Here is a 134,726-nt window from a genome sequence, read left to right on the forward strand (position 1 = left end):
ACAGCGCCATCTATCACAAATCGAAAAAAAGTGGTGCAACTAAAACATTCATATTTCTTTAGGTACTACACGAATATCTAATAAAGAATGGGGGTTCCTACTTAAAAACAACCGCATTTGATATCCGTTTGACCTATGGCAGCGCCATCTAGCGGGCCAAGCATAGCGCCGTCTGGTTTCCCCCTTCAAGCTAGACGAGTTTCGTTCCTTGTAGTTTTTTCGTTTGACGCTTATTTCGTGAGATATTTGGCCCGGTCACGATCAGTGGACCACCCAGCAGAGAAACTCCAGGCTACACATATAAGTACCGGGAGTTGACTTTCCCACGTGCTAGATGTAGATTTAGATTTGATTCTAAATATCTTATTTATGCATAAATATTCCATCACTGTCAATAGGCATAATGGTATGATGCCACTTGTGGTCGGCAGGTACCAGCACACGTATCATTAGAGGTAAAGTTTATTCACACATAAGGCAATATACAGTATACAGTGCAGTAGCGAACGTAGACAGTGTCTTATTGAGGTAGGATTTGTTTCCAAAAGTCCATACGCTCCTTGAGGAGATCTTGCCGGGTGACGAACTCCAGCTTCATGTCCAGGTAGTTAGCAGTTTCCGCCGTGAACTTCTCCCATGTAATTGGACTTCCACTTGCTGCAGGCTCTCTGCGGAAACCAAACGTGCACCGTAAAAACCTCGACATAGCCACTTATCTAAAACGCACGCACTGTCACTAAGCACAGTACAACATATTATAAATTTATCATGAGAACCCACATGGAAAAAAAAATTTAGCAATGACGTTAAAAGTAGGTTTACTAATTCGCGTTAACATACAACTACTTCAGTGATCTAATGATGGAAGTAAACTGGTGATTAGAAGTGTAAGAATCACGCAGTAGTGAAATGTTTACGATAATTTTAAGTGAGAAGCGTATGGAAATGACGTTACATACTTTATAATGTTTCGAATATTCACTGAGGTGTGATGTACTTTTTCAAATGACTGGCTCTTGCATCCGGTGTCAACAGATACTTTTCAGTTCACTGAAGAGGAAATTAGCATACTGAAGTCAAGGAAGAGAGCAATATGCACAGGTTTTTCTATAACTCAAAAATCTAACTGCATAAATTATACACTGTACATTTGTATATTTTTATACATACCGGTTTTATGAATGTTGTGCCCATGAATCGAATTAGGCCTACATTTCCAGGTTGTTGTCAGCGGAAGTTACTATATGAAAGTAAATAATCCAGGAAAACATTTATATCACTGATATATATTAGATACAGTAGAAAATGACGTAAGTGTGTATGTGTGTGTGTGTGTGTGTGTGTGTGTGTGTGTGTGTGTGTGTGCGAGAGAGAGAGAGAGAGAGAGAGAGAGAGAGAGAGAGAGAGAGAGGGAGGGAGAGAGAGAGTGTGTCTACTTTCTTTGAGTGCGTCTTATTCACAGTCTACTACGTAAGAAAAGCCATTATGGCTACCATCATGACATGAAAATGATTTGCATTACGTTTTGAGATAGTGAAATATCCTCTTCCCAGTATTATAAGCCTCACAACTGACGTCTACGGCAATAAAATTAAGAGATTTAGTAGTCTGGGAGTACTTACCCGTACTTAGCGAAATTTGTCCACAGAGTTGTTAGCAGCTCAGTCACCTTCCCATCATTAGAATTCGGGTCCATGTCTGGCCCAAATGAAAGAAACAGGTATTGTCTTTCTGCTGCGTGGCTCATACCTGCAACAGGGGTCTCAGAAAAAAATACGTCCTTTGTTTCATAACAGACCTAGCTCGAGTTAATCGCGTTCACTAAGCGTAAGAAATGAAGGTTCTAGTTGTAGTCCGGCATTTTTTTCTTCTACCATTCACTGCTGATGAATAATTTCGAGAGAAGAACATTTCTCTCATTATATTACATTCATTCTAGAACTGTTAAGCAAGTTTTGATCTTATGTATGTATACTGGTGAGGCAGATGTGTATGTGTTACCAACAAACAAGTGACAAGAAGAAAATAATTTTTGTTTTCCTGTAAGAGCCATTTCTGTTAGTTTTGTCATAATCTGTTTAAAGAATCGTAAAAATCATCTCATGTGTAAATGTGTGCAGTACACTTTTTCGCATTATTTAGGCAGTCATAAAGATAATGTAACTGAATGTTAAGCATCGTCTTGCTCGAGCTGGAAGCCCCTGTCGACGTTTTTTGTTGTATAGGAAGTGAATTTCCGTTTTCAAATCCCACTTTATGCAAAAACAGTGTTTCGACACATTCTCGTATCATCTGCTGTGCGTTTTGATTCACTTTTGTAAAATATCATACAAAGATAGTGTCGTTTTCTTATTTTAAGCAATAAACACTAACCTGTGCATTTTCTTTCATTCCTTTGAATTGCTTACCTGAAACTAAATTATCTCTGAAAATGAATGACAGCTTTCAAAACGATAAAAGGCATAAAAAGAAACAGACCTGTAAGAATTAATTTTCACAGGTAGTGTAGTTTCATGTGAACTATCGAAACAAATTAAACAAAACTTTTGTAGGCATGAAAAGAAAAAACAGCCTTGAACTTTGTATGACATTTTATAAAAATAAATCAAGATGGACAGAAGTTGACTTACAGGTATCGGAACACGTGTTGATAAATAGTGAAAGAAATCATTGTGTTTTGCATAAGGCAGGGTTTATAATGCCCTGCTTTAATTGTTTAATTATTTTAAATTTGCCTTGTAGTATCTTCTGTAAAAATTAAGAGCAATCGCGTTTTTAATATGGGCTTGGGACAAGGAATGAAAGAGGAGAAAGACTAATTGAGTTCTGTAACAAGTTTCAGCTAGTAATAGCGAATACCCTGTTCAAGAATCACAAGAGGTGGATGTATACTTGGAAAAGGCCGGGAGATACGGGAAGATTTCAATTAGATTACATCATGGTCAGACAGAGATTCCGAAATCAGATACTGGATTGTAAGGCGTTCACAGGAGCAGATATAGACTCAGATCACAATATAGTACTGATGAAGAGTAGGCTGAAGTTCAAGACATTAGTCAGGAAGAATCAATACGCAAAGAAGTGAGATACGGAAGTACTAAGGAATGACGAGATACGTTTGAAGTTCTCTAACGCTATAGATACAGCAATAAGGAATAGCGCAGTAGGCAGTACAGCTGAAGAGGAATGGACATCTCTAAAAAGGGCCATCACAGAAGTTGCGAAGGAAAACATAGGTACAAAGACGGTAGCTGCGAAGAAACAATGGGTAACAGAAGAAATACTTCAGTTGATTGATGAGAGGAGGAAGCACAAACATGTTCCGGGAAAATCAGGAACACAGAAACACAAGTCGCTGAGGAATGAAATAAATAGGAAGTGCAGGGAAGCTAAGACGAAATGGCTGCAGGAAAAATGTGAAGACGTCGAAAAAGATATGATTGTCGGAAGGACAGACTCAGCATATAGGAAAGTCAAAACAACCTTTCGTGACATTAAAAGCAACGGTGGTAACATTAAGAGTGCAACGGGAATTCCACTGTTAAATGCAGAGGAGAGAGCAGACAGGTGGAAAGAATACATTGAAAGCCTCTATGAGGGTGAAGATTTGTCTGATGTGATAGAAGATGAAACAGGAGTCGATTGAGAAGAGATAGGGGATCCAGTGTTAGAATCGGAATTTAAAACAACTTTGGAGGACTTACGGTCAAATAAGGCAGAAGGGATAGATAACATTCCATCAGAATTTCTAAAATCATTGGGGGAAGTGGCAACAAAACGACTATTCACGTTGGTGTGTAGAATATATGAGTCTGGCGATATACCATCTGACTTTCGGAAAAACATCATCCACACAATTCCGAAGACGGCCAGAGCTGACAAGTGCGAGAATTATCGCACAATCAGCTTAACAGCTCATGCATCGAAGCTGCTTACAAGGATAATATACAGAAGAATGGAAAAGAAAATTGAGAATGTGCTAGGTGACGATCAGTTTGGCTTTAGGGAAAGTAAAGGGACGAGAGAGGCAATTCTGACGTTACGGCTAATAATGGAAGCAAGGCTAAAGAAAAATCAAGACACTTTCATAGGATTTGTCGACCTGGAAAAAGCTTTCGACAATATAAAATGGTGCAAGCTGTTCAAGATTCTGAAACAAGTGGGGGTAAGCTATAGGGAGAGATGGGTCATATACAATATGTACAACAACCAAGAGGGAATAATACGAGTGGACGATCAAGAACGAAGTGCTCGTATTAAGAATGGTGTAAGACATGGCGGTAGACTTTCGCCCCTACTCTTCAATCTGTACATCGAGGAAGCAATGATGGAAATAAAAGAAAGGTTCAGGAGTGGAATTAAAATACAAGGTGAAAGGATATCAATGATACGATTCGCTGATTACATTGCTATCCTGAGTGAAAGTGAAGAAGAATTAAATGATCTGCTGAACGGAATGAACAGTCTAATGAGTACACAGTATGGTTTGAGAGTAAATCGGAGAAAGACGAAGGTAATGAGAAGTAGTAGAAATGAGAACAGCGAGAAACTTAACATCAGGATTGATGGTCACGAAGTCAATGAAGTTAAGGAATTCTGCTACCTAGGCAGTAAAATAACCAATGACGGACGGAGCAAGGAGGACATCAAAAGCAGACTCGCTATGGCAAAAAAGGAATTTCTGGCCAAAAGAAGTCTACTAATATCAAATACCGGCCTTAATTTGAGGAAGAAATTTCTGAGGATGTACGTCTGGAGTACAGCATTGTATGGTAGTGAAACATGGACTGTGGGAAAACCGCAACATAAGAGAATCGAAGCATTTGAGATGTGGTGCTATAGACGAATGTTGCAAATTAGATGGACTGATAAGGTAAGGAATGAGGAGGTTCTACGCAGAATCGGAGAGGAAAGGAATATGTGGAAAACACTGATAAGGAGAAGGGACAGGATGATTGGACATCTGCTAAGACATGAGGGAATGACTTTCATGGTACTAGAGGGAGCTGTAAAGGGCAAAAACTGTAGAGGAAGACAGAGATGGGAATACGTCAAGCAAATAATTGAGGACGTAGGTTGCAAGTGCTACTCTGAGATGAAGAGGTTAGCACAGGAAAGGAATTCGTGGCGGGCCGCATCAAACCAGTCAGTAGACTGATGACCAAAAAAAAAAAAAAAAAAAAAAAGGAAAAAGTAGGAAACAGGACAAACAGAGCAGTTACCGATCAGAGACATATATGGAATGAAAGGCCACATTATGTACGACTACGAGAAAGGGCAGTACGTTAGTAGAACGTCAGCTTCGAAGGAACACAATTCCGGCGTTGACTACAGTGAAGTGGGTCGTTTTGACGGGAGGAAAGTCACTGCGACCTACGTTGGTGCATCCATAGGTGACGATCGTAGCGGTGGATGGTCCACTAAGATAATATATTTACACTTAATTTATTCGTGATATTAATGGCTGAATTCTGTGACTGTGGATTAAATTACTTGAGGAAATAGGGCAGGTACCTGTTGGTAGGTGTAGCCGTCAGTGTGTCGCGTCATCCAATACTTGCACGAATCTTCCGTAAAGGATGCAGAGCTTCCGCGAACCTGACATCAAGAGAATGCAGATTTGCGTTGGGTATACCGACACATATAGTAAACTGAGAATCAACAGTGACATCAAGAGTATTTTCATTTGTTCATCCTGTCTCACTGCCCTCGATGGAGTGCAAGTCACCAATTTTCGCAAAGGTCTGTCACCGTAGATATATTATTTTCAGCAGTTATTTTGTGTTAATTATAAACATTTGCCCATCTCGAAGCTCCCAAACGTTCATTTGTATCATGGTAGTATAACACAAATTTTCTGAACACAAAATATTTCCGATTAAAAAAGTAATTTCATAAACGGATCGTACCTTAAACCACACTCCTTGAAGATTCCATGGTCATCAAACCTTCAAATCGTGCTTTCCATTCCCTCTTGCTTTGTGAATTCGCGACCGAAACTATTGGTCTGTACACACACTACAATCTCCCTCCTCCCTCCCTGCCCCTGCAAGCACACAGACCAAAGATCCGAAAACCTCTGCCCGAACGTTAAGTTATTTGTCCAAATAATTCACTCACAATTTTATTAAATTAGACTTTTTAAAAGGTTCCCCATCTCGAGTCCAAGAATACTACTGCAAAAAGTGCCTAACTGACTATTTAAACTAGGACGGTTTTAAACCCTACCCTCTTGCCTGCAATGATGTGCTAACGTGCTGTAATCCCATCCTGTAACATGATCCACCTAAAACCTCAGATAATGTATCCTCCTGATACACTAGAATTAACAGTACCCATCGGCTCATCGGCTCCATCAATACTGCACTCCACGTTAAGAATTCACCTACACTCCTGGAAATTGAAATAAGAACACCGTGAATTCATTGTCCCAGGAAGGGGAAACTTTATTGACACATTCCTGGGGTCAGATACATCACATGATCACACTGACAGAACCACAGGCACATAGACACAGGCAACAGAGCATGCACAATGTCGGCACTAGTACAGTGTATATCTACCTTTCGCAGCAATGCAGGCTGCTATTCTCCCATGGAGACGATCGTAGAGATGCTGGATGTAGTCCTGTGGAACGGCTTGCCATGCCATTTCCACCTGGCGCCTCAGTTGGACCAGCGTTCGTGCTGGACGTGCAGACCGCGTGAGACGACGCTTCATCCAGTCCCAAACATGCTCAATGGGGGACAGATCCGGAGATCTTGCTGGCCAGGGTAGTTGACTTACACCTTCTAGAGCACGTTGGGTGGCACGGGATACATGCGGACGTGCATTGTCCTGTTGGAACAGCAAGTTCCCTTGCCGGTCTAGGAATGGTAGAACGATGGGTTCGATGACGGTTTGGATGTACCGTGCACTATTCAGTGTCCCCTCGACGATCACCAGTGGTGTACGGCCAGTGTAGGAGATCGCTCCCCACACCATGATGCCGGGTGTTGGCCCTGTGTGCCTCGGTCGTATGCAGTCCTCATTGTGGCGCTCACCTGCACGGCGCCAAACACGCATACGACCATCATTGGCACCAAGGCAGAAGCGACTCTCATCGCTGAAGACGACACGTCTCCATTCGTCCCTCCATTCACGCCTGTCGCGACACCACTGGAGGCGGGCTGCACGATGTTGGGGCGTGAGAGGAAGACGGCCTAACGGTGTCCGGGACCGTAGCCCATCTTCATGGAGACGGTTGCGAATGGTCCTCGCCGATACCCCAGGAGCAACAGTGTCCCTAATTTGCTGGGAAGTGGCGGTGCGGTCCCCTACGGCACTGCGTAGGATCCTACGGTCTTGGCGTGCATCCGTGCGTCGCTGCGGTCCGGTCCCAGGTCGACGGGCACGTGCACCTTCCGCCGGCCACTGGCGACAACATCGATGTACTGTGGAGACCTCACGCCCCACGTGTTGAGCAATTCGGCGGTACGTCCACCCGGCCTCCCGCATGCTCACTATACGCCCTCGCTCAAAGTCCGTCAACTGCACATACGGTTCACGTCCACGCTGTCGCGGCATGCTACCAGTGTTAAAGACTGCGATGGAGCTCCGTATGCCACGGCAAACTGGCTGACACTGACGGCGGCGGTGCACAAATGCTGCGCAGCTAGCGCCATTCGACGGCCAACACCGCGGTTCCTGGTGTGTCCGCTGTGCCGTGCGTGTGATCATTGCTTGTACAGCCCTCTCGCAGTGTCCGGAGCAAGTATGGTGGGTCTGACATACCGGTCTCAATGTGTTCTTTTTTCCAATTCCAGGAGTGTATATCCACTCTGACTAATACATCTGACTAAATGGTTAAATCTAAGTCCCACTATCTTCTACACTGCTACCGAAGTCCTGCAGCACATCAGTCCTAGAGCCCAATATTCTCCAAAATATCCAGCTGTCCACCAGTTCCGCATTTTATCTAAATGCCATACTCCCTAAATGGCTCCCAAATAGATAACTTTGTTCAATCCCATATCCATTCTATCACACACATCGTGCCCCTCCCCACTGCATTCAGTTCCATATAGAAATATGGCCGGATAGTTTCTAATTCTAAGAATTTGCGTAGTACATACTTTATGATTACTCCCACATCAGCTCCCAGTCAATATCACACTTCCACCTCTATTTTCGTGCTCCATTCTCACCAAACCGCTACAGAGCCGGCTCCCACGTTTCAGAAGTCGTTAACCGCTACATAGACCTCCCGTGTATTAATAAAAAGCTTTTATTTGTAGTTATTGTACTTCGTTTTATATGAACATGCATGGCTGAAGTGCCACCACGTAAGTCCGTCCGGCCCTCCTCCCTCTTTCTGACGGGCAAATAAAATAAAAAAGCAGGAATACTTGCTTGACATATTTAATGTCAAAGAGCCTCCCCAGTATCTTCATGCACGCAACAAACAAAATCAGCACCCTCCACCATCTATAGCCGTGCTCAGACGTCGGACCCATCATGACTGTTGAAGCTCTGTTTCCTTTAATTTTCTGTGCGATGTGCTCTTGCGTATTGTGTTTTATACACAGACTTCCTGCCTGTCTTTATTCTCATCTTATTGCGTTTGCTGTGTCCGTTTCTTTCTGTGCTCATATTTTAACAGAAATACAGAACGACTGTCTGATTTATTCATTCACTCAGTTGGAAATTTTATGTTTATTTGATTAGTAATTGTAAGATATATTAAGATTGAATTTTTTTTTTGTAAAACTCTAGGTTAAACTATCATCTATTAGAGAACTGTTTCTCAGCTTTGAAGATGACAGCATATTCTAGAAGGAAAAATTGGTTATAATACATCTAAAGTCTGACGAAGGAGTTCCAATCAACACCACCTTCGAAAATGAAGACATCCATAGAAAAACGGGTTAAACGTCAATTGTAAAAACTTACAGATAAGTGTTGCCATCTGTTGCTGGGTACAGGAAGTATCAAAATTAACATTGATCTCACCCTTAAATATCACTCAGGGGTGAGACCAGTGTGAATTTTGATAGTTCCCGTACCCAGCAACAGATGGCTACACTTATCTCTGAGCTTTCACATTTGAGGGGCAGCCCGTTTGTTCGCGTATGCCTTTGAATGTTTCATGTTATATCTTTAAGCAGGCGCACAGCTGTACTGACAACTCGTTGGAGCTGTGACTGGGTCAACAGGGATGATCTCCATGTTATGTTTAGAGTCATTTCTTGATTTATGGACCCCACTTCCTTGGACTCATGATCACCGACTATCATCAGTGATTTTCTGGTACTTCGGAAAGCAACACTAAGTAAGGGAAGCTATAGCGCGGAAAAACACATCCTTGTCTCATTTATTTTTACTATGATATTCTCGGATCTCTCTGTCACCGCAACATCGTTATTCTTCATCATCACCTCGCTTTCCTTCTTCTCTTGTCTTTGTTTTTCTTCTGATGGTTCTGCCAATTCTTAAAACATTCTCAGTCAAAGGACATCTTTTTATCGTAGAGCTACTTTTGTCACGTTAGCTCATTTCCCTAAAAGTTGTACAGCCTATAATCTCACAGTGTGTAAAATTTCGTCCATGTCTGCTATTCCGTAGGTTTGTTCTTTTTCTCCGACTACATCTGAAACTGTGACTAAAACCTCCTGAAGCTGAATGATATTCTCTCAATATTTTTATTTCAATTCATATTTTGCTATTTTGTTTTTTATATTAATTTTCCCTATCACGTCGTATCCATATCAAAATCCATCCAAGGAATATTCCAAAATACTGTTAAATCACTGTAGCTTGAGAACTCTTGCTTACGTTGTACTGTCGTAAAATTATGTGTAATTTGTGGTTGAAACAAGCATTTCCTGACAATACTTACCGTATTCTGTGGCACCGTAGCCGTCATAGTCGAAGTAATACAAATAGACAGGTAGGTCACTGGTATTTGCCACAATCCTGGCTAGTTCTTCAGCTGGCTGTATGAAGCCCATATCAGAATACATCTGTAAGCAAACAACAAATAAAAATACCGCTACCAAGTGAAGAATTTCTGCTATTATTATTCTCTACTGTTTTTTAAATATTGTATCACATTAGCTCATTAATAAGATGGTGTAAAGGTGCCAAAAGTTATTGTTTGAAGGTAAAGGAAGTAACGAAGGAATGATTCAATAACTGTTGAACCGTTTAACTTCCCTAAGTCGATGAAGTTGTACAATTATCCTGCAACAACCTGTGCACTGTTACAGTGCTGTTGTGGAAACGCAGACTTTGAAACGTCCCCTTAGAACGATTGTACATGACTATGCTTAACCTGACACACAATATTATTTAGCGCAACGCAATCTGACTTTCAAAGATCCCTACAAAACAATGGCCCTGACTAACTTTAACCTATACCTTCCAGAAATCACTTACCTCACAAAAATCTTCGTTACTGGAACTACTGCAATACAGCGAGCGCCACTACTGCCAGCTAAATAAAAGATTCAAACTACTCAAGGCACTAACTACTGATAGGGATAGTTAGCAAATGAAAGATATTAATAGAGAACAAACACTGTATTTACCTTAATATCATCAAAAGTCATAATATATGTAATTTCAAAACTCCGCCATTTCCTTCCACACATCCACCACTGCTGGCGGCTCACCTCTAACTGCGCAACGCTACGCGCTGTTCACATCCAGCTGCCGCTGCCCAACACTACAATGGCAGACAACAATGCAAACTAGCCACAGGATGCACACAGCACAGCCAGTGATTTTCATACAGAGCGCTACGTAACGTTGCCAATAAGAAAACATAAACAGCCTACTTACAACTTCAGAGTACTTGAAGCATAATGATTCAAATGGCTCTGAGCACTATGGGACTTAATTTCTGGGGTCATCAGTCCCCTAGAACTTAGAACTACTTAAACCTAAGTAACCTAAGGACATCACACACATCCCCGCCCGAGGCAGGATTCGAACCTGCGACCGTAGCGGTCACGCGGTTCCAGACTGTAGCGCCTAGAACCGCTCGGCCACTCCGGCCGGCGAAGCATAATGTGCAGTGAATTCGTGACCATGGCTTTTCCCTCAAATCTGAGCCGTATTAGGATGTGACGAGATAGGTCTAAATTTACCAGGAAAAAAAGAAAGAAATATAATTCAGGAATTATCCACCATCTACGAAAAGAAGGCTTCCCTCGAGCCGCGACTGTAAACACACATGTTTTTCACAGTGCTATTGCTACAGTGTAATTCATGCAAGTATCATCAGAAAGAAACAACGACTACGGATCAAACGTCTGTCGCTAAAACGATTTACGTGGCAACAGTTTGCTTGCATTACACAACTGCTACCTTCACAATCTGCTCGTGTATATCAGCTGAGTGTTTCTACTATTTCCCACAGTCTTGTGGGATCTCTTAAGTTCGTCGGGTGACCGATGAACCAAATCTGCTTTTTCCGATTCATGCTGATAGAGAATAGTTCAGAGGCTCACAACAATTCAGGAAACAAGCAGACAAGGTGGAGGGAATATGTAACCCTTAGGCCAATACATTTGTTGGTCCCCACATCATTTGATAGGATTTGGTGTGTAAATAAAAATTAATTCTCGAGTACGCCTCGTGTGGGTGGGAAATAATGGATATGTGAATTGTTTGTCGCTGTGTCTATTGGAAGATTTAGCGATGAATCTGAGCTGGTGCGCTACAGTAATAAATGAAACTGAAAACAGATTTCACATGTATAAATGTACCTAATCATTTCATCTGACTTTAATCTCCTGTCCCATCCAATATATCTTTCTTTTCACACAACCTGTTTGTTTAACAACATACAGGGAAGTTCATCGATAGTGACCGGGCCAAATATCTCACGAAATCAGCATCAAACGAAAAAACTACAAAGAACAAAACTCGTCTAGCTTGAAGGGGTAAATCAGATGGCGCTATGGTTGGCCCGCTAGATGGGGCTGCCATAGGTCAAACGGATATCAACTGCGTTTTTTAAAATAGGAACCCCCATTTTTGTTACATATACATGTAGTACGTAAAGAAATATGAATGTTTTAGTTGGACCACTATTTTCGCTATGTGATAGATGGCGCTGTAATAGTCACAAACGTACATGGTATCACGTAACATTGCACCAGTGCAGACGGTATTTGTTTCGTGATACATTACCCGTGTTAAAATGGACCGTTTAACAATTGTGAAAAAGGTCGATTCCGTGTTGATGTATGGCTATTGTGATCAAAATGCCCAACGGGCTTGTGCTGTGTATGATGCTCGATATCCTGGACATCATCCAAGTGTCCGGACCGTTTGCCGGATAGTTATGTTATTTAAGGAAACAGGAAGTCTTCAGCAACATGTGAAACGTCAAACACGACCTGCAACAAATAATGATGCCCAAGTAGGTGTTTTACCTGCTGTCGCACATCAGTAGCAGACAAATTGCGCGACAATCGGGAATCTCAAAAACGTCTGTGTTGAGAATGCTACATCAACATCGATTGCACCCGTACCATGTTTCTATGCACCAGGAATTACATGGCGACGACTTTGAACGTCGTGTGCTGTTCTGCCACTGGGCACAAAAGAAATTACGGGACGATGACAGTTGTTTTGCACGAATTCTATTTAGCGACGAAGCGTCATTCACCAACAGCGGTAATGTAAACCGACATAATATGCACTACTGGGCAACGGAAAATCCACGATGGCTGCGACAAGTGGAACATCAGCGACCTTGGCGGGCTACTGTATGGTGGGACATTGTGGGAAGAAGGATAATTGGCCCCCATTTTATCGGTGGCAATCTAAATGGTGCATTGTATGCTGATTTCCTACGTAATGTTCTGCCGATGTTACTACAAGATGTTTCACTGCATGACAGAATGGCGATGTACTTCCAACATGATGGATGTCCGGCACATAGCTCGCGTGCGGTTGAAGCAATATTGAATATCATATTTCATGACAGGTGGATTGGTCGTCTAAGCACCATACCATGGCCCGTACGTTCACCAGATCTGACGTCCCCGGATTTCTTTCTGCGGGGAACGTTGAAGGATATTTGCTATCGTGATCCACCGACAACGCCTGACAACATGCGTTAGCGCATTGTCAAAGTATGGATGGCGAACTACTCGCTGTTGAGAGGAATGTTGTTACACGTATTGCCAAATGCATTGAGGTTGACGGACATCATTTTGAGGATTTATTGCATTAATGTGGTATTTACAGGTAATCACACTGTAACAGCATGCCTCTTCAGAAATGATAAGTTCACAAAGGTACATGTATCACATTGGAACAACCGAAATAAAATGTTCAAACGTAACTACGTTCTGTATTTTAATTTAAAAAACCTACCTGTTACCAACTGTTCATCTAAAATTGTGAGCCATATGTTTGTGACTTACAGCGCCATCTATCACAAAACGAAAAAGTGGTGCAATTAAAAGATTCATATTTCTTTACATACTACACGAATATCTAATAAAGAACGGGGGTTCCTATTAAAAAAAAAAAACGCAGTTGATATCTGTTTCACCAATGGCAGCCCATCTAGCGGGCCAACCCTAGCGCCATCTGGTTTTCCCCATCAAGATAGACAAGTTTCGTTCTTTGTAGTTTTTTCGTTTGATGCTTATTTCGTGAGGTATTATCCCGGTCACGATCAATGGACCACCCTATGTAAACTGTGTTTCATAGATAATCGAAGCATTTAACCATACGATTTCCTTTAACAAATGAACAAATTTGCAAAATTCTTTTGACCCTGGACCTCAAGTTGAATAAGCTCTTAATTTTTGAAAAATAAATCTGAAGTGCTGTTTTGCAAAACAGCAAACAATATGACAATGATTACAAGACGGCCGGACCTGCAGCCCTCCCGTTATCGGGAGAAACAGCGGTGTTGACTACCGCACTGGACACAGTCTGTCTTATTAAATGCCCTTCTGCAACCCATGAAAATATATAAGCACCATTGATGACAAGAGAGATTGTGTTACTAAAAACAGATGAGTTATCTCTTAATTTGAAAGCTTTAGTTCGAAAGATTCGGGGTTAAGATCTGCACCTGTGATTAAAGCTTAAACAGATTATCAAACAACATGACAATTATAAGGCGTCCTTCAAAGCAACCAACCTCAAAATCTCAAGCGGCAACCAAGGTGTGACTGGATCCCAACCCACCTTCTGACAATTTCATTTTGACTAAAGCCCTGGTGACAGTTGGCTGTTAATGTTTTCAGAGTTAAACTGATTGTCAGTTATTGAGACCGCTCTGAAAGAACGTCTGAAAACATTTCTTGTGAACACTTATTACAAGAAAACTCACTCGGCGGAACCACAAGATCCAGTTCAAACACAATAATAATGACACGGTCTTTTAAACACAGAAACGAACAGCTTAGTACGACACGTTGTTTAGATTATAACTAATGACCGAGAAAGGCAATTACAATTAAAGAACTGAACCGGTTGACAGCTAAATCTAACCACAAGGACCCTCTTTTGTTTAAATGCGACAATGGACAGTACTAGAAGTTTGTGTTCGAGGTACAGTGAAGGGGAAATAGTTGAAACCATTTTGCAAGGAATTCGAATCAGTGACAGGTCTAGGATGTTGTTTTGCGAGCGGCGACGTAACTTTCGTCAATTAGAAAAGTTAAGCAGCCGTGTGCGAGCTGTAGGGAAGATTTACTTTGTTGCAAGGAATGCCAAATAGTGACACCATCCAGCAATTGGTGTCATCTGCAGTAAGGTGCTTTAGGCGCAAGGGAAGTGAGAAATTTGCCAGGAATTGTACAGCGCGGGGGAATTTTAAAGAGAGTTGACGGCGCATGAAGTGGTGATCGCTAAGAAGGGCTTTTGTAAAAGATTTTTCGCGACGCCAGAGGCGCAGTCCCTTTTGTGTGCATTTCTATAAATGAAGAGCCTCTTCCTCCTCTACTTTATACCGGAAGCTTTATGTCCTTGGTCAAGGAGGTGTGGGTGTTAACACATCGGGAGCGTTGTAGATTCCCCGAAGCGTCGGGTGGAATTCAGCCCTGTCACTTATGTTAGTCAATTCCAAGCAAATGCAAATTTTGGGGACAATTTAGGTTAAAATTCGGGTTGGTATTCTTACGTGGAGGTTTCCGTTAAGGGTGGCCCGCAACCTTCCAGTGCCAGCTATCCTAGGCGCTGATTTTATTTGTAACCTGGGGTTGGTTCCACAGTGGAGTAAGAATAGATTTTATTTTGAACTTGCTCGAAAAAAGATTTTTCAATTCTGTAAACATGTAGTGAATGTTTTACTGGTGCACCAGAAGTATGTAGCTAAATCAGTGGACACCGCTGTTACCCTACATAATCTCGGACATCTGTCTTCCAAACAGAAGGAACATATTGTTAAATTACGTGAAGAATTAAGTGATCTGATCACTGAGAGGTTAGGTGAAATGAAAGAAGCCGAGTATGAGATGGAGTTGACGGATAACATTTCCTCGAGGCGGCCACCATACTGATTGTCTCCACCCCGAATGAAAGCGTTACGGGTAACGGTTGCGGAAATGCTGTGTGAAGGAGCTATTAGGCCACCTAAATCGCGGCACTCCTCTCTTATATTCGCGGATCCCAAGTCGAAGGGTGGTGTTCGTCTCGTTGTTAATTATTGGGTCCTTAATAAAAGTAGTCCTACGATCTATACCCGTTCATGATTTGCATTCGTGATTCTCTTGATTTCAAAAGGCAAAGGTCTTTACGACCTATGACCTATACCAGGCCAAATACCAAAACCATCTGACCGAGGAGTCTAAGCCCGTCACGGCATTTGCTACTGATTGGGAACGTTATGGGTATAATGGGGTTCCCTCTGGACTATCTACAGGGACAGCGGTCCTGTCAGCTATCCCACATAGGGTGTTCTCTGATCTGAAATTTGAATGTATGAACCATCACCTTGATGATTTAGTAATTTTTTGTGAGAATTTCCAGGAGCTTATTGGTCATGTTAGAGAAGTGTTCAGACGGTTGCGAAAGGCGCGTTTTACGGTAAAACCATCAAAGGTAAAATTTGCTCAGCCTGAAATAAACTTCCTGGGCCATATTTTTTTGGGCAGGGGATTATAATCGACCAGAGTCATACTGAGGCGGTCCTTTCGTGTCCCAGTCCTAAAAATGTCAAAGCGGAATGGTCAATTACTCCCGAATATTTGTCCCAAATTTTGCCCAACTAGCGGTACCGTTGAAGGTTTTTTGAAAGAAAGGAAAAAAATGGAGTGGGGTCCTTCCCAACAAGCATCTTTTGAGGCCTTAAAGAAAGCTTTAAAAACCGCCCCTTTGTTGGCTGTGACTGATTTCATCACGGACTTAATTGTACAATCAGAAGCCTCCGAGTTTCCGTCTACAGGAAGAAGAGTCCTGGAGACGCCCTGTAGCTTATGATGGTTTTAAGTCGTATTTGGGACACCAACCATTTTTGTTAGAAGCCGATAATCATGGCTCAAGCTAGGTGTTGGCAAGGCCAAGGAGAGTAGGGCGAATTGCTAGACGGGCAGTACTTATTTTCACATTCAGTTTAAGGTCCGTGGTTCGGAAAATTTTGTGACCCATGGCCTAAACGGAATGTTCGAGCACGACTCGGAGAATCAACTAATGGTGAAGAAACTACAGAGGAGGTTACACTGGAGGCACTGGTTAATCAAAGTTGTACCATTGTTAGTGGGCTTCCGCTTCTTTTTAAGGACATTGCCGTGCGTCAGGATGGGGACCCAGTGATAAGTAGCATCAAGGAACGGATAAGGAAATGAGAAAGCGTCAGGCCCAACTGCTTAAATGGAAATGTATTTATGTTGCACTGGCCGTGGGGAAGGAGGTGAGAAAGTTGTGATGCCGGGTGATCTGGTGCCCTTAGTCTTTAAATAACATCATGAAACTCTGGTGGGGAGGTCACTTGGGAGTGTTCGAAACGCGCGTGAAGGTTAGGGACGACTTTATTTGGAAGGGCATGGATAAACAGATCAATGAGATCGTGATAGCTTCTAAAACATGTGGGATCATTAAACCTGCCTTGAATACGTGATAAGACCTTTGGTCGTCCGATGTTGCGACTGAACCTGTGGAGAAATTGTATGTTGATTTCGTGGGACCCTTCCCACGTTCCATAGAGGGCAACCGGCATGTCTTCGTTTGTGTAGATGCGTTCAAGCGCGTCCGCTGCTTGGTTCCTACTTGAAATATTACCACTAAAACCTCTATAAAGTGTTTGCAGCGAATTTTTGGTACCTTTGGGCCTTGTCGCTTACTGGTTTCTGATAAAGCTGTTTCCTTGATATCGGGCGCATTCCGTAATTTTTGCTTCGAAATAGGGGTGGCTCAAAGTACAACCATATTCTATTAGCCGAATCCTTCCCTGGCGGAGCGGATCAATCGGAATTTGAAGGCCGCCTTGATCGCTTTACATCATAGTGGTGAGACCCCTTCTCTTGATTAGCGTACGCCTTCAATACCGCCATGCACGAGGCCCACAAGGCCACACCAGCTAGCTTCATGTTTGCGTACGAACCTCATTTGGCACTCACGAATGATTTTCTTGCGAAGAGGATGGACGCTGCTCAGATTCACATTAATTGGAAGTGAGCCTTTAATAACTTGAGGGAAGCCCATGGAAAGATGTAATGATGCTGGAAGGCGGCCGAGACCAGGGTATCAGGTGTGGGTGAAGAACTTTGTGGCGACAGGTCGTGGGATAGATATAATTATGAGAAAGCTTTTACCCAGATTTGTAGGAGCTGCCCCAATTTGGCACTTCCTCACCGCGGTTACCTTTGTGGTCAGGAGCGCCACAAAATAGGAGAATCTTTAGAACCCATAAATCTCAACTTAAACCGTATGTGAAGGAGGATGCACCAAAATAAGAATGTGTACTTCTGCTGATGGAACTAGTATTGGAACTGTTTGCTCAGCGTAGTAGTTGGGTCGAGTGCCTTGCTCCAGCTGTTCAGGCCACCATGTTACTTTTCCTTGTTGAAGTTAACACCTTATAATTTAGAGGCGAAGATGACCTGTTTTCTCGCCGCTTACTATTGTAAGATAGAGTGCAGAATTGTGTTTAATGCGGAAGTGCGAGTTTCAACCAGAATCTGCTCCCCGTGGGCTTCAGTTTGGCGGGAAGTATGTGCCGACATTAATTCGTCAAGAGTTGCGGCGACTTGAAGTCCCGCGCCGCCTCGTCGGGACTTGCTGTGCCGTTGCGCTGGAAGCGATGCGAGTGTGGCGCCGTCTGCTGGAGCCGCTGCTTGCCTGCCACATCGCCACCTAGTATGTGGCCCCGCCGTACCTGTGCGAGGGTCGAGGAGTCGACTCGCCTGCTTTCCAACCAGCCGATCGCGGCACCGCCGTGTCAGCATCTTGTCTCAAAAATGAGATCGACAGGAACTGCAAAATGGCTAAGCAGGGATGGCTAGAGGACAAATGTATGGATGTAGAGGCTTATCTCACGAGGGGTAAGATAAAAAGTGCCCACAGGAAAATTAAAGAGAGCTTTGGAGAAAAGAGAATCACTTGTATGAATATCAAGAGCTCAGATGGAAACCCAGTTCTAAGCAAAGCAGGAAGGCAGAAAGGTGGAAGGAGTATATAGAGGGTCTATACAGGGGTGATGTTCTTGAGGACAATTTTATGGAAATGGAAGAGGATGTAGATGAAGATGGAATGGGAGATATGATACTGCGTGAAGAGTTTGACAGAGCACTGAAGGACCTGAGTCGAATCAAGGCCGCGGGAGTAGACAACATTCCATTAGAACTACTGACAGTCTTGGGACAGCCAGTCCTGACAAAACTCTACCATCTGGTGAGCAAGATGTATGAGACAGGCGAAATACCCTCAGACTTCAAGAAGAATATAATAATTCCAATACCAAAGAAAGCAGGTGTTGACACATGTGAAAATTACCGAACTATCAGTTTAATAAGTCACGGCTGCAAAATACTAATGCGAATCCTGACAGACGAATGGAAAAACTAGTAGAAGCCGACCTAGGGGAAGATCAGTTTGGATTCCGTAGAAATATCGGAACACGTGAGGCAATACTGACCCTACGACCTATCACACAAGCTAGATTACAGAACGGCAAACCTACGTTTCTAGTATTACTAGACTTAGAGAAAGTTTTTAACAATGTTGACTGGAACACTCTCTCTCAAATTCTGAAGGTGGCAGGGGTAAAATACAGGGAGCGAAAGACTATTTACAATTTGTACAGAAACTAGATGACAGTTGTAAGGATCGAGGGACATGAAAGGGAAGCAGTGGTTGGGAAGGGAGTGAGACAGGGCTGTAGCCTCTCCCCAATGTTATTCAATCTATATATTGAGCAAGCATTGAAGGAAACAAAAGAAAAATTCGGAGTAGGTATTAAAATCCATGGAGAAGAAATAAAAACTTTGAGGTTCGCCGATGACATTGAAATGCTCTCAGAGACAGCAAAGGACTTGGAAGAGCAGTTGAACGGAATGGACACTGTCTTGAAAGTAGGATATAAGATGAACATCAACAAAAGCAAAACGAGGATAATGGAATGTAGTCGAATTAAGTCGGGTGAAGCTGAGGGAATTAGATTAGGAAATGAGACACTTAAAGTAGTAAAGGAGTTTTGCTATTTGGGGAGCAAAATAACTCTACATCTACATCTACATGATTACTCTGCAATTCACATTTAAGTGCTTGGCAGAGGGTTCATCGAACCACAATCATACTATCTCTCTACTATTCCACTCCCGAACAGCGCGCGGGAATAACGAACACCTGAACAATTCTGTTCGAGCTCTGATTTCTCTTATTTTATTTTGATGATTATTCCTACCTGTGTAGGTTGGGCTCAACAAAATATTTTCGCATTCGGAAGAGAAAGATGGTGATTGAAATTTCGTAATTAGATCTTGCCGCGACGAAAAACGTCTTTGCGTTAATGACTTCCATCCCAACTCACGTATCATATCTGCCACACTCTCTCCCCTATTACGTGATAATACAAAACGAGCTGCTCTTTTTTGCACCCTTTCAATGTCCTCCGTCAATCCCACCTGGTAAGTAACCCACACCGCGCAGCAATATTCTAACAGAGGACGAACGAGTGTAGTGTAAGCTGTCTCTTTAGTGGACTTGTTGCATCCTCTAAGTGTCCTGCCAATGAAACGCAACCTTTGGCTCGCCTTCCCCACAATATTATCTATGTGGTCTTTCCAACTGAAGTTGTTCGTAGTTTTAACACCCAGGTACTTAGTTGAATTGACAGGCTTGAGAATTGTACTATTTGTCGAGTAATAGAATTCCAACGGATTTCTTTTGGAACTCATGTGGATCACCTCACACTTTTCGTTATTTAGCGTTAACTGCCACCTGCCACACCATACAGCAATCTTTTCTAAATCGCTTTGCAACTGATACTGGTCATCGGATGACCTTACTAGACGGTAAATTACAGCATCATCTGCGAAAAACCTAAGAGAACTGCTCAGATTGTCACCCAGGTCATTTATATAGATCAGGAACAGCAGAGGTCCCAGGACGCTTCCCTGGGGAACACCTGATATCACTTCAGTTTCACTCGATGATTTGCCGTCTATTACTACGAACTGCGACCGTCCTGACAGGAAATCACGAATACAGTCGCACAACTGAGACGATATCCCATAGGCCCGCAGCTTGATTAGAAGTCGCTTGTGAGGAACGGTGTCAAAAGCTTTCCGGAAATCTAGAAATACGGAATCAACTTGAGATCCCCTGTCGCTATCGGCCATTACTTCGTGCGAATAAAGAGCTAGCTACGTTGGACAAGAACGATGTTTTCTGAAACCATGCTGATTACGTATCAATTGATTGTTCCCTTCGACGTGATTCATAATGTTCGTATACAGTATATGCGCCAAAACCCTACTGCGAACCGACGTCAATGATATAGGTCTGTAGTTCGAAGGATTACTCCTACTACCCTTCTTAAATACTGGTGCGACCTGCGCAATTTTCCAATCTGTAGGTACAGATCTATCGGTGAGCGAGCGGTTGTATATGATTGCTAAGTAGGGAGTTATTGTATCAGCGCAATCTGAAAGGAACCTAATCGGTATGCAATCTGGATCTGAAGACTTGCCCGTATCAAGCGATTTGAGTTGCTTCCCAACCCCTAAGGTATCTACTTACAAGAAACTCATGCTAGCAGCTGTTCGTGTTTCAAATTCTGGAATATTCCATTCGTCTTCCCTGGTGAAGGAATTTCAGAAAACTGCGTTCAATAACTCCGCTTTAAGGGCACAGTCATCGGTAACAGTACCATCGGCACTGCGCAGCGAAGGTATTTACTGTGTCTTGCCGCTTGTGTACTTTACATACGACCAGAATTTCTTCGGATTTTCTACCAAATTTCGAGACAATGTTTCGTTGTGGAACCTATTAAAGGCATCTCGCATTGAAGTCCGAGCCAAAATCGCGCGTCTGTAAATGTTAACCAATCTTCGGGATTTCGCGTTCTTCTGAACTTCGCATGCTTTTTCCGTTGCCTCTGCAACAGCGTTCGGACCTGTTTTGTGTACCATATGGGATCAGTTCCATCTCTCACCAATTTATGAGGTATGAATCTCTCAAGAATGATGATGGTCGAAGTAGAGAGGATATAAAATGTAGACTGGCAATGGCAAGGAAAGCGTTTCTGAAGAGAAATTTGTTAACATCGAGTATAGATTTAAGTGTCAGGAAGTCGTTTCTGAAAGTATTTGTAAGGAGTGTAGCCATGTATGGAAGTGAAATATGGACGATGAATACTTTAGACAAGAAGAGAATAGAAGCTTTAGAAGAATGCTGAAGATTAGATGGGTAGACCACATTACTAATGAGGAGTATTGAATAGAATTGAGGAGTTTGTGGCACAACTTGACTAGAAGAAGGGATCGGTTGGTAGGACATGATCTGAGGCATCAAGGGATCACCAATTTAGCACTGGAGGGAAGCGTGGTGGGTAAAAATCGTAGAGGGAGACAAAGAGATGAATACAATAAACAGATTCAAAAGGATGTAGGCTGCAGTAGGTACTGGGAGATGAAGAAGCTAGCACAGGATAAAGTATCATGGAGAGCTGCATCAAACCAGTCTCAGGACTGAAGACCACAACAACAACAACACAAGTTCTGGCGTTCAACTAATTCTATTATACGTTGAATTGACCTAAGTCATTGAAATCAATTGTTTGAAAGTGTGTATCATTGATTGTGTCAAGTATTATATTAGCTATTTCTCTTACTGGAGATCTTGGGCTTTAAAATGTTTGCTGGTTTTCAAATTGTAATGAACAGTTGTTCAAAAGAATGCCATACGCACTTCCTCGTTGCCCTCACACCGATTAGTTCTGTTACAAGTGTCAACTACCATTCCGCGTTTAAAGTCCGTTAATTTTCATCTTGCGGCCATAATCGGGTCGGGAGTGTTTTCACATGAATCACTGACTGCAAGCGACAACTCCGCCAGTGCACTGTCCTTTTGTACCTTGTGAACGTGATACACCACCGTCTGAATATGAGCATATCGCTATGCAATCACTTTTGTCACCTCAGTGTTCGAACACATGCCAAAGATATTACAAAACATTCATAACAGTAATAATAATTGACGCTAATAATGGCCATTTAGAATGATACAGATTAGGTTAGAATATTTGAAGCCATGTTCAGTATTATCAGAACGGGAACGATGAAGGAAGAGAGAAGACTGTAAACTGGCTTTTATATGGAACACGAACCTTTTTAATCTTCCAAGCACACGCCTACTTCAGCCGTCGTTATATGCGTTCCAATTTCTCCCACTTTCCTTATTAATTCTTCATTCCATGAGTCAGGCCTGCCGCTGTAATTTTTTTTGCAAAAACAAAAGGTTTCTTAACTTGTATAGTTGTGTGACGGGAACGACTTTCATCATAATAGTTTTAAAATATCGCAGCACAGACAGCTCACCACTAAAAGTTATCCAATTTCACCACTGAATAGTGGAAAGCTGAGAACACATGTAGGGGTGAATTGGAGACGTTCTGAAATCCATCAGACGAAATGTGACAATACGGAAACTCATTTAAAAGTATATACAATTCAGCACGAAGTTGCAGACAGTGGTATTTTACTTATACGCAGAAAACGTCGATCTCTCTCTTTAATTTCAGCGAATACACGGGAAAGCAGATAACTTCTACAATGAGACAGTAAAAAATGGTTCAAATGGCTCTGAGCACTATGGGACTCAACTTCTGAGGTCATTAGTCCCCTAGAACTTAGAACTAGTTAAACCTAATTAACCTAAGGACATCACACACATCCATTCCCGAGGCAGGATTCGAACCTGCGACCGTAGTGGTCTCGCGGTTCCAGACTGCAGCGCCTAGAACCACGCGGCCACTTCGGCCGGCAATAAGACAGTACTTACATCGTAAACAGCCTGGGTATTATTCACGGAGAAACCCTCTTCCCCAAAGTAGAAGTTCTCCATCTTTACTGCCGCTTCGGTTTGTTCCTCCACAGTTGGCAACGGCAGCTGGGAGCCAACCAGAAGTGTGAAGTTCTCTCTCATATCCGCAGCGAAAGCTTCGTCTGACAAGATTCCAGACGCTGCAACAACACACGCGTTGCCCGTGAAATGCCACCTCCCTGGATAAGCATGTCGTTTTACATGTATTATGTTACAACAGTTTTTAAGGACTAAAAGTCGTATTTTTTTCTTCGAAAAATTGCCTCCAAAATTCAGGTGCCTCTTGTACTCGAAACTAATATAAAAAATTCCAGTGTTTGATTTAAGATTCCCGTCCGTATTAAAAATAGCCATATTAGATGCCGCAGGAAACCTATCACTATCTGGCAACACTGTATTCAACTGGCAGCAGCAGTGCACCGATGCAACGAAAATTGGTTTACAAGCTTGCTAACACTGTCTCCCTCCCGCTCCGCCAAACCCAGAACTCTGTTTAACCTACGATGCGTCGTTGCCATCTACGGTGCCAGTAAACTCGAATTGAAAGTGATTTGTGCTATCGGTAACAGTAGAATAATTTTGTTAACAGCTAGATGTTGTTGTTGTTGTGGTCTTCAGTCCTGAGACTGGTTTGATGCAGCACTCCATGCTACTCTATACTGTGCAAGATTCTTCATCTCCCAGTACCTACTGCAACCTACATCCTTCTGAATCTGCTTAGTGTATTCATCTCTTGGTCTCCCTCTACGATTTTTACCCTCCGCGCTGCCCTCCAATACTAAATTGGTTAGCCCTTGATGCCTCAGAACATGTCCTACCAACCGATCCCTTCTTCTAGTCAAGTTGTGCCAAACTCCTCTTCCCCCTATTCTATTCAATACCCCCTCATTAGTTACGCGATCTACCCATCTAATCTTCAGCATTCTTCTGTAGCACCACATTTCGAAAACTTCTATTCTCTTCTTCTCTTTCTATCGTCCACGTTTCACTTCCATACATGGCTACACTCCATACAAATACTTTCAGAAACGACTTCCTGACACTTATATCTATACTCGATGTTAACAAATTTCTCTTCTTCAGGAACGCTTTCCTTGCCATTGCCAGTGTACATTCTATACCCTCTCTACTTCGACCATCATCAGTTATTTTGCTCCCCAAATAGTAAAACTCCTTTACTACTTTAAGTGTCTCATTTCCTAATCTAATTCCCTCAGCTTCACCCGATTTCATTCGACTACATTCCGTTATTCTCGTTTTGCTTTTGTTGATGTTCATCTTATACCCTACTTTCAAGACAGTGTCCATTCCGTTCAACTGCTCTTCCAAGTCCTTTGCTGTCTCTGAGAGCATTTCAATGTCATCGGTGAACCTCAAAGTTTTTATTTCTTCTCCATGGATTTTAATACCTACTCCGAATTTTTCTTTTGTTTCCTTCAATGCTTGCTCAATATACAGATTGAATAACATTGGAGAGAGGCTACCGCCCCGTCTCACTTCCTTCCCAACCATTGCTTCCCTTTCATGTCCCTCGAACCTTACAACTGTCATCTGGTTTCTGTACAAATTGTAAATAGTCTTTCGCTCCCTGTATTTTACCCCTGCCACCTTCAGAATTTGAGAGAGAGTGTTCCAGTCAACATTGTTAAAAACTTTCTCTAAGTCTACTAATACTAGAAACGTAGGTTTGCCGTTCTGTAATCTAGCTTGTGTGATAGGTCGTAGGGTCAGTATTGCCTCACGTGTTCCGATATTTCTACGGAATCCAAACTGATCTTCCCCTAGGTCGGCTTCTACTAGTTTTTCCATTCGTCTGTCAGGATTCGCATTAGTATTTTGCAGCCGTGACTTATTAAACTGATAGTTCGGTAATTTTCACATGTGTCAACACCTGCTTTCTTTGGTATTGGAATTATTATATTCTTCTTGAAGACTAAGGGTATTTCGCCTGTCTCATACATCTTGCTCACCAGATGGTAGAGTTTTGTCAGGACTGGCGGTCCCAAGGCTGTCAGTAGTTCTAATGGAATGTTGTCTACTCCCGGGGCTTTGTTTCGACTTAGGTCTTTCAGTGTTCTGTCAAACTCTTCACGCAGTATCATATCTCCCATTCCATCTTCATCTACATCCTCTTCCATTTCCATAATATTGTCCTCAAGAACATCGCCCCTGTATAGACCCTCAATATACTCATTCCACCTTTCTGCTTTCCCTGCTTTGCTTAGAACTGGGTTTCCATCTGAGCTCTTGATATTCATACAAGTGATTCTCTTTTCTCCAAAGCTTTCTTTAATTTTCCTGTGGGCAGTATCTATCTAACCCCTCGTGAGATAAGCCTCTATATCCTCACATTTGTCCTCTAGCCATCCCTGTTTAGCCATTTTGCGCTTCCTGTCGATCCAATTTTTGAGACGCTTGTATTCCTTTCTGCCTGCTTCATTTACTGCATTTTATATTTTCTCCTTTCATCAATTAAATTCAATATTTCTTCAGTTACCCAAGGATTTCTAATAGCCCTCGTTTTTTTACCTACTTGATCCTCTGCTGCCTTCACTACCTCATCCCTCAAAGCTATCCATTCTTCTTCTACTGTATTTCTTTCCCCCATTCCTGTCAATTGTTCCCTTATGCTCTCGCTGAATCTCTGTAAATCCTCTGGTTCTTTCAGTTTATCCAGGTCCCATCTCCTTAAATTCCCACCTTTTTGCAGTTTCTTCAGTTTTAATCTACAGTTCATAACCAATAGATTGTGGTCAGAGTCCACATCTGTACCTGTTAATGCCTTACAATTTAAAACCTGGTTCCTAAATCTCTGTCTTACCATTATATAATCGATCTAAAACCTGTCAGTATCTCCAGGCTTCTTCCATGTATACAACCTTCTTTCATGATTCTTAAACTAAATGTTAGCTATGATGAAGTTGTGCTCTGTGCAAAATTCTACCAGGCGGGTTCCTCTTTCATTTCTTATTCGCAATCCATATTCACCTACTACGTTTCTTTCTCTCCCTTTTCCTACTGGCGAATTCCAGTCACCCATGACTATTAAATTTTCGTCTCCCTTCACTATTTGAATGATTTCTTTTATTTCAACATACATTTCTTCAATTTCTTCGTCATCTGCAGAGCTAGTAGGCATATAAACTTGTTCTACTGTAGTAGGCGTGGGCTTCGTGTCTATCTTGGCCACAATAATGCGTTTACTATGCTGTTTGTAGTAGATTACCCGCACTCCTATTTTTTATTCATTATTAAACCGACTCCTGCATTACCCCTTTTTGATTTTGTACTTATAACCCTGTATTCGTCTGACCAAAGGTCTTGTTCCTCCTGCTACCGAACTTCACTAATTCCCAGTAATCTAACTTTAACCTATCCATTTCCCTTTTTAAATTTTCGAACCCACCTGGCCGATTACGGGGTCTGACATTCCACGCTCCGATCCGTGGAATGCCAGCTTTCTTTCTCCTAATGAGAGCTAGATATTTAATGGAAAAAAATAAAGCTAATGATACGCTGCGCCTGTAAATTGAAAGTAATAGTATATGCAGAAGGACATGGACACAGAGCAGCTGAGAGGCATTTTAGTCCTCCAACAGAAAAAATCCATTTCGGATTAGCGGTCTAGAAAAGATCTAAAAAGAAAATGAGGAAGACTAAATGTGCTAACAAAGGACTGAATGGAAAACGGCCAAAACTAGAGAATGACCTACTGAAGTGGATTCAAAACTTTCAAAATAGCATTAATACAAATGTGATTTAGATACATTCTCGCAAGGTAGCGCGACAGTGTAACTTAACAGACCTTAAGGATGGACTTTTCGGGAGGCAGCGGTCTTGTAATCTGTATAAGATCGGTGAGAAAATTGTGTAGATCGCTATCGTACTTTATGGAAACGACTGGTTTCGGCCTAGATTTGTCCCTTCTTCACACAGCACCACCAGTTGAAGTTGTCGGTGTGTAGAATACTCAGTTGACCTTCGTTTCAGCGACAGCGGTCAACTAGCTTCTGGGCATCGTTAAGATCAGATGATAGCTCTGTCTGAAGATGGGCTCAGCCTTCGCCGAAACCGATCATTTTAATAAAGTACATTCGCGATCTAGACTGTTTTTTCACAGATTTTAAGGGTGGAGTTGGTTGAGGCTACAGGTATATGACGCATCACAGACTTACCTGCGAACCAAAAACAAAATGTCTCACAATTTGCCACAAGGAAATGAAGAGAAAATATTATGTTTTCATCGCTTTATTACTTAACATCGAAAGTAAGCCAGTGTTGAACTAAGCCACACAGCGGATATGGACGAAGCTCCTCCGACATTTGATGCGCCGAGTAAGAGAAATGTTGCCACGAAAGGTGCTAAAACTGTAACTATAAAAACAACTGGAAATGAAAAAATGCACTACTCTGTTGTACATTCCTGTTGTGCAGACGGCACTAAACTTAACCGAATGATCATTTTCAAACGCAACACAATGCCAAAACCTTCTGGAATACCACCAGGTGTTGTTCACGTACATCACAAGAGTAGGATGCACGAGGCTGATATGAAATAATCGATAAACGGAGTGTGGGGGAGGAGGAAAGGTACTTTACCGAAGAAGAGTTCTGTTCTAGTGTTGGATCAGTTTAGTAGTCATTTGAAAAATTCTGTAAAAGATAAATAGAGGCGGGGAGATACATAGCTTTCTGTTATTCCGGGAGGACTTACATCACAATTACAACTTCTCGATGTCTCGATAAATAAACCATTGAAAATTGTACATGAGAGAGGAATGGAGCAAATGGATGAGGGATGAAATCCAACATGAATTCACGCTTAAGGGAGCATTAAAACGACCTGCAAGCAACCAACTGTATCAGTGAATAAAACAGTTGTGGTCTAGAGTCAGAGAAGCCGTTATTGTTAAAACTTTCAAAAAGTGCGGCATAAGTAACGCTCCCGGTGGCAGCGAATAGCAGCTTATTTTTGAAGAGGACAACGATGACGATGAAGATGAAGAAAGTTAAGATGACGATACTGAGGCATTTAAAGGCCAATTCGGCTTTATAAGCTAAGATTTTTTTTTAGACTGGCTTTGCAGTCTAACACTAAAAGTAGTGAGCATCTTATTTCTTAAAAAACTGTTTAAAAATAAGGTGCGTCTTGTTGTTGTTGTGGTCTTCAGTCCTGAGACTGGTTTGATGCAGCTCTCCATGCTACTCTATCCTGTGCAAGCTTCTTCATCTCCCAGTACCTACTGCAACCTACATCCTTCTGAATCTGCTTAGTGTATTCAGCTCTTGGTCTCCCCCTACGATCTTTACCCTCCACGCTGCCCTCCAATACTAAATTGGTGATCCCTTGATGCCTCAACAAATGTCCTACCAACCGATCCCTTCTTCTGGTCAAGTTGTGCCACAAACTTCTCTTCTCCCCAATCCTATTCAATACTTCCTCATTTGTTATATGATCTACCCATCTAATCTTCAGCATTCTTCTGTAGCACCACATTTCGAAAGCTTCTATTCTCTTCTTGTCCAAACTATTTATTGTCCATGTTTCACTTCCATACATGGCTACACTCCATACAAATACTTTCAGAAATGACTTCCTGACACTTAACTCTATACGCGATGTTAACAAATTTCTCTTCTTCAGAAACGCTTTCCTTGCCATTGTCAGTCTACATTTTATATCCTTCCTACTTCGACCATCATCAGTTATTTTGCTCCCCAAATAGCAACGCTCCTTTACTACTTTAAGTGTCTCATTTCCTAATCTAATTCCCTCAGCTTCACCCGACTTAATTCGACTACATTCCACTATCCTCGTTTTGCTTTTGTTGATGTTCATCTTATACCCTCCTTTCAAGACACTGTCCATTCCATTCAACTGCTCTTCCAAGTCCTTTGCTGTGTCTGACAGAATTACAATGTCATCGGCGAACCTCAAAGTTTTTATTTCTTCTCCATGGATTTTAATACCTACTCCAAATTTTTCTTTTGTTTCCTTCAATGCTTGCTCAATATACAGATTGAATAACATCGGGGAGAGGCTACAACTATGTCTCACTCCCTTCCCAACCACTACTTCCCTTTCATGTCCCTCGACTCTTATAACTGCCATCTGGTTTCTGTACAAATTGTACGTCTTATAGTACGTAATATAACGTATTTACAACATACGCTATACCTCTCATAATCCATCCGCTGCAGAAAAGGTGTCAAAATGAGTCGACAAAGCGAAAGATCTAAGATAATCCTTTGGAAACACCGTATACTTTCCAAAGCAAACATTGTCTTAGATATTCCACGATATTCAATTTACGATTAATAATGTGTACAAAACACAAACAGGATGGAAGTTCTCAGGACTTAGGTAAGGTCACCATTTTTCGTAGTACTGCAAGAACAATGTATCTCGCAGAGCATGGTCCTTGAGGGTCTGTGATGATCGCCTCACTTGGACTGAAACAGCCTGTATTAGACCAAATTTAAGGGGTTTCTTGATGGGAGGGGTTTCTGGGCACAGATTGTGACGGCTCATAGATAGACTACAGTCCAACAAATAACCCTGCACTTCAGCGCTGGATGAACCTCAGTAACTCATCTTTCCAAACGATGAACGTCTGCAGGAAGATCATTGCTAAGACTAGTGCAATGACAGTAATGTGAGGGCGATTGATTACAAAGTGATTCGTCTTGTTCTCCCCATTACTAGGTAACATATCAGCAGCATGTGTAAATAATAGGGACTACGGTGTTGTGTATTGTATTTATGTTCCTGTACAGGTGCTGTCTTACAGGTGAAAGAGTTTAATTTCAGGGGAAAAGAGAAAATGGGGTTTCACACGTGTTGAAAACAGGGACTACCATAAAGCTACGGGATAAATATGTCTCACATGTTTTTATAGTGATTTCCAGGTAACAGAGTTGTAAAGTTAATTAGAAAATTTAACCGAAATATTTATACAGCAGTGAGATCGTGAAGGTCAAGAGTTCTTCGTACTCAAACAGTAAACAATTGTGAAATATTTCTGACACTAGCTGCATTAGAAATGAAGGAATTATATTTTTGGTAAGACATGAAAGTTTGTGGCGAACCGGCACTCGAATTCGGATTTTCTGTTTGCTGCGAGAGGTCGCCTTAATAACTTTGGCTACCCGAGCACGTTTCCAGGACAGATCCAAATTTCCATACGTCATTCTGTCAACGACCCCATCGCTAGCAACATTACCTGAATTCTATCAACAGGGTTTCAAGGAGATAGACGTAATCAACTTTAGTATTACGGAAGTCATTTTGCCTGTGGAGGCTTTTAATAATTATTTTTAAAAACATCAGAAGAAACATACATTGTTAAAGATTTTGCAGCTGTACTAAAATTATGAAATTTCACGAGTCACCTACAGACAATATCTGTATAACTGATTCAGCTAATGTCAGAAAAATTTCGCAATTGCTAATGAATTTTTGAAATTTGGTACAGCTGCGAGTTCATCACCAATGTCTGTTTTCTCAAATATTGTTAAAAATTAGTATTACAATCCTAGATGTGCAAAATGACGATTGTAATACTAAAGTTGAATACGTGTGTTTGCTTGAATACCTGTAGCAGGAATCCAAGTTGCGAGCGATGGGGTAGTTGACAGCCGATCTTACATGCGGATCCAATACGAACTAACTTTTGGCACCTCTGGAGGAAATGTACTTTTGATTTGCAAATTATGTCAGTGTGAATGAGAAGAACGTAGTTAGGAGTTTTCTATCGTTTGAAGATCAACAGACTAAGTCAGTGTACACTGTCTTTTGTTACAGAGGATTCTTTTCATCACTAGTTACTAATTTTCTGTGACAGTTCATTATATATACGTCACGGGAAATAGAAACATGGTTTGTTCACTTTGTCTGGTGTCATCAGTTTGTAAATTGCCTCCCTTCGAAAGAAGCAATTGCATTCAAATGAAATTTACTGCTAAGTTACGAGTAAAATGGAGGAGGAGCATTCACAACGACCATGTTTGTGACAAAAATTGATATTTCGTTTTACTTTCTGCATTATCTGGTCAAAAACATCCTGTGAATGACGAATAATTTCTGCCGCACCGATAAATCGGACAACAACGTAATCAAAATTCCCCATATAGATTCACCAGTGGAAGTCAGAAAGCTTGCTGTCCAACCTTTCAGCTAATTCATTCCACCTAGTCTCTTACAGTATCTGCAAAACTAGGTTGGACACCACTGTGATAGAAGCACATTTCTATTCTAATCGTCAGATTTCCTTTTTTCTGTCAGTAGGTAGTTGCCTTAGCCTGGCCTAAATATAAAATTTCAATCACTGGTTCTCAGTGTTAATTGTTTACTTTTGGTGTTTCGTTGTCGGTGTGTTAGCTACTATGATACTATTAGCGGCTATTAATTTGTATTTAAAAAAGCCGAATTTATAGGGATTTCTCTGTAATTAGTACGATTATGAAAAGAGACTACGGAGACTTTTCACTACTCATCTGCATGAAAAGAGAATTGTAATACCTTATATGGTTGCCGTGTTTCTGATTTCTGCTCTCTCGAGACCGTTCACCTGCTTAAAGGTATTTTACCACATCTGGTAACTGTGAGGGAAAGGAGGGCAACAGGAATGTTAGGTTTGAGTTTAAATATCTGTTGAGACGAGTTCAATGGAGATGGAGCCATAGATCTTTCGGAGCGTTATGGTTGAAGAAAGAAGCCGCCAATTGTATGGATAAACTACACCGGCAAGCCCCTGAAGTTATTTGGGGGAAATTGAGAACTTAAATGGAGATGCTTAAACGGGATCCTAAGCTGCCCTCCTTCCGAACACAAGTCCACCGTCTTAGCCACAGCGCCAGTTCTCTGTTGATTAGCCGCGATCTTCGTCAGGGCTATGCGCATTCCTTAATTTCCTGAAGATATTTTGGGGTAAATAAAGAAGAAATGTGCGACAATGGAACATGTGTGGATAATATGTTTGTTTGCACGGTCATCTTACGCATAAGCTGTTAAAATCGGTTATTGTTGGTTTCTCCACCTTAAGCTTACTGCAACTAAATAAATAGAGTTTAACACCAGATGCATTTCGCTGTTATTTATAAAGCATCATCTGTGCTCATCCTGTAAATTATATACATATGGTTGCATATTTTTGTTGTTTTAGGAAAAAACAGCATTTTGTTAATAAAGTTGACGTGTAGTTTACTTGCAGTAATTCTGCCTCTGTTCGTGCTAACAAAGAGGGTGTAAATAATCGTTTGAGAATATGTAAACAAGAGGAAGAAACACCATAAGGAACTCGCATACCAGCTTTGTAAACAAAATGCCGTTTTTAATCTAAAACAAAAAATGTACAAACATATCTACCGAATTTGCAGTATGACGACGGAAGATGATTTATATATATATAAGCGAAACGCGTCTGATGTAAAATTCTCTTTAATTGAACTGCAGTAAGCTTAAGAAAGAGAGACCAATAACAACATGTGAATAACTCTCATTTAGCTATGGCACTGTAATGATTACCTGTAGAGCAGACAAATCTCAACGAGCAACAGAAAAACTGAAGGAAGCACCATTTGAAAGTATGCTTGAATCCCAGTAACATTAATATTAAAATAATGTATGCAATAACTAGCACGTCGACAACAGAAGAGTACAAATAAACAATGAACTTACAGAAGTGGATCACATTTTATATCTGTCAGTTCGAAGCAACGGCCGAACAGACAGAAAATAAATAAGTATAATGAATACTGAAATTTCCCTGCAGAGTTTTCAATCCACTGAACAGGTTTTTCACAAAGTGGCTCCTTCCTCCCATGGTGTCTCGAAAGGAAGGTTTACTATTTGTATTTATTTGACTTGAGACCATGTAACAAGTACGATGTTGTAAAGCCTGTGTTACACCGAATAACGGTGCAATGTTTCTTTAATAGGCACTTTGGCAACTACAGTCGTTATGAAATACATTAAATGTGTTCGCAATTGCGAATACGGACAACCATCGGGTGTGAAATAGAATAACGACTCAAAATTTTTGCTGGGCAGGGACTGGAACACGGATTTCCCCCTTACCGCTCGCGATAAGTAGAAATTCTAAAAATGTGGTGGTGTCGGGCGGATCATGTACCTAGCCGAATCGGTTGTACATGAAGCAAGGACGTTCTTTCCTGCATTTCAAGACGTGATATCAGATCGAGCTGACGACTTAAATGAAGGCGGGTACATAAGAGACAAATTAAAACCATTATGTGTCAGTCACCCTTCATTTTCTAGCATGACTCGTTTCGAGGCCTTACACCACCATCATCGTCAAGCGTATCAGTAGATCACATAATATTTTTGTTTTCTGGATGGAGCCAGTTGTCTGTTTTAGATTTCTCTTTGCTAGAGGTAATAAACATTTGTTAACATAATATAGCACTACGATTACAATTTGTAAACAATAACAAATATACTCACAATACATCCCAGCAGAAATAACCTTGCAGTTAGTCAGAAATATACATTTTCATTCATTAGATGGTACATAAACACGAAACAACATTAAATAGACCTGAGAGTGTACAGATGTACACAACCTTGAAAGTCAAATAGCACTCATTACTAGCTTACATTGCGAATCAAATGTAATGATAACAAAAGTGTTTAACTTTTCACAACTATTGGCTTCACAATATAAATTATAAACCTATATTTCATCACGTTTATTTGTTAATCTTTTTGTTTGATGATTTGAGAGATGCTTTTCTGAGTTCCTGTACATCGTCTAGTAAACTTGAGATGCTTCTAAAAAAGCTCATTGCCACGTTCTCAGCCTTATCACTGAGTGTGTTATGCTCATGTTCCCTATTATGAACAAAAATTGCAAGTTATTCATGGAGGTTAAGTAGGTGGCCTTTTTTTAGTTTGAAGAGTATTATTAGTTTTTGATCTACATAGTATAGAACATGTTCTGTGTCATCAATGTGACTGGTATCTAAATGTATTTACATGTTCTTTAAATCCAGTTCCGAAACGTCGTCTAGTCTGGCGATAATGGGTACTTTGTCTCGTAAACATACGGGCTGCAAAATTAGTTTTTCTTGGATTTTTGTTGCGGTGCCGTGAATTACATAATGTATTATGGTGGAAAAAACAACTCTTACGTTACAGTGTCTTATTATATTAACAATTCATAACAGAAAACATGGGCAGAACACAACGACAAAGCTGAGACAGTGGCAGTGAACTCTTTTAGAAGCCTCTTAGACCTACTAGACGATGTTTCTCAAGCGTATTAGGTGAAGCACAGTATTGTTTACTATTATTATTTTTGCAAGTGCCTAAATCATAAAATAAGTCCCAACACAACAAATCGAAAAATTAACAAATAAATATGCTGAAATATAGGCTTATAAGCTATTTATTTTTCATATTTTTCTTTAACGCAATTATGATATTCTTAAGCGAAAAGGCTGTGAAAAGTTAGATACATATGTGTTTGTTATCTCTACCTTTTCCCAATGTAAGCTGGCGACGAAAGCTCTGTGACTGACAAAGCACTCTTTTTCTACCTCCGTACAACCTCTGTACTTTATATATTTTGTTCCATATTACTGTGACTCCTAATAATGACTTTGTATATTTATGACGAACTTCAGGGTTATTTCTACTGGAACATCCTGTAACTAGTTTCACTTTACTTTAAAATGTGTGATCCTAGTGATATATTACGTTAACAAACACTGGTTATACCATGTTTGTATCACAGCAGAACTCTAGAACAGACAACCGACTATATCTAGCAAACAAAAATGTTATGCAATCCACTCATCCACCTGATAATGACGGTGTAATTTACCTTCTACTGCCATAAATAGTCGTGGTTGGCAAATCCACAGCCCATCCTGGGTATCACAACATTAACGTGTGTAGATGCTATTAGAAAACATACGTTAACAATACACAAACCCCAAAATACAACCCACGATGCATGCACAGGTAAAGAGGACATCTTCATCCACATGTGGATATTAAACGTCTAGCGACGACGAAAATGATGATTATGATACGGTGCACTGGATCATGGCTTCTGGAACACACTATGTGATAGACTTTAAATCTTAAATGTAGTCTCATGTGTCGGTGTCATGGGCTATGGTTAGATTAAGCAATAAGGCACGTAAATCAGAAAACAGCGCCTAAAGATAATACACTCCCAGGTAGCTATCTACATTGTGAAATGTGTTGTGTGTCAGCGGTTATAAATGATATGGGAGTGTAGTAATTTACATAATCGGCTTTGAGATAACAGCGTACTACATTTGTATCCAAGTTTGTGTACGTACATTCAACAATGACGCTGCCATCTGCAGAAGTGACACCTGTCATGACGGCGACCTGGTTGTAGCGGCCCTGCCTAAGGATGTCGCCTGGAGACTCAGTGACCACCGCGGTGTCTGACTGTGGCTCAATAACGGGCGAAAAGGCGATTCCCTTGCGGCCTCGCTTCTCCTGTGGGGAGGTAACAACAGTTGCTGCTCAAGGTACACTCGTTGTTGGAAATGGGAAATGAGAATGTTTATACTCAAGCTTGTGACAGGGGCGCTTACAATTGCACTGGTCAGTTACAATCAACTCCACACATTCAATAAAGTCACCATGTGACCCAACAATATTTTTCACACAATACAAAATTCCGATTTTCATTTACGTTTAAAGAGATAACACAGTATAATTTTTGCACATTTAAATGTGAAGACTTGTAATGAAAAGTTATTTCAGACAAACCATTGAAACAGTAAAAATGTGTTAAATATATTTTTAGAATTTAGAAAAGCATTACTAATGATTACTATTACTCTGATTATTTCTACGATTTTTTATAATCATTTAAAAACAGCTACAGTGTCAGTTACCGAAGTATGATTTACTCATAAATGTCGTTGCTTGTGTTTTATTATAAAAACATTTTTGTTTTATGATAAAATGAATCTCTGAGCTCTTCCTTCTTTTTGGTGTGTTTTAAGTAGTTCTTACTGAGAAGACTATGGTGTTGATTGCCAGTGTCTGTTAAGGCAAACATTTTAATTGAAAACATCTGTCATCCAATATATTGTGTATGTGATGATATATCTTACAAAACAAAGTAATAAATAATGAAAATATTAAAGAGAAAAAAACCTCGCAGCTGATCATTTTATAGTGATGTATAACAAAGTTAGCGATCCTTGATCTTTGCTTTACAGAAAGAAGTCAACTTTCTAGATTTACTGTGACAATGTAAAACATGGATAAAACTACAAAGAAGAGACTAACATAAGTAACACAATGTAACAAGTTTTGAACCTTATAATGCCACTCAAAAGTTATTCACCATTGTTTTGCATGTTGTCAAGAACTATTTAGGCAGATCACACCAACGTTCACCACTGAGATTAGGCGATCAGTTTCAAATATTGCTTTTATCCTAATACAAAATAGTGTTAGACACTCAAAAGCCATTGCTGGTTAATTCTGGGGCAGAGAAAATCTCCCTGCAATGAAACACGATACACAGTTATGTTAGGTTGACTGACGAAAGTGATGACAGAAAGGGTATCACGCCACAAAGTTTAATAAAATAATTTTTTTAGTTCATGAAAACAGAGGGTTAACGAGAGAAACGAGAACTCACTTCTCATTCCGGTTTTACCTGTCTCAGCCAACTGGCGGTATATACTTGACGGCTTAACATTTTTTTCTGCCGAATTACATAAAAATTTCGTGTGGCTCAATGGCCAGGTAAAAATCTTTGATATAACGGCACTCCATCGACTCGAGTATTGCTAATCTATCACGATTTTGCATCTTGGGAAAGGGGATCTGGGAATCGTTTCATAAACGAGTAGACAGCTGAAATTTCCTTGCAGACCAGGGCTCAAATCCATGACCTTTTATTTTGCGTGCAGAGCTGTTACAACTGAGCAAGACACGCACGATTCTCGTCCCGTCCATACTGCCTCAATCCTAACATTATTTATCTCCTTTGCTCCAAAAGTCAGGGAAGCATTCCTGCATACCCTCGGGTGTGGGGGGGGGGGGGGCGGTTAAGCGATCGTAATAGAGACGTTATCGTGAAGTTGAAATTTACTGACAGTGCTCTGTTTTCAAACTTACTGACATATAAAAAAGAAAGAACAAAAATGTGTTAGAAACTGAGAGGAAGACCTTGGCTTTCGAAAGCAATGCTCTTTAGGACTGAGCTATATGGGCACGAGTGATGACTCGTCCTTTCCTATGAGAATGAGTTGGGGCGTGTCTGCGTAACTCATTTGGGAAGAGAATGTTCGTGATTTGAGTTTTAACCCGTCACGTAGTTGTAATCTGCCAAATAGTTTCAAAATAACACTCCACAGCAGAAAAACGCCTTTGTTTTCATGATTGCTACCGTAATTAGCGTATCATACCCGTGGCTATCTTCCCCTTCCTTCGCTATAATACAAAACGAACTTTCCTCCATTGAACTTTTTCGATGTACTTCGTCAGTCCTATCTGATGCGGATCCCAGTCAGTGCAGCCGTACTCCATAACAGGTCGGACAAGCAGAGTTTTGGCATTCTCTTCAGTTTACCTTTTGCATCTTATAAGGGTTCTTCCAATAAATCGCAGTCATTGGTTCGCTTTCTTCACAACATTATCTATGTGATCATTCCAATTTGTTATTCGTAATTGTAATCCCTAAGTTCTTAAATGAATTTACAGCCTTTACATTTGTGTGATTTACCATGTAGCCGAAATTTATTTTGTTTCCTTCAGTGTTCATACATATGACTTCATATTGTCCATTCTTTAGAGTAAATTACCACTTTCCGCATCATTCAGATATCATGTGTAAATCATTCTGCAATTGGATTTGATTATCCGACGACTTTACAAGACCGTAAATGACAGGATTATCTGCAAATACTCTAATAGGGCTGGTGAGGTTTGTCTCTTAAATCCTTTACGTAGATCAGGAACAGGAAAGAGTCTATAACAGATCCTTGGGGAAACCCGGATATTACTTCTCTTATATTCTATGACTTTCCCTCAGTTACTACGAACTCTGACCTTCCTAACAGGAAACCATAAATCCAGAGGCACAACTCAGGTGATTCCATGTAGCCGAATATTTTGATTAGAAATCGCTTGTGAGGCGCTTTGTCAAAAGCCTTCTGAAAGTCTAAAAGTATGTAATCAATGTAGGATTCCGTATCGATGGCACTCGTTACTTCTTGCGAATAAGGAGCTGGCTGCGTTTCAGAAGAAACGGTAGTTTCTGAATCCGTGTTAGCTGTTTGTCAATAAATCGTTATCTTCGAGGTTCAAAAAATGGTTCAAATAGCTCTGAGCACTATGCGACTTAACTTCTGAGGTCATCAGTCGCCTAGAAATTAGAACTAATTAAACCTAACCTAAGGACATCACACACATCCATGCCCGAGGCAGGATTCGAACCTGCGACCGTAGCGGTCACGCGGTTCCAGACTGAAGCGCCTTTAACCGCACGGCCACACCGGCCGGCTATCTTCGAGGTAATTTACAATATTCGAACACAGCGTTTGTTCTAAAATCGCATTGGAAATCTAGGTTAGTGATATGAGTCTGCAGTTCAGTGGATTACTCCTATTTCCTTTCTTGAATACTGGTGTGACTTGCGCAACTTTCCAGTCTTAAGTATGGATCTTTCGTTGAGCGGGTGTTTTATGTTTGCTAACTGTGGATATATTGTATCAGAATTCTCTTAAAAGAACATGATTGATATACAATCTCGACCGGAGGTCTTGCTTTTCTTGAGTAATTTAAGCTGTTTCGCTACACCGACAATACGTATTTCTTTGTTTCTCATGTTGGAAGTTGTTCTTGAGTCGAATTCTAGGAGATTTATTTCGTCTTATTTGGTAAAGGAATTTCTGAAAACTGTGTTTAGTAAGTATGCTTTAGTGACACTCTCATCAGTAACATTACCACCTGCCTCCTCTTGGCGTAGTATTGGTTCTGCCTTGACTTTTCCAATTCACATCATATCGTCAACAACTTTAGAACGCTTGAAAAGCGACTGACGGGATTCTCACTCACAAAAATTTCGATGAGTAGTCTATTTTTCAGGTCACTGAGCGCTCCTGGCCCACCGAGCCTGCTGTTAGCGCTTCTCTACTGACAAATCAATATCCCCCCCCCCCCCCCGGTCCCACCCCCCTTTCTTTTAAAGTGGTGGTTCCACCTGTAGTTACATCTAGTAGTCAATTCCGCGTTAAGTGTGGCTGTCCAGATACTTTGATCATACAGTGTGTATTACTACACTGGAGGGTATTGCACGAAGCCAAGTGTCCTTCATACGAAAATATTCAGAAAATCTTCATCAGAAATTTTGTCGTTAGAGCTGAGATTCACCTGGCATCAACGATCAGGAGGACAGGCGATTCAGGTAATTCCCTGTGCAGAACGTCGAGTGATTGCTGCCACAAACGGTCTAGGACCAACGAAACTGGCACAGTTCGACTCACGAAGTCTGAGAGGGCCTGGCTGTTGTCCCTGGTGAGGTCTGTGTGGTCGGCGGCCCTCAGGAAGGCGGCGACGGCCGAGTCGTTGGCGCCCTGCGGCTGGAAGCCGAGCGCCGCCGCCAGGCGGTACGCCTTCTCTCTGGGGCTCGGCTCCACGCTCCAGTTGGCGTTCGCTACGCCGCTCTCCATGATCACTCCACGGAACAGACCTGTAAAAACAGTCTCATTTCGTCAAAATAATCACACATGATCAAGGAGATTGAACTTTTGTATCTCGTCTATTTACTGTCAGGCGACACATTGAGATAACAAAAGTCATGGGATGTCTCCTAATATCGTGTCCGACCTCATTTTGACCAGCGTAGTGCAGCAGCTCTACATGGCACCTACGCAGCAAGTCGTTGGAAGCCTCCTGCAGAAATAATGAACCATGCTGCCTCTAAGTCGTCCATAACTGCGGAACTGTTGCCACTGCAGGATTTTGTGCACAGAGTGACCTCTCGATTATGTCCCACAAATGTTCGACTGCTTTTGCGTTTGGCCGCCTGGGTGGCCAAATCTCTCCCTCAAAATGCCCAGAATACTCTTCAAGCCAGTTGTTGCCAACTGACACGGCGCATTGTCATCCAAAAAAGTTCCGTAGTTGTTTGTGAAGTTCATGAAGCCTAAAATAGTCTCCAAGCAGCCGAACATAAACATTTCGAGTCAATGATCGGTTCAGTTTGACCAGAGGACCCAGCCCATTCCATGTAAACACAGCCCATACCATTATGGAGCCACTACCGACTTGCAATGTGCATTGTTGACAAATTCGGTCCATGACTTCGTGCTGTCTGCGCCACACGCGAACCCTACCATCAGCTCTTAAAAACTGAAATCAGGACTCACGTGACGAGGACACGGTTTTCCAGTCGTCTACGGTCCAACAGGTATGGTCACGAGGCCAGGAGAGACGCTGCAGGCGATAACGTGCTCTTGGCGAAGGCACTCGCATCGGTCGCCTGCTGTCAAAGTAAAGTAAAGTTTCTATCCTATCTCTTAATAAATGTCATTTGATATGCTTTTATTGTGTTGGCACATTTCCGTTCTAGTGCCACCTTGGGACGCAGGTGTATGCTGTGATAGATCTAGCGTGCAATCTGCCACCCGTTTTAGTGAACTATAGCAACAAATCGTTTATGCTACTTTGGATTATTGGACTGAATTAATAGCAAGTTTCAACATCTCAACGATGACAATGTGAGGGAAGAACGACTGTTGGTGTCCATGTGAGCTCAAATTTTTCTTATTTTACTTTTGTAGCCTTTCTGCGAGATATACGTAGGAGGAAGCAATATATTGGTTGACTCTTCTAGGAAAGCATATTATGGATTTTTAACAGGTTACCACATCTTCTTGCACGAAACATCTCTTGTAGTGTCTGCCACTGGAGTTACAAGAGCATCTCTGTAATGCTGTCGTGTTGACTAAAGGAACTTGCTGCTCTTCTTCAGATCTCATCTTTGTCTTCCATCTATTCTTTCAGTTATTGGTCCTAGAATGTCGAGGAATATTGAAGCATAGGTCGAAAAATCGTTTTACAAGTTACTGCTTTCAACGTTATCTTTACAGGTTGCCTATATTTGTCCATCCACTGCGGATCTATAAATTTAAATCGACCCTACTTTTACTACTTTGAGATATGCATTCTGACTTGACTTATTGTGGTTTTTATATTTCCAAATCATGATCACATAAACTATTTATACCCTGATGTTACGTATGAGTAACTGTTTCCCTGTGCAATGTCTTGGCTGCAACAAAGTAATGCAGTAATTATCTTTCCTCTGGGAAAATAAACAAAAAGTTATCACTAAAGCATATGCAGGAAATAAAGTCGTTAGTATCTCTAATTCTGCAGTGTGAAGTCTGCTAAAGCTTGAATGGGAACTGTTTAGATGACCTAAATAAAATATTTATACGGTTATTACAATGCCTGTATTTTACTGACACTGCATAGTTCGAAGCAGTTGTCTTCCAGATATGAATGTATTGTTGAAGGACATTAGCTTAGAACTATACAGACGCTGAAACATACAGACACTACAATAATTGTCTTTCACGCATAGGCAAAAGCAAACTGACGTGCAAAATATTCTCTCAAATGGTTCAAATGGCTCTGAGCACTATGGGACTTAACATCTGTGGTCATCAGTCCCCTAGAACTTAGAACTACTTAAACCTAACTAACCTAAGGACATCACACACATCCATGCCCGAGGCAGGATTCGAAACTGCGACCGAAACAGTCGCGCGGTTCCGAACGGAGCGCCTAGAACCGCTAGACCACCGCGGCCGGCAATATTCTCTCTCCATGTGCGGTAATCACCTAATGTGCGAGCAGTATGGGACGTAGACACTTGGTCGTATGAATGTTTGGATTGTTTCCAGAGCCTTGTGCGGATAGCGGAAGCGGTTAAGGCCATCGCTCGCGACAAGCGGGAAATCAGCGTTCGAGTCCCGGCCCGGCACAAATTTTCATGTGTGTCTAGTAAATAGTACGGCTGAAATATTATCATATTCACAGTTTTCAGATAAATTTCTTATAAAATATTTTTCCTTGTAGGTCCAACTACTCCTGCATCACAGCCAAATCTTAGTTCATTGTAGTGTCTGACCTATATACAGCCTTAACGAGGCACCGAGTGAGATGTGCCTGTGGCAGATCACTGGACTCGCAATCGGGAGGACAGAGGTTCAAAACAATGTTAGTCTACCAGGCCTAGGTGTTCCGTGGTTTACCTGAATTCGAAGATAGTTCCCTTAAAAAGGACACAGCCGGTTTCCTTCCCTATCTCACCACAGTCTCAGAATGTCCTACGTCTTTAATGACCTTTCATATCTGAGTGACGCATTTAGTGTAAAAGAGTGTTCTTCCATCTCCACAGAATCCATTCACTAGAAATCAGCTACAAATGCAGCTGGAAAACATGTCTGTTTCTTCTCTGCGGAAGTAAATTCTAAGACTAACATAATGTCACATTCAAATTACACTTTGTCACTTTCGTTAATATTTTGATGTAACAAGCTCATTGATCACTGTGATCTGCATTTCCCATTTACTATAAGAATTATTCTTTAAAATGGCAGACCTTTGGGCTCCGGATCCACGACTTATTTGTAAGCGGACCGAGCCTCCACTTACCAACCTCATTTAGTTTTCCTGTCAAGCAGTTATTTCAAAACGGAATGATTTAAACTCTCATCTAGCAAAGACGTGGTAGTGAGGCTCTCGTACCAGACGTCCGTTACTTACTCGGTATTGCACAGACAGGACTAAACATACCAATTTGACACCAATAGAAACTGAACACATAACACTAACACTCTCTACAAAGCGAAATACTGCGTCCAGGCCCGATTCCATTGAATACTGTCGCCTAAAAAATTGTCCCATGTCTTTTACGAATCCTTGTCATTCTTTGCAGTATCATCTTTTACTGAGATTACTACTTAGAGCAGTCTAAATTGTCCTAAAGTCTAACCCTAATAACCTATTAGCCTCACGTTCGTTTTTAGCTAAATCTTGAAACCATTCTTACCTAACAGCTCCACCTGCATATAGCAACACACCAAGTAAGACCCATGTGGTCTACGACGATCAACAACTTCAACTCAAAGATCTCATTTCCTATCAAATAAACGAAAATACTCAGTACTTTTTTTTATGCCGAAAAAGCCTCTGGCTGTATATGAAATTCTGGTCTGGTCTTCAAAGTACTGACCTATACACACGCCGCTCACCGCATCCACTTAATAGTATCACTATCCTACATGTGTCACAAGCAGTCACACCCACGTCTGCATCTTTCACACTACTGCTAGCATCCATCACTGAACCCCAATCCTTGCTCTCCGTTATGTTCTTGACACCACAGACATCTATTCCTTACCTATTTCTTCCAGCAAGAGGACGCCATCAATTACATTGCTACCCTTTAAATTCTCTAACTATTCGTTACCTCCTCTAATGCCACCACAAACTCCTGACCAAAGGGCTTAACAAATGAAACTTATAAGTAAACCAAAGAAAAGCCAAGCCAACAACTTTTGCCTCATCAATCGGCACTAACGCTGTAAAGAGAACTCGTGCGGGAAGAGGTGGTCAATACCTGCGATATAAAGACACCATTAAATGCCACCTTGCAGCCTGTGGCATTCCAAGCAACCGCTGGGAGAGGCTAGCATTGCGCCGATCGGAGTGGCGATCAACTGTACATAAGAGCATCGAACAATTCGAGCAAAAGCGTCTAATGAACCCGGATGCTGAAAGAGAGCTCCGAAAATCTCAGCTCAAGCCTGTCTACACGTATACTTACAACTGCTGGTCAACTTCACTGTGCTTCATGCAACAGGATATTCAAAGCGAAATTCGGATTCGCGAGCCACATCCGAGCCTACCACAACAAGGACAGAGAAGACTGACGGAGTCGCTGTCGCCGGACACGGCGAGGAGGACATCATCATCATCATCAAAGAGAACTACACCAATTAGAATGTAAAAATAAAATAAACCCCTGTTTTAAAATACGGAGATATGTCTTAGTACAGTTCATCATAGTGAAACAGATAATTGTGACTAGCCGAGTCACGATACTCATAAATGAGGCATTATCTGTCAAAAAGCTAAACATTAGCTTGAAATGGTTCAAATGGCTCTGAGCACTATGGGACTCAACTTCTGAGGTCATTAGTCCCTAGAACTTAGAACTAGTTAAACCTAACTAACCTAAGGACACCACCCACATCCATGCCCGAGGCAGGATTCGAACCTGCGACCGTAGCGATCTCGCGGTTCCAGACTGCAGCGCCTAGAACCGCCCGGCCACTTCGGCCGGCATTAGCTTGAAACAACATGTGTTTAACCAAAACAGTAAGTATAGAGCCATATTTCTTGCAATATGTTCTTCCATTATCTGTCCTCTAATTGCAAATGTGAAGTTTCAATGAAGTGATCAAAACAAAGTTGAATGGAGTAGTTCATGGCGACGCTTTGGACAACGTGAGCACTGTGGCTTTAGACTACGGCATTAAGGATGCACGGAAAATGATATAAGTAGTTAACCATAGAGTTTCAATTACGAAATCAAAAAATGAGTTACGTTATTATCTCTTGTTTGTAGCTACAACACGGCGTCATGTTAGACGCTGATCTCTGTGCAGATAGAGCACTCAAAACAAAACGCGGCGACCCATTTATAAAGTGGGGTATTGTAAAGTAATTCGGTTCGACAGCAGCAGAAACACTGCATCTGTGTCACACCAATCCACACGACTAAAGAAATCGTGTAGGTTGACCTGACACGACAAACTACTCTACAAGTAAGATATAAAAATGTAGCACGTAGTTTAACTCTGCTAGTAATGAATTTCCCTTCAGCCGCCAACAAATTGGGCTCTGATGCTTTTACGTTATATTGTTTTAAGATGTAATGCCACATAAATATAGAATCACCAACGGATTAATAAAACTTTGCGCTGATTGTCAGTAGTTATTAAAAATAGCGTAAGGTTGGGTGGATTAGGTTGGGACGATGCCATTTAAGGCGTTCCTAGATTTCATGAACTCATACCCTCTGCGGTTTAAAGAAGTTGGGGAAACAAAACTCAACCTGATGATAAGGTTACAGGTAATTCCTCTGATACGATTAAGTAATCGGATTTCAACCTTTAAAATAGCAGTGTTCCTTCCTTAAAAAGATCTCAAATCGTCGCAAAGTGTTCCTTACTCAAAAAGATCTAAATTTAGGTCCTGACTTGTAAATTTTTATACCAGGAAGTGTCTGGTATTGGTATTAGTCGTATTAGAGTAGGAAAAAATATCCACAAATTGGAAAGGAGAAATTGCACACAACATTTGAAATAAAGAAATTTCACGTTTTTCTGTACAGTGCAATCTTCCATTTAATAATGAATAAAAATTACTTATTATTGCACCCATGTTAAACCTCAAAAAAGCAGATCAAAAATTTCTTATTGCCTCGTTTGGATGGCAGTTCTAAAAATACGGATCATATTTAGTATTGACTTGAAAAGCAAGTTCATTATGGTCCAACATACAATACGCAAATACCCATGTGTTGTGCCATTTCCCAGTTGAACCAGACAATGATTTCGAAACACGGTTTGCGAATGATGACAAGGTGAAACTGACCCTGGATGAGACTCACCTCTAGCCGCCGGGGAGAAGAACAAGTGTGAAGTTGAGGAGCCGCCTGCGCTCTCCCCAAAGATGGTGACCTTGTTCGGATCGCCGCCGAAGTCCGCGATGTTGCGCTGCACCCACTGCAGGGCGAACACCTGGTCCTTGAGGCCCGCGTTGCCAGGAATGTCGTCGTTCTGCAGGCTCAGGAAACCTGGCACATGCCACAGCAAGTGTATGGATGAGCATCATTTAGTGTGAGTATCAAATTGTCTTTTAAGTAAGTGAGACTAAATTTTCTAAATTCTCATGATACATGTGCAAACCATACCAGCGCTATCCTGACAGTAATATTAATTTTCATGTAGCTTGGGAAGCAGTGGACGGAGCGAAACTGTCATAACACTGATACAGGACGTCTGCTAAGAACTGAAACTCGTTCGTCTGCCGCAGCAATTCAAAATAAGTGTAGCCGTTGAAAACCGACACAAATGTTTGATTCGTTCTGAAATATACACTACTAGCCATTAAAACTGCTACACCACGAAGATGACGTGCTACAGACGCGGAAATTTAACCGACAGGAAGAAGATGCTGTGATATGCAAATGATCAGCTTTTCAGAGCATTCACACAAGGTTGGCGCCGGTGGCGACACCTACAACATGCTAACATGAGGAAAGTTTCCAACAGATTTCTCATACACAAACAGCATTTGACCGGTGTTGCCTAGCGAAACGTTGTTGTGATGGAGGAGAAATGCGTATCATCACGTTTCCGACTTTGATAAACGTCGGATTGTAGCCTATCGCGATTGCGATTTATCGTATCGCGACATTGCTGCTCGCGTTGGTCGAGATCCAATGACTGTTAGCAGAATATGGAATCGGTGAGTTCAGGAGGCTAATACGGAACGCCGTGCTGGATCCCAACGGCCTCGTATCACTAGCAGTCGATATGACAGGCATCTTATCCACGTGGCTGTAACGGATCGTACAGCCATGTCTCGATGCCCGAGTCCACAGATGGGGACGTTTGCAAGACAACAACCATCTGCACGAACAGTTCGACGACGATTTGCAGCAGCATGGACTATCAGCTCGGAGACCGTGGCTGCGGTTACCCCTGGCGCTGCATCACAGACAGGAGCGGCTGCGATGGTGTACTCAACGACGAACCTGGGTGCACGAATGGCAATATCTCATTTTTTCGGATGAATCCAGGTTCCGTTTACAGCATCATGATGGTCGCATCCGTGTTTGGCGACATCGCGGTGAACGCACATTGGAAGCGTGTATTCGTCATCGCCATACTGGCTTATCACCCCGCGTGATGGTATGGGGTACCATTGGTTACACTTCTCGGTCACCTCTTGTTCGCATTGACGGCACTTTGAACAGTGGACGTTACATTTCATATGTGTTACGACCTGTGGCTCTACCCTTCATTACCGAGCGTGGTGGCGCAGTGGTTAGACACTGGACTCGCATTCGGGAGGACGACGGTTCAATCCCGCGCCCGGCCATCCTGATTTAGGTTTTCCGTGATTTCCCTAAATCACTCCAGGCAAATGCCGGGGTGGTTCCTCTGAAAGGGCACGGCCGACTTCCTTCCCCATCCTTCCCTAATTCGATGCGACCGATGACCACGCTGTCTGGTCTCCTTCCCCAAACAACCAACCAACCAACCATCTACCCTTCATTCGATCCTGCGAAATCCTAAATTTCAGCAGGATAATGCACGACCTCATGTTGCAGGTCCTATACGCGCCTTTCTGAATACAGAAAATGTTCGACTGCTGCCCTGGCCAGCACAATCTCCAGACCTCTCACCAATTGAAAACCTCTGGTCAATGGTGTTCGAGCAACTGGCTCGTCACAATACACCAGTCACTACTCATGATGAACTGTGGTATCGTGTTGAAGCTACATGGGCAACTGTACCTGTACACGCCATCCAATCTCTATTTGACTCAATGCCCAGGCGTATCAAGGCCGTTATTACGGCCAGAGGTGGTTGTGATGGCTACTGATTTCTCAGGCTCTTTGCACCCAAATTGCGTGAAAATTTAATCACATGTCAGTTCTAGTATAATATATTTGTCCAATGAATACCCGTTTATCATCTGCATTTCTTCTTGGTGTGCAGTTTTAATGGGCAGTAGTGTATGTTTTGGTGAGAATCTTAGAGCTGCTGGCATTCATTATGAAACTTGTGCTGCCAACGAACTAAATGTCATGAATGAGTGTTAAATTATGGGTGGTGCGTCATTACTGTCATTTGTTTTAGAATGGAAAGACAAAAGTTCATGATGTCGACTGAAGTTACCGTTCGTGTTAGTGAGCAACTAACTTGTACAGAAAACTGACAGAAATATTCGAGGACCCGTGGCCTCGTGATATCTCGACTGTTGGACATCTTTTTGCAGATTTACTTGAGGGTTTTGCACGAGGTCATGGCCAAGCAGTGAGGTTACCTTACATTCTGTGCTTGTTGCATTTCAGAATTCTCAAGCAACATCATTTTATGCAGAAAAGACTTAAATTCGTTAAGAGATACGATAAATGCTTAAATGTGAATTAGATTAAGTCTGTAGCTAGTAAAACTGTGTAGCTTTAAGACTTCTTAATAAGTTTACATTTGTGTTCAGTCTGTGCGAGAATTAGCATGGGTGAAGTAATTATATTACTTGTGGCCGTGATCACAGCTCTTACTTTTATTGTGGCAAAACGTGACATACCAACAAGGTTACCATTACTTATATCTAGTCAAGGTGTGCCGCAAATTTCTCTTCTCTCTAACTCTGTTCAATACCTCGTCATTACTTATGTGATCTACCCATATAATCTTCAGCATTCTTCTATAGCACCACAATTCGAAAGCTTCTATTCTCTTCTTGTACAAACTATTTATCACCCACGTTTCACTTCCATACATGGTCACACTCCATACAAATACTTTCAGAAACGACTTCCTGACACCTAAATCTACACTCGATGTTAACAAATTTCTCTTCGTCAGAAATGCTTTTCTTGCCATTGCCAATCCACATTTTATATCCTCTCTACTTACGTTATCAAATGATTGTATCATTAAATTCACTAATTCATTTAGACTTAAACACTTTGGCAAATCCACAATAGCCAATCACATGTACCTAAACAGAGACTAAATGACACCCACAACTGCCTAACTGAACTTCCCACAGAAAGCCATGGTAAAAAATTGGTTTATTACAATAGTTGGAAATAATGTTTCGCAAAGAAAAGTCTTCAGAAAACATGTTGAATGAACAAACAGAGTTTAGCAACCACAGTTTTCTCAGTGATCTTAAAAGTTTTATTTCTTCCTGAGAAAACAAATATTTAATTGCGCAACTATTGGATAACTTAATCCACATTTGAAATATTCACAAATATCTATTTTGAAAATGGTACCCTGTATAGCTAATACTTTAATAGCTTTCCACCTTGTTTGAAGTAATAATAGCCATGCATTTGTGGAAATGTAGCATCTTTACATTTGAAACTCTTGCACTTATTTTGAGTTCTGTTTACAAAATGAACGTTGAATCGGAAGTTTGTATATGTACATAAACATGTGTGTTCATACTGTGGTTCAAAACCATGTATACAGCACTGGAAACAGTAAGTTATTTTTCGATCTGTATTACTTTGTAAAGTTACATTCACAAAGTGCCACTTTATTATATAATATATAATATCAGAACTATATTAAACATGACAAACACCCAATCTAAACTGTCAAAGCATCTGCAGATTAGTCCTCAGGGCTCGAAATGTATTGGGCATTGAAATAAAGACTTGACTCTGCCTAAAGGCAGTAGTTCATTATTTTTGTATATGGTAATGTAGTATGTTCACATATGTTTGTACTGGTTGCTTTCCTCTGCATCTAATAGTCTTCTTGTAAACATGTCACATAATTTACTACCTAATATTTTCTAGATGGCCATAACTGCACCACTACGTGTACTATGTCTTTGAATACAGACTTACCGTTCTATGTCCACGCATCCACACTTAACCACCTGACCTGCTACCCAAAGGAAAATAATCAATAATGGTCTCCTCTTACCACATGGAGATACAAACCAAACTAAAAAATTATGAGTTCTAATAGCTGTAATTATTATTCTTCAAATGACATAAAGACTGGTGTACTGTTGTTTATACACCGTACACAGCTACAGGTAGTACAGGAAAGCAGCACAGTGGTAGATAATGTTCCTATAGGCCAAGGTAAAGGCAACTAATAACATCTTTTCTTATCTAGTGAGGTAGCACAGAGGTTAGCACACTGGACTCGCATTCAGGAGGACGATGGTTAAACCTGTGTATGTTCATTCTGATTCAGATTTTTCGCGACTTCCTAAATCGCTTCAGAGAAATGCCGGGATGGTTGTTTAGAAAGGACAGCCGATTTCCTTCCCCATCCTTCTATAACCCGAGCTTGTGCCCCGTCTCTAATGACCTCGTTGTTGTGGGGTGTTAAACACCAATCTCCTCCTCTCTCCTAAGACTTTTTTTGTCAACGAAGGCCTTTCTGATCATGATGCACAGCTAGTTACAACAGATGACATAGCTTCTTATAGTAATACAAAACTGTCCTCCAAAGTAGTGCATTTAGGTAACGACTTAATAATTGCCAATTTTAGGGAAAGATTGCAACAGACTGGGATGAGGTGTACAGGGAACCTGATGCTAATTTAAATTTTAAACTATTCATAATAACTTTGTGAGTATATTTGAAAGCAGTTTCCTAAGAAATCAGTGAAATGTGATTGTAAGAAGCCATCCAATCAGCTGTGGTATCTTAAAGCGAAGAAAAACGTCTTTTAAACACAAAAGGAAAATTTATCCTTTAGCTAGAAGGCATAATGATCCACAAATAGTCAAACATTAAAAAACCACTGCACAGTATTTAGTAAAATTACTAAAAAGTCCAGTAGTATGTGCACTATGCCTGAGATTAGCACCTCTGGCAATAAAATAAAAATAAACTGGAATATTGTTAAAAGGGAAACAGAGTGACCGAGAACACAAGAAGACTGTAATTCTATGATACTCATTGAGCAGTTTGTCAACAAAAGGTGAGAAGTGAAGAATGTATTCAGTTATTATATATATTGTAATGTCAATTTGGTTTTCAGAAACGCTTTTCAACAGAAAATGCTATATTTTCTTTCACTGGTCAGATATTAAATGCTCTGAATAACCGGACATCACTTACTGATCTTTTTGTGACCTCTCAATGGCTGTTGATTGTGTGATTCATGAAATTCTTCTAGATAAACTTCAGTGTTGCGGTATGAGTTGAACAGTTCTTCAAATGTTTTAACAGGCAGAATGCAAAAGGTTGAATTAACAGTGAAGATAATCTGCAAAAATCAGCAGGGTCTTCTAACTGTGCAGGTATCAAGAAAGGTGTCCCCCGGGGATCAATATTGAGTCCATTATTGTTCTTAATATACATCAATGACTTTACTTATTTATTTATTTATTTATAAAGGGTGGTCAGAAAGTTTTGCGTAGTCGTTTGTAATTTTCTTGTTTTCGGCAGGAGGAGAATTAAATTTTTTATGAACATACTTGGAACATTAGCTATAAGTCGGAGTATAAAAGTATTTTCTTTTAGTTACAGGTAAGCCATCATGGACCGTGAAGTAGATGTCAGGCTGAACAACAGTCGGTGGTGGAGTTCCTCTTCAAGACCGGCGATGACTCTGCCACATTCACAGGAAGATGCTCCCTGTTTATGGGGAGGACACAGTGGATCGCAGCAGTATCCATCGGTGGTTGCAGAGGTTTAAAGAAGGTGATTTCTCTCTACTGGACCGTCCACGATGCAGCAGACCATCGACAGTAGTGAGCGTTGTTGTTGTTGTTATTGTGGGGGAAGAGACCAGACAGCGAGGTCATCGGTCTCATCGGATTAGGGAAGACAGGGAAGGAAGTCGGCCGTGCCCTTTGAAAGAAACAATCCTGACAATTGCTTTGAGCGATTTAGGGAAATCATGGGAAACCTAAATCAGGATGCGATTGCAGTTTTCTAACCACTGCGCCACCTCACTTGGTAGTGAGTGAAGCGAATAATGGGACCATTGACCAAATTATCCAAAGCGACATATATCTGAGGACACGACAGCTTGCTGAAATGACTCATTTGCCATTGCGTAGTATGGTATCATGGGGCATTTCAGCAAGACGTCGTGTCGTCACACATGTCTTATTTTGGATGATTTGATCACTGGTCTTCTTATTTACATCACTCACTGCTGTGGATTGTCTACCACATCGTGAATTGTCCAGTAGAGAAAAATCGCCTTCCTTAAATCTGTGAAACCACCGCTGGATACTGCTGCGATTCACTGTGTCCATCCCATAAACAGGGAGGAACTTCCTGTGAATCGATGTGGCAGAGTCGTCGCCAGTCTTGAAGAGGACCTCCATCACTGACTGTTGTCGCAACCTGACATCTACTTCAGGGTCCATTATGGGCCACTCGTAAATGAAAGAAAATACTTTTATACACCAGCTTATAGCAAAATGTTCCAAGTATGTTCACAAAACTTTCATTCTCCTACCGCAAAAAGTAAAAAAAAAAAATAGAGACGACTGTACAAAACATTTTAACGACATTTGTCCATGTCAAGTTCCGTAGGACCAAAATTGAGGCGCATATCTCCAAGGTCATCGAACGTAACATGAAATTACAACATGAAAATAATAACATGTAAAAATAAAATCTTTATGAACTCAAAAAAAGTAAACGCATTCAACAATATAATGTAAGAATCGGCTTAAATTTTCAAGCAACTACTCAACACAATAGAAGGAGTGATCCATGAGGGAAGTCTTAAGTTTCGGTTTCAAAGCGCGCAGATTACTACTAAGATTTTTGTATTTTTGAGGTAGCTTATTGAAAATGGATGCAGCAGTATGCTGGACACCTTTCTGCACAAATGTGTGTGAAATCGTATGGGACTTAACTGCTAAGGTCATCAGTCCCTAAGCGTACACACTACTTAACCTAAATTACCCTAAGGACAAACACACACACCCATGCCCGAGGGAGGACTCGAACTTCCACTGGGATCAGCCGCACAGTCCATGACTGCAGCGCCCTAGACCGCTCGGCTAATCCCGCGCGGCCTTTCTGCACAAGAGTTAGGAAAGTCCAATCCAAACGAAGGCTAGACTTCTCCCGAGTATTAACTGAGTGAAAGATGCTTATTCTTGGGAAATGACAGTAAAGGATATGTGTACTGAGAAACCAATGTCAACATACCCAGACTAGTAAAGAGGGGCCGAACATACACCACTTATTGCCTGAACTGCCTCTTTCTGAGCGAAACATATTCTTTCAGATTGGGAGGAGTACCTCACAATATAATTCCATACGACATAAGTGAATGAAAATAAGCAAAGAAGACTGATTTTTTTGTCGAATGATCACTTATTTCAGATACCATTTCAATAGTAAAAATGGCAGCATTAAGTCTTTGAGCAAGATTCTGGACGTGGGCTTTCCACTACAGTTTGCTATCTATCTTAACACCTAGAAATTTGAAATGTTCAGTTTCATTAATGAGATGTCCATTCTGTGAAATTAAAATGTCAGGTCTTGTTGAATTGTGTATTAGAAACTGAAAAACTGAGTCTTACTGTGATTTAGCGTTAGTCTATTTTCTACAAGCCATCAAGTTATGTCATGAACTGCAGTACTTGAAACCGAGCCAATGTTGCATAAAATCTTCCTTTACTACTAAGCTAGTGTCATCAGCGAGCAGAAATATTTTAAATTTACCCATAATACAAGAGGGCAAATCATTTATATAATTGAGAAACAGGAGTGATCCCAGTACTGATTCCTGGGGCACCCCCCAGTTGACCATACCCCACTCACACTCCACATCGCAGCCATTTTAAGCATTATGAATTATGACCTTTTGCTATCTGTTGTTAAAGTAGGAATGAAGCAATTGTGAGCTACTCCCCATATTTCGTGATGGTCAAACTTCTGGGGCAATATTGTGTTATCAAGACAATCAAATGCCATAGCTAAATCAAAAAATATTCCAAGCATTCGAAACTTTTTGTTTAACGCATCCACTACCTCACAGAGAAAAGAGAATACAACATGTTCAGTTGTTAAACTACTTCTAAAGCCAACCTGTACAATTGATAGTGAATTATATGATATAAAATGCTCAATTGTCCTTACTTATACAGCCTTTCCAATAACTTTAGCAAACACTGATGGTATAAAAATAGGTATAAAATTGTCTACTTTATCCCCTTCTCCCATTTTATAAAGCGGCTTTACTACTGAGTTCTTTAATCGTTCAGGAAACTGACCATTCCTAAAGAAAAAATTACAAATATGGGTAGTTACAGGGCTAATATAAGCAGCACAGTACTGTAATATTCTGCTAAGTACTGAATCATATCCATGATAGTCCTTAATCATCAGTGATTTAATTATTGACTCAATTTCCCCCTTGTCTCTATCACAAAAAAAGTATATCAGACATCAATCTCGGAAAGGCATTTGCCAAGAGAGATATATGATTCCCTGTAGAAACTAAGTTTTTATTTAAATCACCAGCAATGCTCAGAAAATGATTGTTAAATACTGTACATATACACTCCTGGAAATTGAAATAAGAACACCGTGAATTCATTGTCCCAGGAAGGGGAAACTTTATTGACACATTCCTGGGGTCAGATACATCACATGATCACACTGACAGAACCACAGGCACATAGGCACAGGCAACAGAGCATGCACAATGTCGGCACTAGTACAGTGTATATCCACCTTTCGCAGCAATGCAGGCTGCTATTCTCCCATGGAGACGATCGTAGAGATGCTGGATGTAGTCCTGTGGAACGGCTTGCCATGCCATTTCCACCTGGCGCCTCAGTTGGACCACCATTCGTGCTGGACGTGCAGACCGCGTGAGACGACGCTTCATCCAGTTCCAAACATGCTCAATGGGGGACAGATCCGGAGATCTTGCTGGCCAGGGTAGTTGACTTACACCTTCTAGAGCACGTTGGGTGGCACGGGATACATGCGGACGTGCATTGTCCTGTTGGAACAGCAAGTTCCCTTGCCGGTCTAGGAATGGTAGAACGATGGGTTCGATGACGGTTTGGATGTACCGTGCACTATTCAGTGTCCCCTCGACGATCACCAGTGGTGTACGGCCAGTGTAGGAGATCGCTCCCCACACCATGATGGCGGGTGTTGGCCCTGTGTGCCTCGGTCGTATGCAGTCCTGATTGTGGCGCTCACCTGCACGGCGCCAAACACGCATACGACCATCATTGGCACCAAGGCAGAAGCGACTCTCATCGCTGAAGACGACACGTCTCCATTCGTCCCTCCATTCACGCCTGTCGCGACACCACTGGAGGCGGGCTGCACGATGTTGGGGCGTGAGCGGAAGACGGCCTAACGGTGTGCGGGACCGTAGCCCAGCTTCATGGAGACGGTTGCGAATGGTCCTCGCCGATACCCCAGGAGCAACAGTGTCCCTAATTTGCTGGGAAGTGGCGGTGCGGTCCCCTACGGCAGTGCGTAGGATCCTACGGTCTTGGCGTGCATCCGTGCGTCGCTGCGGTCCGGTCCCAGGTCGACGGGCACGTGCACCTTCCGCCGACCACTGGCGACAACATCGATGTACTGTGGAGACCTCACGCCCCACGTGTTGAGCAATTCGGCGGTACGTCCACCCGGCCTCCCGCATGCCCACTATACGCCCTCGGTCAAAGTCTGTCAACTGCACATACGGTTCACGTCCACGCTGTCGCGGCATGCTACCAGTGTTAAAGACTGCGATGGAGCTCCGTATGCCACGGCAAACTGGCTGACACTGACGGCGGCGGTGCACAAATGCTGCGCAGCTAGCGCCATTCGACGGCCAACACCGCGTTTCCTGGTGTGTCCGCTGTGCCGTGCGTGTGATCATTGCTTGTACAGCCCTCTCGCAGTGTCCGGAGCAAGTATGGTGGGTCTGACACACCGGTGTCAATGTGTTCTTTTTTCCATTTCCAGGAGTGTATTTGATTTATCAGTAACAGAAATATTTTTAATACGGACTGATTTTAAATCGTCGACCTTGTGTTGCTGACCAGACAATTCCTTCACAACTGACCATACGATTTTAATATTTTTTCAGTGGTGTGCCATCTTAAGTCTATGGAATCAAATGGAATACTGTTTTCTACGTACATGGCCACTCCCCCACTCCGCAAGGAACTCCTTTAAAAACAGCCAGATAATCTGTATTCTGGTAAAGGAAGCCTCTGGAGTGTGGAATTATTTAAGTGGTGCTCCGATACACCAATAATTTGAGAGTCAACATCTATAAGCAGTTCACAAACTTCATCTCTAATACCTCTTATATTTTGAAAATATATTCTAATTCCTTCTCTACTTGGAAAGGTGAGGTTCTCTGAAGGTGATTCCTTAGTTAGAGGGACTTCCTTGAAGCTGACTTCAGTCTAAAAAAGGTGCAGCTCTAACACCAACTACTACAGGAATTTTACCTGAGTGATCCCACCACCACCCACTACACTGTCACCTACAAGCTTTGCCAGCCTCCCCTTCCCATACATACTGAGGTGCACGCCATGACTAGTGAAACCCGATACACTGATGGACTCAACTGTCACCACTGCCACTCTATATTCTCAACGATGCAAACCTTGCTCTTTCTGCCGATAATACAAGTTAGTAACCACACCAAAAAACAGGGATTGCCAGAGGAGATTAAAAGTAATGTCTTCTAGAAAATTATTAAGAATATCACTGCAAATGAACCCTCACATCATTTTGAGAAAACATAGTATATTCAGCTGTGTACAGGAAATGGCATACCAGCATTGATAAATATAGACTTTGAATAGAAGTCGGTTGCTCAGGCAGAATATCCAAAATTTCTGTCTGTGTGCACTGATGGAAGACTGAATTGGAAGAACCACAATGATGGACTGCTGAAACGTTTGAATTCAGCTACTTATGGTATTATGATATAATTTTGCTGATAAACAAATCAGGAAATTAGCCTACTATGCCTAATTTCATTCACTGGTTTCATGAGACATCATATCCTTGGGTAATTCATCATTAAGAGAACAAGTATTCATTGCGCAAAAATATGTAATCAGAATAATAGTTGGAGCCCACACAAGATCACCTTGCAGATGTTTACTTAGAGAACTAGGGTTATTCACAGTACCTCAACAGCACGTATAATCGCTTATGAAATCTGTTATTAATAACCCACCACAATTAAATAATAAAGCAAATTGCATAGCTGCAAATCTAGAAGAAAGGATGATCGTCATTATTCTTGCTTAAATCTGACTTCAACATATGTAGGGGGCAATTATGCTGCCTCATATATCTTTCATCATTTACCATACAGCATTATATTATTTTTAAAAAAATGAAAAAAATTTTGTATGACAATGCCTACTCAATAGATGAATTTTTAGGTATGAAGTATCAATTGTATAGAAAAAAGAAAAATTAATAATGTCCTGTAAAGATACCTTATGTTAAACTGACACGTTTATTACGAAATATCGTATTCATGGCCTGTGTAACAAGTATTAATGTAATGTAGATTACCTTACCTTGTCATTCAGCTGCAACACCAGAAGAAGTTATCCACTCTCATTGTTGGCAATTGTTATAATGTTTTGGCTCATGTCACACGTAAGGAATAACGTATTGTAGGGTATAGGGACATATCCCTGTAAACCTTAGCCACTGATATTAAGGAGCGCAGAAAAAGTTGAGGGGTATGCAAACTCCATGCCACTCAAGCATCTGTTATTATTCATGACTGGAATTCTATCTCCATAAGTGTCAGCGGAGAATTCGTTAAATAGGCGTCTTTTCTGGAGACATGAACTGTTCGATTTTGCTTCTAGGGCTGGAGCCACCATAGCCATTGAGGTACTCACCAATGGAACCAACGCGGTAATTGAAAGTGACCAGCAGCACCCCCTTGTCCATGAAGTAGTCGGGCGCCCTATTTGTAGATGAGCCCACCGTGTATGCCCCACCGTAGATGTTGACCATCACGGCCAGGGGAGAGCTGTCGTTCACCAAAGGCACGTACACGTTGACGTACAGGCAGTCCTCAGAGCCAACACCTTCCTGGGGGCACTCCGAGCCGTATGTCAGCGCATCCCGCGTTCCAGACCAGTTGGCTGCTGGCTGCGGCGCCTGTGGTCATAAATGACACAATCTGCTAAAGACATTTTGCTTTTCGAATGTTATTCTGGCATGGAGTAAAACAGAGCGCTTGTTGAAGGGAATGAATCGGTTTCTTAGCATAGATTGGCTGAAGGATGAACACGGAAATGACGAAGGTGAACAGAAAAATTTGTAAGGATACATTTGGGTAAAAATTTAACGTATTCTCTCGTCCCAGAAGCAATATTATGCAGGATGACTGAAGCAAAGACGACAGCAAAAGTAGTTTGATACAGTCAAAGAAAGCTTCTTCAATAAAAGAACTCAGCTGGTTCCAAAAATTAATATCCTCAACGCGTACGTCCGGAGCGTGGCATTGTATGGAAGCGGAGTATGGACTATGAGAATCGGAAGAACCAGAAACTCTCTGAAATGTAGTAAAAATAAGGTATCAAATCAAGAAGTACAAAAATTAATAGTGGAGAAAAGCAGCCATATTAATTCTTTACGAGAAGAAGGAACAGGTTGGTGACACATCTACTACAGAATAGTTACCTTGGAGGTGGAAGGAGCAATAAGCAGAAAAATAGTAGGGTTAGACGAAAATGAGGGTACATCAAACAGATTATAGATGATGGTGAGTGTAGTAGTTATCTATAGAAGATAATATACGCAAAAGATAGGAACGGAGGAGTTAGCAAAAAACTGCGCTCAAAATTGATGACGTGAGAAAAAGTAGTGAGTATAATGTTTTCCAAGTCACTACAAAGTGTGAGTTAGGTATTTCTGTTGTCCTATAGATTAGTGATCCTTCAGTACAGTACCGATGCTTGGAAATACAGTTCTTATCATGCTTATTATGTCTTCGTGAAATGAAGCTGTATGCAGACAGCTTGAGAATATTCGTCTATTTAGCCCAGAAAACATGAATTATAGGGACGTAGTTTCCATGAAAGACGTAGGTTTTGAAAGAATTCATAATCCACATAGAGCATCCTAACATGGGTTCACAACAGTTTGGGAGTGGAATGCTAACTGAAGAGCACGTGCACCTCTACGGGATATTTGCATGAAGCCAACAGAAAGTGCCTGAAAAGGTACAAAATTGTATCCTGTTACAGTACATAGTAGGAGTAATACTGTGTGAAAACTGAAAGACGCCACACACCACTCAGGCACCCCATGGGCCTGTGGATGTTCTTATTCAGTAAAAATGTCCTGACGCCACACCAGAAACACGGACACATTATGTGGGTCAGACATAACGAAACGTCTATACTAAAGTTAGAGAACATGCAACCACATTTGGCTACAACACCTCCAATAAATCCTCCATAAATCTATATTATCTGCCCATCTTAATTACACTGGAAATTCTTTAGAATCTGTAGGGAGTAATCTAATGACACTGCGTATACTAAACAAAGGCAACAAATTGGATCTTTTTGAAGCATTGAATTTTTTTATGAATAAATGAGAATACTATACGCGTAACATACCTAACTACGAAGATGGAACAGTGGCAACGAACATTTTAATGGCTTCTTAAGCATAGTGGACAATATACAATAACTTTTACTGCTATAGCCTCTTTAGTGCCTGAAATTACATGAACTTGAATCCAATGAACGCATTACAATCCATTCACTAACAAGTAAAGATCAATCTATATAAGTTTCTTAATAAGGCTATGCTCATATGACAAAGTTTTAAAGCTGTAAGCGAGCTCGCACACACACACACACACACACACACACACACACACACACACACACCTTCAGAATGGTTATCATTAAACTTTCGCTACTTGAGAGGGCCGCCATTAAATACGACTGATCGTAGGACAATGAAACATTGTGGAAACATATATAAGGACATATGGAAGGGAAACTAAGAATAAACCATCGAAATAAAGGCATTTTAATTTTCACGTCAGAGGCTAACATTTGTTACTTTCTTACCATTGCAAGCTCTTGCTTAATATGACGACCGTCTAGACACACAACAGGTTGGAACCACACTGGAGACTGCTCTACTGCTGCTTGAAACATCTCAGGTGGGATGTTGTTTACATCCCCCGCTATGCTCAGCTTCTGCCGCCGCATTGCTGTTCAGCATTCTCATACATGGGAATAACAACTTCTTCCACAATTTATGGCGCATTTGGCCGTCGATCTCTTCCAGGAGCAATTCCGAAATGGCCAGCTGATTTTATCTCCAGAATCATGTTACACTCTATTTGTATCAACTGTTTCACCTGAATGTGAGGATGTCATCCCTCAAAACGCGTCGCGGAAGAAACTGAAAGTGACCGACATAAATATTTTTTTAAATTTATAACCTAAACAGTCTGAGTTGCCGCGTCAGGTTCGAAAATGGATGTCGTAAGCTGAAGATTTCGAAAATCACTTCCAACTCTCCGAATTATTGCTACGAAAACTGTAAAGTGACACGCCGCTTCCAGCAAGAGTTTCGTAACAGGTAAAGTACCACTTACAAACCATGGACAAATCATTCTCCACAATATGCAATAATGCTCAGTTGACAAGTGCCAGTGTCGTCGTAACTGCCGTCTGCTTCACATCTGCTGTACAGCGAGCTACGTAAATTTGAGTATTAACTGTGTTTTTCTTACTTGTCACTTCTCTTTCCGTGTGTTTTCATTTTTAGGAAGCTTTAATTTTCGAGTACTACTAATAGTGTTCAATAGATTTCGTGTTTGTTTTGAATACATTCAGAGCGAGTCCCTTTAGTCAGCTGTAGTGCCAGTAATGTAAGTGTTTGTTCTGAATACAGTCCAGAGACAGGTAGTGCTTTTTTTCGGTGTTTTCAACAAGAAGTGTCTACTAACCACAGTTTAGTTAGCTATCAGCTGTCTTTAGTGAATTAGCAGTCTAGTTAAAAGTTGATTAACTCTCTACAGTAAATTGTTGATTTCTTAGGATGGATAGGATGTGTGACTGCTGTATACGGACGCAGGAGGAGCTGGCCACTGTTCGCGAACAGCTGAACGTGCTGATGGCCGCGGTCAGCCGTCTTCAGGCTGCTGCTTCGGAGTGTAGCGGCAGTGGGGAGTCTGGTGCGTCGCATGGTACACCCCAGGAGTTGTTACATGTTTCACCTACGGTCTCTGCTGTCGAGACATCTTTGCGGGTACCGGGCGCCGTTGGGCCACCCTCTCCCCAAGAGGAGTGTGGGTTCAGCGGCGTTCGCGTCGCACGAGGCGGAGGGTCAATGTGGAAGCTGGCCGTGTGGCATCGCCCTCTCTGCCTGTGAGTGGACATATGGCCGCTCCTTCAGCAAGGTCCGAGCAGGCACACGGGGGGAGGGGTTTATTAGTGATTGGGAGCTCCAATGTTAGGCGGGTGATGGAGCCCCCTAGGGTAATAGCGAAAAGATCGAGGAAGAAGGCCAGGGTTCACTGTGTCTGCTTGCCGGGGGGTCTCATCCGAGATGTGGAGGAGGCTCTGCCTGACGCGAAAGGGAGCACTGGGTGCACCCGACTGCAAATTGACACCTGCCGTCTGGGTTCAGAGGTTATCCTCGGTTCATACAGGTGGTTGGCGGAGTTTTTGAAGGCGGAAAGACTCGCTCGCGGGGTGGAATCTGAGCTACCTATTTGTAGTATCGTTCCCAGAACCGATAGCGGTCCTCGCACAGAAAAATTTAAGTGTTCGTTTTTCCCGCGTGCCGTTCGAGATTGGAACGGTAGAGAGACAGCATGAAGATGGTTCATTGACCCTCTCCAGGCACTTTATTGTGAATAGCAGAGTAATCACGTAGATGTAGATGTAGATGGAGATCTCTATCTACGATAATGAACACAGGTCGAACCAATGAATAAAAATTTGTACCAAATCTGCGATTAAGACCCAGGTTTCTTGCTCAAAAGGGCAGATGCGCTAACCACTACGCTACCCTGGTACTGTACCTAACATACAAGCACAATTTACTCTAGTGAACCTCTCCCTAATGCAAACTCCAATTCGCGTCTCAACCGAACCTGATGTTTCCCTTCTTAACTCGTATCAGTGATGCAGACGCTCTCCAACACTGGAACAGCTAAGGTGCTATTCCATTGTTGGTGAGCCCCGGAAATACTGATACGAGTTAAGAGTGCGAACATCATGGTGGACATAGACATGAATTGTAGTTTTTGTTAAGGTGGGATGCTAGGGATGTGCGCTAGGGTAATCCAAACAGCTATTCTAGATGCAGTGACAGGGTGGAGCAGTGGTAGCACGTCTGTCTAGTGAGTAGAAAACTCTAGCTGGAATTTGGTGTTGGTCCAGTTTTTTCACTAAATGAGCATGTATTCATTCTCAACATTTTTATTTCTTCTCCCTGAAGTTGAATTCCTTATCCAAATTTTCTCTGTGGCTTCCTCTACTGCTTGCTCATTCTACAACTTAAATAATGCCAGGGACAGGCTACAACCCTGTCTCACTCTCTTTCAACAACCGCTTCCCTTTCATGCCCCTTCGCCTCCACCCCCCCTGCCCCATTTCGCTCCCTGTGTTTTACCCTACTGCCTTCAGAATTGCAAAAGTGTATTCCAGTCCAACCGGCATTTTCAGAAGTTTTGTCCAACTCTTTAAAAGCTATAAACATATGTTTACCTTTACTTAACCTATCTTCCAAGTGAAATCGTAGGATCAGTATTGCTTCGAGTTAGAATTTTGCAAAACATAACTTAGTAAACTGAGAGTTCGCAAATACCCACACCAGTCAGGACTTGCTTTTCTTGGAACTGGAATTATTATACTCTCCTTTAAGTCTGTGGTATTTTCGCCTGCGGAGGTGGAAGAGTTTTGTCATGGCTGGCATTCCCAAGGAACCAGTGGTTCCGACGGAATGCTGTCTATTCCAGGGGCCTTGTTTCGACTTGGGTCTTTCAGCGTGTTGTCAAAGTCTTTCCGCAGTATCATATCTCCTGTCTCATATTAATCTGTATCCTCTCCTCCAGTACTGTCTCCAAGTACATCTCGCTTGTATAGCCCTTCTGTATACTCCCAACTTCCATCTATCCTTTCATTGTTCGGTACAGGTTTTGCATCTGTGCTTTTGATGCTGAAACAGCTGCTTTTCTTTTCACAAAATGTCTCTTGAATATTCCTAAGGCACTATCTATCTTTCCCCTATTGGTATAATCTTCTATATCCATTCGCCTCTACTGTAGCCACTCAAGATTAGTCATTTTTAATATTCCTATCAGTCTCATTCTTAAGACTTTGGATTCCCTTCAGCCCTCTTCATTTGCTGCATTTCTATATTTTCTACATTCATCAATCAAATCTAACGTTACCTGTTACATCCTAGGATTTCTACTAGACCTTGCCTTTTTACCTTTTTGTTCCTTGCTACTTTCACTATTTCGTCTCTTACAGCTTCTTCTGCATTCCTTCATTTCCTTTCCTGTTCCACTCGCAAGCAGAGAGAGGGATAAATGACTATCTGTATGCCTCAGTATGTGCTCTAATATCTCGTAGTTCGTGCTCATGGTCCTCACACGCAGTGTTTGTTGGCGTCAGTAGAATCATACGGCAGTCAGTTTCAAATTCCGGTTCTCTAAATTTTCTCAATAATGTTCCTCGAAAATAACGTCGTCTGCCCTCCAGGAATTCCCGAAGCATCTCCGTAACACCTACGTCTTGTACGAAACTGCTGGTGGCAGATCTAGCAGCCCGCCTCTGAATTGCTTCGATGTCTTCCTACAACCTGACCTGATGTGGATCCCAAATACTCGGGCAGTATTGAAGAATAGATCACACCGGTCACCTTTACAGGCGAACTACTCTTTCCCAAAATTCTTCCAATAAACTGAAGCCGACCACTTACCTTCCCTAACACTGTTATTACATGCTCATTCCACCTCGTATCGCTTTGCAACGCTTACGCCCAGATATTTAAGCGACTTGGCTGTGTCAAGCAGGACGCTACTAACGCTGTATCTAAACATTAAGGTTTTTTATCCTATTCATCCACCTTAAATACCAAGTAGGAAACAGGTAGGGCCTCTTTAATAACAGCTTCAGTTAAGTAAAATTAGCAGATTAGCAGATTACCAAACAGAGAACAGTCAGGCCTGAAATTACCAAACAGAAAAAAGGCAGGCCTTCTTTAATACCAGCTGCCGTTAAGTAAAATTAGCAAATAGAGAACAGGAATGCCTTCTTTAATAGCAGCTTCAGTTAGGTAAAATTACCAAATGTAAAACAGGCACGCCTTCAGTGACAATAGCTTCAGTTAGGTAAAATTACCAACTCGAAAACAGGCAGGCCTTCGGTGGCAGCAGCTTCAGTTAAGCAAAATTACCAAACGCAAAACAGGCAGGTCTCCAATAATAACAGTGTGGCCAAGCAGTTCTAGGCTCTACAGTCTGGAACCGCGCGACCGCTACGGTTGCAGGTTCGAATCCTGCCTCGGGCATGGATGTGTGTGACGTCCTTAGGTTAATTAGGTTTAATTAGTTCTAAGTTCTAGGCGACTGATGACCTCAGAAGTTAAGTCGCATAGTGCTCAGAGCCATCCAATAATAACAGTTTCAGTTAACTAAAACTACCAAATAGAAAACAGGTAGGCCTTCATGAATAACTGATTCAGTAAAGTGACCGAGAGTTTGAATTGCCTCCTCACAAGGGGTGCACCAGAAGGCTTACGCGCAAGGAGCACAAAAGTACACCAAATAGGAAGGACAAGAAAGGTCATAACTAGAGGAGCAACCTTCAAAGGCCCTTTTCGTTGGGTACAGCAAACGAAATATTAATACAGCAAGGTCAATTACATGAAAGCAACAACAAACAGCCAAACAGTATTCCCGCGTCCTACAAGATTTTGACTCTACTACGATGACGAAACGCCCAAAAGAAAACTAGGCTGCCAAACTCAATTATATAGACTGACCAACTATAAATTTTGAGATGCAGGCACCTCCTAAGCCAATAAAATGAAATAAAGATGACATCTGCAATGGCCGAAGGTATCTCGAAACCGGCACCCGCCCGTATTACAAGAGAAAGGTTCTTATCTGGTGTTCGAAGACTTTTGGCAGGCAGGTCGGCTAAAAACCAACAATCTAGGTACGACGGAGCCGTCTGGCCACAACTTAAAAGAAATACGTTATCTCTCCGGCTCAGGAAACACCATTGGGTCACATAGTTTAGGTTATCCTGTTAACAAACATCCAAGGCCATTATCGACTCAGGAAAAACAAACAACACCCACAGTTCAAGGAACCCACTGGTAATGAAATAAGTTAGTTAAGAAGTCACAATGATTGCAAAAGACCTATAGGTATCAATAAGAAAATAACAGTTAAGACCTCAAAATCCAAAATAACTTAAGTTGACGAATCGAAGATGAAGCTTGGCTGTTCAAAAGGGGCCCAGAATTCAGCATAGCGATACTGACCTCAACTGCCTCATAGTTGTGATCGTCCCATAGATGATTGGCCAGACTATGCACGAAGTCGGCACTCGAAGTCAGCTAGGTATTCAAATCGGCCCACCAATATGCCCAGCAACTATTCGCCAGACTCCGTGCCTAAAACGATTGTGCAAGTTCTCGCCTTAGACACCGGCGGACACCTCACACCGTCACCCACTCTCCATTACCACTTCCCAACTCGCCACGACTCAACCTCCCCATTCCCCATCAACAACCTCGAACAAAGATCTTGGTGGCCTCAAACCAGAGGGACATCATACGACAGATCGAGAGAGAGGCTCCATGAACACGAAAGGCGACGCCACCAACCCCACCACGGCTCAGACACTTTACTGATAAAATTCTGACCGTCAGAGTGTCTTTATTCTGAACGCCGTCTCACTTATGTTACTACCTATCGACTAATGTGTGTTCATCAGAATACCTCGAACTACCGTCTAGCCTGAAACAACCCTATGTGCACTCCACAAGTTTCCTGCTACCAGAGTAACTGCTTCCTTCAAGTAGTGCACTCCTCTCCCCGCCTGATAACGCAGGTCTAGAAATCTGTGGCCATCGCAGAGTCGATGAAGCCTTTGGTTGAGACCCTCCACTCAGCTCCTGACCAGAGGACCCTGATGAACTCTGGCAACAATGCTGCAAATTGCGAGCTCTGCTTGCTCCCCATTTAATAGTCTTCACCACCTCTGCCAGCCGTCTGTATGAACTGAAGATGGCCTCAAAACCCATGTAACAGACGTCGTTGTTACCGACTTGAACCACAACTTCAAGACGACAGCACGCTGCACGCTCAAAGTCTCAGGCAGAGCTGCCTTCACATCTCAGTAAGGCCCTCTGGAGTGCACATTGACTTTCTTTCCAGTCCTGAACACTGTCTGTCCAAGCAGCTCCATAATATGCCTAACATCGAACTTACCGATAACTAGTAATCCTCTCTCCCCGTGTGTCTGCTCGGACTCTGCTGAAGCAGTGACTAAATAGGCCCCCTGTTTCGAGCGACGTGAACGCTTTACCACCCGCCACTCACCCTGCAGTGAGGGATGATGCACCACCTCGGATACAGCAGGAGGTGCCGCGGCAGCGGAGCCATTGGGCAAAGCAAGCGTCACCTGAGGTGTCCCACACGACGCGCCACATTCGCCGCCGCCGCTACGCAACAAGGAAGCAACATGAGGGTGACTGACCATAGCTAAAAATGCATTCAGCTGTCCGCGAACCGCTGCAAGCTCCTCCTGCGTCCGCAAGTAGCATGTACACATCCTAACCTGATGAACATAAGCGATGTCATCAGTCACAGAAATCAATCGCTGTTATCAGTTATCTAGAAGTATATATATAATAAAGGAGGTCGTGAGAGAAGGGTAATTACCAGATTTGTTATAAAAACTTTAATGATGTGTAATTCAGCGACAAAAGACGTTACTTGTACAACCAAAGCGTTCGATTCGCAAGAAGTTACTAACGGAACGAAATCGTTCAATTTGTTCTTGGAAATTGTTCGTCACTTCAGTCCCTTACTAGGGTTAATCAACCAAAGACTAAGAGGAATTTCACTTCAAAATCGGCATGGTTACTCAGAAATTCACATTTAAACGGCACGTGGGGAAAATGTATGCCTAAATCATTCCGAGCGAACTCTGACGTCTCTTACTTTTTTATGGGAGTCTCATTCCTTTGTGTAGGTCGGAACCAACGAAATGTTTTCGTAATCGGAGAAGAAACCACTACTTGAAAGGTTCTCGGTGTTGTGTCAGATGATATTGTCTAGCCGGCACAATATTTCTGCGAGACAGTGATTCATCATCTACAGGTGCGACAGTATAAGAGGGCTGCTCGTATTCTGCCCGCTGCGCGACAGCGTCGCAAACATTCTCAACAAAATCCAACATGAGACGCTACTACAAAGTTGCTCTGCATTCCCGCGAGATATGCTTTCGAAATTACAATAGCTCACGTTCAAATCCGAATCATGGAACATATTACACACGTTAATGCACACTGTGGTGAGGAAAGTGATGGGATAGCGACAGTCACATATACAGGTGAAGGCAGTATCGTGTAGCCAAGGCACAAAAGGTCAATACATTGGCAGAGCTGTCATTTGTGCTCAAGTTAAAAAAAATGGCTCTGAGCACTATGGGACTTAACTTCTGAGGTCATCAGTCCCCTAGAACTTAGAACTACTTAAACCCAACTAACCTAAGGACATCACACACAGCCATGCCCGAGGCAGGATTCGAACCTGCGACCGTAGCGTTCACGCGGTTCCAGACTGTAACGCCTAGAACCGCTCGTCCACCCCGGCCGGCTGTGCTCAAGTGATTCATGGTAAAAGGTTAACGATGTGATTATTGCCGCACGACAGGAATTAACAGACTTTGAAAGCGCATGGGATATTCCGTTCCGGCAATCGTTAGCGAATTCGCACAGTCAAGAATGTGCCGAGAATACCAAACTTTAGGAGTTACCTGTCACCACGAACAATGCACTGGCCGACGGCCTTCACTTAACGACCAAGAGCAGTGGCGTTTGCGTAGAGTTGCCAGCGGTAACAGACAAGCAACACTGCATGAAATAAAAGCGAAAATCAATGTGAGTCGTACGACGAACGTATTCGTAAGGGGCTATAGCAGCAGACGACTGAAGCGAGTGCTTTTGCTAACGGAATGATATCGCATTCAGAGCCTCTCTGATTTCGTCACCATATCGGTTGGACCGTAGACGACTGGTAAACTTTGGCCTGGTTTAGATGAGTCCCGATTTCAGTTGGTAAGAGCTGCTGCAGAGTTAAGAGTGTGGCGCAGTCCCCACGACACCGTGGACCTGAGTTGTTAATAAGGCACTGTGTAAGCTAGTGATTTCACATAATAGTGTGGACTGAGTTTACATGGAATGGACTCAGTCCTGTGGATGTTAAGCTATGTGGAGACCGTTTGCAGTAGTCATTCATGGATGTCATGTTCCCAAACAACAATGGCATTTTTATGGATGACAGTGCACGACACCACCGGGCCACAATTGTTCACAGTTAGTTTGAAGAACATTGTGGACAGTTCGAAATGGCTCTGAGCACTATGAGACTTAACATCTGAGGTCATCAGTCTCCTAGAACTTAGAACTACTTAAACCTAACTAACCTAAGGACATCACACACATCCATGCCCGAGGCAGGATTCGAACCTGCGACCGTAGTGGTCGCGCGGTTCCAGACTGTAGCGCCTAGAACCGCTCGGCCACACCGGCCGGCTGGACAGTTCGGATGAATGGTTTGGCCACCCAGATCGCCCAGCAAGAAACCCATCGAACCTTTATGGGCCATAACCAAGAGGTCAGTTTATGCACAAATACCTGCACCGCCATCACGTTCGTAATTATGGATGGCTATAGAGGCGGTATGGATCATTTTTACTGCACGTCACTTCCACGCTTTGTTGAGTACATGCCACGTCGAGTTGATGCACAATACCGGACTAAAGGACGTTCGGCAGGTTTCTCATGACTATTGTCGCCTATGTGTACATATCTCACGTAATCATCACGAGGAAAAAAGTAAAGAAAGTTTTACGATGTTGTGGTGCATGTGTTATTCAGAAATACGATGCAACGTTCCTTCGGACATGCATGCATGTCCAAAGGAACACGCACTGCGGCGACTACAGCCTTTATTAAATAAATTAAATGTATTACCTGTTGCGAATATGGACAACCTAACGCTGTGTAATGAAACGACAATGAAAGTGGGACTCTAACTCGGATATCCCGTTCATCGTGAGCGAATGCCTTACCATTTTCTTGCTTTTATCTTTTTTATGGTTTCCCTTTTTGTTTTTAAGGTAATGATAAATAAAAAAATCTTTGTTTTTCAAAAATAAAAGACGTGTTATTCATAATATAAAAATTTTTCTTGAAAACTCCTCTGAGCGAGCTGGGTAAGCAAGATGTCCGTGCCGCTAGCCTGCCGAAGGGCGACTGAACCCGTATTTCCCGCTTATCGCGAGCGGGTGCCTTACCATTTGGCTATCCTAGCACTACTCAAGGCCAGAGCCAAACTTCCGTACGTCGTAATCACGTTTCTGTATCCTGTACTCGTATATCCATTACGTATATGAGCTGTACTTACCAATTACTTATGGTTTTACATTGGGTTAGTTTTGTGTTTCAATGTTTGTCTCTTGAATTTAAACCGTTGAACACTTTACAAACGGTGTATGAAACTAAAATCACTGACATGTGTGAGGAGCAGTGGTGCTGTCGCCTATTGAAGGTGCTGATTGTTTTCTAGACGGGATGTCGCACTCCACAGGGTTTCCTGCGAGATGAGAGAGAGCGCTAGGGTTTAGCGGAGGTACTCACCCTGAAGCGGAGGTCTCCGAGCGGCGGTGTTGCGAACGGGATACCGACGAACCTGCTGTAGAGCGTGCCGTTGAGCGACGTGGCCACCACGCCCCTGAGGGCACCCGTTTCCACCGTCACGAACACGTCCTCCCCCTGCAACAGAGCCACCAATCAGTAACACTGAGGCAGTGTGAACACTGTGTGCAACAACATAAATGTGTAAGCGTAACCCAGAATACGGCCGTGACGTTGAAGGTTTGCATGTTAACTTGTGCAGCCGCATGTAAAAGGGAATGCATTAGTTGTATTGATGCTGTTATGAGCAAAGTTTTCAGAATCTGTCGCTAAGTCTTAAGGCAAATTCCTGAACAGGAAATCCCTTTCTACTTCCGAGCTGGAAATCCCCGGTCCGAAACTCATTTCGCCGGTGTCTGTCTGAAAAGAATCCAACTCCACAACAGAACGAGATCTTAAAAATTGTAAGTGGAAAAAAAAGGCCGTCGAGCTAGTTAGCCACTTGATTCTGTTACACCACTCAAATACACATAATTGCCGGCCTGTGTGACCGAGCGGTTCTAGGCGCTACAGTCTGGAATCGCGTAACCGCTACGGTCGCAAGTTCGAATCCTACCTCGGGCATAGATGTGTGTGATGTCCTTAGGTCAGTTACGTTTAAGTAGTTCTAAGTTCTAGGGGAGTGATGAACGCAGCAGTCAAGTCCCATAGGGCTCAGAGCCACTTGATCCATTTGGAATACACATAATCACACCGTGATGTTTATATATGGAAGTTCGCCGTAGAATCTGAGTAACAATAGTTCCAATCCTTCAGTTCCGACCAACTTTGTCGGGAGGTTTTCTGTGATTGTAAGGCCTAAATCAGAACTGGTAATGAAACACTTGGCATTTGTGACCCATCTGTCACACTTCAAATTCAGTGGTATTTGGCTGAAAGAAACAGTGCTGTGCTACGTACCAGATATCCACAGCGAAAACTTCTTTTATAAAAAAAGTAATATTTAATATCATGTCTTAAAAACTGAAAACCTTGAAAAGAATCTGTTATACCGTTTCATGATCATTGTAAGCGGAGAGACGCCCAGACTAGAATGGTGTTACAGACGACACTCAACATACGTACTAGAATGACGACGAGCCGGGACAGATGAATACCAATATGGTAGGTCAAACTGAGAGTGGGAATAATTCCTGACACATAATGTAGATTAAGTTGTAGGAACTATTAATAACTCCCGCTTAGTTTCACTGCCTGTCTACCTTTATTAGTTACTTTACCTTTATTAGTTACTTTATTAGTTACATCGTGTAACAGTTGTGTACCTCCGTCAAAGTGAAATACACGAAAAACGCTCGCTATAAGCAACACTTCTGATCAGGTCAGTATACGATCATCAACACGTAGCCAAACAGGAGTAACGCATGAGTAGGTCCAGTAATGAATAAGAAAATGTAAATGTGGTAAGCAGCAGCGAACAGCATAGGCAATAGTACCTAAGGTAGATATAAAGGCAACACACAAAGGCAAGAAACATGAAGAAACTATTATAGATAGAGAAGAGGAAGTAGATAAGATGAGATGGGAGATACACTACTAGAAGAGTTTTTACATAATCTCTCCTTGAGATAGACAGTCATGACAAATGTCTTCCACCGTGTATGCAGAATATACGAGACAGAAGAAATACCCTCAGAAGAATGTCTTCCTATTCCGAGGAAGGAAGGTATTGACATGTGTGGATATTACCGAAACATACGTTTAAAGTCTCTGTATGTCCATCTTCTCAGAGACTGTTGAGGGACTCGGCTGCTCAGTACAGAATGTCAAATCAAGCCCCTTTCAGCCGTATAATTTCAAACTTTTGTCTTATTGGACTACCCGTTTCGGCGACATTTTACGCCATCTTCAGGCCCCCTGCCCGAGGTATAGGAAGATTCCAATATCGGTTTCGGTCAAAGTAGGGGGCAGTATTCAAAGACTAGTATCTGTAGATTTCTGCTTGACACAGCGATTACTTCAAACATCATCTGACGATTCATAGACATCAGTCGGCAGGTGATGTTTCAACTGATCGCCTGTGTAAAGCAGAAATCTACAGTAACAATCTTTGAATGCTGGCACCTGTTTTTACTGGAACCAAGCTTGGCATCCTCCTACACGTCGGTCAGGGACCCCGAAGATGGCGTAATATATCGCCGAATCTGGTAGCCCACAAAACAATAGTTTGAAAATTAGACTGCTGGAAGGTGTTTGATTTGACATAGGTTTAGAGAGTAATGATTGAAGAACATTGACACGGATTATGTACAGAAAAACGGAAAAGCTGATAGACCGAAAAGTTTGAATTCTGGAGAAGTGAAGGACCACGCCAAAAAAGCTGACTATACGACATATCCTAGAAAACAGGCTGAAGAAAGAGATTTAGAGAAAGCTTTTTACAAAATTGATTGGAATGCATCTAGAGAAAGTTTTTACAAAATTGATTGGAATAGATTTAGGGAAAGTATTTACAAAATTGATTGGAATACATTCTTTGTAATTCAAAAGTTAGTAAACCAGACTGCAGTTATAAGAGTTGGAGCACAAGGAAAAGAACCAGTGATTCAGCAGGTAGTTAGACAGAAGTGTAGTCCATCCATCAATGATTTTAAGCACGTACATCAAGCAAGCAGTGCAGGAAACCAACGAGGAATTAAGTAAGGGAATTAAAATTGAGGGAGAAGAAACAAAAGCTTTTGAGGTTTGTCCATGACATAGTAATTCTGTAAAAGACGGGAAAGGACTTAGAAGTTATGTTAAACGGAATAGATGTTATGTTGAAGAGAGGCTGTAAAATGAACGTCAACGAAGATAAAATAGTAATAATTGATAACGTCGATTTAATTAAGATGCTGCTGCTAGAATTACACTCAAGCTCATAAATTAAGGATAATGCTGATACATGGTGAAACAACGCTCTCGTGGGTGGTTTGCTGGTTTAAATCACCTTGGGCTATGACCATGCGGTGCATTTCACCTGCGGTCGTCTCACGGTGGCGCTGGCATCAGTCCACATACGCAGAGGTGTGTTGGTGCATGCAGAGTACGGTGCAGCGAGTAAATGTGCAGACGTTTTCAGACTTGCTAATGGTGACTGTGTGTTGAAAATGGCTCAAAGAACACATATTGATGACGTTATGAGGTGTAGAGTACTGGGGTGACTGGAGGCAGGTCGTAGCACGGACCATCCGTGTACCAAGAAGTGTGATCTCAAGATTACAGCAACGATTCCATCAGACAGGAAACGTGTCCATTCGCTACAGTACGGGACGTCCACAGTGTACAACATCACAAGAAGACCAATATCTCACCATCATTGCCCGCAGACGGCATCGGAGTACTGCAGTTAGCCTTGCTCGGGACCTTTCCGCAGCCACGGGAACAGTTGTCTCCAGACACACCGTCTACAGACGACGGAATAGACATGGTTTATTCGCCCGGAGGCCTGCAAGGTGCATTCCACTGACCCATGGTCACAGGAGAGCCCGTAAAGCCTGGTGTCAAGAACACAGTACATGGTTATTGGAACAGTGGTCCCAGGTTATGTTCACAGACCAGTCCAGGTACAGTCTGTACAGTGATTCTAGCCGCGTGTTCATCTGGCGTGAACCAGGAGCCGGATTCTAACCCCTTAATGTCCTTGAAATGGACCTGTGTGGAGGTCGTGGTTTCATGGTGTGGGGTGGGATTATGATTGGTGCACGTACACCCCTGCATGTCTTTGACAGAGGAACTGTAACAGGTCAGTTGTGTCGGGACATCATTTTGCACCAGCATGTCGGCCTTTTGAGGGGTGCAGTGGCTCCCACCTTCCTCCTAATGGATGATAACGCACGGCTCCGCCGAGCTGCCATCGTGGAAGAGTACCTTGAAACGGACGATATCAGGGGAATGGTGTGGCCTGCCTGTTCTCCAGACCTAAACCCCACCGAGCACGTCTGGGATGCTCACGGTCGACATATCGCTGCACGTCTTCAGACCCCTAGGACACTTCAGGAGCTCCGACAGGCACTGGTGCAAGAATGGGAGGCTATACCCCAGCCGCTCGATAAACTGATTCAGAGTATGCCAACCCATTGTGCGGCCTGTGTACGTGTGCTTGGTGATCATATCCCATATTTACGTCAGGATACGTTCACAGGAAACAGTGGCTTTTGTAGCACATGTGTTTCGGGAGGGTTTTCTCTACTTATCACCAATACCTTGGACATACAGGTCTGTGTCGTGCGTGTTCCCTATGTAACTATGCTATTAACGCCAGTTTTGTGTAGTGCCACGTTGTGTGTCACCACATTCTGCAATTATCCTTAATTTATGAGCATGAGTGTAGTTTAGAAGATGAGACACAAAAGCGTAGATGAATTTGCTATTTGAATAGCAGAATAAATGACAATAACCTGAGTAAAGAGGATCATACAATGCAGCTTCCGTGAAGTTTGGAAGGTAGGAGACGGTGTACTGGCAGAATTTAAACTGTGAAGACAGGCCGCGAGTCGTGATTGGGTAGCTCAGTCTGTGCCGGCATGGAAGCTCAGCGTGTTCGGTCAGAGGATTAGCCGCCCTCTGTAATAAAAAAAAGATTGAGTTAATTGTACGACGATGAATATGAACAAGCGTCGTAGGACGTCCTCCCCGAACAAATAGGACGAACAGTCACGAACAAAACGAGATAAAAGAAAGTCTGTAGAGCACTTTTCCGTGAAAGGCAAAGGTGCCGAGTTCGATTTCGGCCCTAACACAATTTTAATCTTCCACGTAGTTTCATATCAGCGCACACTACACTGCAGAATGAAAATCTAATTCTAAAAGAAAATTTACTCCACAAACGGGCTAAAAGATGGGATCCGTTGATGGGACATATGTTAAGGCATTCAGCAATCACAATTTGGTAGTTGAACGAAGTGTGGTGTGCAAAACTTTTAGTGGGAGACCAACGTTCGACTAAGATGCTGTAGGTTGCAGCAGTTATGCATGGATGAGTAAGCCTACACAGGACGGAACAGCATGGAGAGTTGCATCTCACCATCCTCCGGAATGACACCACGACATCTCCACAAAGTATCCCATCACTTCAGTATATTAATCAAGTAATATATCTAAATAAAAGACTTTCACCAACTGGAATATTCATAACTTAACCAAACCCTTTATATGTAGTCATTTATGATAAAAAACACAAACGTCGTGGTGTCAGGAATATAGACTATCGTCGAAATCTTAAATACAAGAGGAAACGAGAGAGATGGAACGACCACATATGAGCATCACAATAAGTAACCGTCAAGGCATCTTCAGAGATGCTTCTTTGTGTATAGGAAACATGAGCACCCAGCTTCAAACTTCCAGGTGATTCACTGGTGACGAAAGCAGTACCGTTAATTCAAAATCCTCCCTCACAGTTTCCACATACTTCATGAACAGAGCGTAGCATCTTCCTACATTTACTATCTAATGTTACAGAGACACCATTAGCTCACTGTTCTGCTATATTCCTCAGTGTCCTGGTTTCAGTCATACTGCATATCGTTCTAAGTTGTGGTGATGATTCTAGATCAGTGGAGAAGTTCAAAGCCGATCATAACACAGTTGATAAATAGTCATTACTGGCCACCAAAATTCAATTATTTCTACAAGGGTACCTCATGAGTTATATTTTCCGACAAATAATGAATACGTTGGCGACGAACAGCAGACGATTCACATGCCTGGTCCGAAAACGTGCTCTCGACTTCAGGAGCTGGACAGCTGGTCCTCCGGACTTGCATTGTTGAATCATATGGTGCCTGTTCTGCTTCGGCGTAACGAATTGGGTTCCAGCAGTAGACACAATGATTTTTTCTGATCTCAACCATTCTTCAGGAAAGGTATAGGTAGTTAGTAAAGGTTTTGGAGCACCTCTTAGTATGCCACGTCACACGTCGCACATCCTAGGAGCAAACGTTTCCCATGCTCAACGTTTTGTGCTTATGCTAGAGACTTACTGAAGTGCTCCTTTTCAGGTCAGGTATATATTCTACTTAATAGCTGCAATAGGGAGTGTTACGGCGTAAAGTCAAGCGTCGGCACGCCAGCCGGGAACGGTAGAGGGCTGTGAGAAGAGGCCAGCCAATCACTCACTAACTCACCCCTCTCCAGGACGACAACACGACGGCAGCTGTTCCTAAAAATGGCTCTGAGCACTATGGGACTTAAAATATGAGGTCATCAGTCACATAGAACTTAGAACTACTTAAACCCAACTAACCTAAGGACATCACTCACATCCATGCCCGAGGCAGGATTCGAACCGGCGACCGTAGCAGTCGCACGGTTCCGGACTGAAGCGCCTAGAACTGCTCGGCCACCGCGGCCGGCAGCGGCTCATATACGAAGGAAACATAAGCACCGCACCCGACCGCTCGTGACCCCAGTCGAAGAAAAGCTTGAAGCGTAGCGACCTGAATAGAAACCAACATTTTGCGACAAGTAACAAGAACCCTGTGCCTGGCTGCCAAAAATTTTTGATTTTTCGTGTGTTTTTATGTTTTGCTTGCGCATTAATTTTACTCGTTTTTTCTTTGCAGGGGTGTGTTCGTATTGTATTGTATTGTATTGTATGTTAACCGGGGACCTAGGAACGACGGAGAGGCTTCGTCCCCGCAGTAGCCGCAGTGGTCCACAACCCCACTATGACTACCGGAGTCCACTTCACCCCTCCGCCGCCCCACACCGAACCCAGGGTTATTGTGTGGTTAGGCCCCCGGTAGACCCCCCAGGGAACGTCTCACTCCAGACGAGTGTAACCCCTATGTTTGCGTGATAGAGTAATGGCGGTGTACGCGTACGTGGAGAACTTATTAGCGCTGCCATCACTGACATAGTGTAACTGAGGCGGAATAAGGGGAACCAGCCTGCACTCGCCGATGAAGATGGAAAACCACCAAAAATCCATCCACAGACTGGCCGGTTCACCGGACCTCGACACAAATCCGTCGGGCGGATTCATGCCGGGGACCAGGCACTCCTTCCCTCCCGGAAAGCCGTCCGTCAGACCGCACGGCCAACCGGGCAGGCCAGGGGTGTGTTTACTTGCTTGAACAGTGTCTCTTATAGCGGGTTTTGCTAATCAATGTTTTCAGGTGTTACCGATTCTTTCGTTGCAAAAAAAAAAAATCAGAACAAACCTATCGCGAGTGGGTAACAGATTTGAAGGGTATGACGAGGAAATGCAAAATTCTAATATGCTTTTGGTGCTTAATATTCAGATGTTATGTTGCATGATGTGACTGTGTACAATGTAACTGATGTCAGACTTAGAGAACAGATTTTGAAATTGTCAGATCCATCACTTCAGCACGTAGTGCAATTACTGGATCAGTGTAGCTCAGGTACCATGTCGGCTGATAAATTTGAGCAGCCACCGAACTACTAGGCAGCGACAGAATGCACGTGCCACGCCGTGTAAATAGTGCTCCACGTCACGTAAACATTTCTCTAAACAGGCGGCTACACAGGCGAACAGAATTACGTCATGCTCTCGGTGCTATTCACGGCACACGCACCAAAACTGCCCGTACCGACAAGCACAGTGTTACGCTTGTGGCAAGAAAGGCCACATACAATCCGTATGTTTGCAACGGAACAAACATAAGAACTCTGCCCACTCACAAAAGTATATTCACGAGACCCATGTAATCAACCCAAAGTGTTCCAAGCCTGCTGCGGGCATTAGCAAAACTAGCAAGCAAAGAGTTTCTTCAGTGCTACACCAGTCCAACAAACTTTTTGTTCAATTGCATATTTGTGGAAATTTCAGTTGGACACGGGTGCCTCTGTTACATTGCTCAATCGTAACAAATTATGAACTGTTAGGCTCCCCACGCCTGTCTAAAACTAGCACGCACTATGAATTACAATGGACATGACATTCACGTTCTCGGAAGATGTACTTTGCCTGCTTTGTATCGCTCGCATACAACTGTGACTTTCACTGTGCTACAATCACGCACTTGTGAGAACATATTTGGCGTTGATTCGTTTGGTCGGTTTGGCTGTCAGATTCAGGACAATGTGTTGTCAGTGACTGCATCCAAAGCTAAAGACAGTATAGCTAGTTTGCTGAAAGAAGTCTTTCAACTCTTTTCTGAAGGTTTAGACAAGGCTAACAATTTTTCTTGCACATATTACTATGAAAGGCAATGCTCAGCCGAAATTTTGCCGGGATAGAACTGTTCCCATTGCATTACGGGAAAAAGTAACTGTTGAACTTGAAGAATTGCAAGATAGCGGAGTTATTGCGCCCATATCAGATAGTCAATGGGCAAGTCCTCTGGTTTTGCTCCCCAAACCATCAGTTCGCATTTGCCACTGTGTTGACTTTATCTCTACAGTCAACCCACAAACTGCGATTGATACTTATCCATTGCCACGGCCAGAGGATTTAATGGACAAATTAGGTGCTGGTCGCTACTTTTCAAACATTGATATGCGCGACGCATGTCTTCGAATACCGCAAGATGTAGAATCTCAAAAAGTGTGGGTTGTGAACATTCATTTGAGCTTATTTAAACATATGCGTTTGCCTTTTACCAGTGCTTCTGCACCCACCTTTTTCCAACAGTATTTGGAAAAGCTGACTGCTCAAGTACCAAACTGTTCAAACTAGTTGTACGTTATTGTCGGAGCAGGTCGTAAACCTGAAGAACACATAGCAAATTTCTGTGCTTTGTGTCGTGTGTTATCTGATACAGACTGGACAAGTGTGATTTTTATAAAACTTAGTTGCCGTATCTTGGTCATGTCATTAACAGTCAAGGTGTACATCCTCTTCAGTCACACTTGTTAGCCATACGTGACCTGCGAGTTCCTTACAATTTCACATAATTCCCCGTTCAAACCGAATGCTGTACAAATTGCAGCTCCATTGAATAGCTTGCATCGCAAGAACGTTCCCTTTGTTTGGATAGACGGATGAGTGGCAAGAAGCTTTACAAAAGATGCATTGCTCAGTGATAGAAGCATGGCTCACTTTGACCCATACAAACCAATAATGTTGCAAGTTGAAGCTCCCTCTTACGGAATCGATGCAATGCTTTCGCACAGAATTGGTGATAAAGACAGGTCTATTCCAAAAGTGTTGTCCGAAGCTCAGTGTAACTATTCACAAATAGAGAAAGAGGCATTGGCTATTGCGTATGGTGTCACCAAATTCCACCACTATTTGTACGGTAGAAAATTCTACTTAGTAACGGATCACAAGCCATTGCAGTCCTTGTTTCATCCGACGAAGGCGGCTCCTATTGAAACTGCCCAAAAGTTGCAGAGATGTGCTTTGTTTTTGTCTCAATACCAGTGCGAGATTGTGTATTGACCGACAGCTCAACATGGTAATGTGGACGCACTTTCACGTCTTCCGATTGGCCCTGATACAGACTTTGACGCTTCAGCTGCATCTTGTTGTCATATTGATGCTCAGGATTCTGAATTGATTTAATCCTTTCCTCTGAACTGTAGGAAAATTGGACAGGTCACGGAAGATGATTCAGATTTGAACATTTTTCTACAATACATTCGCACTTCTTGGCCTCGCTGATTGGGTACCATAAAGATCGCTGATACTTTGCACGTCGGCATAGCATCGCTATACAGCGTAATGTGATTCTTGTTTAAAACGGCTTTGGACGGCCACATCTGTTGATACGTAAAGCTTTGCAAAAAGAAGTGTTGCATTTACTTCACCAAGGACAATGGGGGATTGTTCGTACGAAACAGTTAGCGCGTCCACACTGTACTTGTCAGGGTATGGACACCCAAATAGAACACATGTCGTTACAGTTTCACGCATGTGCGGAAAATCAGTCCTCTCCGCCACAAACATTCTCTGCTTGGCCCAAGTCGCGATCACATGGCACATAGACTTTGCGGATCCTTTTTGGAACATTCGTTGGTTGATTGTGGTAGACTCTTACAGCAAGTTTCCTTTTGCTGTGCTAATGAAATCGACAACGTCACGTAACGCAATTCAGGCGTTGCCCTCCATTCTTTGCCTCGAAGGTTTGCTTGAAGTCATAGTGTCGGACAGCGGCCCTCAGTTCACGTGAAATGAATTTGAAACATTCTGTGAACCCAATGTATACAACATCTAACAAGTGCACCATTACATCCACAGTAAAAGGGCGAAACGGAACGTTTTGTGAGAACCTCCAAGCAGCAGATGGCCAAACGTCGCACCACACACACCAGGGATCAAGCATTGCAACTGTTTCTCGCCTCATATCGTCCGTATCCACGAGATGGACCATCGCCGGTGGTCTTTCTTCATGGACGCCGCCATCGGATACTGTTCCACCTGCCGACCGTTTTCAGCATCCATTGCCGAAGGGAGGTCGCAAGTATCGCTTCGCGTCGCATAATATTGTATTCTTGAGGGTTTATAGCGGCAACAAACGATGGGCGTGACGTGAGATCCTTCGTCGCCTTGGCGCATGCATGTATCTCATTTCAGGCCAAGACGGATTGCAGCCCGATATCTCAATCATATTCGCCACTGTCATGTGCACGGTGATCCTTCTGTGTCTCTTCCATCAGATTCGCGGATCCAGAGGACAGCGCTACCACAGCAGCCGCCAGAGGTTGTCTTCACGACAGAGTGGGACGACCCAATTGAGACAGAGCTTTCGCCTCCTCCACCTTCTCTCATCCTACCGATGTAGCTGGAACCGCCCACACCGCAGCAGCCGACGCCTTCTACATATTCTTACGCGTCTCAGGAGGTGGACGCGTAGCCTACTGGTCGTTTTCCGGAGAACGTTTCCACCAGAGTGAAGGCCGAACGGCATGGTGCGACTGGAAGAATGACTTCCCCTGCAGCCACATTTTCCAGTCCATCACAGCGTCCACGATCCTGCCACCCCCGCCGTTGTCGTGCGCCCTGTACGACCACGGTCCGTCGCTTTGTTGGGAGGGGCAAGGGGACAACATACGGCGCAAAGTCAGGCGCCGGCAAGCCAGTCGGGAACGACAGAACAGAGGGGGCTATGAGAAGAGGTCAGCCAATCGTTCGCTGACCAACCCCACCTCAGGACGAAAACGTGACAGCAGCGGCCTCTGTGTGAAGAGAACATAAGGGCCGCGTCCGACTGGGCACGGCCCTACTCTAAGAGAAGCTTCAAGACTAGCAACCTGGATAGAAGCCAACATGTTGTATTTCCAATGTCTTGTGATTCACATGGACATATTTCTGTAATCGTTCAAATATACTACCAAGGAAACATGTGTATTATTAGCAACATTTATCGTGAACATGAATATAAGTCTCACTCAGTTCGTACCCCTTGGGATTCTTGCCTGAGATTCACTTTGTCCTTAGCAGTACTCTGTAGACCGCATTCAATCTTCTGTTTTTCAAGGATCCTGGTAATCTTCTGAAAGTATTTTGAAGTCTTACCAACGCTAACGAATACAGTGTCGAGAATTGCAGCTAAATTTTCTACATCGGTCTTCAAATGATCTGCGAGATTACAATCAGAATATAGCAACTTAAGTCCTTAAAATAAATCTATCAACTGCAAATCTATCACTACGCACAACCGTAAAACCGTCCTTAGCTAATGGCAGGCCATGACGTTTAAGGATACGAGATCTGAAATAAATTACTTCTGTGTTTCCGTTTCACTGAAGTGCTATTCTACACCAATTCGCCAATCACCTAGCCGTTAACACACAATTAAATGATAATATTCGTCTTTTCCGGTTCTGCAGCGTCAATGTAAGATGTACAAATTTTGCGGAAAACAACAAAACAATTGTGCTACAGCTGCACAGGTATTGAGATGGGACAAGCACTCAGTACAAATAGTACGTCCAAGAGCAAACACAAGTACAGTACAGTTCGGAAACGCTCTATTTTCAGTAAAATAAACAGAGGGAACGTTCAAATGACGTAATTCAACTGGTTGCGAGTACACAAGTAACAAGATTCTTGTCACGGACGCAGTCGTACAGGAGGCAATATGGCACAAAGCGTGCAGTGTACCAGAAGTAGGGGTGAAGAAATAAGTCATGAAGAGTCGGTCAGAGTACCTGGAGCTGCTGGGGGCGCGGTGCTGAGTCTGCGACTCCCACACAGAGGGCAGCGGCCAGCAGCAGCGCCGCACTGCGCATGTTTCTGTCTCTGAGCGCCATGTCTGTCTTCTGGCTGCCCTGTAGTCGGCAGCTCACGTTACAACTTCTTCAGTGACCGACCTGTCATTCTTATCTCAGAGGTATATTACGTAAAGCACTTCGTATCAGTCTACGTGGTGGTAACAGTGTAACTTATCGTATCGTATCTCTACTGAGATTGCTGTTCAAACAGGAGCTCAAACCGTCTTGCATCACAATTTAAATAATGTCAGTAACCTATTCAGTTTAATGCTTTGGTAACTAGAGTGATTGCATATGGAAAGTAGAAAGGATAGACCGAGCGAGGGTACTCAGTGGTTAGCGCAATGGACTTGCATTCGAGAGGACGATGGTTCAATTCCCCGTCCGGCTACCAAAATTTAGGTTTTCCTTGATTTCCCTAAGTCACACTAGGTAAATATTGGGACTGTTCCTTTAAAAATCTCAATCCGTTCGTACATCAAGCTTGTTCTCCGTCTCTAATGATCACGCTTCAGACGAGACGCTAAACTCTAATCTTCCTTTCTCCCTTCGAAGGTTCTTCTACGCACATTGACAGATGTAAATTCTGCGTCTAGTTAAGACGCCACCGCTTTCAAGCATCTTATTCAGACAAGGATAGTACGTCGTTTTTTTATCATTTACTCCATAACACACATCAGGTGAACAGGTACTAAGTACCAACTTCTCAGTCAAATTTGGATCTCAGAACGTGTCACCTTTCAGTAGTCGAGCCACGCGGGATTAGCCGAGCGGTCTATGGCACTGCAGTCATGGACTGTGCGGCTGGTCCCGGCGGGGGTTCGAGTCCGCCCTCGGGCGTGGGTGTGTGCGTTTGTCCTTAGGCTAATTTAGGTTAAGTAGTGCGTAAGCTTAGGGACCGATGACCTTAGCAGTTAAGTCCCATAAGATTTCACATACATTTGAACATTTGAATTCAGTAGTCGAACAGCTGTTTGTATCCTACTGCATAATATCCGTAGATTAATTTTAAATAAGAACAATTGGTATGTATTGTACAGGAGACAAATATATTTATGCCATTTGCACAGTTAAAATATTTTAGAATAGTGGCATTGCTATTATCAATGAATAATAGATTCTTAAATTAAAGTAAAAGTGATATTTAGTAACCTGTTAATGGTCTGCGTTTAGCCAGACATTGAAACAAATGCTTAAGAAGTCTATAAAATTATTCATTTTCAATCGTTTTGATAGGAGTCAAGCACAAAATGCGAGATATCAAATTATTTATCATCCTAACTAACTAAAATCATTACCTTACGTGGTAATTGTTATCTTTGTAGGTTCTGTGAAATACGGAGAGCAAAAGCCTGACGAGAGATTAGATTATCATCCTAAATGAAATCGCCACTTTGCATCGTATTTTTTGCTGTCTTCGTAGCTGCCACACGCGGAGTCACCAAATAATTTGTGTTCCAGATGTGCCAGCACTGTTCTGCCAGCCATTTTTAATCGACAGTGATGTATCCGATCCTTTTCCGGTGAACAGAATTCTAGAGAAACGTCAGAAAGTGGTAAATCCCTCACTGCGTCGTATCTGTTCGAAACTAAGACTTCAATTTCAGCCACGCGGAGTTGCCGCGAGGTTTGAGGCTCCCTGTCACAGATTGCCAGGCCCCTCCCGCCGGAGGTTCGAGTTCTCTCTCGGGCAGGAATGTGTGTTTCGATGAGAAAACGCAACGAAATTGCTTTTACTTACTTTAACCTGGAAACCCACATGAGACACTGACCCTTATTTTGTGGCCTGAAATGTTACCCCTGCATATTACGTATTACCCATACGTAAGCAAACGTAATACAGATTTAAAAAGGGGATTGGGGGGAGGGGGTTTAACCAGAGTTAACCAAGACAAATCTCATATTAGAAACATAGTTTTAGAACTCACGCACTTTTTACATCTGCATTTGTCTCGAAGTTCAATAGCGACTCACATTTATCTGCATGGCCGCAATTTTTATTTACTAAATCTGTAGTCTCTGCATTCGGTAGGCTGCATCACCCTAGAGTTGTATACAATGAAAATGACTGGAATATGTTTCGAGAACATGGTTTTTGAGCGAACGCATGTGGAGGTGCGACACGCGTAAAAAATTAATTAAACAAAGATGAAGGGCAGAGGACAGTAAGTTAGTAAGAAATCGAAATAATGCTGCAGAGCCGTGTAATGATCAACATTCAAATACGGGACAACATACCTCATGTATAAATACAGTTCAATGGACCATGTGCCTTTGTACCCCATTACATTGGGGAAACGCACTTGAAACCTCGAATGAATTAATAAAAATTGGCAATTGATCCCAACGTGTTCTAAGGGGGCTGAAAGCGCTTTCAAGATCTAACATTTCGTATGTTACTTGAGCCTACAGAATGTATCATGCTCAGAAATATAGTTGTGCCTGATATGAAAGGCCACGTAACATACAACCGTGTTCAAGACAAGGCGTCTGTACTGCGGAGTAAATCAGCAGGACCAGTCACAGCAGCAGAGTATCCTGTCAGTTGACGTGAGACCTCCCAAAACGAATTCTGCCTCTTCGGATTCCTACTGATTGGCTCCACTCATACCTCGCACAACCCGGCAAGACAAACCTTACTGTATCCATCCACAGACGTGATGCTTTTGCGCACAGATACATGGCTGCCCACCTTTTAGTTAGGTTAGCGTCGCGCACACGAATATGCGGCATGGAATGTGGTTTGTGCCACAGAAGACACTTTTCATGTTGGGTAGGACTCTCAAACTGAACATTTTGCAACGTATCCTTTCCATACTGATAACGATGAATTGTGGAAAAATAATCATTCGATCTGCATTTTAGTCCAGAGACTTATTTCACGCACTTTAATCACGGTTCGACAGACCATCTTATTCGTTGACAAGTTGAAGCCTTTTTGGTATTTTCGGAAGACTTCCCGAAGTGCTCAGGACCTGGGATAATCTCTACTTTGGTAACTCCAGCGAGATTCCCGGGAAATGGGGGAGAGGTGGTTTACTCGGAAATACACCTCTTCTAACGACACTTGTATTAGTAACTATTTTACATGTATTTTTATGTAAATTTTTTTGCTCATGTTATTAGTCGATAACAGAGACGTTACCTCTGTAAGGTTGATATTCACTCACTGATGTGATTACGTCGTCTGTCTCTTGTTTAATTATGTGAAATTTTCTCTCATTCCTGTAGTCTTTAACCTTATGGTCTGTCTTTGGAAAAGTAGGACGAAAATTCTGACTGCTTCCATACTAGCACAAATAAACTAGTGTACTTATAGATAAAAAGTGATACTGATTCAGGAAACACGCCATTCAAGCAATGTTGCGTTTTATCAGAAAGCTATTTAAATAACGTCAAAACTGGTTTCTGGAATATGCATTTCTAGTTAGCCTTTGTTCATTTATTGTTAGTAGTACATTATGTGCTGAGCTTATTTCATAATAAAAAGAATATTTAAGTGGCATCCCCATGATATTTTGCTTCCAAGAAAATACGAGACAGAAAATAAATATTGACATCATGTATTTTGTAATGATGGGATGGTGCACTGTTACAGGAATAAAAATTGTTGTCCATCTCTTTTTCTCAGTACACCATTTATAACAAGTGCGAGAGAGGAGGGAAACCTAGGACTGACAGAGATTCAGAAATTCCAAACCTGTTTCGACGAATAATACCCCCTTCCTGGAAAATTTCAAATCAGACCTTTATCATACATTTTAATTTCTGACAAAGATTCAGAATTTCGAAACCTGTATGGACGAGCAATACTCCCCTTGGTGAAAAATTTCAAATCAGACCTTTATCATACATTTTAACTTATTCATAGAGTAGTGCCATTACCAAAATTTGACATGCAGAGCGATCAAAATTTTTCAGATCGAATTACATTCTCGAGTATCAGTTTCACTATAGCACGTAAGGTGGTAAAATAGTGAGCGGAGCTTCTAGAAGGTGACGCGCTCTGAGATATAATAAATTGGCACCTTTTTAATAGGACACATTTCACTGTTGGTAATACTTCTTTACTATTTTTGAAATAAAGTAAACCTCCATTTATTTTGTATATTTTATTGGAGTAATTTTTATAGATAGAGAGAAACCAACACGATCAGCCAGCAGTAAAGCTGTAGAAAAAGCTGTCGAAATATTAAATAAACTTGAAGTAGTCATTATTGCCATTAAAACTGTTTTGACTACTCAGACCAAGTTGAAAACGGAATTATTAACTAAAATTGAGCAAAATTTTCGTGAACAGAAAGACATTTCTTATGCACAGAAATAATTATCGCGCGCACAGGACCAAATTTCTACTGATAATGCCAAAACACATGCTGACCTTGTCAATAGAACAGAAAATGTTATTGAGCATCAGGAGGTCATAATACCAGAGCAACTAAATATCATCAGAAACCGATAAAAGGAAACGTGGCCCACCGTCTAGAAGAAAAGACAAGCAAAAAAACCAATTTAAAAGATGTGAAATATTTACAATGAGAGCAACTATAGAATGATAAAATCGAAACTATACTTTAAGCAGACAAAGAAGAAACTGACATATGTGTAAGTGAAATGGTAGATAACGATTTAGGACAATGAAGAAAGAGCATATTATTCAGATAGCAAATCTCAGTAAACACATTACAGGATTAAAGATTCCATTACTCCCAGAGGGGTGGCATGAATTTGTAGGAAAAGATGGACAACAATCAAGCAAGACATTAATATATTAACTCAAGTAATTTGAGTCAATATGTTCTCAAAATTGCCGGCCGGGTGGCCGAGTGGTTCTAGGCGCTTCAGCCTGGAACCGCTCGATCACTACGGTGGCAGGTTTGAATCCTGCCTCGGTCATGGATGTGTGTGATGTCTTTAGGTTAGTTAGGTTTACGTAGTTCTAAGTTATAGGGGACTGATGACCTCAGATGTTAAGTCCCATAGTGCTCAGAGCCATTTGAACCATATTTTGGTATCAAAATTGGTGTGATTCACATTTCATCCAGTCTGAGTGGTATTTGTACCACGAGCCAGACCCAGTTCGTAAACGAAACTACAGTGCTGCAGCCAACAATGAAGCCAAGTGAGATGAAGCAGCACTCTGGGCAATAGAGGCTGCAGGTAATTGCGAAACTCATGAGGAAGTTTGAAGGTATTTACTTGCAAAATACTGGTCCAGATAAGTTTAAGAATAACTCCATAAAGATATTTTCAATCTTAAACTGTATAATGAGCTCCAGGGCAAAACGTCAAAGTAGGCCTGTGCTGTGATAGTGCCATGAAAACAACAAAGGACGCAAGTCCCCTCCATGAAAAACTCGACCACACAATAATGACACCGCCCCCGAATTTTACTGTTGGCGCTACCACACGCTGGCAGATGACGTTCAACGAGCATTCGCCATACCCACTGTTACTTCTGCCACAGACGGCCCCTGCCGGCAGACTACACTCAAGACACCCCTGTGTACGATATACCATACAAAAGCACTTGCAGAGGCAACCAAGAGGAAAACAATTCTTCAAAACGAACAGAACTTGCTAGAGACTAATGCGAACCTTTTTCTGTAGAGGTCGCCTCACAGATACAGGGAAAATTGGAGTACTCCGCCGGCCTCCCCCGGCTTTAGAAGGCCAGCGCAGCAGCAGTACAGCCAGTTCCTCGCTGAGCTAGGACTAGCTCCGACGGACCTCACCGACGCTCTTGATGAATAGTCGTCTACAAGTTATTTGTTTTTGTGTGTATATAGTGATTATTCGAGAAGTATAGTTCAGTTTCAGCAAACGACATTATACTGAGTGTTCTACAATACTGAGTATTCTCTACCCACATTCTACCGTAGTATCGCTACAATGTTTTTCCACTGTTCAATCGTCCAATGTGTACGCTCCTTACACCAAGCCAGGGGTCGTTTGGCATTTTCCAGCGTGATGTGTGGCTTATGTGCAGTCGCTCGACCATGAAATCCCAGTTTCTCACCTCCACCTGTCATACTACCTGCAGTGGATCTTAATTCAGTTTGGAATTCCTGTATGATAATCTGAATAGACGTCTGCCTATTACACGTTATGACCCACTTCAACTGTCGGTGGTCTCTGTCAGTCAACAGATGAGGTCGACCTATATGCTTCTGTTCTGTACGTGTCCCTTCACGTTTCCACTTTACTATCACATCGGAAACAGTGGACCTGGGGATGTTTACGAGTGTGAAAATCTCGCGGACTGATGTATGACACAAGTGACAACCAATCTCCTGACCATGTTCAAAGTCCGTGTGTTGCACGGAGCGCCCCATTCTGCTCTCTCACGATGTCTGATGACTACTGAGACGGGTGATATTGAGTACCTGGCAGTAGGTGGCAGCACAATTCACCTAATATGCAAAAAGTATGGTTCTGGGGATGGCCGAATACTTTTGATCACATAGTGTTCCTAGAAGCCATAGTTCCAGAGTGGGCGTAACAGAAGTTCTCAGTCATATGACTGATAGTAAATCAGAAAATTAGATAAAGCCAAAATGTGCCCCCCTGGTGTAGTTTCTGAGAATCGTACGGGCAAGAAGCATCCATCAAATTTATTAAGATCTAAGGGAGTACACATGCAAGATGTATTGTACCAGGAGCACTCAGTCAGTGATGCAAATGATTAACACAATGTGCAGTCAGGAGACAAGAGCAGAATTAAAATATAAAACATAGTCATAATTTTAGACAAAAGTGGAGAATTAAGAAACTTATCTAATAGGGTTTTACAAGCACTGATGATGGAAACGAAGAACGAACATATCTTGGAACAGGATTAAAGATTGTGGAAACAGTTAGCCCCAATTGTAACGCAACAGAAATTTTGACACCGTTGCAGGTCGAATTAGGGGAAATGTTTTCACAGTTATTTGTCGTTGTAGATGGTCTGACAACTGACTGCATTGTCGGAACGGACTTTTTAAGTGAGTAGTACACAGGTGTCAATTTCTCTGCTAGGAACTACATGTCAAAGGAGTTGTCATGATTTCACTGTGGATTTGATTACTGATAAATTTTGTCAGGGAGTTAAATTGAGATTTACGGGAGAGTCCAAGGATGCGAGGAAAAATGATGTAGACAAAATAAACACAAATGTTCAGGGTTCCATAAATAAGGAAGATAAAGAATCAGGTTATATCTATGATACATTAATTATAGAATCATAACAATACTGTATTTAAGGGATGTCCTGTATTATACATGGATTTCAGTGTAAACTGGAAGTATGTCCTTATGAAACATAGTGTCATGCTTCCTATTGTGTTCCTTGGGCCAAGCGACCAGCGGTGACGACAGAAATTGGAAAGCTGTTAGATTGGATTTGCATTGTAATTCTTTACTTGCTGTATTTAAGCCAGTAAGTAGTACGCATTTAGTCCTTGATGAAAGTTTCATAAACAGGTTGTTGGTTCTGATCAGGACCAGCCCAGAAAACTCGGAAGAGGGGATTCAGAACTTCCATTAGTCAAAATATGCAGATTTAGTAACAGCTACCCCCACTTCCGCAGAACATCTCAAAATACAGCGAAAATTTTTGCGCAAATTTGAGAAGGATAGAGGCACAGTAAATTTAGAGAAATCTAAATTTCAGTGCAATAATATAACATGTCATGGGTATATCAGCACACCACAGGGGCTTGAACGTGACAACTCTTAATTAAGTAGTGTAAAGAAATTTCCATTTCCCAAAAATATGAAACAATTGAATCCTTTACTTGGTTTTGCAACTTTTTATCATTCATTTATTCTGAATCAGTTAGCAAACAGTGAAGATCTCTCACAGTCACAGCTACTCAAAAACATGTTCAGTAGTACAGATCCAGGAAATGCCAACGAGCTATTGAAAAAAATCAAGCAAGCTCTTTGCAATGCAAAGTTACTATACCATCCAGACATGAGACAGGATTTTTGTCTCTCAATGATACATCAGATATTGGTCTAAGAGAGTGTCTGTTTCAGATAAAAAGGCTCTGAGCACTATGGGACTCAACATCTGCGGTCATCAGTCCCCTAGAACTTAGAACTACTTAAACCTAACTAAACTATGGACATCACACACATCCATGCCCGAGGCAGGATTCGAACCTGTGACCGTAATGGTCACGCGGTTCCAGACTGAAGCGCCTAGAACCGTACGGCCACACCGGCCAGCTCTGTTTCAGATACATCCAATTAATGCTAAACAACCATTTCCACAGTTGGATTCACAATCATGATCCATAGCAGTTGCGAGAGATCCTACTCCATCATTGAATTAGAAGCATCAGCTATAGTGTGGAATTTCAACAGATATTGTTGCTACCTATGTGGGCACTGTACAAATGTGTATTGTGACCACGAAGCCCTCAGCTTTCTATTAAATACCAATTATTGCTTGCAGGTTTAGAAAGAGTGTCGACTTTCTGACAGGAATATTGTTTTAAGATTGTGTACGTTAGGGACCAAGGTAATGTGATAACATACACCCTATCTAGTGTATACCACCTGTCAGTGATATGACATTACATTACATTTTACTTAATGAAAGTGAGCCTAGGCGAAAATTTTTCTTGAGTCAAAGCAAAACATAGCACTGATGCATACAACTGATCTTAGTTAGCTAAGAGGGAAGCATCAGCTGCAAAAAATCCACTTAAAAAGTTAATCTCTCATTATAAAGCTCATAATGGAGTCTAAGTCTATAGAAGACATCCAAACTCTAATGCCCTATGCGTCTGTAAACCTTTTTAGGCAGGAAAAAAACGTATTTGGTATGTGGATCATGCATGGGGCCACTTTGGAGTGGTTAAGCATGCCAGGATGACGTGGGAGTATTGTTATTAAAATAAATTAAAAAAGAAGTAGCTTGTCTGTTTTTCTACAAGGCAAAATCTTCCAATATCTGTAGAAAGGGTGAACCGCATCCTGTCCTATCTATGAAATCATTACAGATAGTGGCTACTAACAACCGTGACCTACTGCCTTGAATCAGAGCAGGAATGGAGTTTGTGGCACTTTTGTACGACGTGTTTTCTAAACATGTGTGGCTGTATTTGGCACGTACTACAAGTTAACCTATAATTAGAAAGGTGCAAAATTATTAAATGCGGAGGTTTGTTCAGTCTGAAGCACTTCTTTCACATAATTGCAGTACTTTCGCTTGTAACGAGTGGAAGGATTTTCTGCAAGAACATGGATTTAAGCAAATACGAAAATCTAAGTACTATTATGGAATTACCCTGGAGAGGGTGTTTAGAGAGCTATACCAGTTTATCAGAACTTACTGTCGCCACAGGCTACATACGTTTGAATAGCATTTAAATCAATTTGAGGAAAAAATGAATGATTTATCTCGTACTTCCACAAAATGAACTAGACCAACCTGACGATAATTAATAGTTTTCAGCTATTCCTAAGCTTCCATGCAATGAAGCCACATGAAACGAAAAAAATTAAGCAAGTTGTAATTAAACTTTATGATATTGCAACGCAATGTAACCAACTCATTGACAGCAATTGGTGACAGATGCCCACATATCAGCTGGGTGACAGTGTCCTCATATGGTGTCATATCATCTCTGTTAAACAAACGTAATGAGAAATGGCAACTATCGTACACGCTAAGACAAAAAGAAAAAAAAGCACAATGAACGAAATGTCCGAATTGAACTGAAATTGGTAGATGTGGTGAACTTGTACAGACATATAAAAGGTTATAATTTCAGATAAAATGGATAATTTATTCAAGAGTAAAAGCTTCATAGATTGAACAAGTCAGTAACGCGTTGATACACCTGTGGCCCTTTTGCAAGCAGTTATTCAGTTTGGCATTCATTGATAGAGTTACTGGGTCCCAGTGAAGGATACTGCGCCAGATTCTGTCCAATTGGCTTATTAGATCGTCAAAGTCCTGAGATGGTCGGAGAGCCCCAGCAACAATGGTCCAAATGTACTTGATTGGGTAGAGATATGGCAACCTTGTTAGCCAAAATATTGTCTGGCAAGCACGAAGATAGGCCGTAGAATTTCTCGTCTTGTGCAGGCGGGTAGGATAGTTTGCCACGAAGGGCAACAAATGCGTCTTAGAATACCACTGACGAACCTCTGTGCTGTTAGGCTGCCGCAGGTGACGACCAAAGGGGCTCCTGCTATGGAAGGAACTGGCACGACCGCTGTCCAGACGTGTCTTCGGTCTAGAACCCTACTGACTGGAGTAGAATTGCCTTTAATAATGAGTCCCGCTTTTAATAGAGTCCTAATGACCAGAGAATACCTGCCTGTAGACACCCTGGACAGCGGTAGAATACTAGCCTAAGTGTCGCCCACGATATGGTCTGATATCCAAGGGAGATGGTCTTGGGTGCCTTTTCTTTCCGTGGAAAGACCCCTCTCGTTGTTATCTGGGGTATACTTACAGCGCAGCAGTAAGTCGACGATATTTTCTAAGCCCCAGTTTATTGACCTCCATAACAAACCATTCTGGGCTTACATTTCACCAAGGTAATGACCTCCCACACACAGTGAGAGTTTCTGCTGCTTGTCTTCCTGTGTACACATAAACATACGTAATGTACGTTTCTGTATCTCGACAATTGTTTTTTCTGCTAGATGTACACTGACCCCCTATAGAGGTTTCACCATTTTGATGAAGGGAAAAGTGATTGATCCCATCATGCGCTTAATGCAGGCATAAGTGCAGTCAGTTATGGTGGGAAATGAATAATTTCAGTTTTATAACTTTTACAACTGTATTGATACGAGTATATAGATGCAAATTTCGATATCGGTAGTTTTATTATAGCCAGATTTGTTTCATCTTTACTTACTTGCTTTCTAGTAATTCAGTTACGACTAGGAAATGCAATTTCTTACCTTGTGATATTTGTTGGAGGGCTGTTCGTTAAATGTACTGTGGGGCGAAATTGGACCCAAGTTGACTTTTTTTATTTCTTTCTTGCGGCCTTTCTCCCGCTGCAACGCGGGCTCCGCCGTGTTACTATTGATTTGGTGCTGTTATTTGCAGAGGGTGGCTGGGTACCCTTCCTGACGCCACCCCGAACCTTCGGTGACGGAATTAGTGTACCATTTCGGGTTGTCTAGTATAAGCCATGTAATAGTGCGAACTTCTTCAAATATCTGCGAGTAGTGTAACTGAGACGGAACGTGGGGACCAGCCCAGTGTTCACCTAGCAGGATGTGGAAAACCGCCAAAAAACCACATCAAGGCTGGTCAGCATACTGGCCAGCGCCGTTACTTCGCCGGGCGGATTCTATCCAGGGCTGGCGCACTTACCCGAGTTCAGGAAGCAGCGCATTAGCGCTCTCGGCTACCCTGGTGGGTGGAGCCATGTTGACTCTACGTCACTTATTGCGATTCATTGCAATAGTGTTATGTAGACAGTGTGCAAGAGCGTTTGGTCTGCTAACCCAAAAAAAAAATGGTCAAAACAACTTTGAGAAGCACAGAACGTTTTATAGCATTTACCGGATTCCAGTATTGTACACTCCTGGAAATTGAAATACGAACACCGTGAATTCATTGTCCCAGGAAGGGGAAACTTTATTGACACATTCCTGGGGTCAGATACATCACATGATCACACTGACAGAACCACAGGCACATAGACACAGGCAACAGAGCATGCACAATGTCGGCACTAGTACAGTGTATATCCACCTTTCGCAGCAATGCAGGCTGCTATTCTCCCATGGAGACCATCGTAGAGATGCTGGATGTAGTCCTGTGGAACGGCTTGCCATGCCATTTCCACCTGGCGCCGCAGTTGGACCAGCGTTCGTGCTGGACGTGCAGACTGCGTGAGATGACGCTTCATCCAGTCCCAAACATGCTCAATGGGGGACAGATCCGGAGATCTTGCTGGCCAGAGTAGTTGACTTACACCTTCTAGAGCACGTTGGGTGGCACGGGATACATGCGGACGTGCATTGTCCTGTTGGAACAGCAAGTTCCCTTGCCGGTCTAGGAATGGTAGAACGATGGGTTCGATGACGGTTTGGATGTACCGTGCACTATTCAGTGTCCCCTCGACGATCACCAGTGGTGTACGGCCAGTGTAGGAGATCGCTCCCCACACCATGATGCCGGGTGTTGGCCCTGTGTGCCTCGGTCGTATGCAGTCCTGATTGTGGCGCTCACCTGCACGGCACCAAACACGCATACGACCATCATTGGCACCAAGGCAGAAGCGACTCTCATCGCTGAAGACGACACGTTTTCATTCGTCCCTCCATTCACGCCTGTCGCGACACCACTGGAGGCGGGCTGCACGATGTTGGGGCGTGAGCGGAAGACGGCCTAACGGTGTGCGGGACCGTAGCCCAGCTTCATGGAGACGGTTGCGAATGGTCCTCGCCGATACCTCAGGAGCAACAGTGTCCCTAATTTGCTGGGAAGTGGCGGTGCGGTCCCCTACGGCACTGCGTAGGATCCTACGGTCTTGGCGTGCATCCGTGCGTCGCTGCGGTCCGGTCCCAGGTCGACGGGCACGTGCACCTTCCGCCGACCACTGGCGACAACATCGATGTACTGTGGAGACCTCACGCCCCACGTGTTGAGCAATTCGGCGGTACGTCCACCCGGCCTCCCGCATGCCCACTATACGCCCTCGCTCAAAGTCCGTCAACTGCACATACGGTTCACGTCCACGCTGTCGCGGCATGCTACCAGTGTTAAAGACTGCGATGGAGCTCCGTATGCCACGGCAAACTGGCTGACACTGACGGCGGCGGTGCACAAATGCTGCGCAGCTAGCGCCATTCGACGGCCGACACCGCGGTTCCTGGTGTGTCCGCTGTGCCGTGCGTGTGATCATTGCTTGTACAGCCCTCTCGCAGTGTCCGGAGCAAGTATGGTGGGTCTGACACACCGGTGTCAATGTGTTCTTTTTTCCATTTCCAGGAGTGTACATTGGAAACAGGGATGTGTGAAAGTCATGATAGCGTTGTTATCCAAGATGAACACTCTCTAATTTGAGGTGTCACAGTGACTTGAACACTTAGAATGGTACACAAAGTGAGCTACAGAACCTACTAACTGTTAATCTGGTTCACACTGTCATACTTTACATCCCACTGTTACTGCCATAACAACAGATGGATGCTACGGGAACCAGCGCATTGAATGCAAATAATAGTTAGCGCTGTCATTAGAGCCGCAGCACACTGCAGAGCTTCGAGTGCAATGATGGGGGATACCTACTTGCAAACTATTGGTACATAAACTTGGCCTACTTTTCGAGTGACAAATATGAATATAATATTAATTATAGAAAACGCTTTCAGCGAAGAGTATCTTTCTTCTTCTAAATATCGAGAGAATTAATTTGCAATAATTAGGATAAGATAATCTTCTTTGTACCATTTTATTTGCTTCACGCACAATATGTTACTGATATGCTGCCCCAAGTTTCGGCCACCAACCTGTTACCCACCACTTGGATGACATAACGTGATGCCCTCGTTGACAAATTTATGACTTTGTTGGATTGATGCATCTACAAACATGCGTAAGATATATGATAATACAAAAAATGAAATTCCACGTTGGAGCTCCCTGTTCACAATTGTTAGTGGTTTGCTGTGGACTTGACATGAAGAAAAACCTGGACGTGAGCCAACCAAGCACAAATACGAACGACATTACCAATCCGATGGGTGGCGATGTAATAAATTTTAAACGTAATCTCGATGCCACCTGAAAAATCATAATTTGTAAACAGAAAATAAGGTAACATATCCTCAATGATGAAACAGTCATTGGAACACACATACAAATGTTATTGGAAAAGTTGATTAAAATTATTTCACAAAATAATTATGGTAATCAAAAACTGTTGTTATAGATATATGTATGTTGCAAATATATAGTGAACGTATGGATGTAAACGATTATTCTTTCGTTTGTTTATTCTGCTTGGTACATTGTAACTACAAACACGAGCAATATCACTGTCTATTTATTTGTGAAAAGCAATAAACTTGCCTGTAGCGGAAATGGTGTAAAATGAAAACAGTTATGAAATTTGAATGAGATTAATTGTTTATTTCCTGCATTTCTTCTATCTACCTCGACAACTTGGCTAACTACAAGTTTATGATAAACGTTTGTGCGCGATTCTTACCAACATTGTAATGAATCAGGTAACTGACTGACTTACTTAGTGTTACAAAGAGTAAAGGACTATTTACTGCCTCCATCACTAACACTACGTATGATTTATTTCTTTGCTAGCGCAGGGTGTAGTATCCATCATTATTTTAAACGTACGACGATCGTGCAATAAGGAATGCCCCACGATATTTAAAAAGCCTTTAGTGTACATAGACAAACGTCCTTGTTGGTGCTTCACATTTGATGTTTGTTGTGTACGCCGCTGATATTTCGAACCACTTTGGCAGATGGGAGAGCTGTAGTACAGCGTCAAAATGCCGTCTACATACGACTCACGTTAGAGGCAGGGTGCTGTTATTGAATTCTTGTTGCAGAAAAAGGAACCGTGGTGAACATCCATAAACGTTTTTGGGCAGTATATAGAGATGATGCAGTTGATAGGAGTACAGTTCACCGACGGGTAAAGAATGTTACAGCCTCAGGAGACGCAGAAACAGAGCTAAATGACCAGCCACGCTCGGACGTCGTGTCACAACCACTGCTCCAGACATGCTGAATAGTGCGGATGCCATTGTTAGTGCCGATCGGCTCATCACAACTCGACAATTGGCTCTACAGTTGCCAGTCAGCATTGGAAGTGTCTACAATGACAGAGACTCTCGGATACTCAAAGAGGTGCTCACGATGGGTTGCACGAATGGTCACAGCGAACTACAACATTCAAAGAAAGGCCATTTTATCTGAATTGTTGGAGCGTTTTTAGATCGACGGAGAGGCCTTTCTGTCACGGATCGTTACGGGGGACAGAGCTGGGTGCACGACTTTGCCCCGGAAACATAAAGGCAGTCCATGGAGTAGCATAATCCTCATTCTCCACAATGGAAACAATTCAAGACGGTTTTCTGGGATTGTGATGGCGTAATTTTCGTGGATGTGATGCCTACAGTGTCAACGATCAATTCAGAGGCATACGTGAAGACTTTGAATAAAGTCAAGAATCGTTTCCGACGTGTCCGATCGGACAAGAATCCAACAGAAATCTTGCTCCAACACGATAATACACGCTCACACATAAGTCTGAGGACCAGATAACACATCGCCACATGGGGTTGGACATCATTGCATCATCTACCTTAGTGTCCAGACCTGGCACCCTCGGACTTCCATCTCTTTGGGCGCCTAAAGATTATTTACAAGGAACACACTTTTAAGATGACGAGAGTGTCAGTCATGCACTGAAAACATGACTACGCCTAAGGGACAAGAGCTTTTACTAGCAGGAAATACATGCTCCTCCGCAACGTTGGCGTACTGCTATGAACGTGATTGAGACTATGTAGAAAAATAGGACATGGACACGACATGTTGATGTATATTGTCACCAAATTCTAACTCTTAACAATAAATATGTTCTGAGAAAAAAGAAGATGGTCATTACTTGTTGAATGACCCTCGTAATTTTATGTATTTTTTCTTAAGTAATTAACGAATGAGAGAGAAATTATCTCCGTAAAATATTCAATTGCTGATGCAAGTCATACTTAGAGGAACAGCTCATTCAAATAACGTGACGTTTTATCAGGAAGCTAATTAAATATGGCAAAACAGTGGTTTTTGGCATCCTCACTTGTAAGTTAGACTTTCTTATTCTTAAGTTTATTTCATAGGTTCGTTTGGTGAGCACGAAAGATTCAAGGAGGTGCTGAGCCAACTCCAGTGGCAGACACTGCAAGAGAGGCGCTCTGCATTACGGTGCGGTCGACTGTTAAAGTTCCGAGAGTGTACGTTCCTCGAAGAGCGAACCTTTATATTATAGCTGTTTCCTACCTATATCGATTCACTTCCCAAGAACCATTCGTGAGTGGATTAGGAAAACGGGAATACACAAAATACCTTCCGACACGCCGAAACGATATATATATATATATATATATATATATATATATATATATATATATATATATACACACATATATATATATATATATATATATATATATATATATATATATATATATATATATGAAGAGAATCAATGCATTTCAAATGTGATTCTATAGAAGTATGTCGAAGATTAAGTGAAACCGATAACATGAGAGATGGGGTTCATCATAAAATTGGAAAGGAGAGAAACATGTGGGAAACACTGACCAGAAAAGAGACCAGGCTGATAGGTCGTGTTACATCTCGGTAAAACTTCCATGGTTCTATGAGAAGTTGTAATGGATAAAATCTGTATGGGAAGATGGAGATTGGAATGTATGCAACGATTAATTGCGAACACTGGGTTCAAGTGTTACTCTGATGTGAAGGGGTTGCACAGGAGTGGCAGCATAAAGGAAAAAAAGGAACAGGCACAGTGGAGCTGGTAGCTTAAGAGCAGGACTTTTGCTGTGGTAACAACTGATAGGCGTTTGGGACTACAAAACATGAGAGTACGGTCATTCACTTTTGGCAGATGGTTTCATGCGGCAGTAGACCGGCAAGCTACAGATTTGCTAGCGAAAGTGTGGACGGGACTGTGTAGTTCGTGGTGTGACCTCCTGACCATGCTGTCTTTCATCTATTATGGTTATACTCTTTTCTTTGCTGAGATTGTAGAGGAACTTGGAAAGAGTGTGTTTCAGTTAGATTGGAGATCGTTAATGCTGTATGTTTACAGTTTAGTAGTTGAAACTTGGAAATTACCTGAGTGCACTCGAATTGCTACAGTTCATTCATCAGTAGTGATCAGTAGTGAGCGAATTTTGACTTATCGGTCTTATCTCGCGGATTCAAGCGAGACCAGCGTCCACTGTCAACACCTGCACAGCACAGAGTGTTCAGTAAGCCTACTAGATACATTTTTTAATGTGGTGAAATTACACTGTGTAGTGCAACTGTATGAATCATAAAGACATGGAGCGCGTGGACTACAGACCCGGTGTGCGTTTATGACATCGATTACGATGTTTTCGCCCAAAACGATTCATGTAATACTTCTTAAATTGGACATGATTATCAATATAATTTTTCTGTCACTAACATCGCGAATAATGATGAAGGAAATAAGCCGAGCTTTTGTTGGGAAACTTGTATTTCAGCGGTGGTGAGAAAGAAACCTTTATTCCTTTTTCAGATATATTAACTTTTAAAATATTCTTAAAATCGTGCTTTATAGCATTGTGATAGTCATTTTGTTCTAACAAATCATTCAGACTTCTAATGTACGGGTTTTTAGCAGTGAAAATAAAAAGATACCCTTTTTTGGCGTAATACACTGTCAAGTCACTGTAATGTGACGACCTGTCAAAAGTCTGGGAACGACCTTTTGCAGTGCAGGCAGCTGTAAGGCGTGCAGGAAGGGAGTCAGGCACCCAATAGCAGGTGGAACCATGCCGACTCTAGCGCCGTGGATAGCTCCGCTAGGTTTCTCGGTTCAAGATCCATAGCGCGAACAGCGCGATCGATGTGATCTCACAGAATCTCGACTGGGTTTCAGTCCAGGGAGTTTCGTGCGGAGGGTGGTACGTTAGACTAAATGTATTCCTGGTGCCCTTCGAGCCACGCATGTATACTGCGAGCTGTGTGAGACGTGTTGGTAGATGATATCATACCGAGGGAAAACGAATTGATTGTACCTTCCAGAATGACGACATCACCTAGGGACTGCCGTTCGGCTTGGACCCTTCGAATGACTGTCTCACGACGTTTGCTCTCAGACGTCTCACGCCGCAGACACCAACTGCCATCCGTCCGATAGAGCTTAAAATGTGATACATATGAAAAGACCACCAGTTGTCACTCAGTGGACGTCCAGTTGCGGTAATGGCGTCCGAATTCCAGCTTTCGTCGCTGATGAGCAGCAGTCACCCTGACTACATACACCAGGCGCCTACTGCGGAGGCCCATTCGCAGCAATGTGAGGAGACACTGTAATGCTGGTAGCTCCTTGATTCACCCGGGCAGTCAATTGCTCAACACTTGCACGTCTATTCGCCCGTACACATTTCCGCATCCGTCGCTTACCCCTCACATCTACGGCCCGTGGTGTACCTCAGTAACCTTCGCGGGATAGCGGCATTTTGGCACGCACAGTATATTCTGACCACGAAGGCATGAGAATAGTTTATAAACGTAGCCGTTTCGGAAATGCTTCCACCCTGGGACCGAAACACAATGATCATGCCCTCTTAGATGTCAGATAAATCGCTCCTTTTCTGTATTTCGACAACGACTGCACCTCTGTTCCGCTCCCCCCCCCCCCCCCCCCCCATAATTTAAATACAGTGCACAGCTAGTTCTGCCCCTTGCTGTCTGTGAGTAGTTACTGCACGTTAACGCTGAACATAGATGGTGGTCACATTAATGTTGCTGGACCGAGGACGTTTCAGTATTTTCATCTTTATAGAAATTAAAATAAAAAATCTGAGTTTATAAGCACAGAACAATTAATATTATTAATGTTTGTCATTGGTATATATATAATGGTATCTATACACAGTGTGTGATTTAAATGTTTTCCAGCAACCACGGCTTCAAAGACAATGACAAGTGCTGTAGCTACCTTGTCTGGTGACAAACCGACTACTTACTTTTACTCGAGCATCGATTTTTAATGTCCTTTTCTGCAATAATGACTGTATCTTTCAATTTATATAACTGAACGGACAATCTGGGGCACAAAATTTGATGTACAGTATTCCACATAGTTATAAACTGCGTCTATTTCTTGAGGCAGCGCTATTCATGACGCAGAAATTACCCAGACTATAGTCATCCAGTACTAGAAAATTAGTGTGCTTGTTGATTTCCAACATATTTTGCAAGTAATTTAGAATCTTTTCGAAACATTTTCTTGCTTATACCCCAAAAAAGGAAAAAAAATTATGGCTTATTACATTCTGACTGTTTGAGCAATAAATCTGAAATTTCACTCATGAGGTTTTAATTTTTTACTTCTTTCCTGATAACTCCGTTCGGAACACATTTTGCGGACAGCATCCATAAATACCCTGAATGTACCTGCAAAATTATATCTTTATAGGACATGCGGTTCTGGGGACAGGACATTTTGTACTTGGGAGTTTTTTTTTTTAGGAATTGGTGTTTGGGGGAGTTACTGGTACATCACACTTTGACAATTTATAGTTAATGCCATCAGTGCTAATGTACTGAAGCAATGACTGCATTGTAGACACCATGGTTTAACATAATACATAAAATTACTTTGAAGCGCCCAAGAAACTCGTAGAGGCATGCATATTCAAATACAGAGATATGTAAACAGGCACAATACGGCGCTGAGGTCCGCAACGCCTAGACAAGTATCTAAGACAGTTGTTAGATGGCACCTTATGAAGCTTTCAGTGAGTTTGAACGTGGTGTTTTAGTCGGCGCACGAGCGAAAGGATACAGCAACTCCGACGTACCCATGAAGTTTGGATTTTCCCGCACGACCATTGCACGAGTGTACCATGAATATCAGGAATCTGGTAAAACATCAAATGTCCGACATCCTTGCGGCCGGAAAAGATCCTGCTAGAACGGGATCAGCGATGACTGAAGAGATCTTTCAGCGTGACAGAAGTGCAACCTTTCCTCAAATTGCTGCAGGTTTGAATGATGGGCCATTATCAAGTGTCAGCGTGTGAACTATTCAACGAAACATCACAGATATGGGCTTTCCGAGCAGAAGGCCCACTCGTGTACCCTTCATGACTGCATGACACAAAGCTTTACGCCTCACCTGAGCCCGCCAACACCGACATTGGACTGTTGATGACTGCAAACATGTTGCCTGGTTGGACTAGTCTCGTTTGAAATTGTTGGACTAATATGAGACCCCTGATATACATAGATACGACTCTGAAAGGTGACACATACGTAAGCATCCAGTCTGATCACCTTCATCCATTCATGTCCATTCCGCATTCTGACGGACTTGGGCAATTCCAGCAAGACAATTCAATTCCCCACACGTCCAGAATTGCCACACAGTGGTTCCAGAAACACTCTACCGAGTTTAAACACTTTCGCTTTCCAAAAAGCTCCCCGAATATGAACATTATTGAGCATATTTTGGATTCCTTGCAATGTGCTGTTCAGAAGAAATCTCCACCCATCGTACCCTTACGGATTTATGCACAGTCCTGCAGAACTCACGGCGTCAGTTCCCCCCAGCGCTACTTCAGGCATTATTCGAGTCCAAGCCACGTCGTGTTGCGGCACTTCTGCATTAATCCTACTCGGTGCTGATTTTCTTTTATCTCTTATATCCAGTGGTAATGTAAAGACACATAGTCCGCAGAATTATATTTCTATAAGAAATATGTTATCTTATACTCAACTATTGCTCACTGTACTAGGACTGACCACAATTTCGGTATTTTTGCGATGTTATCGTTCCGTCTGGTTTTTGTTCAGTTTATTCTTCCACGTTTTACATGTCTCCACGTGAGTTCACTCAACGAGCATGTTCCCGAAACATACTACAATCATTGAATTCTGTTTAAAACTCTGACAAAAAAAAACTTTAAGCAGAGATCACAGTTTTATAAAAGAAAGTTTTCAGACATACCGGTTAGATTACGACGCTGTTGAACTTCGAGACATGAGCCAGCGAATATGAAAACTTTCATATACTTTCTGCTGCCACACTAGCTCGCTATTTTCAAGTTGTTTGTTATTGTATGGCACAGAGAGCAAAACATCTGTATAAGATGCAGTCCTTTCACGCGTATTATTAGCAGCTGCATGAAGTTATTCCGTTGCAGAGTTTAAAATTATTGTTTTTATTGTCATACGGGTAAAATTTTATACAAAGGGCTAACATTTTCGAACGTATAAACCAGAGTTATAGTTCCTTATGAACTCCCAAACTGAAGAAAAAAGGTAGTGGTAGGCTTTCAATATAACCTGTCTGAATATATAGCGCAAAAAGATGTTTTATTCAGTTAGGATGCTCAACGACAAGGTGTGCAGCGGCACTCCTAAAATTTGGTTTGAATGATTGTATGTTAAAAAGATTAAAACTGAATAACATAAAATTAGAGTTGAAACTACACTCACTCGCATTCGCCTCGAGTCTCCTACTTCGGTCCTGGGTCTTGTACGGCTAATACTGCTCACGACCACTCAAACGTGACGCTATTGCTCGCTGCTTACCACAGGAATTTTCCTGAAATTTTCAGACTCACACCACCCCTCAGCTCGTTTCCGTCGGCTAGCGAGACTGCATACAATCGCACTAGAAACCTGTTGTCGCGAGCCACTTTGTTCGGACGTCCTACTGAATACTAGACCATACAGGCATTGAGAAACCATCAATGTTGTAGTTCAAAAAGAAGTATAGAGGTTTAAACTTTTCTTATTATGTCAACAACGTCCCAGTTGCAACAGGACTGCAAGCTAATGGCAAATGTCAGTGATGGTACAACGCCGATTCCTCACTGCCATTTGCGATGCACAGTCCTGTGAAAAGTGTAACAGTCATCGAATTGCGTCTAACACTCGAAACAGCACTCAGACTCGCCAATGACAAGAGGCCACCACAGCCCCAATGACTCACTGCCGACCACCACAACTATAACCGAAAACTTCCCTGTGCAAAACGCCCCTACCACCTGGCCGCAGCTCCCTGCTCCTATTCCTAGGTTTTGCCTATCCCTTGAGTGGCTTGAAGTGCTACTGTCACAGAACAACGTATTTGTACATTGATTACTACGCGTTATATGAATATCTGGGTACTAGAATAAGAGCCTCGATATTGCAATAATTTTGATACATCATATTATATGTTTTTTGACCGAGGAATACACGCACAATCAACAAACATTGCAAAAAGTGTGGAAAAACACTTAAAATCAAGTTCAGATCAATTAAAATCACTAAATATGCTATCAAAGTTTTGTAACAAAGCCTGTAGCATCGTAACAAATTTATCAAAGTATTCACTCGAAGTCTCGTTTTCAAGATTTATTTCATTTATAAATAGTGCAACATTCGATAAGTACGCAAATGAGCTTCCTGGAAGTTGCTTTATTCACAAAAGCAGTTTTTTTAAACCAAAGCCGGTGTGAAAAATATCGATGATTAGGTGAGTCAGTCTTTCAGGGCTCTACTCAATAGTTTCAGGTGCTTTGTAAGATCATTTAGAAAATCAGGCTCTAATATACAATGGAGGACATCAAACTCTTTTGCTAGCGTTCCTTTGTTGTCTATGATTTATAGTACATCTTTACATAAGGACACAACTAACGTACTTCATAAAAATACGGTAGCTCGCCATAATCAGACTCCCAGCTCAACCGGGAAGGATTTAAACTTTCTATGTCACAAATTGTACCATTTCAGTTTACTAACTGTTTTTACAACGTCAAAGACGCTTCGAAAGAGACAAAACTAACGACAGGAAATAAACGCGCCTGTCTCGCCACGAGCATCGGTACAGACAAGCTATGTTTGCACACATGTGGAGGAGGAACTGCTTGATGACTGTGCACACGGGAAATAAGTGCGGGCACTCACGAGCCCAATGACCATTCGCCCAGCCGTGATGTAAACGATTCTTATGCCAGTGTTGGCTACATCTAATCACTAACCGTTTCATCAGTACTTTCCACTTACCCCAATGCTGCACTGCTGTTCTTCATTGTAATAGTGTAGTGCTTGTGTGTGGCTTAATCACCATATTTTTACATCAAAAGTCATCCACCTGAACACTGTTCATATATGTTTACACCAATGTTATATATTTCATTCGCTATAGCATTAGTTAAATCTGATTCACGCGTCGAATTTCAATGAATGTGTCGTTATTGCCTGGTTTTGATGGGTGCGTATTACACCTAATTCCCTTGGTTAACAACTGTCTTGCCGCTGGCGCTGAGATTATGCTCATTTCATAGTATAAACACAAAATGAAAATAATACTTAATTTAGTTAATTGCTTGCAGTGTGCAAAGACTTTCCAGTAAAGGAACGTTCCTAGTTTCACTCCACTAGTCAGATGATATTGTGACATATACGTGCTTGTTTTGTTTATATAACATTGTTCAAATTTTTGCATACTTAAGAAATTTTATAGGTCTTGACCAGAGCTGTTTCGCATGGAAGTATATCATGCAGTCATGTTTGCGTCCGTCTCTATAACTTGCTTAACCATTGCTCTCTGGCCCTTTACATACCTTCCCATTCTAGTGGCTTATGCGGTAGACCGGGTGGATCCCATTCATTATGTCCAGTAATTTCTTAACTGTTATTGCTTGAAGTCAAGATGCAATCGGAAAGGGATGTTTCGTCGAACAGTGTATTAACAGCTTTAGTTCTTGCCATTTCAAACACTAGTATTGCACTTTTCGTTGACCACCCATATCATATTTTTCAATCAAGAAAAATGTCTTTCATATGTATTGTGCATTCTGTATGGGAGCAGAGCAAAATAATGAGGACATTCCTTCTTCCCTTCCACTGTGCTTCCTATGTCATCGTGTATGGTGTACAGTCGTCTGAAGTTCGAAATGTTTCGAGCAACTGTCAGGTGTCGCCTCCACAAAACTAGTTCCATTTTCACACAGGATTTTCTCCACTTCTTCACAAACGAGTCTCATTATTTTTTGGTCACAAGCAGCTCTAAGGAGTACTTCTACCTTTGATGTTGTAACCTATCGATACTATAGTCCTTACTTATCGCTGGCTTCTGGAACTTTCGAAGCCTAGCGCGCCTTTTTTTCTGAGGGAGCATTGTCTTGTTGTATAATGACAACAGTGCCCCAGCAGTAGTGTCCACACGTCTCCTTGGCGTACTGAAGGAGGAAGCATTGTTGAGTTTCAGCACGGAGCTGTCGCAAGCAGCTAATTTATCGACAGATAGTATGAAGAATAGATAGACAGATAAGAGTTAAAAGTGTTGTGTCGCATCGAAGAAGAAAAGTGTATAATTCATTTACTTTGTAGAGAGGCGCTCGAGATTAAATGTGAGATTTATGGTTGTAACTCTGACGTGTCTTTGAACCAGCAGCTATCGTGCAGAAAGACATTGATCGCAGAACGTTAATGGAAAGGCCTCCCTAATCAGTGATTACCTGTTTAATTAATGCGGAAACGTAACCTAATAATGGTTACTTCAGCTTGAATGAGAAACATGGGACTGGATGAGAGCAAGTGTCGTCCGTGAAATGTGTTAAGTTCTAAAGGGACGATAAAATAAAGTAATTTGGTTTCTAATGTTATTATTTCAAAGTGATATTTTCCATTCTTCAACTGAATAACTTTAATATAAGGAAAGCGTAAGAGACACCTATTGGTATTAGCCACATGTTCAGGTCTGTTCCATGACAAAGCATTTTCTCTATTAGCCGTCTTCATAGCCGACGTCTAATATGGCTGGATATTTCGTTTGTAATGTTATATGAACTAGCATTTATCGCTAGCCATCGCTACGAAATCATTGTAAGCCCAGAAAGCGTAAAATGTATTTCCAGTGATGGCTAAATGTGGAACAAAAGTAATTTCTCCTGTGTGCTTACTTAACTGTATAAAATTCTGATACTTCATTTCAAGACAAATCGTATTTACCGGACTAGTGATGCATGTGTGCTTAAAAGGATTAATGGTAATTTTGATAATGAACTATGCATTCCATGCTTCCTGGTGGAATTAATTTTCAGAATAATTTGCAATATTAGGCTCTCTTATAACGTCGAACCTGCACTTTGAAGACGAGGTCACATTTTCAAAGATAAAATTCATTCTATGGTAACATTAATTTAAAATATTACCAGCAGATAGTTCAAGTAGTGCTAATCATAGTGGATATCCTGCTTAGTAAATGGATGATCCGTTACCAAATGTCTTACAAATTCTGATGCTATAATTCTTGAAAGGAATGTAGGACTTACGTACGCAAATATTTCTTTAATTGTTTATCTGAGAACAAGCGCGAACAAAAAGTGAGCTTCAGTCACAACATGAATAAAGTATTCGTTTTCGTTGTCATGATAATTGCTGTTGTTGCCTCATTTATTTCGTACGCTACATAATGCTAATTACTATAATATTTATATCACAGTCGAATTAATGCAGGAGGTGAAACTGGTACCACTTTCTATGGAGGAAATTGCACCACCAGTATTCTTTTACTTGCTCCTCTTAACGCAATCGAAATCGTGAATGAAACAGAGGATCAAATAGGTAAAAAGAGAAGGCATAATAGAAGTCCTTGGATATCGTAGGAGATATTGAATTTAATGTATAAACGGAAAGAAACTTCAGACCTTGGCTGCGAGTGGTCATTAACTGAAATTAATGGGGGAACTAGAAATTTGTGATGCACGAGGATTCGAACCCAGCACAAATTCTTAACTTTCTCTATTGATTTCAGTCAATGCCCACTCATATCCAAGGTCTGTAATTCCTTTCTGTCTTAATTCGTAATAGCTGCTGGATGAAAAATTGTGTCTGATTTTGGACGTGTCTAAAAGAACAGAAATTGATGAGGGAGAAAATATTGAAAAGAATGCAGCAAAATATAAACGTTTAAAAAATGAGTTTGACAGAAAGTGCAATAAGGCTGTGCAGACTACAGGAGCATATAATTTGAACTAGGGCAATCATAGACACAGCCTATACGAAAATTTAAAAGAAGTTTGGAGAAAAGATAAACAGCTTTATGAATATCAAGAGCTCTTATGGACGGAAGGGAAAGTCGTAATGTAGAAGGAGTGTATAGACTACACAAGCGAAATGAGCTCCAAGGCACTGTCATTGGAACGGAACAGGGAGGAGACGAACAAGAGACAGAAAATATAATACTGCGAGAAGAACTGGACTGACACAGAAAGACCAAATTCAAAATAAGGCTCCTGGAGGAGGCAATTCTTTGTGAGAGCTACTGGTCGTGAGGTATTGACAATAAACATTTCATAGTAGAAGACAACAGAAGCTATCGAAATGTGATGCTACATAAGATCGCTGAAGATACGACGGGTGGATTATGTAACCAATGAGAAGGTACCGAATAGAATTGGGGAGAATATAAAGCTACGGTATAACTACACTTAATGGAGGGATCAGTTGACAGAACAAATTCTGAGGCATCAAGGGAACTCCTGTTTAGTAATGTAGGAATATGTGAAGAGTAAATATTGTAGAAGGAGATGAAGAGATGAATTTAATAAGCAGGTTCAAAAAGATGTAGATTGCGATAGTTATTCAGGGATTAAGAGGCTTGCACAGGACAGAGTATTATAGGGAGCTGCAACAAACTAGTCTTCAGACTCAAGATCACTAAACGAAAACAATCGAATCGCATCAAATAACGAGCTGTAGTTGCATGAATTGCTCTGGGATTTAAGTCTTTTGATGAGCTTAGCACGCAATTGCACAGTATACTAAAAGAAACCGTGGAGTTGAATTTGTCGCCAGTAAATGACTCTTAAATGCATTCTAAAACGAGGCACAAGCCATGTGTGTCACATGGTAGCTGATCTCAGCAAACAACCAACATGGCAAAAGTAATAATTCGCGGTGTTGATGAGGAGGGTTCAAAGAACTTTACTTTCTATTGTTTCCAACAGTGATAACGGAGTTAGTGATTTGTCTTTCATCTGAAAAATGCCACTCCTATCGGGAAACAGGATAGTCTTGAAGGGGTGTACGTGATCTGCCTCCAATGTACGGTACGTTTTGGCAGTCAGGGTGCTTTGTACGAGCTACGAGCTCCACTGAACCCTTGGATGCCCATGTGAATGTTCCCCAGTGCATGAAGGAGACGCCGCCAGCTTCTCCGTCACGCAGTACAGGTGTCAAGGAGCTGTTCACATGGAAGACAACCGATTCGCGCCCTCGCATCGACATGATGAAGAAGGTATCGGGATTCATCAGACGATGCAACGCTCTGCCACTGTACCAGTGACCAGAGCATATCGTCACAGTCCTAGTTGCCAATGTCGTGGTGTTAACATTGGCACATGCATGGATCGTCGGTTGTGAAGGCCCATAGGACTGTTCGGTGCACTGTGTGTTCCGACACATTTGTACTCTGCCCAGTATTAAACTCTGATGTTGGTTCAGCCAGAGTTCGCTGCTTGAAAGGTCTGCCCAGCCTCCGACGTCAGACATCTTTAATAATGGATGGGCACCCAACCCCACGACGTCTGAACGTGGTTTCACCTTGCTTTTGCCATGTGTTGAAGAAACTCACTACAGATCTGCTCCAACGTTCCAACAAGTCGTGTAGTTTCCGAATTGTTCTTGCCGAGCTCCCGGGCCATCACAATCTGCCCTCGGTCAAACTCAGGTAGATCGTGCGCCTTAACCGTTCCACAGATGGGCAGCACGCTCACTGATACTACATGTGCGTCTTGTAATTTGTCAGGCAAATCCAACACCTTCCATGAAAACCCTGACATGATAAGCAAATTCAGTAGTATGTCACATAGCTCCGAATAAATCGTGACATTAAATTAACCAAAGTAATACGAGTAACGAGTGAGCAAATGGAATACCACAGACTAACACAAGAATGCCTAAATGCATGTCATACCTTCCCACTGTGAGACAGACGCAGTTCCAAGGGGAAAACGAGAACAGAAGCCGAGAGCAGAACCGTGTTAAGTTAGAAGGCCCTACGATAAGGGACGGACACCCACGTCGCCAGCTAACCGTTAGAACCACCCCCCAGCCCATGTTAAAAGCTAGAGCCTTAGCGTGAGACTTTTTCGCATCTCTGTTACGTCAGGACCACCCCCCCCAGCCCATGTTAAAAGCTAGAGCCCTCCAGAACAGTATAGATCTTACGATAACACAAAAAGGGCCACCCCAACTGGAAGTTTTAGCGTGAGACTTTTTCGCGTCTCTGTTACGTTGCAAACTTTAAAAACATTGCCCCACGACGAAAAGTATAACGTTTCCCATTGGATAGAGGGAATTTTTGTAGGCGGAGCTTAAGGTTAACATTGAGACCCTGATTGGTCAGATGAAAACACAGCCAGATAGTTTTTTTAAACCAGCTTCGGTAAATAGTAGTAAGGAGAAGTTAGGAGAGAGTTGCTTCCGAGACGGCGAGGTGAGCGGAGCTGCGCTGGCCGCCGCCCCCTGACGAACACGCTAGTCTCACTGAACTCTTCTGAATGGGTGGTCTGGCGTCTCCTTACCAGCAACAGGTCCCAGGTTCAAACTAGTCAATTCCCTAAAAAACACGCTCAGAGCGTCGTTGCGCGAAAGTGGTAGGGAGACACGATATAGAACAAACACACACCATGCAGAATGGTAGGAAATGGCGACCCTGCCAGGATGGTAAAATACCATGATTGAAGGTCGACCACATGCCTAACTAGGTCAGAAAAATATTCTGTTGAAAAACTTTTCGTAATAAAAAAATTTTTTTTTTGAACGTTATAAATAGTTGAAAACAGTAGCTGCAGCAATAGATAGTAAGAAAGTATTCAATAAAAGTGAGACATTCTGGCAGAGACAATAGCATAATTAAGTTATGAATTTTAATATTGTTAGATTAAGTTTTCTCTCCAATGCAAGCGCACAGGTGGCGGATACATCTTTGATGAGTTGGTTCTGAGCCAACAAGTAAGTGAATGGTTTGTCAAGTCGTGTGAACAAAATGTTTATGAAACGCGTGAGATCGGATGAGCGCATGTTGACTCGAAGTAGGGCACGTGAATTGTTTTTAAAACAGAAAATAAGGGATTCGGAAAGATTAGCAATGGCAGATCGAGACCTTGACCGAATTGAGGTAGAGACCCAGCATGAAAATGGACAGAGAATAGAGGACAGTACAACAGACGATGCAGTATCGCGAGAAATAGGACATATAATGCACCATAACGAGGATAATGTACGTCAAGTCATAGAAAACGTAAGTCAGCATACGACAGAGGAGCAGGAAAGTAGAGAGACAGTCGATGAGGATTCTAACTTGCGTCTTGAATACGTAGAACCCATAGTACAAGTAATCAGAGCTCCGTCACCACAGAGTACAAGGAATTCGAGCAGAAACATGTCACCGCACAGTTCAATGCAATCGGTTGCAAACCAACACTTGGGCGAAAACACAGAGCGTAGGACGTCGGAAGAAAACGCAATAGGACCCACCAATATGGCAGAATTATTACAATTAATGACGGAAACCATGGCAAGACAAAATAAAGAAATTGCGAACCAAATTAAAATTCAGAATGCAGAAACGACGAACCAAATTGAAGAAATCACGAGACAAATGCGTGAGATTAAAGAACAAAGCAAAAAATTCAGTTACATCTAAGTCGTATTGAAGACGAGGCAAAAGAATCTCGAGAAGTGATAGGAAACTTAATAACAGGTCACAACCAATTGAGAACAGACATTGACAAGGTACAAGCGGACGTACAAACATTGTGTAATGACATTCAGGACGAGATCAAAACATTACGTAACAACACACAGGGAGAAGTCAAGACACTAGAGAAACAGATAAACGTAATAACTAAACAAGCAGCAGGTACAGCGCGTGAAATTGTTGAAAACAGTGTGCTACACAAACGTATCACAAAAGCAGCGCAGAAAAGATATGATAACCGCATAGTCAAAATAGAAGCGCAAACGAAGCGACAATTTCAGAAATTGCGAACAGAGTTGTTGCAAACCATTGAAGAGCGTAGTGAACAAGATATAACAAACACTGAGTCTGCAACCACATCCGTATCTGTAACAGCACCAGAAAAACAAGCAATTAACGAAGATATCATGCATTCAAAATTCCAATCACAGGCGGAAAGTAACATACGTGAAATCAGACAGCCTGCACCGCGGGTACGCGAAAGTTAGAGTGGACAATATCCAATGGATCTAACACAACAGCCGGCTGGATTGGCCGTGCGGTCCTAGGTGCTACAGTCTGGAACCGCGAGATCGCTACGGTCGCTGTTTCGAATCCAGCCTCGGGCATGGATGTGTGTGATGTCCTTAGATTAGTTAGGTTTAAGTAGTTCTAAGTTCTAGGGGACTGATGACCTCAGAAGTTGAGTCCCATAGTGCTCAGAGCCATTTGAACCATCTACCACAACCGGAAAGAACGACGGGAGAAATGATCAGAAACAAAAGTGGCGAAGAATCGCGAATTTCATATGGAACTATGACGAAGTACGACAACGATCATTTCATCACAGTCAGAAAATTTCAACACTTTCAAGAAGGAAACTCATTACATCCGCAAACTTTTATTGATCAGTTCCGAGTAGGATTATCAGAACACTGGACGCTAGCACACAAATTAGACTTTATATGTGCACACATGTCAGGAACAGTCGCAGAAACCATACAGAATGTTGCAACGACATGCCAATCGTACGAAGATTTCAGAGAGAAGTTTCTCTAACGATATTGGTCCAGCGAAGCACAGAACAGAGTGAAGTACGAATTATTACAGAACCCATATTTTGAAAATTCAGGAGAGAAGAGTCCTGTGAAATTTTTCGAATTAATGGCAAAGAAAAATCAATGCTTAGATGTACCATACAGTGACGGAGAGTTGATTAAATTATGCGCGATGAAGCTACCATTGAAATACCAGCAATCATTAGTAGGTCGCGGAGGGAATGACGTCGAAGCATTTAAAGGTATTCTAAGGGAACTAGAGTTCATATTTTCGGAAGATGACCCAAGAAAAAGACGAAGCGCACGTTAAAACGAAAGCAAAAAGCAGTGGAATCCACAAGACACAGTACGAAGAAACAATAATTACGAACCATGTGATAACTTCGCACCAAGAAACGACAATAGATTCCAACAAAGAACCGGTTATGGATTTAGAAGAGAATATGGCAATAACTATAATTCACCCAGGAACGGCAACAACTATTACAGAGGGAATAACGACAACCGGAACGGGTACTGGGGAACCGATAGACCGACGAATTATCAACAAAGAAACCACTATCAACAAGCTGAACAAGAAAAGAGAATACAGATAGAAGAGGTGGAGGTAAGACCACCAAACCCCGATAAACGTTCGAATTGACAGCTAAGCGCCCATGCCAAAGAGAATGACGCACCGACCCAGGACTATTGCAGCACCTTGAACAGAGAAGTAAGAATCTTATCACGAGAAGAGAAGAAGGAAGAAACAAATCCGCAAGGACCAGATGAAAACGTAGACAAGAAAATAACAATATCGTGTTGGGACGAAATTAATTGAGAGAATACTGACGAGGAAGATGAATTACCAGAGGCATGCACAACGAATGTAGGAGGAAAGGACGAAGTAATGAGTATTGCAGAACTATTTGAGATGGAAACCAGGGAAAGCGAATTCAATGAGGATAATGCGCAGTCGACAGAAGTTGAAAATAAGTTATGAGTGGGCACACAACCCAGGGTGCGATTTGTGCTTTTACCAGTGGGGGGGATGTCTTAGGGGATTAGTAGAATTATATTTGTTACTAGCTTGGACCGTGGCATTACGCATGGTTAAACAGCTATTTATAAATAGATGTTAATTCCGAAACTCAGTATTGACGTGTATGCACTATCAGAAAAGCCATCCCTCGTTATATCTTTAAAAGTACATTATAGGTAAAGCTTATTTACAAAATCATCTACATACGGGTTCAGGTATACGAGGGGAATTCAAAAAGTAGAGGCACATTTATTAAATGTTGTACTTATTATGATGATAGAAAAATGAAAAATATTAATACACTCCTGGAAATTGAAATAAGAACACCGTGAATTCATTGTCCCAGGAAGGGGAAACTTTATTGACACATTCCTGGGGTCAGATACATCAGATGATCACACTGACAGAACCACAGGCACATAGACACAGGCAACAGAGCATGCACAATGTCGGCACTAGTACAGTGTATATACACCTCTCGCAGCAATGCAGGCTGCTATTCTCCCATGGAGACGATCGTAGAGATGCTGGATGTAGTCCTGTGGAACGGCTTGCCATGCCATTTCCACCTGGCGCCTCAGTTGGACCAGCGTTCGTGCTGGACGTGCAGACCGCGTGAGACGACGCTTCATCCAGTCCCAAACATGCTCAATGGGGGACAGATCCGGAGATCTTGCTGGCCAGGGTAGTTGACTTACACCTTCTAGAGCACGTTGGGTGGCACGGGATACATGCGGACGTGCATTGTCCTGTTAGAACAGCAAGTTCCCTTGCCGGTCTAGGAATGGTAGAACGATGGGTTCGATGACGGTTTGGATGTACCGTGCACTATTCAGTGTCCCCTCGACGATCACCAGTGGTGTACGGCCAGTGTAGGAGATCGCTCCCAACACCATGATGCCGGGTGTTGGCCCTGTGTGCCTCGGTCGTATGCAGTCCTGATTGTGGCGCTCACCTGCACGGCGCCAAACACGCATACGACCATCATTGGCACCAAGGCAGAAGCGACTCTCATCGCTGAAGACGACACGTCTCCATTCGTCCCTCCATTCACGCCTGTCGGGACACCACTGGAGGCGGGCTGCACGATGTTGGGGCGTGAGCAGAAGACGGCCTAACGGTGTGCGGGACCGTAGCCCAGCTTCATGGAGACGGTTGCGAATGGTCTTTGCCGATACCCCAGGAGCAACAGTGTCCCTAATTTGCTGGGAAGTGGCGGTGCGGTCCCCTACGGCACTGCGTAGGATCCTACGGTCTTGGCGTGCATCCGTGCGTCGCTGCGGTCCGGTCCCAGGTCGACGGGCACGTGCACCTTCCGCCGACCACTGGCGACAACATCGATGTACTGTGGAGACCTCACGCCCCACGTGTTGAACAATTCGGCGGTATGTCCACCCGGCCTCCCGCATGCCCACTATACGCCCTCGCTCAAAGTCCGTCAACTGCACATACGGTTCACGTCCACGCTGTCGCGGCATGCTACCAGTGTTAAAGACTGCGATGGAGCTCCGTATGCCACGGCAAACTGGCTGACACTGACGGCGGCGGTGCACAAATGCTGCGCAGCTAGCGCCATTCGACGGCCAACACCGCGGTTCCTGGTGTGTCCGCTGTGCCGTGCGTGTGATCATTGCTTGTATAGCCCTCTCGCAGTGTCCGGAGCAAGTATGGTGGGTCTGACACACCGGTGTCAATGTGTTCTTTTTTCCATTTCCAGGAGTGTAGTATTAATAGTAAGACTTGTAACGTCCCCTTAGAAAAATTTCTGAATTACTGTGCTGATAAACCTCTTACATTATTTGCTTTTCAAACAGCTGAGCAAAACTGAACGTACTCAAACATTCACTAAAGTGACACGCAATATTTTTAGCGCAACGCAATCTGACTTTCAAAAATCCCTACAAATGAATGGCCCTGACTAACATTAACCTGTTCCTTTCACAAATCACTTACCTCACCAAAAATCTTCGTTACTCGAACTACTGCAATACAGCGAGCGCCACTACTGCCAGTTAAATAAAAGATTCAAACTACTGAAGGCACTAACTACTGATAGGCCTAGTTAGCAAATGAAAGATTTTGATAGAGAACAAACAATTTATTTACCTTACTAGTGTTCAAAAGTCACAATATATATAGCAGTTCATGACATCCAGTCTTACAAATTTCAAAACACCGCCATTTCTCTCCCCACATCCACCACTGCTGGTGGCTCACCTCCAACTGCGCAACGCTACGCGCTGTTCACATCCAGCTGCCCAACACTACAATGGCAGACAACAATGCAAACTAGCCACAGACTGCACACAGCAGAGCCAGTGATTTTCATACAGAGCGCTACGTAACGCTGCCAATAAGGAAACATAAACAGCCTACTTACGTAGCCCCCATGCTCCCCATAAAAAATTTTACAAATTGTTTTGGGCAGTGGCCAATACAGATTTGAAAAAATTTTTCATAATTACAATAACAAAGAAATCAAATGCACACACTTATTGATACAATGTTGGTCAAAAGCTAAAATTTTCTCACAGTCCATAAAGACAGTCCTGATCATTCATCACAGTAAAATTGCAGTGTTGTTTTTTTTTCTCAAAGTCTGAGCAGTAAAAGAGAATGCACAGAAGTGGTAGATTTCCATGCAGTCTTGAAGAAGTAGTGTTGTCCTTCCAACAGAAAGACAGTGCTGACTCTTGACATGCAGACAGGTAATGGGCCACAACAGAGCAAATCCACAGGAGAGTCAAACGAAGTTTTTAAGAATATTGGTAGGTAGGTCATCACAGAGCAGACCCACTGTAATCCCAGTAGAGATTGTGGTATTGGTGGGCCACCAGAGGTGCAGACCCACTGCAGTCCTTGTAGAAATAATGGTACTGGAAAGTCAGCAAAGGTGTAGACCCACTGTAGTCCTTGTAGAAATAATGGTATTGGTGAGTCAGCAAAGGTGTAGACCCACTGTAGTCCTTGTAGAAATAATGGTACTGGTGAGTCAGCAAAGGTGTAGATCCACTTTAGTCCTTGTAGAAATAATGGTATTGGTGAGTGAGCAAAGGTGTAGACCCACTGTAGTCTTTGTAAAAATAATGGTATTGGTGAGTCAGCAAAGATGCAGACCCACTGTAGTCCTTGTAGAGATGGCCAGCAGCCATCTGTTGTGATTGTGCAGGTGCACAATCACCATTGAAGAGTCTTGCAGATAATATAGCAAGTCCATAACCACCACTTGTGCACTCACAAAGTTTTTGGGATTGTCCTTAGAACCAGCAATGCTGTTATCCAGTTCCTTGCTGAATTATTAACACACTTGCAGACACTATCAGTCCCTACTTCTCACATATTGTTCATATAGCATGACCAACAGAAATGTGTGCAGTGAAATGTAACTTACAAGTTACTTAATTTGATGAACTGGTGTCAATTACAATTTTATAACATAAGAATACAATAACAAAGGTACAAAATACATCATTAAAAACATAATAATACAAATAACATTTGCAGTAATACAGGCTTTACAAAACAATAGAAATAAACATATACATCAGTGTTACAGGAATTATGACATAAGTAAATATATAAAAGATTAGGATAGCTTTTGAAACAACAACTTCACACATGAGCATTAAAACAAAACATAATAAATAATGTCTAAACATCTTTACTAAGAAAATAACATAGTATTTGAAAAATTCTACAACATAAATCTTATTAGCTAAACACGTAAAGACAGGAAAACGGCAAATACACAAGAGTACATAAACACATAGCGGAATAATACAAAAGGAAAGACAGGGTTCGTTTTCAGTGTAACATTTGGTACTGCCGTCCAACCCAAAACTTCATTCCACAGATCTTTCCTCTTATTTCAACATTTGTTTCCACCAAAAAAAATCCTATCCAAGCATGCTATCTGTATTCCGTTCACATCCTCTTTCAAAAATAGTTTTTCTCCTTTGTACACTACTTATGTGACCAAACCATTTTCTTATAGCTTATCAATGCATTTCTTCCAATTTATCATAGTTAGTTTCTTATATAGTCTACCCCTTCTTAAGCTAACTTAAATCTACTGGCCTCAGATGCTAAACTAAGGGACTAGGCAATGCAGCAGCACAAAACAATTAACACATACAGCAATGACAAAAAAATGCAAATTGGCAAGCAAGCAGCAGTAAATCTAAATTAACAGAGAAAATGCAACATTACAACTAATATGAGCCAATGTGCAGCAACAAGAAAAGTAAATCAGTAGTAAAACTGGCTTAACAGAGTAATACAAAGTGAAATTTAGTAGCACTATGCCTGGAAAACAGCGGCAGCAAATGCAATAACTAATATCAAAACATGACAAAACTCAAGCAGAAAGAATATTACAGTAAATATGACCATGTCTAATACCTATGTCACATCTTAACACTAGAGTGATGCATCACCTTGACTTACTCCAGCAGATAAGATACCAAACTGTTAAGAAATTATTTTTGCAATTCCTGTGAAGGGAAAGGTCTATTTGTGCTCTCTTTTATACGAAAGTACATCATGAAATTATTCTTTACTGGGTCTGTAGACAGAAAATAGTGATATTAGTACATCTATTAAATTTTATTTTAACCAATGCTGCAGTGCAGCTACAAACTAGATATTAAACAAAATGAGTAATCTCTCAACTAGAAATACAATAGATGTAAAATGTTTCTCATCATTTCTTTAGGCATTATAGTAAATATCATAAATTAAGAGCTCCACAGTGTAATCATATGTTTTCAAGTTTGATCGTGTCGTATTTCGATGCTTTCTACAAAGGAATGTCAATAGCGAGGTTAATGGTCTCTTTTTTTCTCCACCTGTGCCTCTGAAAGGCACACACTAATGGCTTTTTCCCAGGCAACTGTCGCGCAGCTGTGTGCCCACCATGCATTACGTGAAGGTCACTTAACTCTCCTACCGAAATATTTACAACAGCAGTTTGTGCTACAGTTACAGTCTCATATAAAAAAATTCACAGGTCGAGAATTTGCGTTGCAAATCTGTAGAAACAAAATCTGGTAAATATAACAGTGTCCAAAAAGTTTTCGCCGGCATTGTAATACATTCACACATTTACACACATTTCATAACTCTTAAAGTACAATTCTTGGTTTCCAACATCCTTTTTCACAAATCAGAGTCCCTAACCACTACTCGTTATTCCTTACCTTATTACACATATACATATTTGTCGACACTTCTTCAATATTTCATCATAATAAATGCGTCGCATAATCAAATTCCTCATATAACATCAGCTTATTGAACATAAACATACCTCAACAGCATAATGTACATCGTCGTCCTAAAAATAACATCATAACACCTCAGTCAAATCTCAAAATCGTCTTAGCTTCCTCCAATAATTTCAAAACCTAAAAAAAATTCTCTGCTCATTTCAATAGTGTCATCTACCTCAAACGTATTTTAAAAATTATGATCCCATACCAAATACATCATTCAAAGCTCTCATAGTATCACAATGGTTCCGAAAAAATATGAGCAGTTCACAAAGTACAGACAAAATACAATTTCATAAGTGTGAAGTTATCCAACTGTGTAATTGTGTAAACATGTGTCACTGATGTAGTAAAATAAATGTTGGTCTCTCTCAGTTAAATGATCAGTTAGCTATGTAATTTATATGTTCGAGAAATTTGGTACCAATGTGTAAGGTTGCATAAGCAAATACCATATTAGCTAGTGCACCTTGTGCTTGCCAAACACATGGTACACAAAGTAGGCGTGTACCCCCTGAGGATTAATGTAATTATACCCTCAGGTGTTACATATTACAGCAATGGAATGAAATGTATCACGGAAAACCTTTGTATCATTGGACTTCAAATATCTTAAAAAATAAATGTTTTAAGTAGAAAATTAATCACTCAAATACGTATACTGTAGTGCTAAACTGTGCGTCTTGTTGTAAGATAATCTCTGTGGAAGTGCCGTAGTTATCGTCCTCCAAAATCTAAGTTCTGCAGAAGTCAATGTACTTAACTCATGATAAACAAAAGTGAAATGCTTTACGTATAGATATCTTAGTTATTACGCTTATTGCCGTGACGAAGAAAGTACTGTGCTGTAACGTATTGTTCTGCTACGGAAAAGGCTCTCTCATTGTAGCTTTACCACAAAAGTTACTACTAAAACATGTTTTACTTTCCAGAATAATTCAGAAAAACTGTGCAGATATAAAACAGAAACACCACAAAAGCAACATTGTAAATTGTCACTCATTAGTAGTGTCATGATAAAATCGTGTAGCTGTCACACAAACTAACCACTGTGTCATCTGGTATCTCACAGAAAGTACTTTAAATCCAGAATGTATTTTCAAGTTAACCAAAATGTTGCATTAAAATCTCATTAGCAGTACCAGAATATGTTCTTAGTATGTAAGCCTTATAGTCGTTACGTAATCGTGCAACTAACAAGCAAGAACATACAAATAACAACACTGTGTCATCTGTTCACTATAACAATGTATTCGTAATTTCTGTTTAAAAACGTTTCCTAGGTTCTAGACTGGATAGTTAACTTCAAAACATTGTTGCATGTTAACAGTTTCTAAGTCTGACAAAGCATACTAGTAACGTGAAGTGAAAAATTTTATGGCAAAGAGTAAGTTATAAAGCAGATTATCTTTCAATAAACGGTTTCACATGTGAAATGTGGTGCAATCCTTTACTCGTCCTAGTAGGCAGAGGTTCAACTTGAACGGAATTATCATGCGGTATACGTCGGTGAGGAATGCTACAATTTTTGTCAAGGTTAGCATCTATGTTATTTTTCTCTGAGCCATCCGGCGCAAGTGGCTGCCTACGCTGCGATTCATTGTCTGTTCCTTTGTTGGCGTGCGTCGTTATTGGGATTAGGAGACCTAACTTCTACAAATTCACCTTGTCGAGAGTGCCCTGCTCTCTTTGAACCTCGCCAGTTCTGATGCAATTCAGGTCTGTCGTTACGATCATATCGTCTGTCATCATGTCGGTAGATTCCATAGTTTCTTTCTTGTCGGTCACGTGGCGGAGAATTCCTCCCAGAATCGTAACTGCGCGCTGAACTGTTGCGTCTGAAGTTAATCTGTCTCCCTTGATAATAATAGTTTTTGTTACCATATTGTCTGTTTCAATGGTTGTCTCTGTGATAGTCACTACCGCGGAGAGGTGATCTTTCTCTGTAATTATTACTACTCTGCCAACGGTTGTCATACGGGTGGTGTCTGTTTTGGTCACGATTTACGTTGTAAGAATAGCCTTGTTGTGTATTACTTCTGTCATCGCGGAATTGTGACAGATGTGACCTGTAATTGTTGTGCTCCTGTTTTCGCGTTCCGCGATTGTCAGTGTCAATTTCCAGTTCTTGTAACAGTCCCTGAAAAGCTTCAGTGTCGTCTTTGCAACGTCCTGCTAAAATAATATGTCATAAATGTTCAAGCAATTTGATTAAGCAAATGCGGATGAGTTCTGAGGGGCTGTATGGGTTTGACAGGTACTGATTCTTGTGCAACATGTCTTCAAAATATTTCACAAGACTGGAAAATTCAGATTGTTCGAAATGTGTCATCATTATGATGCTATGTTTTACTCGGTCTTGTGTAGCTTGAGACCAATATGCTGAGAGGAAGGCATGATAAAATTCTTCTTCACTGTGGCAATCGTGAATGACTGATTGCAGTCTTACAGCTGGTTCATTCTCTAAATAGCCACACACAAATTCTAATCTGTGCTCTAATGACCAGTTGGGAGGAAAACAATGAGAGAATTGATGGAGCCACGCTTGTGGATGAATGTCGTTGCCAGAATTCTTAAATGTTTTAAATTTACGTGTAGTAATGAACAGCTTATAGTCAAAATCATCATGTCGGCGAGTCGCATATCGGTCATTGTTACGTCGTTTCGGTGATTCCATTTCAAAATTCGTGGCACCTTGCCAATTTCATTCATAATTTCCGAAATGCGCTGTGTTATTATTTTGTGGCTGTTCCGTTTTTCTATGTCCCTCTTCCTGTATTGGAGCGCGAGTGTCCTCTGAAATACGTTATTCTTGTATTACCTGGGTCAGCTGATCTTGTACTTCCTGGATTTCCCTTTGGTGTTGCGTATCAATTTGATTCTGATTTTGTTTGAATTTCCTAATTTGTTCGCACTCTTCTGTGTCATGAAAGACTACCGGTTTTGTGTCAGTCAGATTTTCATCTACCTTCGTAGATACATTATTTAGCTGATCCGAAAGTTCAACTACTTTCTCTGATAATGAACTAATTTCCTCCATGTGTCTTTCTGATCCAATTTTCAGAGTATCTACTGTGTCCTTTAAGTTTTACTGGGTTTTTGCAAGTTGCGTAACCGAATCGGTAGATGCAACTGAGTCAATTTTAGCTTGTAAGGTCTCATGATTTTCATGAACAATAGTTTGCAGTTCTCTTATGGCTGCTTCGTGATTCTGTAATGCATTTTCATGCCACGAAAAAATAGATTGAAAATGCTCACAAATTTGTGTTTTTACGTCATTACAGACTTTTTGACATTTCGATTCAATGTTATGTAACTCAGTAGTTAAATCTTCACGTGTTTGTTCAAGCATGGTGTGTAACTTCAAAAGATTTTGTTCCAATGTGTCTAAGTTTTAAAGAGTTTGTTCCATTGTGTCTAACTTTTGAAGATTTTGTCCCATTTGTTTCCGATTTTGTTCAAGCGTTGTGTATAACTTTTGTAGCCTCTGTCCCATTTGTTGCATTAACTGTAATAACAATGCACTGGTGTCTGAAACATGTTCCTCAGTGCTTTTCGGCAGTGAATTTGTACCGGCAACATTCACATTTTGACAAGCAGAAAATGTGTCTTGACTTATTTGAGAAAATGGTGAGGACCCAATACCTGAATCTACAGTATTTGCGAGATTGTGTCCTGTCATTTCGGATTCCTGAGGCGAGCTATTGCCGACTGATCGATCGATAATGCTTCCCTGGTCACTAATTGTTTCACTGTCACGCCATTATTTGCCGCCCGCTCCATTTCCCTATGCACAATTACCTAATTACTAGTTTGAACGTTAGTTACTTCATTACACGGTGGCGCTAACACACTGCTTTCGTCTTCACTGTCATTTCTCAGTTTACTTTGGAGCCTAGTATTATGTTTTTCACACGCCATTATTGTCACAATACTTCACACGACAACACAGAAAAGCACAATTTGAAGAGCAAAATACGAAAACAAATTAACATAGCACTGAAAATAATATCTAGTTAATTGCAAGCGCAGCTGCAAAATACTTGGTGCAAATCTACATGCATGCCACAACTGTTTTACTATACAACAATGAAAGACTGCAACGATAAAGGAGATTCTAGCTACAACTATGCGCTAGCAATAAACAATAGCTACACTAATATATACTACAAGAAACAATCAGAAGATTCCAGTGAGGTATCCTCGGCTAAGGGTCGATATATGTAACGTCCACTTAGAAAAATTTCTGAATTACTGTGCTGATAAACCTCTTACATTATTTGCTTTTCAAACAGCTGAGCAAAACTGAACGTACTCAAACATTCACTAAAGTGACACGCAATATTTTTAGCGCAACGCAATCTGACTTTCAAAAATCCCTACAAAAGAATGGCCCTGACTAACATTAACCTGTTCCTTTCACAAATCACATACCTCACCAAAAATCTTCGTTACTCGAACTACTGCAATACAGCGAGCGCCACTACTGCCCGTTAAATAAAAGATTCAAACTACTGAAGGCACTAACTACTGATAGGCCTAGTTAGCAAATGAAAGATTTTGATAGATAACAAACAATTTATTTACCTTACTAGTGTTCAAAAGTCACAATATATATAGCAGTTCATGACATCCAGTCTTACAAATTTCAAAACTCCGCCATTTCTCTCCCCACATGCACCACTGCTGGCGGCTCACCTCCAACTGTGCAATGCTATGCGCTGTTCACATCCAGCTGCCCAACACTACAATGGCAGACAACAATGCAAACTAGCCACAGACTGCATACAGCAGAGCCAGTGATTTTCATACAGAGCGCTACGTAACGCTGCCAATAAGAAAACATAAACAGCTTACTTACAGACTTATTAAAAACTTTCAGTGTTCGGTTCCACAAATTTAAATTATATGTAAAGTTTTACTCCAGTGCGTGGGAAATAAACATCCCAGGTTGGGATGCATAAACTAGAACCAGAGGAAGGAATGGTCTGATGCAGAGGGGGGGGGAACCCCCTATCCCCCCCATCCCCCCCTGCAAATCGCAGACTGACACAACCCAACGTATATAATGAAGGAAGTTATAAAGCGATAATTAGAGCATTTAGATGCGATTATGTGGAAGTAGCGACGAGGAAGGAGAAGATAGACGAGGATGAGGAAAAAGTAGAGGATGTTGAAGAAAGCGTAAATGAAGGAAGAAATAGAGAAGAGGAAATAAAAGAGAGAGAGAAGTAGCAGTCGAAGCTTATCCTACAGAAAGTTCGAATTCACAAGGGAAATTCCTAGAAAGACGCATGTATGATTCAGTGGAGGATTTGTTGATGCAAGAAGAAGAAGAAGAACAGAACCAACCCTTTCAAATTCAACCAGTTGTGAAGGCCATGGTAAAGAATATCCCAGTCAATATTGTAATTGATAGCGGAAGTGAACTGACTGCGATCTCAGAAAATTTATTCATGCAGTGTAATGCCAATGAGGAATTGCCAGTTCTGAAAACACGTAAGATTAAAGTAGGAGGTCCCACTAGAAACAATGCTGCAGAAGTTACGAGACAAACAAGGTTAACTCTTTCGTGTCAAGGTCAAAAGATGGAACCAAACCTCGTGATTATACATAAACTGACTGTAGATTTGATTATAGGTGCAGATTTTTTAAATGAGAGATGAGCGATAGGAGATATGGGGAAAGCTAGCGTAACATTCGGGAATGTCACACTTCTCTTTGAGCAAAAGGTAAAATTAGAAGAAATACCAGTTATAAACAAACAATTAAGAATGATGTGAGATAAAGAGGATAAAGAATTAGAATGGTATGCACAAAAGTGGAAATCACCTCAACTCATGTTAGAAGTTCATAAAGAAATCGACGAAAAATTGCAAGAAGTTCAAGGTATTTCGGAACACAGTAAAAGAGAATTAGAGGGTATTTTACGAGATAAAGCAGAGTATTGAACACTTTCAGTACAAGTCTGTAGATTAATTTATTACTGGTAAATAATCAGCACAATATTTCAAGATTATGTTGCAGATAAGATTGTCAGGAGAAAGAAGAATGAAGAGAGAGGAAGGTGGGAAAAGGAAAGTAGGTTCAATAAAAAAAATAACACCAATAGTACCATAGATTAAGGTGAAGGGATAAAGTGTAGATAGTCTAACAGTATGAAATACTAAAATGCTATGCACCACGACACTACACAAAAAATAAGAAAACGAATTTGAGGATTTTTGTAGAAGTTAAGGCTCAAAATATCTTACAATTGTAACATGGAAACGACGCCGAAATTTGTAAAGCTTTTTAAGAAGGCGTAAAACAATATTAGTACTAGACATATGTTAGATGATTATAAGTAAAACTTTTTGTAAGAATCATTGTAAAAACTCCAACAAAGACCAGATGCAACGACCCACAAGTTGCAACACGAGAAGTATCAAGAAAGAAAAGGACGTAATTAGCAGGACACGATTCCTTCAAGGCAGAAGTGTCGAGAGAAGGGAAAGGACAGCAAGAGCAACAGAAAGCCCTTGTATCGGAAGTGAGTAGTAAATCTGCCCGCTGAGGGAAACCCTGTTGTGACAGAACACTGAAGGCCAAGAGGGTCTTGGGACTGACAATCAAACACCGGACTTTCACCGCTCGTAAACCCCGGGACGCCGGACGCACCCACTCAGCGAAGCGAGCAAAAAAGGGCTTGACGAGAAGATGGCTTGGGCAAGCCACCACTGGCAAAAAAAAAAATGTGTAAAAGTCACACTACTGCTATTAAACAGCACGCTGATGCACGAAACTGAAGAAAATTTCCACAAAGTAAAAATGACACGCCCAAACAATTTATCAAACTGTTACTAAAAGGAGAACTTCAAAGCGACTAGATATCAATAAATATTTCCATATCCTGCCCAAAGAAGAACCAAGAAGCGAGTAAGAAGCAGAGAAAAAGCAGGAAGAACAGGAGTTGAAGATTCGCAAGATTGAGACCAAGAAAGAAGATGGGTGAAGAATAGACGACATACCTTCCCAAATCCCTATCCTATTGCAAACTAGTCGTTTGCGAAGTATTACAGCGAAAAACGACAGCTTTCAGCGACACATAACGATGACTTTCACGCATACAAAGCCAGTAAACAACGAGATTCTGCACTCACAGCTCCATTCCATTATGGGACCTGCACAACAGCAACACACACTTGCAAAGCCAACAAGGAACGACGAACGATATTGTACATCAAATACTTGCCCACATCCATCTCGCTCAAGTCCATCACCTTTGTGGAAAAACATTCGCCAACCTCATGCTTAAACAATCATAGGATTGTGTGAATGTGTGAAATCAAATTATGTGATGTAGGAATTGTGCAAAAGAAACATGTGAAAAACTAAATAAGTTAAGCACACCAGACAGCTAATAAACTAAAAAATAACAGTCATTGACTATGGTCTTAAGTAGAAAATAGTCTATCGATAAAAATAAGTCATTAGTTCTGAAATGGACAGTATATAAAGAACAAAAGTAAGGCATAATTAACACTAAAACCATATGCCACTTATTTTCTCCTCATAAAAAATAAAAGAATAACTATATTTTACTTATTTTCTCCTTATAAAACCAAAGAATAAAAAATTATCTTGTTGGATGTTTTCCCTTTTTTTAACATTTGTAACATTTGTTAGGATAATATCTCAATACTTGTGTATGTATATTTCTTTGTCAAAGGAATTCTTGGGAATAATTCTTATTTGTTATTGTAAAAATGTTGAAGTGAGTGTCTAGAAACAAAAACATTTTAATTGTACATGATATTTAGAAAAGGTGTTAGAAATAGATTTTACTTAATTACTACATTCATAAAAAAAATACATTTCTAAGAAAATCGATGTGAAACACTCCTCACTTTCGATAACAAACTTCTTAAAAAACAAACTTCACGTGTAAATAAAGAAAGAAAATAAATAAAAATTAATAATAACATAAAAATATTCTTCTCTTGTCATTTTTGAGAATAATGTGGAGGAATATAAAAATATAAATTAGTAATACAAACTAACATAGAACCAGAATAATGTGGCTGAACAGTAGGCAACAAAATTTAGATAAAGGAATAATTTTTGATTGACTTAGACAACAATTCAATCATTGCCTAAATTCAGTGCAAAAATTAAGTTCGAAGGGTGGTGATATGTAAGGTGTCAGGCAAATCCAACACCTTCCATGAAAACCCTGACATGATAAGCAAACCCAGTAGTATGTCACATAGCTCCGAATAAATCATGACATTAAATTAACCAAAGTAATACGAGTAACGAGTGAGCAAATGGAATACCACAGACTAACACAAGAATGCCTAAATGGATAACATACCTTCCCACCGTGAGGCAGACGCAGTTCCGAGGAGAGAAATGGGAACAGAAGCCGAGGGGAGAACCGTGTTAAGTTAGAAGGCCCTACGATAAGGGACGGACACCCACGTTGCCAGCTAAGCGTTAGGACCAGCCCCCAGTCCATGTTAAAAACTAAAGCCTTAGCGTGAGACTTTTTCGCATCTCTGTTACGTCAGGACCACCCCTCCCCCAGCCCATGTTAAAAGCTAGAGCCCTCCAGAACAGTATATGTCTTACGATAACACAAGAAGGGCCACCCCAACTGGAAGTTTTAGCATGAGACTTTTTCGCGTCTCTGTTACGTTCCAAACTTTAAAAACATTGCCCCACGACGAAAAGTATAACGTTTCCCATTGGATAGAGGGAATTTTTGTAGGCAGAGCTTAAGGTTAACATTGAGACCCTGACTGGTCAGATGAAAACACAGCCAGATAGTTTTTTTAAACCAACTTCGGTAAATAGTAGTAAGGAGAAGTTAGGAGAGAGTTGCTTCCGAGACGGCGAGGTGAGCAGAGCTGCGCCGGCCGCCACCCCCTGACGAACACAAACAAGGTAATGAACGCACGGAATGCCGCATTTTTGAGTGCATAAGGCTTCACTCAGAACTGCAGAAGTCTCATCTGTTACATCCCCTTTTTACGTAATACTAGTGTCGATTGTCAATTGAAGCTCATGGTATTCACATTTTCTATGTAAGTTAAAATCTGAAACGCGATGATTTTTCTGTTATATAGTTTTTGAGAAGCCACATCAGCCACTGTAATTTACGATAAGTTAGATAAGTAATTAAAGATAATTGAGGGTCACTGTAGACCATTTTGATAGTTTTCTCTTTTTTGAAATTTAATTTAAACCTAGATTATAGATGTGATATGGCATAGGTCATCCTTCAATACATTGTAGAACTTGGAAACCCACTTAGGGAATATTCGTTCACATTTTTGTTGAACGCAGTTCGTTTTTACCATCCTGTATTGAAACATTTCCTTTTATCAATATTGTAATTTATAATCAATGTTTTGTGAGTAGAATAAAATTTCCAATGGTAAACTTAACTGCTTTTTCGACGTTATTTTACTAGCTAACTAAAAATAGGAAAGCCTTGAACCCCTTCCACTAAATTATTAGTATTAAGATTCTTTTACAGGGAGTGCAGCGGAGCTGACGCTGAAATCATTAAGTATTTGGTTATATCATCGCTAGTCTCACTGAACTCTTCTGAATTCTACATGTCATGTGTGATCTGGCGTCTCCTAACCAGCAGCAGGTCCCAGGTTCAAACTAGTCAATTCCCTAAAAAACACGCTCAGAGCGTCGTTGCGCGAAAGAGGTAGGGTGACATGATATAGAACAATCAGACACCACGCAGAATGTTAGTCTGACTAACATTCATTCCTCGACAGGTGACACTGCTATCATCTGGACGGTCTTACGTCAATAGTACGTCGATGGTCATAACGTTCTGGCTGATCAGAGTAAATTCAACCAAGGAATGTTCCAAAATACTGTGAAATCAGTATAGCTTGAGAGCTCCTACATACATTGTATTATGGCAAAAGTAGAAGTTTAATTTGAGGTTAAAAAAAAGCATTTTCTCACAATACTTACAGTATTCATTGGCACCATAGCCATCATAGTCGAAGTAATACAAATAATGGGAAGTCACAATGGAATGATGCAGTAACTATTGACCTTTTCAACTTCACTAAGTCAATGATGTTGGAAAATTATATAATGCGATAATATTTTTACTGTTACAATATTGGCCGATGGTGGAAACATAGACTTCAGAGTGCTTGAAGCCTGATGTTCATTGAATTCGCGACCGTGGCTTGCTCCTCAGGTCTGGGAGGAGAGTGTGACGAGATAGGCCTAAAACTGAGCACAAAAAAGAAGAAAAAGGGTAGTTTATAAATTATCCAAGAGGGAGGTATGTGACTTTTTCTACCTCCCCCTCCATTGTGTGATATCATTATGCTTGGATTACACAGCTCCAGTCTTCACAGCCCGCTCGTGTTAACCAATGGAGTTTTTGTTGCTATTCTTTTCGACCGACTGTTGGTCGCCATTTCAGTTGACAGGATCTGCTGTGTAACTAAAAATAAATTCCAGGATGAACCTTGTGTGGCTGAGAAATAATGTATATATGAGTCGCTTTGTAATGTCTCTTGCAGCGGTCTCTCCGCGATATTTTCAGAAATTTTATAAATTATATAACTTAGTACATATCTCGAAATATCTCTTCTTATCTTACCGATTATCAATGCAAAGTATTTTCAAGCCCAATTATTCCTTGGAGCGTCCATTTACTCCATGGAATAGCTTCTCTGCTATCTATGTTTTCTCTTATGAAAAGAATAGGGGACTTCTTGCCGATTAGTCGTGAAAGGGGGATGTATATGGATGTATTGTTGGGCTAGTCGCCATCTTGATGAGATTCTGTATGAGAAGGAATTTAATACATGAACTAAACTAAAGTAAGTGTGTTCGCGTATTATTTAACTGATTATTATTGACAGTGTCTGCTTACTACGCTGTGTTGCACGGGGTCAGTGGGGAAAGTCTGATTTACACTGGACGAACCTGCCGTTTTGTATGCTCAAGATATCCAGTTACTTCAAATAAATAGGCTAACACGGTCTTACCAGCAGATCTCCGGTCTTCCCCATGTGATCACCGAAAGTTAATAATTATTACAAATGTTTCCAGGATATCGACTGACAATTTTTGTCGCACCGAGACTTCTAAATTGCTTCACTGCCTTATGGAATTTAAGTTAAGCTCAATTTAATCAGGTTAGAACAGTATTGAACTGTGTGAATGTGATAAGCCTGCTTTGTCAATGAAAATACCCTTAATATACGCATGTTTTTACTATCCTGATCGGTGAAGCTAAATCAGGCCGGTGTGAGAGAGGTTTTTAAATTTTAGATCCCACAAAAAAAACATTAAATTTGGCTTCACTGAGACAGGACTCAATTTTGAGCATTACTTAAACATTGTGTGAATTTTATGTTGCATGTGCACGAGAGAAAGAAGACGAGGCCTGTTCCAGAAGTCACAATTTCGCCACAACCTACGAGAACGTCGTTCAGGCCAAACAATATACAATTAAATTTTTGTAGATAGAAATTTATAATAACTATTTAGTTGTCTGTCGGTTTGAATCAGATTGATTGGGTTGAACTATAGATAGGAAGTGTTTATTATAAGTGAGTATTATGCAAAGTTTAGGTCAGTGACATTATTAACTCTGATGCGAGTGACTTTATATATTTGTTGTTCTGTGTATTAATGGTTCTTACTAGGAAGGCTTATAAAATGGCAGTGCAACAGCAGAGCGAATCACAACAGCCCTCAGCTGTTTCTGAGGTTAGTGAAACATTAGACGCTAGCTTAACTGAAGTAGTGCCTAGCGGCAGCATTAGTCAGGCCCCACAACAAAGCTTAAGTGTTTCGATGTCATCTGAGCAGGACGAAATAAACCCATTGACTGTAATCATGCAGCATTTAACACTGTTAGCCAAAAATGTAACCGACTTAACTAAAGCGCAAATAGAGACTAAAAGGGAATTAACTAAAGCGTAAATAGAGACTAAAAGGGAATTAACTAAAGCGCAAACAGAGATTAAAAGGGAAATGAATGAACAATTAGCAGCCAATCAAGTGAAAGTCCAGGAGCAATTAGAAGCTAATCAAGCGGAATTAAATAATAAATTAGTAGAGAGTTTTCAGAAACTTGATAATAAATTAAATAAAACTGCGGAAGAATTGAAAATTCAGAATGAAGTCACTCAGCAGTGTAATGAAAATGCGAAGAAGTTACGCCTAGAGCGAACTGAGTATGTTGCTACTAAGCTTGATACTATTAAAGAGCAGGTCGAGTCAATCCCACACATAGTTCAAGCACAAGAACAGATGCAATGTTCTATCGCGGTAATTCCGGTATTAGTTGAAGTTCAAGATGAATTAAAGCAACAAGTAAATGAGATGTCAGCAGATATGCAGGATTTGAGACAATCACAAGACAAGATCACGAAGGACATCCAAAATTTGGATAAATCCATAAATAACATAAAGAAGAGACAAGACGAAGTTGATCATAAGGTAAACATTCTCGCGGGGAAATTCTCGCAGTTAAGTTTAGAAAGGCAAAGCATTTCATCAGACAATATTGAGCATACGGTCAGCGCAGCAATACAATCAATGACCAACAGTTCTGAATAAAATAATAAAGGTTTGCGAGAAGCCAAAGAACTAGGCGAAGAACACGAGATCCTTAAATCTATCCTGAGAAGATTTGCGCTCCACGCAAGGAAATGAACCCATTACAAGATCTATCAATGAAGCTACATGACCAACAGTTCTGAGTAAAATAATAAAGGTTTGCGAGAAGCCTAAGAAGAACTAGGCGAAGAACACAAGAACTAGGCGAAGAACTTATACAATGCTAAGAAAATATTGAGAGATCTTTAAATCTATCTCGAGAAGATTTGTGCTCCACGCAAGGAAATGAACCCATTACAAGATCTATCAATGAAGCTACATTATTTACCCGACCAAGTACAGACAGGGACATTAATACACACGTTCGTTTTTGCAATCAACATCAATCACAACACTATGAGGGTAGTCATAATGACTGTAATTGTAAAAGCAATACTGAGGAGAAAATGTTGAAACAACGTCAATTCCAGATCTACAACCCAGACAAAAAATATGTTCATCCCGTAGTGTTTATAAGAAGTTTTAGGGGAGTATTGCCAAAAAATTTGAGTGAGTGGCAAAAGGTTAGTTTCGTGACCGGTTATATTCAGGGGTCAGGAGCTATATGGGCATCTGATATGATATCAACTTGGGACACATATGAAGACTTTGAACGAGCATTTTTATCCAGATACTGGTCTGAAGGAGTACAAGAACGTTTAAGGCAGGAGGTACTATACCCGGAACCTTTTTCCTTCTCACGTGGGTCTTTAAAGAATTACTTTGAGAAATATACACTCCTGGAAATGGAAAAAAGAACACATTGACACCGGTGTGTCAGACCCACCATACTTGCTCCGGACACTGCGAGAGGGCTATACAAGCAATGATCACACGCACGGCACAGCGGACACACCAGGAACCGCGGTGTTGGCCGTCGAATGGCGCTAGCTGCGCAGCATTTGTGCACCGCCGCCGTCAGTGTCAGCCAGTTTGCCGTGGCATACGGAGCTCCATCGCAGTCTTTAACACTGGTAGCATGCCGCGACAGCGTGGACGTGAACCGTATGTGCAGTTGACGGACTTTGAGCGAGGGCTTATAGTGGGCATGCGGGAGGCCGGGTGGACGTACCGCCGAATTGCTCAACACGTGGGGCGTGAGGTCTCCACAGTACATCGATGTTGTCGCCAGTGGTCGGCGGAAGGTGCACGTGCCCGTCGACCTGGGACCGGACCGCAGCGATGCACGGATGCACGCCAAGACCGTAGGATCCTACGCAGTGCAGTAGGGGACCGTACCCCCACTTCCCAGCAAATTAGGGACACTGTTGCTCCAGGGGTATCGGCGAGGACCGTTCCCAACCGTCTCCATGAAGCTGGGCTACGGTCCCGCACACAGTTAGGCCGTCTTCCGCTCACGCCCCAACATCGTGCAGCCCGCCTCCAGTGGTGTCGCGACAGGCGTGAATGGAGGGACGAATGGAGACGTGTCGTCTTCAGCGATGAGAGTCGCTTCTGCCTTGGTGCCAATGATGGTCGTATGCGTGTTTGGCGCCGTGCAGGTGAGCGCCACAATCAGGACTGCATACGACCGAGGCACACAGGGCCAACACCCGGCATCATGGTGTGGGGAGCGATCTCCTACACTGGCCGTACACCACTGGTGATCGTCGAGGGGACACTGAATAGTGCACGGTACATCCAAACCGTCATCGAACCCATCGTTCTACCATTCCTAGACCGGCAAGGGAACTTGCTGTTCCAACAGGACAATGCACGTCCGCATGTATCCCGTGCCACCCAACGTGCTCTAGAAGGTGTAAGTCAACTACCCTGGCCAGCAAGATCTCCGGATCTGTCCCCCATTGAGCATGTTTGGGACTGGATGAAGCGTCGTCTCACGCGGTCTGCACGTCCAGCACGAACGCTGGTCCAACTGAGGCGCCAGGTGGAAATGGCATGGCAAGCCGTTCCACAGGACTACATCCAGCATCTCTACGATCGTCTCCATGGGAGAATAGCAGCCTGCATTGCTGCGAAAGGTGGATATACACTGTACTAGTGGCGACATTGTGCATGCTCTGTTGCCTGTGTCTATGTGCCTGTGGTTCTGTCAGTGTGATCATGTGATGTATCTGACCCCAGGAATGTGTCAATAAAGTTTCCCCTTTCTGGGACAATGAATTCACGGTGTTCTTATTTCAATTTCCAGGAGTGTACAAACAAATCGCGGTATTGGGATAAGCCTATGCCTCTATAAGACGTGATTGGCATATTAAAATCTCGACTTCCGGCCAGCATCAGAAATAGAATGCTGTATATTAATGAGCATGACCTTGACTCTTTCATGACTACGCTTGACACTATAGATATGATCGAGGAAGATGAACATCGGCCAAGACAACCTGTTATGCAGAGGAGAGCGATTGAGGCGCCAAACGCAAACCCGAACGGAAATGGATTTAATAATTAGTATACTAGGAATAGTCAGAGATTCAACGGAAACAATTGCAACAGAAATGGAAATTTCAATAACAGTGCTGCTAGGGGCAGATTCAGAGACAATCGAACAGGTCGCAGATACAACCCAATGTTTGGAAATGCAAGAGATTATCAGAACCAGCAGTCTTCAAATAATAATAATGTGTACAGAAATTCTGAACCTCGATTTGAAGCAAATAACACAAGCAGTCATCAACAACAACCAGTCATAACAGAAGTAGTAGATGATTCAAGAGGAAATAATAATCGACATTTAAACTGAAGAGGGCCGCTTTATGCTCCGTAAAGTCGTCTGGGGAATTCAAAAGGGGTAAACCTGTTTTAAACGAAATTAATTCCGTGGCAATGTTGAGATATAATGAAGGCGAATTAATGACAGATGAATTGACGAGAGACTAAGAGGCCTGTGTAGTCGAAGATAAAAGGATTCCTGTGTCTGAGA

The 134,726-nt window shown here is 41.9% G+C and overlaps 1 protein-coding gene across 1 annotated transcript; it reads right to left on the reverse strand.

Annotated features, from left to right (window-relative positions):
* Window positions 1-471: 471 nt before the first annotated feature.
* On the reverse strand, window positions 472-82,435 carry LOC126095118 (juvenile hormone esterase-like). Its single transcript, XM_049909826.1, has 10 exons — window positions 82,324-82,435; window positions 70,225-70,359; window positions 58,191-58,455; window positions 46,215-46,400; window positions 40,009-40,214; window positions 35,830-35,995; window positions 23,455-23,636; window positions 9,878-10,001; window positions 1,623-1,749; window positions 472-668 (listed from the first exon to the last, which is right to left on the reverse strand). Exons 1-10 carry the CDS (start codon window positions 82,423-82,425, stop codon window positions 521-523), a joined length of 1,641 nt encoding a protein of 546 aa, XP_049765783.1. The 5' UTR covers window positions 82,426-82,435; the 3' UTR covers window positions 472-520.
* Window positions 82,436-134,726: the final 52,291 nt, after the last annotated feature.

The sequence above is a fragment of the Schistocerca cancellata genome, chromosome 8 (genome assembly GCF_023864275.1).
Source record: "Schistocerca cancellata isolate TAMUIC-IGC-003103 chromosome 8, iqSchCanc2.1, whole genome shotgun sequence".
NCBI lineage: Eukaryota > Metazoa > Arthropoda > Insecta > Orthoptera > Acrididae > Schistocerca > Schistocerca cancellata.

Excerpts from the sequence above, each read along its gene's own strand:
- LOC126095118 (XM_049909826.1), bottom strand. The coding sequence starts at position 82,425 with ATGGCGCTCAGAGACAGAAACATGCGCAGTGCGGCGCTGCTGCTGGCC. Across the intron at positions 58,456-70,224 it reads TCGGAGACCTCCGCTTCAGG|GCGCCGCAGCCAGCAGCCAA; the intron begins GTGAGTACCTCC and ends TTATGACCACAG. Across the intron at positions 10,002-23,454 it reads ATACCCAGGCTGTTTACGAT|ATGTATTCTGATATGGGCTT; the intron begins GTAAGTACTGTC and ends GTTTGCTTACAG.